The 111,014-nt window shown below is 39.1% G+C and overlaps 33 protein-coding genes, 1 long non-coding RNA gene and 1 other non-coding gene across 39 annotated transcripts; 18 read left to right on the top strand and 17 right to left on the bottom strand.

The window, feature by feature from the left end:
* The first annotated feature begins 3,890 nt into the window (after positions 1–3,890).
* LOC132790648 (cuticle protein 16.5) lies at positions 3,891–4,466 on the top strand. Its single transcript, XM_060799267.1, has 2 exons — positions 3,891–3,943; positions 4,003–4,466. The coding sequence occupies exons 1-2, from the start codon at positions 3,932–3,934 to the stop codon at positions 4,357–4,359; spliced, it is 369 nt and encodes a 122-aa protein (XP_060655250.1). The 5' UTR covers positions 3,891–3,931; the 3' UTR covers positions 4,360–4,466.
* Positions 4,467–6,007: 1,541 nt separating this feature from the next.
* LOC132788279 (keratin-associated protein 21-1) lies at positions 6,008–8,214 on the bottom strand. The gene is made up of 2 exons (XM_060795612.1): positions 8,170–8,214; positions 6,008–6,615 (listed from the first exon to the last, which is right to left on the bottom strand). Exons 1-2 carry the CDS (start codon positions 8,212–8,214, stop codon positions 6,160–6,162), a joined length of 501 nt encoding a protein of 166 aa, XP_060651595.1. The 3' UTR covers positions 6,008–6,159.
* A 1,437-nt stretch (positions 8,215–9,651) lies between these two features.
* Positions 9,652–9,992, top strand: LOC132792098 (uncharacterized). The gene has a single exon (XM_060801328.1). The coding sequence runs from the start codon at positions 9,659–9,661 to the stop codon at positions 9,938–9,940; it is 282 nt and encodes a 93-aa protein (XP_060657311.1). The 5' UTR covers positions 9,652–9,658; the 3' UTR covers positions 9,941–9,992.
* A 52-nt stretch (positions 9,993–10,044) lies between these two features.
* Positions 10,045–10,698, bottom strand: LOC132792097 (nematocyst expressed protein 3-like). Its single transcript, XM_060801327.1, has 2 exons — positions 10,675–10,698; positions 10,045–10,606 (listed from the first exon to the last, which is right to left on the bottom strand). The coding sequence occupies exons 1-2, from the start codon at positions 10,690–10,692 to the stop codon at positions 10,079–10,081; spliced, it is 546 nt and encodes a 181-aa protein (XP_060657310.1). The 5' UTR covers positions 10,693–10,698; the 3' UTR covers positions 10,045–10,078.
* Positions 10,699–12,633: 1,935 nt separating this feature from the next.
* LOC132788278 (uncharacterized) lies at positions 12,634–13,428 on the bottom strand. Its single transcript, XM_060795610.1, has 3 exons — positions 13,411–13,428; positions 12,950–13,345; positions 12,634–12,898 (listed from the first exon to the last, which is right to left on the bottom strand). The coding sequence occupies exons 1-3, from the start codon at positions 13,426–13,428 to the stop codon at positions 12,686–12,688; spliced, it is 627 nt and encodes a 208-aa protein (XP_060651593.1). The 3' UTR covers positions 12,634–12,685.
* A 450-nt stretch (positions 13,429–13,878) lies between these two features.
* Positions 13,879–14,544, bottom strand: LOC132791948 (nematocyst expressed protein 3-like). The gene is made up of 2 exons (XM_060801094.1): positions 14,518–14,544; positions 13,879–14,454 (listed from the first exon to the last, which is right to left on the bottom strand). The coding sequence occupies exons 1-2, from the start codon at positions 14,527–14,529 to the stop codon at positions 13,927–13,929; spliced, it is 540 nt and encodes a 179-aa protein (XP_060657077.1). The 5' UTR covers positions 14,530–14,544; the 3' UTR covers positions 13,879–13,926.
* A 1,780-nt stretch (positions 14,545–16,324) lies between these two features.
* On the bottom strand, positions 16,325–17,263 carry LOC132791287 (uncharacterized). The gene is made up of 2 exons (XM_060800151.1): positions 17,083–17,263; positions 16,325–17,011 (listed from the first exon to the last, which is right to left on the bottom strand). The coding sequence occupies exons 1-2, from the start codon at positions 17,092–17,094 to the stop codon at positions 16,514–16,516; spliced, it is 510 nt and encodes a 169-aa protein (XP_060656134.1). The 5' UTR covers positions 17,095–17,263; the 3' UTR covers positions 16,325–16,513.
* Positions 17,264–21,290: 4,027 nt separating this feature from the next.
* On the bottom strand, positions 21,291–22,003 carry LOC132788277 (uncharacterized). Its single transcript, XM_060795609.1, has 2 exons — positions 21,992–22,003; positions 21,291–21,920 (listed from the first exon to the last, which is right to left on the bottom strand). Exons 1-2 carry the CDS (start codon positions 22,001–22,003, stop codon positions 21,291–21,293), a joined length of 642 nt encoding a protein of 213 aa, XP_060651592.1.
* A 5,185-nt stretch (positions 22,004–27,188) lies between these two features.
* LOC132790475 (cuticle protein 38) lies at positions 27,189–28,111 on the bottom strand. The gene is made up of 2 exons (XM_060799006.1): positions 28,048–28,111; positions 27,189–27,975 (listed from the first exon to the last, which is right to left on the bottom strand). Exons 1-2 carry the CDS (start codon positions 28,057–28,059, stop codon positions 27,565–27,567), a joined length of 423 nt encoding a protein of 140 aa, XP_060654989.1. The 5' UTR covers positions 28,060–28,111; the 3' UTR covers positions 27,189–27,564.
* A 7,659-nt stretch (positions 28,112–35,770) lies between these two features.
* On the bottom strand, positions 35,771–37,184 carry LOC132790481 (uncharacterized). Its single transcript, XR_009632805.1, has 3 exons — positions 36,854–37,184; positions 36,207–36,281; positions 35,771–36,123 (listed from the first exon to the last, which is right to left on the bottom strand). It is a non-coding gene; the product is annotated as an uncharacterized LOC132790481 (long non-coding RNA).
* A 2,615-nt stretch (positions 37,185–39,799) lies between these two features.
* Positions 39,800–40,270, top strand: LOC132790478 (uncharacterized). Its single transcript, XM_060799010.1, has 2 exons — positions 39,800–39,880; positions 39,941–40,270. The coding sequence occupies exons 1-2, from the start codon at positions 39,869–39,871 to the stop codon at positions 40,268–40,270; spliced, it is 342 nt and encodes a 113-aa protein (XP_060654993.1). The 5' UTR covers positions 39,800–39,868.
* Positions 40,271–41,284: 1,014 nt separating this feature from the next.
* On the bottom strand, positions 41,285–44,751 carry LOC132788276 (larval/pupal cuticle protein H1C-like). The gene is made up of 4 exons (XM_060795608.1): positions 44,252–44,751; positions 43,778–43,797; positions 41,967–42,049; positions 41,285–41,898 (listed from the first exon to the last, which is right to left on the bottom strand). The coding sequence occupies exons 1-4, from the start codon at positions 44,674–44,676 to the stop codon at positions 41,368–41,370; spliced, it is 1,059 nt and encodes a 352-aa protein (XP_060651591.1). The 5' UTR covers positions 44,677–44,751; the 3' UTR covers positions 41,285–41,367.
* A 618-nt stretch (positions 44,752–45,369) lies between these two features.
* LOC132790477 (pupal cuticle protein G1A-like) lies at positions 45,370–46,001 on the top strand. Its single transcript, XM_060799009.1, has 2 exons — positions 45,370–45,434; positions 45,500–46,001. The coding sequence occupies exons 1-2, from the start codon at positions 45,423–45,425 to the stop codon at positions 45,887–45,889; spliced, it is 402 nt and encodes a 133-aa protein (XP_060654992.1). The 5' UTR covers positions 45,370–45,422; the 3' UTR covers positions 45,890–46,001.
* Positions 46,002–47,510: 1,509 nt separating this feature from the next.
* On the bottom strand, positions 47,511–48,171 carry LOC132790479 (neuropeptide-like 3). Its single transcript, XM_060799011.1, has 2 exons — positions 48,041–48,171; positions 47,511–47,977 (listed from the first exon to the last, which is right to left on the bottom strand). The coding sequence occupies exons 1-2, from the start codon at positions 48,050–48,052 to the stop codon at positions 47,651–47,653; spliced, it is 339 nt and encodes a 112-aa protein (XP_060654994.1). The 5' UTR covers positions 48,053–48,171; the 3' UTR covers positions 47,511–47,650.
* Positions 48,172–54,196: 6,025 nt separating this feature from the next.
* On the top strand, positions 54,197–54,847 carry LOC132790472 (histidine-rich glycoprotein). Its single transcript, XM_060799004.1, has 2 exons — positions 54,197–54,275; positions 54,339–54,847. The coding sequence occupies exons 1-2, from the start codon at positions 54,264–54,266 to the stop codon at positions 54,675–54,677; spliced, it is 351 nt and encodes a 116-aa protein (XP_060654987.1). The 5' UTR covers positions 54,197–54,263; the 3' UTR covers positions 54,678–54,847.
* Positions 54,848–57,647: 2,800 nt separating this feature from the next.
* On the top strand, positions 57,648–58,277 carry LOC132790480 (neuropeptide-like 3). Its single transcript, XM_060799012.1, has 2 exons — positions 57,648–57,754; positions 57,819–58,277. Exons 1-2 carry the CDS (start codon positions 57,743–57,745, stop codon positions 58,053–58,055), a joined length of 249 nt encoding a protein of 82 aa, XP_060654995.1. The 5' UTR covers positions 57,648–57,742; the 3' UTR covers positions 58,056–58,277.
* A 202-nt stretch (positions 58,278–58,479) lies between these two features.
* On the bottom strand, positions 58,480–59,107 carry LOC132790474 (larval cuticle protein F1-like). Its single transcript, XM_060799005.1, has 2 exons — positions 59,070–59,107; positions 58,480–59,006 (listed from the first exon to the last, which is right to left on the bottom strand). Exons 1-2 carry the CDS (start codon positions 59,079–59,081, stop codon positions 58,566–58,568), a joined length of 453 nt encoding a protein of 150 aa, XP_060654988.1. The 5' UTR covers positions 59,082–59,107; the 3' UTR covers positions 58,480–58,565.
* On the top strand, positions 59,053–60,095 carry LOC132790476 (larval cuticle protein F1-like). The gene is made up of 2 exons (XM_060799007.1): positions 59,053–59,598; positions 59,663–60,095. Exons 1-2 carry the CDS (start codon positions 59,587–59,589, stop codon positions 60,050–60,052), a joined length of 402 nt encoding a protein of 133 aa, XP_060654990.1. The 5' UTR covers positions 59,053–59,586; the 3' UTR covers positions 60,053–60,095.
* A 3,208-nt stretch (positions 60,096–63,303) lies between these two features.
* On the top strand, positions 63,304–64,321 carry LOC132790471 (larval/pupal cuticle protein H1C). The gene is made up of 3 exons (XM_060799003.1): positions 63,304–63,444; positions 63,521–63,784; positions 63,851–64,321. Exons 2-3 carry the CDS (start codon positions 63,551–63,553, stop codon positions 64,235–64,237), a joined length of 621 nt encoding a protein of 206 aa, XP_060654986.1. The 5' UTR covers positions 63,304–63,444; positions 63,521–63,550; the 3' UTR covers positions 64,238–64,321.
* Positions 64,322–66,235: 1,914 nt separating this feature from the next.
* LOC132791480 (calphotin) lies at positions 66,236–90,032 on the bottom strand. 2 transcript variants are annotated; one of them, XM_060800415.1, is made up of 2 exons: positions 89,888–90,032; positions 66,236–66,856 (listed from the first exon to the last, which is right to left on the bottom strand). In XM_060800415.1, the coding sequence occupies exons 1-2, from the start codon at positions 89,888–89,890 to the stop codon at positions 66,263–66,265; spliced, it is 597 nt and encodes a 198-aa protein (XP_060656398.1). In that variant the 5' UTR covers positions 89,891–90,032; the 3' UTR covers positions 66,236–66,262. The 2 variants fall into 2 exon arrangements, with proteins under 2 accessions (XP_060656398.1, XP_060656397.1); XM_060800414.1 differs by lacking the exon at positions 89,888–90,032 and adding an exon at positions 66,915–67,061.
* Positions 67,323–68,652, bottom strand: LOC132792967 (uncharacterized). 2 transcript variants are annotated; one of them, XR_009633059.1, is made up of 3 exons: positions 68,378–68,652; positions 67,670–68,322; positions 67,323–67,522 (listed from the first exon to the last, which is right to left on the bottom strand). XR_009633059.1 is itself a non-coding variant. In XM_060802510.1 (2 exons), the coding sequence occupies exons 1-2, from the start codon at positions 67,923–67,925 to the stop codon at positions 67,488–67,490; spliced, it is 291 nt and encodes a 96-aa protein (XP_060658493.1). In that variant the 5' UTR covers positions 67,926–68,055; the 3' UTR covers positions 67,323–67,487. The 2 variants fall into 2 exon arrangements, 1 of the variants encoding a protein (XP_060658493.1); XM_060802510.1 differs by lacking the exon at positions 68,378–68,652 and having other exon boundaries at positions 67,670–68,055.
* Positions 69,920–70,714, top strand: LOC132792966 (uncharacterized). The gene has a single exon (XM_060802509.1). The coding sequence runs from the start codon at positions 70,209–70,211 to the stop codon at positions 70,644–70,646; it is 438 nt and encodes a 145-aa protein (XP_060658492.1). The 5' UTR covers positions 69,920–70,208; the 3' UTR covers positions 70,647–70,714.
* LOC132793114 (trimeric intracellular cation channel type 1B.1) lies at positions 71,996–73,513 on the top strand. The gene is made up of 2 exons (XM_060802789.1): positions 71,996–72,694; positions 72,755–73,513. The coding sequence occupies exons 1-2, from the start codon at positions 72,141–72,143 to the stop codon at positions 73,059–73,061; spliced, it is 861 nt and encodes a 286-aa protein (XP_060658772.1). The 5' UTR covers positions 71,996–72,140; the 3' UTR covers positions 73,062–73,513.
* LOC132792783 (uncharacterized) lies at positions 73,203–74,845 on the top strand. The gene is made up of 2 exons (XM_060802260.1): positions 73,203–73,255; positions 74,462–74,845. Exons 1-2 carry the CDS (start codon positions 73,203–73,205, stop codon positions 74,763–74,765), a joined length of 357 nt encoding a protein of 118 aa, XP_060658243.1. The 3' UTR covers positions 74,766–74,845.
* LOC132792742 (retinin) lies at positions 74,883–75,817 on the top strand. The gene is made up of 2 exons (XM_060802199.1): positions 74,883–74,991; positions 75,056–75,817. Exons 1-2 carry the CDS (start codon positions 74,980–74,982, stop codon positions 75,593–75,595), a joined length of 552 nt encoding a protein of 183 aa, XP_060658182.1. The 5' UTR covers positions 74,883–74,979; the 3' UTR covers positions 75,596–75,817.
* LOC132792743 (retinin) lies at positions 75,904–76,562 on the top strand. Its single transcript, XM_060802200.1, has 2 exons — positions 75,904–76,114; positions 76,175–76,562. The coding sequence occupies exons 1-2, from the start codon at positions 76,100–76,102 to the stop codon at positions 76,478–76,480; spliced, it is 321 nt and encodes a 106-aa protein (XP_060658183.1). The 5' UTR covers positions 75,904–76,099; the 3' UTR covers positions 76,481–76,562.
* LOC132792596 (uncharacterized) lies at positions 81,852–87,669 on the top strand. Of its 2 annotated transcripts, XM_060802024.1 has the most exons (5): positions 81,852–81,975; positions 82,930–84,692; positions 85,145–86,092; positions 86,198–86,496; positions 86,559–87,669. In XM_060802024.1, the coding sequence occupies exons 2-5, from the start codon at positions 82,947–82,949 to the stop codon at positions 87,160–87,162; spliced, it is 3,597 nt and encodes a 1,198-aa protein (XP_060658007.1). In that variant the 5' UTR covers positions 81,852–81,975; positions 82,930–82,946; the 3' UTR covers positions 87,163–87,669. The 2 variants fall into 2 exon arrangements, with proteins under 2 accessions (XP_060658007.1, XP_060658008.1); XM_060802025.1 differs by lacking the exon at positions 85,145–86,092 and having other exon boundaries at positions 86,559–87,665.
* LOC132791478 (dendritic arbor reduction protein 1) lies at positions 88,654–89,931 on the top strand. Its single transcript, XM_060800413.1, has 2 exons — positions 88,654–88,707; positions 88,766–89,931. The coding sequence occupies exons 1-2, from the start codon at positions 88,662–88,664 to the stop codon at positions 89,755–89,757; spliced, it is 1,038 nt and encodes a 345-aa protein (XP_060656396.1). The 5' UTR covers positions 88,654–88,661; the 3' UTR covers positions 89,758–89,931.
* A 756-nt stretch (positions 90,033–90,788) lies between the features above and the next one.
* Positions 90,789–91,627, top strand: LOC132789556 (small ribosomal subunit protein mS34). Its single transcript, XM_060797637.1, has 2 exons — positions 90,789–91,086; positions 91,148–91,627. The coding sequence occupies exons 1-2, from the start codon at positions 90,904–90,906 to the stop codon at positions 91,529–91,531; spliced, it is 567 nt and encodes a 188-aa protein (XP_060653620.1). The 5' UTR covers positions 90,789–90,903; the 3' UTR covers positions 91,532–91,627.
* Positions 91,550–94,753, bottom strand: LOC132789553 (coiled-coil domain-containing protein 186). Its single transcript, XM_060797633.1, has 7 exons — positions 93,774–94,753; positions 93,592–93,711; positions 93,472–93,535; positions 93,262–93,416; positions 93,057–93,199; positions 92,814–92,994; positions 91,550–92,636 (listed from the first exon to the last, which is right to left on the bottom strand). Exons 1-7 carry the CDS (start codon positions 94,542–94,544, stop codon positions 91,677–91,679), a joined length of 2,394 nt encoding a protein of 797 aa, XP_060653616.1. The 5' UTR covers positions 94,545–94,753; the 3' UTR covers positions 91,550–91,676.
* Trnam-cau (transfer RNA methionine (anticodon CAU)) lies at positions 92,707–92,779 on the top strand. Its single transcript has one exon. It is a non-coding gene; the product is annotated as a tRNA-Met (tRNA).
* A 342-nt stretch (positions 94,754–95,095) lies between the features above and the next one.
* LOC132789554 (probable tRNA N6-adenosine threonylcarbamoyltransferase) lies at positions 95,096–96,602 on the top strand. Its single transcript, XM_060797635.1, has 3 exons — positions 95,096–95,270; positions 95,331–96,022; positions 96,077–96,602. The coding sequence occupies exons 1-3, from the start codon at positions 95,156–95,158 to the stop codon at positions 96,317–96,319; spliced, it is 1,050 nt and encodes a 349-aa protein (XP_060653618.1). The 5' UTR covers positions 95,096–95,155; the 3' UTR covers positions 96,320–96,602.
* Positions 96,331–97,576, bottom strand: LOC132789555 (fat body protein 2). The gene is made up of 4 exons (XM_060797636.1): positions 97,348–97,576; positions 97,060–97,287; positions 96,830–97,003; positions 96,331–96,768 (listed from the first exon to the last, which is right to left on the bottom strand). The coding sequence occupies exons 1-4, from the start codon at positions 97,438–97,440 to the stop codon at positions 96,478–96,480; spliced, it is 786 nt and encodes a 261-aa protein (XP_060653619.1). The 5' UTR covers positions 97,441–97,576; the 3' UTR covers positions 96,331–96,477.
* A 1,742-nt stretch (positions 97,577–99,318) lies between these two features.
* Positions 99,319–104,628, bottom strand: LOC132792764 (tubulin polymerization-promoting protein homolog). 2 transcript variants are annotated; one of them, XM_060802232.1, is made up of 3 exons: positions 104,494–104,628; positions 99,753–100,146; positions 99,319–99,691 (listed from the first exon to the last, which is right to left on the bottom strand). In XM_060802232.1, exons 2-3 carry the CDS (start codon positions 100,137–100,139, stop codon positions 99,506–99,508), a joined length of 573 nt encoding a protein of 190 aa, XP_060658215.1. In that variant the 5' UTR covers positions 100,140–100,146; positions 104,494–104,628; the 3' UTR covers positions 99,319–99,505. The 2 variants fall into 2 exon arrangements, with proteins under 2 accessions (XP_060658215.1, XP_060658214.1); XM_060802231.1 differs by lacking the exon at positions 104,494–104,628 and adding an exon at positions 100,267–100,395.
* A 1,527-nt stretch (positions 104,629–106,155) lies between these two features.
* On the bottom strand, positions 106,156–106,803 carry LOC132788274 (uncharacterized). The gene is made up of 3 exons (XM_060795607.1): positions 106,750–106,803; positions 106,369–106,686; positions 106,156–106,311 (listed from the first exon to the last, which is right to left on the bottom strand). Exons 1-3 carry the CDS (start codon positions 106,801–106,803, stop codon positions 106,156–106,158), a joined length of 528 nt encoding a protein of 175 aa, XP_060651590.1.
* Positions 106,804–111,014: the final 4,211 nt, after the last annotated feature.

Below are 111,014 nucleotides of genomic sequence, written 5' to 3'. Positions count from 1 at the left end.
TTTGAAACTGTAGTAATTATTTAACTTCGTTATTTATCTTCATGTTTATTAAAATATATTTATTACTATTTATCCATTTCAACCAAAATATTATTCATTAAAAGAAAGTGTCAAGAGTTTAACGCTTGCAATGCAGCAAATTTGATGTTTAATTAATTTTTAATTAAATTAATACTTAACAAAAACATAAATTATACCAAATTACGGACAACGGTCTTTACTATTCATAAATATATCATTTACTTAACTTATGTTTATTACGATATAAATTGAACTATTTATTATATTCAATTCTCCAATAATGTTATTAAATAAAGAAAGTATCAGAAATTAAATGAAAAAACTTGGAGTTTAACAAATATAAGATAATTATTTCATAAAAATGAGGCAGAGCAACTAAGGCCTTCAGACTAACATAAATCTAATAATATGTTACATTTTTCTAAGATAAAAATTTAATTATTTATTATAATAACATTAAAACAGAATTATTCCCCAGTAAAAAAAGTGAAATATTTAAAATTTAAAGAGAGAAGCCTTTTATTTCAATGATTTTCAATTTTAATAATTAATAAAAATGAAATAAAAGGAATAATTTGAATTTCAATAAATTCAATTTTTAAAAATAAATAAATTTACTCAATTGCCTCTATATTTATTGCATTTGCGAAGCGCATTTAATATTCCCTTGATTTATTTTTATAATCAGCAATTCATTTAAATGATGTTGTAGGGCTAAGTTAATCTTTACAGTGCCAACAGTCTGTTAACGTCTACACTGCGCCACAATTTGGCAGTTGGCTAACAAGCTGGCAAATTCAATTTGCAAAAACATCCATAAAGGTCACTCGCAGACCTAATAAATTCCAAACAGAATTAATCGCCACCCGGCAGAGCTGACAAAACTTTAATTGAGTTAAACTTTTTACACTGTAATTCGAAACTAAACCGGCTTCGGAAAATTGGTGGCAACCCGCACAGAGGCAGGCAAAAAGCGTGTGATCTATGCTTTAGACCACATGGAGTTGCATGGAACCCAAAATGGAACAAATCGAATAGATTGAGGTAGTAGTAGCCAGTAGATCGCCCACTCTCGATCTCAATACGAATACGAATTTGAATTTGTATGCAAATATTTGCGCTGGGCGTAAGTTACGCATAATCACTGCTCGCAATTAGCCAAGACACAACCTGGCCAAGGCTCTAACTCTCTGCCTCTGGCTGTCTCCTAGACTAGTCAGCCTCCCTCTCCATTGTCACCTGGACGCCTTTCCAATTGGCCCGAGGAGGGGAAGGTGTTCGGTTCGGTTCGGTTTTTTGGTGGCCACAAGATTTACGCAGTCAATTTGCTGTTTGTTGCAGTTGCTGCTCCGCAGGGCGGTTCAACTAGAGCAGCAATCAGGTGGTTGGGTTTACTTACGTAAGGTTTGACTTTGAGTTATGCGTAGAGTGGAGTGGAGTGAAGTGAAGTGCCTGGTCTGGTCTGGTGTCTGGTGTGGCAATTAAACTGGCGGCTACAACAACTCTTAGAATTATGACAACAGCATTTGCATTGTGCCCGTTGTGGCACGCAGTTGATAGCTTTTGAATTTATGATTGCATTTAAAAGTTCTCTATGTTGTTTATTCTATTCTCTTTTTAACACAAATCACAATGCAGTGGCATGCCTCGCTGGGGGCAGGCTGTTAACCCCCGTGTTGGCGTTGACCTTGCCACGCCACTGCCACGTGAAGCTGTCAGCTGCGCAGCTAGGCACAGCACAGCAAAGCACAGCTCAACAACTAAGCTTATCGACAATTGACTGCCCTAGATAATGCCTAGACATGCCACTGCAAGTCCGGCTCAAGCTGACTGTCTAACTTGATCGCTGCACTGAGCAAAAAGAATTGGCAAGAATCAATGCTCGAATTGCAAATGTATATTTAAATTGTTCCTCTATTAATTATATATTATGTTCCGTACATACATTTTTATTGCCAAGTAAATCTTCTATACCCAAAAAACAAATTGGCTAGTAATCTTTCTTTTTTTCCTTAAACATTGAAACTATCAATTTCAAATTATATGTTATCCTCACTTTAAAGAATTCAAAATTATATTTAAATTATATCTTATCTTCAATTTAAAGTACTTAAAATATATTTAATTCTTTAAAAATGAGAAAAAAAAATTGATTTTTTCTTATTCTATTTTATTTTATTTATAAATATTTGCTAATTTATTTATTTATTATAAGAATGCCATTATATAGTACAAAATTAAGCTCTTACACAGTTTTCTTACTTTCTTTGGTTTATGTTATATATTCTGTCTACACATCCATCGAGGAATAATACACAAGTATAATAATTATTTATACTACATAGGCTACATCAAATTACCAAATATGGCCTTCGGTAAATTTTTAAAATTTTTTATATATTTGAGGAATAATATTAAAAATGGATAGCGTGTATCTCACAGTTGAGCACACTCGACTGTAGCCTTTTCACTTGTTTCTTGAGCAAAAGCAACATCTCAAATTCATTACTTCACAAACTTATATTCTAATTATAGAAAGTTATAATCTTAGACTCCTTTTGAGAGTAATTATATCAAGAGTCAAGTTCAAGCAAAAAATATGAATAAATTATTTGTATATTTTTATACATTTTTTTTTATTTTTCTTAGCTGATTGTGTGAAGTGCGAAGCTCAAATATTTTTAACTGCGTCATCATTGAACACAAGTTGGACTTGATCAAATTTATTGTTTTTGTTAATATTTTTATTTTATTAAGGCTTTGAAGAATTGAAGTATTTGAAAATTGATAAGTTCTTTCAATACTTGGCATACATAATTCTCTCAGTGTAACTTAAACTGTTTTGCTGTCAACGCCCAGTCAATTTGTAAATAATTACGTCCATTACAGAGTCAAGCTCAAGCAACAAATATAAATACATTATTTACATATTTTTATAAACATATTTTCTTGTATTTCTTAAATGGTTGCTTTAGTGAGAATAATTAACATTTAACAAGAGAAAAACTTAACATCTTTAAGAATCTCTTTCTGATTTGAACTAGGACATTCTAGAATCCTCAATATAAATTTAAAATGCTATTACTTATGCTCTATTTATACATTTGTTGTAATAATTCTTGTTAGAACTAGAATATTGGGAAGTTGATTAGTTTCTTTAAAACTAGTAGTTTTTAATATGGTTTATATTGAATAATAAGTTATATAAAATATTCTGTTTTTTTTCGCAGTGTAGCTTAAGCTGTTCTGTAGTCAACGCCCAGCATTCTATCTTTGCCGGTGCTGTAATTATATCTTAATCTTGCGATCCTAAATGCTCACTTTACGCACTGAGCAAGATAATTGCGCCTCATACAATGCTCAGTACACCAAGCACCTCTCTGCACCTCTCTGCACCACCCGGCACCATTCTGCACCACGCATAACGCACCTCTCAGGCCGGCTGCAGTAACTCGTTGACCAGTTCTTAAATGTTTTCGGAAACTCGTTCAAAATCGCAATTTGAATTTTTGCTATTGCGGTTTTTTTTTTTTTTGCTAAGTTTTCTCACCGATGCCATTTATCAGCGGGCCAAACATCCGCATTGGCTGCAGTTGGCTGTGGTGCGGTTTGGGCGGGTCTCTTTTATCGCAACCTCTTCACCCCTCCGCCCCGTCGCACTTCACCCAACTCGGGCAGCAAACGCCGGCAACTGTTGCACTTTGCATGCACACGAAGTTGCAGTTGCAGTTGGAGTTGAAGTTGAAGTTGAGTCTCACAGCCTCGCAACAAAAGTAAAAGTGCATTTGATGCATTTTGGGCCTGACTCTCTGTGGGATTTGGCTATAAAAGCGTTTGAGCCCATGCAACTAGCATTATTAGACGTTGTGTTCTCGACCCGAGTAAATCAGCTACAATAAATATTTGCAACATGTTCAAATACGTAAGTTGTTTGCACTGGATGCAACTGCAGCATTTAATCATCTCTTCGATTTCTCGCAGTTCGTTTTGGCCTTCTGCTGCTTGGCGAGCGCTGCTGCCGCTCCTGGCTATCTTGGTGGCTTGGCTGCTCCAGCTTTGCCTCTGGCCGCTGCTCCGGCTATCTCTTATGGCCACGCCTTGGCCGCACCATCGATTGCCTCTTACGGTCTGGCGCCCAGGCTCAGCTATGCCGCTCCAGCCTTGGCTCACGCTCCATTGGCTGCTCCGGCTTACTCCAGTTATGGACTGGCGCCCAGGATTAGCTATGCTGCCCCAGCTATTGCCCATGCTGCTCCACTTGGCCTCGCTCATGCTCCTTTGGGACTTGGCTACAGATCCTATGCTGCTCCAGCTCTCAGCCTGGGACATGGCTGGTAAAGATCAGATGAGGCTTTCGGTTCGTCGGTTCGTGCAGCTTCTTCTTAGGTGTCCAATTTCATTTCGTGTCGCCTGAAGAATTTTGAATAATATTGAAACAAAAAAATGCGCAAATTCTCGTGATGTTTTATTACTTTTGTGTGATTGATTTAGAGATGGTTTGATTGACTTAAAGTGCTATCTAATATCTGGAAGAAATAGGCATTCAAAAACTGTCATTTCTATGATTGATACAGCGAAATGTGAATTGAAGTGCCAATTGATTGATTGACTAAATCATTATCTGCTTGATTAATTGATTCTGTTTTATGCTAAAAAATCATTGAAAAACTGTGAAATTTTGAAGATGTTTTTTACCCAATTCAGCTAATTGGAAATTAGTTTATAATATGAGATTGATACAGCGATGTGATAATTTGTTGATTGACTGAATAATTGCTTAATTGATTGGTTCCGTTTTATGTTAGAGTGTTAGAGGTCGCAAAACTTAAACAATCGTTGACAAAATGCAAAGGTTAGGAAATATCTTTCCTACTTGATTGAACAAATTATTTCTCAAGAACATAACATCATATGATTGACAGACAATTTATATTATGTGGATAAACTACTTGATTGATAAGCTGTGCTTTTTAGTGGAATGCGAGACGTATCAAAATGTATAAACTATTGAACAATTTGTAGTTTTCAAAATAGTTTTATCACTCGACTAAGTTAATTATGCGACTGCAAATTATTTCTCGCGGACTTTATATCATATGATTGATACAAATGACAAAATTTGATAATTGGCTGCTTAAATTTTTGGATTTGATTAATGTTACAAAGTGACAGATTGGAAAACTTTATAGTCATTCGAATAATGCGAAAATGTTCAGAATTTTTATAAGCGGATTGAGCTAATTGATCGATTGTAAGTTATTTCTCAAGAACTCATATCAAATGATTGATACATTGTCATGTAATATGATTGATAATGATTTGTCTACTTGATTGGTGGGTTTAAATGTGACACTTGACAAATTACATTAAAATCCTCATTACATTACATTAAATTCCTAAATCTCCAAGAATTTCATATCATATGATTCATACAGCAACATAACGTAATGATTGACTGCTTGATTGATGGGTTACGCCTTAGATTGGAATGCGACAGGGTGTAAAAACTTTACAAAACTCTTTAAGTTACTCAGTCGGAATCGTATTGCCCAAGAACTTTATGTCGTATAATAGAAATAGTTAAATAATTTGATGATTTACTGCTTGATTGATTGGTTCGTTTATATTTTGGAATGTAAGAGTTCATGGAAAAAATGTGTTCAAATTGTTAAGTTATTTTATTACTCAGTTGAGCTGTGAGAACAGCGAAAAAATATGATGATTGACATATGAAAATATGATTGATTGACCGCTTCTGTTTATGTTGGAAATTTAAGAGTCGCAAAATTTGTAAAATACTTTGTAAAATGCTTATCTTTTATGATTGAAAAGTTTTAAATAATGTATATACTTTGTATCGTATGATTGATACATCGAAATGATTGATTGATTTCGCTTTGATATTAAAATGTGACATATCAATAAAAAAAGTTCTCAAAGTTTTCAAGTTATTTTATTACTCGATTGAGCTACGTACATACATATGTATATAATAGATGATTGATCGCATGAATCTCTAACTGATTGACTGATTGATTGCATGATTAGTTCTAGTTAATATTTGGATGTGTAAACATTTAAGCAATGGCTTGTTTAAAACTCTCACACGTTCTCAAAGCGCCCCACGTAAGCTGTGCTCTACCAGCCATAGCCATAGCCATGTCCATAGCCCAGTCCCAGGCCCAAGCCCAATCCGTGGCCATAGAGACCGTGTCCATATCCACCGAGGTAGCCGTGTCCCAGTCCATAGCCACCCAGATAACTCTTGCCAATGATGGTCTTCGAGATGATGGGCGCTCCAATGGACTTGATGATGGGCGCATGATAGCCCAAGCCCAATCCTAGACCGAGTCCATAGCCACCGTAGTGTCCATGGCCAAGTCCTAGGCCTAAGCCCAATCCCAGGCCGCCATAGCCAAGATAATCATGTCCCAATCCAATGCTGGGCGCAGGAGCTGGCGCTGGAGCCGGCGCCGGAGCTGGAGCTGGCTCAGGAGCAGGAGCTGCGAGGCTGCTCGTCACGCAGAGCGCAGCTAATAATATAAGCTGATAGAGAATTGAATTGTAGATTAATCCTTGTTTAAGCACATTTGTCTACTCACTCCTTTGTACATTTCACTTGGCGTCTTTTAACAATCGCTCGTCCGAAACTCTGTTGCGTTTATGCCGTTGCATTCGATCGAGGCGTGTGGCTTTTATACGCCCGGTTTTGCCGTTGCAGTTGCAACTAGGAACCAAAGTGGCAGCGTCCAAAATGGGCTGTCGATGATCTAATGGATACTGCTTTTGGCCATTCGGTTTTGTGGTTGCTTCAGTTAATCTACTTTACGTGTATTTGGGCAAAGACATTTCACTCGCTTTGCTTCATATTGCGCATACGCAATGTGGCACGCACTCACACACAAACTAAATCATTTAATTGGCAAAAGTGTTGAATTTACGAGTACAACATGCCACCAAACACTGCTACAACTTTGTTGTACCTGTCTCCACACTGGAAGCACATTAAATGTCCAGTTTTGGGCTGGGCTGTGCCTGCTTTTTGTGGACTTTTGGCAGCAGCTTTTTGGCCAGTCGGGTTTTATAGTCTAAATTCAACCTCAAAGTTGTATTTTTAACTGTTTGCTGTGGGTGTATTTGGCATTTTCCAGAATCGATTAAGCATAAAGTAGGAGAAGGAGAAAAAACAGTTAAAACTGATATTAAAATAAGGTCAATGTGCTCACAAATTATGCCTGAGGCGAGTAAACCAAAACAGCAAACCAAAACAACAACAATTTAAAGTCATGTGACGCAATAATTTATGTATAAAGAGCAACAGATCATCGTCTCCTCCTCCTCTTGTCTCGCTTGAACAAAAGCATTTGCGTTCGTATAGAAGCGCCACAGTAATCAATTCTCTACAGCCAAAAGTGTCGATCATAAAGTGATTGGGCAATCATTAACTCTTTGAGACAACAGCTCATAAACAATGGATCAACTTAGCGAACCGCGCGACCAACTAGCTCAGCTGACTCTCATCAAAACAAATGCAAAAGAAATACGTGTATTATTTATCACAACGAAAATTTATAACAATGCTGCAGTTTTTATTTTGAATCTTTGACTACCAGATGCCCTGTATCAAGTTAAATAGATCGTCAACACATTTGCATGCTTTTAACTTGGCATAAAATCAATTTGATTGAACGAACATTCGATTTTTAAAGGTTAATCCAGATACTGATTTAATTTAAAATAGTTTGTGTAAAATGTAGCTTTTAAGGTAATAAAACAGCACACTTCACCACTGACTTACTGGCTTATAGAAAACTATCTCTTTTATGGCTGATCGTAGAGATTAGAAGAACATAAAAAAACTAAAACTGGAGGCAACTTTAAAATACTAGTTTGAAAGTAAATGGTCTTCTTTGACTATCTGCTTGGAAAAACCTTAAATGCATTCTGTTTAAAATAGTTTTTTGAGAGTTATAAATATATTGTTACAACTAAGATATACCCTAAATACTTTTCGGAGTTATAATTTTCTAAGTTTATATGCACATAGAGCAGAAGTTCATACAATCATAACTACAGTCTTTATGTTTCCTGAAAATTTGGTAAAGCTAAAAAAAATATAGAAGTTTAGTATTAGTTTCTTTGACTCACAATCTGGTATATTTTGCATTGTATATCAATAAGCCAAATATACATTTCGGTATATAGATATATGTTAGATATATTGTAGCATATTAAACTTTGAATTAATCTATACTTTAATCTGTACTCTATGGTATATATGATAATATAACAATTATCGATAGACCAAAGATACATTTCCGTATATCTTATTATTTTTATACCCGCTACCCATAGGGTAGAAGGGTATTATAACTTTGTGCCGGCAGGAAATGTATGTAACAGGTAGAAGGAGGCATCTCCGACCCTATAAAGTATATATATTCTTGATCAACGTCAACAGCCGAGACGATATAGCCATGTCCGTCCGTCCGTCTGTGTGTCTGTCCGTCTGTGTGTCTGTCCGTCTGTCCGTATGAAACACTGGATCTCAGAGACTATAAGAGATAGAGCTATAACAGCATTTGTTATGTTTGCACGCAGATCAAGTTTGTTTCAAATTTTTGGCACGCCCACTTCCGCCCCCGCAAATCAATAAAATCGAATAACAAGCGTAATTTTAAAGCTAGAGTTCCGAATTTTGGTATATACAATAATAACTATAGTATTTATGATTTCTGAAATTTTGGTTGCGATCAGATAAAAATTGTCGAAGTTATTAAAGAAATACTTTTGTATGGGCAGTAACGCCTACTTACTAGGGGTCTTAGTTGCTTTGGCTGACATATATATATACATATATGTATATATATATATATATTGTGCTGTCTATGGTATATTTTGAATACGGTACTATGTCGATATACCAAATATACCATTCGGTATATTTTTAGTATTTTTGCAGTATATTTGGTATATTTTGAGAAAATACCGCAAAATATATTTCTTTTATTCAAAATGGGCAGCGGGTATCTCACAGTCGAGTACACTCGACTGTAGCTTTCTTACTTGTTGTAGTATAGTATTTTGGTATATTAAACATTGATTTATTGTATACAAGTTTTATTTGTAAAACACAGTCTTCGTAATTGAAATAAAAGTAAAATAACTCTCATTAATATTTATATTCTTCAACTAGCAAACATTTTTAAATCGCTTAGTACTATTCAAAAGTCATGCTACGTAACCCCAACTAATAACTCTTTTTCCACCAATAACCATACAGGGTATCAAAGTAATAAAAACAGATTCATAAGCTCCACAAAAGAGTCACTGACACTTTGACAAACTTCAGACTGCGAGACGACAACAAAAGTAACAACAACAACAACAAAGTAAACGACAACCACAACTACAAAAACGTTAAACTTGAACTTGAAAACGAGTTTTGGGAAGTGGAGTAAAAGATGGTTAACTGTGGAATTGTGTGTGAGTGTTGCAACAGGTTCCCAGGGAATTGAAAAAAAGTGCAGTCAAGTTGCACCGGAAAACCGGTTAAAGATGCCACCAGCTTCTAACTGTACACCAAGCTAGCTCAGGTCGAGCCTCAACTGTAGCTTAGTTGAACTGCAGTCGGGAAATGGAACGGATCAGAATGCGTGGCTTCTTCTTTGTTTGTCTTCTGCTGTGCTTTGTCCTCCAGCAAGTGGAGAGCGCTACTTTGGTGTATCATCAGCCCACAGCCGTTGTCTATCATCATCCAGCTACTCTCGAGGAGCAGCAACATCCTGGTTATACAATTGTGGCTCCGCTTACGAAGATTGCTCACGTCACCTACGACTCGGTGCCCATCTCTCATACACCCTTTGAGCATGTGCCGCTCTTTCAGCGCATTGGACATGTGAAGGGAATTCGATTGTAGAGAGGAAGTTTTTAAGAAGACGAATAAATGTGTATTTTAAAATTTATTTGCCAAGCATTATTGCTTTCTACTAGTTGAGATTTGTGCTAAGTCTGTGACTCCTTGTGGACGGAGGAAGTTTTATGTGCTAAGCTACGTTTAGAAGAAGTAAGGCGCAGGTGCGAACTTGGGTGCGACGGCCAGAGGAGCGGGCAGGGGAGCAGCAAAGGAAGCTGCGGCTGGCAGACCGAATCTGGCGGGCGCACCGAAAGCCAAAGGCGCAGGAGCAGCATATCCGAAGGGAGTGGCCAGAGGAGCAGCCAAAGGAGCGCCCAAAGGAGCAGCCAAAGGAGCGGCCAAAGGAGCAGCCAAAGGAGCGGCCAGAGGAGCGGCAACTGGAGCAGGAACTGGAGCGAAGGCTGGTGCTGGGGCAAAGGCTGGAGCAGGAGCCAAAGCGGGAGCAGCAAATGCCACCTTGGGTGGAGCAAAGGCCACAGGTGCTGGGACTGGAGCAGCCAGAGCAACAGGAGCAACTGGAGGTGCTACAGGGAAGGCGACAGCATGGTTAATCCGATGTGCGTTGAAGCTGGAGGCATAGGGAGCCACAACACCGGCGGCAGCAAGTGGAGCGGGAGCAGCGAAGGGCAACAGACCAGCCTGGGCACCAGCCACGCACAGAGCAACGAGCTGTAATCGAGAAGAGTGAAGATCTAAATCAATAATCCTTTTTTTTTTTGCGAGATTCAAAAACTTACCATCAACTTGGCAAACATTTTGATTTAGTTTTTTGGGTTTGGTTTGGGTTTTTGTGGGTGGTTTGTTTGAGTGCTAACTCGGCTTTGATGTGCAATTGTCAAGTGCGGAGGGTTTTTATAATTCTCGCCGGCGTGGACACGAATACGAAAATACCTTGCAAGACTTTCTATAAAAGGCCCATTGTTGAAGGGCGTTAACCGTGTGCGTCGTGTGTTTAAAAATCAATTGACCGCCTCTTACGTATTGATATCGAACTCCCAAGCAAACCAACAACAACAACCACTTTCATAATTGCACGCAACAAATTCGACACCAAATTCGAAAACTTAACTTAGCCCACTGGCCGATATTTTGCGGTTGGTCGTGGTTGTGGTCGTCGGTTGCGCTTGCGGTTGTAAATGCGGTTGTGGTGAGGAGTTGAGCAAGTTTTCGTTGTCGTTTTCGTTGTTGCTTACAATATTTCAGTGGCAACGATTCATCAGCCACAAATGAGCCACACTTATCAGACGTGACATGCGTGCTGCACTTCTCTGTCTCTCTCTGTCTTTTACTCTATTTCCCTCTCTTTCTTTCTCAATATATCCCCTCTTTTTCTTCCAACCTCTCCCTCTCTCTTTTGCTTGCCTTCTGCCTAGTCTCTCTTTCTTCTTCTCTTTCGCGTGGGCGTTCACATCACATCACTTCACATAACATTTAATTTCTTTATTGCAATTGACTTACTTACCTCGCCGCTGCCGTTTTCCTCTACCTTTTCCCCACTGAGTTTGTCATGTGCTTGGCATTCATAATTTACTTGTTATGCCAGCCTAGTGTCGTGTGCCGCTGCACCACTTTGTCAATTTATCCACACATCATTTGTCTAGCCAGTTTTTTAGTTACTCCAAACAATAGCTGCTTAGTTGGTTAGTTAGCTGATGGGTTAACCCGACATTGCCCGTGACATTTAAGTGCATTCACTCAGCTGATCTCAGTCATAGATAAAATTTGGCACAGCTGACCTCGACATCGATTCTCACACTTAAACAGTCTACACTCAACTATTTTTCACGTAGGGAACGCATTTAGTTTTAGGATTTTATTGTAGGTGCATAAACTGTGACTTTTATTCGATATGGAAATGGAATTTGTAATTTGTTTCGCAATCGATTTCCTCTAAAAGGGATTTCATTGAAATCTTATGACACTTGCTATACAGTTAAAGCCAGCTTGGGAAATACGAGTATTGTGTGTAAATAAAATGACTTAAAATTAAAGTAGCCTAATTAGTGTAGTGAATTATTGACAAGGAAATAAATAATAAAGAATTATTATATTATAGTATCAGAAACCTTATGTAAAAAGATGGGTGAATAAATAAAAGTAAAAACCATAGATACAGTAATTTTTTTGCTCAAATTAATTAAGGAGATTAGAGAAAAATAATAATTAAAATTATAAATAATAATTTATTGAAATATATACAATTATATTTTTAGTACTACCTTCCGAAAAAACCCAAATTTTTTTAAAAATGTATACAAAAAAGGAATACAATGAATTGAACTAAACACTAGATCTACATACTATTTGTCAGTATTTTCCATCAGTTTGGTTATAAATATATTTTCAAAATAAAAATGCATTTTGTCTTCGAATTATGGAAATATTTTGATTCCATCAGATTACTTATTTATGCAAAATATAATCTAACATAAATCTTGAAAGTAGTTCCCCTTATCAATCGCTTTCAAGTTGTGCCTTTATTCTTATATCTGTCAATTTCTAATGGTGGATATCTCAGAAACTTTCCGAGCTACAAAATGCCATAAAAGTTATTAAATAACATTAAAATAAATGTTTTGTTTTTGTAATTTAAGTATTTGTATATTTACATATAAATACATAATTTAAGGTATATGTTTAAACATGACACAAAACGTCTTTGGTGTGGTTCAATGCAACTACAATAAAGTATTATGATTAAAATATGACTCCAATATTCCCTTTAGAAACTCCAAATCCAACTCTAAACTAGAAAAGCGAATGATGATGATGATGATGAGCCAACTTCAGGGGCAGAGCACGCAGATGAGCATGTGGAGCTGTCAGCAGCTTAGGGAAAGCATACCCGAAGGACACGCGGTGTGAGGTGGTCTTGGGTCCGGGAATAGCGCGATAGCTGGAAGCGAAAGGCACCGACTCGAGCACAGGTGGCAGTAGCTGTGTCACCGTGGGCAAATGCACCTCGGTGGTGGGCAGCACATGTGTGTGCACAGCGGGAGGACACGGAACTGCAGCGGGAAGCAATGGAGCTGGCGCAGGCACCAAAGCTGGCAGTGGAGCAGGTGCCAGGGGAGCTGGAGCAGGCCACAGTGGAGCGGGTAGCGCAGCAGGCAGCAAAGGAGCAGGAGCGGGCAGCAGAGGAGCAGGAGCAGGTACCAAAGGAGTAGGCGCGAGAGGAGCTGGTGCCCAAAGTGGAGCAGGTGCTGGAGCTACAGGTGCAGGAGCTGGCCAAACGGGAGCAGGAGCTGGCACAGGAGCAAAGGATTCAAGCAGCGGTGCTGCATAATCCACATGATCGACATGGCCATGAAGTTGCTCCAGGTGATTGAAATGAGGCTCGAAGTGGTGATCAAAATGATGCGAAGGTCTCGCTTCGCTGCTGCACAAAGCCAAGGCCACAAAGAAAGCCTAGACGAAGGAAGGAAGGAAGAAGGATTAAATGAAGTCTGGGTTACTTGGAATTCCTTTCTTACCAATTTCAGCTGCCACATCTTGCTTGATTTGATTTTTGGTGGGTGGTTGAGTGGTTGCTACTGCTTGGCCTGAAGACGCGTCAGTCAATGTTTGACCATGGACAAATGCAATTGAATTTATAGTGTAAATTTGTTAACTAATTTGGCCACTCGCCAAATGGAACGTGCAGCTCTTCACTTTCGTTTGCCAGTCAGTCAGACAGCAAGACTGCAACAAAGTCTGTGTCCCGTTTATGGTTTATGTGGTAAGCCACAAAAAAACGTGACTCGCTTTGCAACAAAATTACATTTGTTTACCGCCGCCCCCCGAGGCGGAAGGCGGTTCAATAACTTCTGATTATATAAGCACCTTTGACATTTCTGTGTCTGCCTGCCCACTTCAAATGGTAACGCTTTATGACAGCGCATAAACTATGATTAAGTCACTGATTTATGATCAACAATCAACGCTTTAAAGATTTCACAATTCTGTAAACATGATTTTATTTCGCTAAGAAAATAGTTTTATACACGGATTTAGGCAACAACTGCGGGCGCGGGGGCAGCAAAGCTGTAGGGAGCAGCGAGTGGAGCGCCAAAGCTGTAGGGAGCGGCAAAGGGAGCAGCGGCGTAGGGAGCAGCATAAGGAGCAGCCAGAGGAGCAGCGTAGGAAGCGGCCAGAGGAGCACCAAGGGGAGCAGCGTAGGAAGCAGCCAGAGGAGCGGTCAGACGAGCAGCCAGGGGTGCAGCAACTGGAGCAGCCAAGGGAGCAGCAACTGGAGCAGCCAGAGGAGCAGCGGCATAGGGAGCAGCGGCGTAGGCAGCTGCGGGAATACCGGAGACGTAGCGGCTGGAGTAAGGTGGAGTCAGGTCGAAGGGCGCGGTGGTGTATGAAGATTGAGTGCCATCATAGTTGTTGCGCACATCCACCTGGCTGCTGCCTCCAGCGGCATAAAGTGGTGCATTCGCATAGGCGAGTGGTGCAGCCGCAAGTGGGGCAGCAGCAAGTGGTGCAACAACTCCTGGCTTGGCAGCAGCGCAAGCGACAACAGCGGCAATGATGAGCTGTAGAAGTACAAAAAAGGATTAAATCACCAATCATCAAACTCCTCTTGAAGTTCAACTTACGAATTTGAACATGTTGCAGTTGGGTTTGGGTTTGGTTTGAGTTGGAGTCTTAAACTCTGAACGGATAATGTGTTTTAGCAGCCAGCGCATTGCCTTATATAGCCAAGTGCAATTGCTCGACCTTAGGGTAATGTATTTTGGTCGCTTCTTGTTGTCTTAGTTGTCTTCGTCAGCGGGACGTGTTCAGCCTTTGATAGTGGATCGAATGTAGGAAGTCGCCAAATTGATTTCGCAAAGCAACGCTGCCAATTTGTATGCAGATACAAACCCTCAACAGCAAAGCAAAAGCAATCGCAATGAGAGTGGGCCAAATGTTGGGCCAACATTTGTTTTGTTTTTTTGGCTCGGGCTTTTTTCGGGCTAAGTTGGCTATAAAATGCGTGTCGCATGGCTCAAATGTCGCATTAGTGCTGCTTTTAATGCTCGACCATAAAAACACATTTCAATTTCAATCGTAAACAGTCCGAACTGTCCTTCCTCCTTTCCCTCGCGGTTGAACACGATCCTTGAGTGACCTTGGCAACAGGATGTGGCCAAGAGTCAACAACTGTTTGAGTCATTATGTTGCGGCTTCTTTACACACTAATTGACCTGAACACTCTGAGAGTGACTCTGACTAAGAAGAACGCTTAAAAACGGCAAACCGAAAACCGGCTCTTGGAATTTAATGAGCAATAATGATTGGACTTCGCTTCTTCGTCTTTGCTCTTGGCTTCGGTCACGTGCTGGCAACGTCATCAGCATCATGTGCTACGTTGCTCTCCTTCCTCCTCTCTCTCTCTCTCTCGTTGCTTTACTCTCTTTTCACAGTTTGTCTCAAGTTTGATCTCAAGGCCTCCCTCAAGCGATGAGTCTACTCAACGTCTTGCCCCACGCATGTAACTGTATCCGCATCTTCAGCCACTCCACGCCACGATGATGATGATCATGTTCATGTTCATGTTGTTGACCACAGGCGGTCGACCTCTCACTCAAGTCCGAAGAAGATCTCATTATCTGCTTGATCCAGCAGGTTGATCTTTATGCGGAAATCTGTAATGTTTGCCCGTCCGCTCACTTCCTAGACGCCTTCTTGGAAGCTCTCGATTTACATATAAGCACAATCGATATATACAGCAGTTATACACATACTATATTTCTATATACTTTATAACGCATGATTATAAATCAGACTGCGCCTTAATTTGCTGGGTACCGTTGGATTTAATTTGATTGTCGTTTCGATACTTCGATTAAATTTAATTGCAGTTATTCCCGTTCCGAAAAGCGGTTTGCAACTTAAAGCTGGATCAGCAGTGTTCCGTTTGCTGATTAATCCACGTCCGTTTAAGTAGCTTTCGATAATCAATCGAGAGGGGAGGAGGGAGATAGGTTGGGCACTAAATTATATAGCTAAATCAATGCCAAGTTTAAGGTCTTGGATTCATTGATCACATGCCAAAATGATCAGCTGCTCGAGCACTGCTCGAAATTGAGCTCTTCACAATATGCAAATTAATACATGTTCATAATTTTTGAAGATTGCCACCACCGAGCGGTGCCCCCGCTCCGCTCCCCCTTTATGACCCCTTTATTGACTGTCTCCTTGACGCATAAACAAACAGTGCGCTGAGGTGAAAGGTGCGATCAAAGTTTGCTTTTGTCTGCCTTCTGTCTGCCTTCGACCTTCGACTTATTTTATGCAAATGCAGCAGCAACCAGACAACCCAGAGACAAACGTTTTGCAGTGCCAACCAAAGATTATCATCATCATCATCATCATAATGATCATTATCAACATCTTTGTTGATGGCTCATAAAATAGATATCGAAGCTCTGTATTTCTATAGCAACGTCGCTTTTACTTTATTTACGAGTATTATTTCGTACATATAGATATCGATATTTTGAGTATTCACTAGTCTCACACTCGCACACTCATACACATACACTTACACACACACACACTCTCAGTCAGGCTTATGAAATAGAGACTTGCAAGCTGCAAAGCTTTCGTCTATCGCCGTTGCACTTGCGCCGTGCCATACGAAGTCAAGCCCGTGGTATGTGGCACCGAGGCATATGGGGCACCAGCTTGGAGCGGCAAGTGTGCCACATTCAGTGGCATCACGCCAAAGGGCACGGGCAGCTTAAGGTTCAAGGAATTGCCATCGGCATGCGTCGCTGGGGCAGCAATCGAGCGTCCCGTTGCACTCGGTGCCACAGCCGCAGTGAGTGGGGCAGAGGCAGCTGCCGTGTTGCCAGCCCCAAAGACATAGCCACGACTTGTCAGCGCCTGGGTGAATGCGGCATGCTCCAGAGCGGGGGCAGCGAATTGACGTGCCACCTGACGCAGTTGTTGTCCTCGCGGCGCCGGATAATGATAGTAGGCAACCTGCGAGCTGGGCGTTATCGAGTATTCCAAATTAGCTGGCGGTAAATGCGAAACATCGCCCAATGCCAAAGATGTTAGTCCAAGGAGCAGCAACGAAAGTTGAGCCACAGATTCGGATTTCTGCAAAAGAAACCCGGTTAGAAATAAAGTTCGTAGTTCACAATTCTCTCTCTCACACAAATTGCACTCACAATGGAAATCATTTTGAATTAGTTTAATTAGAAATTCTTTTTGTGTCACTTTTTTTTTTGCACTCGCGACGTCTTTTGCATACAATTTTTGCAGCGATTGAATTCGATTCGTTTCGGTTTAGCGTTTGCTGTTGTTTATTGTCGACGGCCGAAGCTTTTGGAGCTGATTAAAATTTGTGCGGCAGCTGAAGATGCTTTTTATACGACAGTAGAGGAAGAAGAAGCAACAGCAGCAACAACAGCAACAGCGACACAGCTGAGCAAGAGTTCGGTTCTGTCGGTCGAGAGACGGATGGACAATCAGACAATCAGGTGAGACACCACTCAACCAGTCAAACAGTGGACGGCTCGACCAGTTGAGAGCTAAGCTCAAAAGCTACACAAGTGAATGTGCTTAGCGAGGGGATACTCGACGAGGTAAATACCCTGTGAAGAGCATTGAAACTATCGAGAGCATAAATTGATCCTTTACTTTAATGATCAACTTTTGATCAGCTCTATATTCTTTCAAAATTGAGAAAAAATATTTTTGTTTATTTTAAATTAGTTTAAACCTTGAAGTGCATTACAAATAATCATTATATTATAAGGTATTCAATTAAATTAAAAATTTTCAATGAAGTATTAAATTCTAGAGTATTACAAATATAAATATTGTATTCTAAATTATAGAATAAAAGACTGTAAATCATAAAAAAAATAAAAAATTTGGAATTATTAATTCAATTTTAAATTTCGAACATAAATTTTGTATAGAGCACATATTAAAAATATTATAAATTCTTAAATTAAATCATGAAAACATCAAGAATTTAAATTAAGGATAACATTTAAATTTAGTGCATAACAAATGTAAATATTAAGTGAAAGCCTTAAAATCATAAAAATAAAATAGATTTTTAATTTCATTTTTTCCTTTTTGTATAATAAAAATAAATATATTATAAATTTAAAATTTAAATCTTTGTATCATACACAAATTATATATTTTTAACAAATAATAAAAAATTTAAGAGTTAGGAAAAGCAAAGCATTAAAAGTTGGGATTTGTTTATCACCGTTTATTTATTTTCTTTTCTTCTTTTTGATTGGAAAAGTCTAGCTTCCATTTCCTCCTCTTTGTATATGATACTTATTTAAATTCTGACTTGATACTAACCCTATAAACTATGTTAACTATGTTATGACATTAGTTTGCTATATCCTGGAATGTTTTGTTGTGTTTTTACTATTTATTTCTTGCACTGATTTAATCTCTTAATAAATCCAAATACATATATTTGTATACACAACTAATTTGCTTTGAAACACAACTGTTTCAGCTGTTTCCGCTTCTTTGTTGTGATATCAACAATGCAACGAAATGTTATCCTGTCAACAATGCTAAGCCTGACTTTAAGTGCGCTTATTAACACCAAAATGCTTAGCAGATCTTAATATCTGCTTCCTGCTTTATAAAGCAACGGCAACACGACTAGTGTATACCCTAGAAATGGTTGTGAAGTGAAACTTTGAATAGTGTAATTTGGCATTTTAATGAGACAATAAAAGTGAATAGTGAAATTCAATAAAGCAACTAAAATATATCTAGTTAAATATTCTTAACTAGGAATTAATTAGTCTAAGTAGCCTCTTAAACATATGCTCTCTGTGTTTTACAGGGTATCGAAAACAATATCAAATATGCGTTGATGTTTGCTTTGCTTCTGCTGCGGCCTCAGCTGCTGTTGCCGTTGTTGCTGCTGCTTCTGCTGCTGTTGGCGGCATTCAATTTTTGGCTTTCAGCTGAGCTGAGCTTGTTGTTGACTCTCTGACGACATGGCTGTTGGCCAAAAGCCTTAAGTTAACTTATTCATTCTGCTTCTGTTTTACCGTATAATGTTGTTGTTGTTGCGGTTGTGCCTCTCTTGGGTTTTTTGTATTTCTTTTGGTTTTGTTATGTCGCTTTAATTTGATGCCGTCGTCGACTGCAGCTCTGGCATTTGTTATTGTTGTTGCTGTGCTTTTTTTTATTGTTGCTGTTGTTGTTGTTATCTGGTGACTCTGTTTATTTATCTGTGCTAAGTTGTTGCCTTTTTTTGTTGTCATGAGCTGCTTTGCCATTTACTGCTGTTGTTTCTGCAACTGTTGTTGTTGTTGTTGCTGCTGCTGCTGCTGTCTCTGACGCAGACGTTGACGTTGACGCTGTTGCTTTAGCTGTTGAGCAGCGCCTATTGATAATACATATTTAGTTTGCCTTGCATATAAATCAATGTTGGTCATTTCGATTGGCATCCAAACTATGCACAACGCGGCGGTCAAATAGTCTGTCAGGGTCGCCGCCAAGGGGGTTCAAAAGCTGATTGATCGCCCTATACGCCCCAATGGAACTGTCAAGCTATAAATATCTAAATTCCTAAAATAGCAAATTTGACTTCAAGAACTTAAATAAATAAACAGTCAACTTAATTGTCATTTATATTAATCGGATTTAGTACGTTGCAGATTTGTATTTTTTAAATATTTAAGTATTTAATTTTCAAAATTTTAAAATATAATTATAAACGGTTTAATCTTTTTTTAAATGACACTAAATAACTTCCTCACTGAAGATATATGTATATAACTAAGCATATTTAAATTTATTTATTTTTTTTATATGAAAATTAAATATTTATATTTCTAAATTTAATTTGAACTACAATTTTTTTGTAATCTTTTATATTATATTGGCTAGGTTTTCGTTTCTATAATATGCCAATAGAATTTGGTATATTTTGAATGTGGTAGTATATTAAAATACCAAAGAATACATTTTGACATATTTTAGTATTTTTGGTATATTAACTTAGTATATTTTATAACGAAAATTCAATTCGGTATGTTTTAGTATGTTTCTGATACATTTCGGTATAATTTAGTATTTTGTCGGTATATTAATTTACTATATTTTTACAAAAATACACTTCGGTTTAATTCAGTTTTTTTGGTATATTAATTTACCATGTTTTACTGGAAGTATTGAGGATATATTAAATTACTATATTATAACGAAAATACATATAATACGTATATGTCAGTATTATGTCGATATACTAATTTACTATATTTATATGAAAACTTTGAGAAGAGTGTATCAAAATCTTACTTTTCAACTAAATCCCTTTTTAATCTATATTAATTCACTTGAACCATAAGCAAAATGTTTATATACTACAAATATTTGCTTAATATTGAAACATTTCATTGGATTCCCCTTTAAAAAGGGACGCTTCTGTCCAGTGTTAAAAAACAACACAGAAAAGTAAAAAAACTGGCAACGACTACAACAATGTCGACACCTTGCAAGCATTTAAACATTTAAACATTTGAGCAGTTGAGCAGTATTGAGTATTTGGGCTTATTAAACACAAAATCGTCTGTCATGTGACACCAGCAACGAATACCAATTGACGCAAGCAGCGACGTCAACTGCGACTGCAACTGCGACGTCAACAGCGATAACGACTGCGACTGCAAGTTGAAAGCAGAGCTCATTGACTGGCTAATAAGTTGAGGTATTAATGTTGTTTAGGAACTTAATAGAGATGACTACCTGGCTCGTAGCCGCCGCTAACGTAGCCCGAAAGCACCAAACCCAAAGAGATGCGATGACCTCCTAACGACGACGATACAACTATAATAAATATGTATATATTCAGTTATAATTTGTGGTAATTGAGTCGTCGTTTGGCGCTCCGACTTAATGCAGAAACCGACTGCTGAAACTGCTGACCCATTTGATGGATTTGCTTAACACACCACTGACAGCTTCAATAGATTTCGCATTGAGGTTGGTCATTTGTTTGTGGCTTGTATTAGATTGCTTTTGGATCGCATCGGATCGCTTGATCTGCCATTTGGCTATAGGTTTTCGATTATTTATCATCATTTTTGTATTGCGTCTGTCGTACGATTAATATTTATTGTATTTGGTTATTTGGTTGCCCACACTTGGCGACTATCTTTGTGTTGCATAATTTAAATCGTTGTCGATTCTTTAACATAAATTATGCCGCGGAAGATGATTGTATCAGCAAATGTTTTAAGCACGCACTTATCATTCATTCTTAATTAATTGCTAATTTGCGCCATGCTACGCTACGGTGATTAACATTGAAAATTAACACAATACTGATTATGCTGATGAAGAAGATGAAGACGAAGTTGAAGTTGATGGTGCTAGCTGATTACCAGGTGGTGTCGCATGGCAGTGGAACTTCAGCTTCCACAGCAGCGACTGGTGCTGCATAAGTGGCAATTGCAGCAGCTGGAGGTGCGGCATGCACTGCGAATTTGGTGTGATACGGGTAAGGTGCTGGTGGTGGTGCAGCTAATCTGGTGACAAATGTGGCTGGCTGTGGTGCAGCTGAGTAGTGAACAGCTGGAGGTGGGGGTGCTGCATAGTGAACAGCTGGCGGGGCAGCTGAGTAGTGAACAACTGGAGGTGGTGCAGCATAATGAACAGCTGGCGGTGGTGCAGCGTAGTGAACAGCTGGCGGTGGTGGTGCAGCATAGCTGACAGCTGCTGGTGGAGGTGGTGGTGGTGGTGCAGCAAAACCAGTATAAGTTGTAGTTGTGGTGGTCACTGGCGCACCTAGCGTATACTTGATCACGGGAGAAGGCGCTGCATAAGTGCTGACATGATGAGCGGGAGCAGCGTACTTCACATACGCATGTGGTGCAGGCGGTGGTGCAGCATAGGCCACAGCAGGTGGTGCACTATAAACAGCCTGTACAGCAACGGGAGCTGGTGGCGCAGCATGCAGGAAGCCAGCAAAAGTGCAGGAACAGAAGCCCAGCAGCAGCAGAGAAAGTAACTGAAAAGTCATGCGGAAAACATAAATGAAATTAGTCAGAAAAATCCAGCACCTCTTCACTTTTTACTTACAACTCTAAACATTTTGTGTTGGATTTGTGGTGATAGGTATTTATGATGTCAGACTTTCTCGCGGAATGAATTGATTTGGTTAAGTAATGCCCGTATTTATAGCGTATTGCCGAAAAAAAAGTCAAACTCCATTACGGGAGCATTTCACGCAGCTTAAGGCCACCGCAGCCACGTTCAATCTACAAGCGAATCGTGAGGCAAATGCACGCGACACGTTTCGCAATTCATTGCACAGACGCAAATAAACACACACTACTATTCGACCACTGCGATAGCATATAATACCAACACCACCACAATCGCAATCGCAGTCAAAGTCAGTCGCAGTCCCTGAAGACAGTCTTGGGAAATTGGGTTAGAATATGCGGCATGACTTCGACTTGCCTCACATGCAATTGCATTGCGAACACGTAACACGTTCCACGCCTTATGTCTAAAGGCGCTTTGATTGATTAACCATACTCGAAATAAATGTCAAAATATCATAACATACTCGTAAAACATTTACAAGCGAACGCCGCAAAGTATGCTTTCATTTATTGTAATAAAACGTAGCACACAAAAGTATGCAATGAAAAAACGAAAAACTCGTTATTAGTTGATTTACATACGCAGCATACAGCCAATTAAATTGTGCCACAAAAATCCGCCACGTGCCACAAAATGTCAACAAAAACACGGATAAGTTGATGTTTTGCTAGAAAATTAGCATAACGAAGTGGTCCCCAAAAAAATCAGAAATCAATATTAATGTACCTCATATATGATGTATGGCATTTGTATTGTTCGAATGCTTGAGTATGGCACATGCCACGGCACTTGAAGTTGTAAGCAAGTGAAGTGCCACTGGCAACAGAAGATGCCACCATCGCGTAATGCGCTCTAAATTGGCGCACGTGTTTCGCAAGTCGTCGCAAGTTCAGCCTGCTTGCCTCCTTACCTCCTACTCCAAGCTTCGACTGCTGCTGCTGCTGCTGCTCATGTGACTTACCTTTTGCTTCGGCTTCGAGTACAATGCGAGCATACACATGCCCCACACACTTGAGGCACGCGCAACGCACACGCTGCTGTTGCTTCTACTGCTGCTGAAAAATCTGTCACGCATTGTTGCCGTTTGATGTTGCTGCCCCCGTTCACATTCACATTCACATTGCTGCGTGTGGCAGTGACAGTTTATTATGCTGCAGGGCAAATGTTGCTCATACGCAATGTTGCCTGTCATTGAACCCGCATTTTGCAGCACAACATCAACAAAAATAAAACAAGTGAAAAAGTGAAAAGACGAGTGGGCTCGACAGTAAGATACCCCCTTTGCCCCTTTTCTATAAAAGCAAAACAGTTAGGTATTTTCAGTGAAATATACTGAATTAAAATACCAAAAATACTGAAATATACCGAAAAGAATATATGGCATATCGTTTTATTATTATATTGTAAACTTACTAATCTAATATACCAAAAAAAATATATACATATAAATATATATATACATATATAAATGTATATTTGTATATAATGTTGCAAGCCAAGTATATACCAAAATTTACGGATGTATACCGAAATGTTTATAAACCAAATTACTAAGCCCACAAATACTGAAATATACCGAAATGTATATTTGGTATATTGATACACTATTATTAAAAATACTGAAATATACTAAATTGTTTATTTGGTATATCGATATATATCGAAATATACCGAAATTTTTATTATATATCTATATATACTACATATATAGATATGTATATATCTATATACTACAATTATATTAAAATTATACCATAAAGTACACAATATTCTCCGATTCTTATTTCTTGAATAGCTTCCAAAATTTGTATTTGATCGCAACCAATTTTTTAGAGCTAAGTGGCTATTGTATGTATCAAAACATTTTCAGAAGGGGAAGTAAATGTGACAAAATCTAAAATAAACTTGATCTACATTAATCAACAAAACAATTTTTTATTAATTGTATTTCTTTTTTCTTGAAGATCGGGGTGTTCATATGGACAAATTTATATCATGTCATGTATTCTGTCACCACAAAATTATAATACCCTTCTATTCTGTTGGTTGCGGGTATTAAAACATGTGCGCTTTTCTTTCCCGGCTTAAAGTCGACAAAAAGCTGCTAACAATGATGATAACAATATACAAAACATAACATGTATTGTATAGCCAATGTTTTGTGACTTTTAAAAGCGAGTTCAGCTATTTTCATTATACTTTTCGTTTTGAAAAATTGTTAGAATATGTACAAAGCATCTATAAATAAATGGCTTACAATACAGCTACCCCATTTGAGCTGATTTTCCAGGATATATATTCAGCTAAAGTCAATGATCTCCACAAGGTCAAAGCTAACTCCCAACTACGTGCAATGTGCAACGTGCAACGTGCATTTCCTGCGGCCAGGATCAGCTTCCATCCGAGTTGAGTTCGTTAACCGAAAGGGAACTTTAATTAAACTGCACACTTGTTATGCCATGTGATGACAACGTGATGTTGGCCTGGCAAAATCAATTCAATGCCCTTTTAATTGCAAAGTGCAATCAACAGAGCAAAGAGCCCTTATGTGGGTGTGTGTGTGATGTTTGTTGTTGAAATGTGTCCTGGACAGTGTTGAGGTCCTTGCCCTGTGTGACCAATGGCTTGTTAATAATGCTTGGGCACGTCCCAGCTGCTAAATGCAAATGTGTAGCAAACTTAACATAAATAATTAAATGCAAATACTATTGCATACTTTTAAGCTGCAAATTTAACTCAAAACTGCAGCAAAAAGCACTCAAAACACAAGTACTCAGCGCACAGCTGAGTCTGAAGCAACTGGCAGCAGGTGTTTCAATTGCAGCTCGTGGCCTCACGGTGTGGGAAACCAAGCTGCCAACCGACGGGAGGTAACTGTGCCATGAGAGCACAACAATCTCCCCTCTTACTCCCCCCCCTTCAGAGTAGGGTACTAAGTGCATTGTGGCAGAGACAATGATTTGCTTGAATGAATATTCAATGCAAACGCAAAACGCAAATTGCAAGCAAGTAGGAAGCAACCCACATTTTGTCTATACTCTCCATCTCTCTCTCTCACATAATTTGCCTATTCCGTCTGCAAGGTCGTTGCCAAATTGTGGTTCGGCGGCCTTTTGTTAACCGCATCAGTGACTAACTAATCCATACACAGTTTGGATGGACAATCGACGGGTGTCAACGTTGTGTTGTTGTTAATAACCCCCTAAAAAGCGACTTCAACTAATCATAATAATAGACTTTATGATCGTTGACGGACGGGGCATAATTTATGCCGATAATGCGCATTGTATCTTTGTATCTTGTATTTGGTTTCTTGGCCATAATTGTTATACATTTGTTCGCATTGACTAAGGTCGTCGTGCATTTGTTCGTTCGTGCTCATGTTTATACCACAATGCCCAATTCTAAGCCATAGACAAAAATCCTCAAGTGAATCGCATTCAGTTTGCCAACATCAAAATTTTAATAACCCAAAACTTGCAAAGCCACAAAAAAGCAAAACAAATTAAGTGACACATATTTTTTTTCAGCAAACTGCTCCAATTTCTCAATCAAGAAAACATTCAGTCGCTCAGACCTGGACTTGGCTTAATAAATAATTATTTTCAAATTGCACCACTCGACGCACTTTCGTCTGCAGCCACCTGTCAGCCACTCACAACATCTCAGCGCGCCTCACTTCAGCTCCTCTACAAGTTTCCCCTTCGACAACATTTGTCAACGGGCATAATTGCCAGGCGTTGGCATTTGAATTGAATTTGTTCAAGGAAAATTTCAACACTTTTACATGTTGCACTGATAATAAAAAAATTTCATAACTGAATTAGCGATTCGACAGAACTGAGCTGAGCACAAAAAAAAAAATATGACAGGCGATTCGGGCAGCGCAAATTTATGGCATAATTATGGTCGAGATTATACAAATCTATTTTACACTGTGCAAAACTGATGGCCACAATAAACGAAATAGGGTTGTAATATAAAAAAAAATTTAAAACTTGAAATAGGTAAGCCATAAGGAAAAAAGGATTAAGGTTAGATATATTTATAAACTGCAGAAGAAAACAAAAAGTGACTTAGCAATTTTATGACATAATTATGATCAAGATTTTACAAATATGTATATGTATTTTACACTGTGGGAAATTGGCCAAGAGAGTTAAAATATAAGTGAATTAATAAAAGGACTCTTAGTCATCTTTATAAGCTGTAAAAAAAAACCAAAAGGGACTTAGGAAGTGTGTGGCATAATTATGATCGAGATTCTACAAATCTAGTTCATCCTGTGCAACATTCACTATCGCAAAATCGAAACAAAAAAAAAATAAATTCAAAATAAATTTAAATTGTGCACTTGTTAAGAGGTAGGTTAAATAATAAATACGACTTTCCATGGTCCTATTTTTAAACAGCTAAAGGAAACAAAAAGTGATTTAGTAAAAACGAAATATTAATATAATGAAAATAATTAAAAAAAAAAAATATATTATAATAATAAAATCTTATTCTAAGATATTTACTCTTATAATCATTAAATTAACTTTTAGGTATTTTAGTTTTATTAAAATAGAATAGAATTCTAAGATATTTAATCTAAGTTTTCTACTCGATAGTTGTACTAATCAAAATGTTGAATATGTTAACCAGTTTTCTAAGATCTTTAATGTTCGTTCTTGACTCGATTATTATGAATAGCATTTTATATTAAGACCATATCATTATTAAATATTTCATTCAATTTCTAGATTAGATATCTAATAGATTATGTTGTTGTTATATTTTATTTTGAATTTAGTTTCTTAATAATTTTTATAATTTGAATTGATTCATTTATTAGTTTATTTTGTTAATATTTGTTTTATTTTTATTTGAATTTAGGTTGCTTATCTGTAAATGCATCAAAGCAACATTTTAAGGAATGTTGAAAATAATTTTGCATTGATTTATATTTTTAATTATTCAATATTTGAGTTCATTTCTAGATTCGATTTATACTAGATTATATTTTTGTTCTGCTTTACTTTGCATTTATTAATGTTTTTTATTATTTCAATTTAGTTCATTTATCTTTAAATGCATCAAAGCACATTGTTCTTACACCTTGATGCTTGAATATTTTAAATTCTTATCTCCCAGTGTACAAAATGAAAAGAATGTTGCATTGTTTTAGTTTAATATTTTTTTTTCAAATCGTTTATTTACTTAAGTGGAAACCACGAGCATTGCACAATAACAAAAAAGTAATAATTAACAGCATTGACTTGATCTCTTGCTCATTCGTTCATAGCTCTCACACTATCTCTATATCTCTCTCGCTCTCGCTCTCAGCCAGTGTCTCTGTCTCTGTTGTAATTTTGAACACGACTGCGAGTTCTGCACTTTGACAGCGGCAAAATGTCGAACATGATGTTGTACTGAGTTTTAAATCTCACACTATCCGCGATGGGAAAATGTAGATGTTGTTGTTGTTGATGTTGTTGTGTTGTTCGTGTCAAGGATGTTGCTGGATGGTCGTCAACTGATCGTTAGAGTTAATACTCCGCTTAGTGCAGATAACCATGGCCATAGCCGGCGTAACCCAGACCGTAGCTGCCGTAGCTGCCATAGCCGCCATAGGCACCATGTCCGTGGTAGGTGGAGGTGGTGTGCAGAGCGGGGGCGGCAACCACAGCGGGGGCGTGGTAGACGGCGGGAGCAGCATGGACCACGGGGTAGGCCTTGGTGGCAACCTTGTAGGTGTTGGCATAAGAGGTGGCCAATGGAGCAATGGTCTTCACAATGGGAGCGTGCACAATGGGAGCAGCGTAGCTCTTGATGATGGGAGCATGCGAGATCACAGCTGGAGCAGCATAGGCGGGAGCCAGAGCGGCACCATAGCCCAGGCCATAGCCATGGCTGTAGGGAGAGATGACGCCAGCATTGGCCACGGCGCAGAGAGCGGACAGGACAGCGATCTAAGTGGATGATAGAATAGCAATCGATTAGTGTGGTGTCAAGTTTGTCGCCTAAGTCTTTTGTATCCTTACCAGCTTGAACATTTTGGTTTTTGGTTTTTGGGTTTGCTTGGCTACTTCTTGCTTGAAGAGTTGAGTGTGTTATGTTTTAACAAGCGCAACGCGTGGCATATTTATACCAAAAACTCAAAAGCGCTGAGAAATATTCTGACAGACAATGCGCCAAGCGAAACGAACAAGAGCAAAAACAACGACAACAACAACAACAAGAGCTGCGAGTGCGAGCGGCTTAGCGAACTGCGAATCAAAAGCGTGAACGCCCTGCCCTGTCCACGACTTCGTCGGCCGACTTCAGTCTCAAACTTCGGCAAAAAAGTCGAACTCGGAGTCGACTTCGCTAGCTGTGAGAATGAACATGCAGAGCTTTGGAGATCGCGATCGCGATCGATCTTAATGCAGTGCCACAGAAATCAGTCACGCGCCTTCTTGTTGTTGTTGTTGTTGTTGTTGTGGTTGTTGTTGCAGTTTTTCCCAGAAAACGAGAAAATCGAGAAAACTCTTCGATCGCTGGCAATGATCAATTCAATTAGTTGGCTTGTTCGCACCCAAGTGAGTTGTCAGCAGACTTCGACTACGACTTCGACTCCGACTTCCACTGGGAGCCAAATCGAGTTACTGTGCCGGAAATCAAAGGCTAAAGCCGTTGCATGACTTTTCCATTGTTGCATGCAGCCAACATATTACACTTTGCTGTTCTATTCGTAGTTGGTTTCTTAGCGTAATTTGTGTGGTTTACTTAAAGCGCAATTAACTTGCTGAGCTCTTGGGGCGTCAACCTGCCACACACATTAGGCTAAATATCATTGGGCAACAGCAACACAAAATATGTTTAGTTTCTAGCTCCCACATTTACAGATTCCTTTCTAAAACAGAAAAAAAAAACAAAAAAAAACATACACGCACGTGATTATCAATCAGCATTTGAACTGATTGACAGCGCACTCGACGATCTCTCTGTAGGTGTAGAAAATGCACAACACTTCGCCAGCAAATGCAAATCCCAAATCCAAATCCCATTCAAATCGCGACGCACATGAAAAATCGAGCTGCTTAATAACTGACAACAAATTGAGAGTGTGGAGTCCAGTTTAGTGTCCAGCTGCCGCTGTTCGGAGTGGTCACTGGTAGTTAGCATTTGCTTGCCACTTTGTTGCTGCTTTGCTCGACGTTTTCACATTAATTTTTGCTTTAACTGATTTCTTATCGGTTGGCACGGCGTACGCGGCGTATGCGTAACTTGCAATTCATTGGAAAATCAATTCGCATCGCAAATGCGAATAAATTACAAAAATAAACAACTACGATTGTGAGGGATGCTGCATTGCAGCCGGGTTGATACCCTGTACTTTTTTTGGAGTGTTATTAACTGTGATATATACTTGAATACTATTGCATATTATGATTGCAATTTGTTTGTTATGAATTGTGGGAGCATTGTGTAATTAGCATATTATTACAGTACTAGTTATACTTAGATTGAGACTTAGTTTGAGTAATTTATTGTGCATTATAAATACGAATTGGATCAGAAGATGATGAAAAGTCTAGCCTTTGTCAAAGTTTATTCCAAATTCACCTATTCAAATGGAAGTAATAGAAAAACGAATTTAATGTTCAACACATATGATATTATTTTAGTTGTGCTGTGTAACGTTTGAAGAGTTAATTATATATACTTTGAATAAGATAAATAAGTTTAAGTAAGACAATATTTGAATTCAGATTTCTTATTTTAGTGGCTAAATGAATAGTGTTGTATTTAAAAAAATTAATAAGCTTCTATAATTTGTAATCTGGTGATAGCTCATTTATTCAAATCGAAATTAGACAATTTTTAAAGTAGTAGAAGTACAGTACACAAGTCACTTTATTTACGCATTTAATTGTGATGCATTTAGTATACATCTTATGTTATGTTTATCACATCAAATTAAGATTAAAAGATTTCTTTCTGAGTAACATGTAATTCAGTGTGTCCAAGTTGTTGCAAAACTTCATACTTCTTAGAGTAGTGAAATAGAGTTTTAAATAATATTTAGTATTTAATTCAGGTTCAAAGTGTTATTACTATAATAATTCCATTCTTTGAGTAGTACAGCAACATTCAAACGAATGACTTTATTGTGCTTTGATTTATTTTACAAATGAAGAGTTAAGAGTATGAGCATCTATCTAAATAATGACTTATTCTTAGCATGCTCTATTTATGCCATTTATGTTTACTGAGTATCGCATTCATATTTGAGCACTCGTTTTAATGGCCTGCCAGATTTCTTAATAGCCATTCTTAATTTTTTTTGCCCGTTTTCCGCTCTCCTTTCTCTCCCCTCCCTTCCATCTTTTGGGCTGACCACGCCTTATCACTATCGACTGGCAATCTGCTTAAGCAGCTGGGAAAACAGCGGCAAAAGCTGTTCGCTGGTAGCATAATCAATGCAACAATCGTAGCAACAAATACGCGTTATTTGTTATTGCTGTTGCTGTTAAGCTTGCTTGTTGTGTTGTTTGTTGTGTTGTGTGTTGTGATAAAAGGCGATTATACAATCGGTCGGGCGTAGGCCTGATGCTGACATGGAACCTTGACTGACGGCAGCTGCTGGAGAGCTCTTGAGAGTTTTAGTTTTAGTTTTTTTCTTTTTTGATTCTGCACACACAAAGCGCGCTTAAACTTTATGGCGCATAAATCAATCGAGAAAAGAAACAAAAAGTTTGCTACTACTATTCAGTTGGTGGACAATTCTTTTTTTATTTGGCGGCAACGGAAATCTGCATATTAACAACGTCAGTAAACAGCGTCAAACCCTTCACCGGACACCTCGAATCGAGTCGATTCTGTGTGACAGCAATTTGCATGTGTTGCGGCTTTATCGATATGCAAAATAGCATCGAAATCAAGCGATGTTGATTGACACAAAACAGGATACGAATTGCGTGACCCACCCACCACAGCAATCGCCACAGCAGTCGCCACAGCAGTCGCCACAGCAGTTACCACTTCCACACACACAACAAGTAAGAAAGGTAGAGTCGAGTGTGCTCGACTGTGAGATACCCGCTACACATTGTGAATTAAAGCAAGCAGTATTCATTTTAAATTCATTTCACATAAAATTCACCAAATAAATATAACACTAAACACTAAAAATATACTGAAAGCTATATTTAGTATATTGATATAGAACTACATTCAAATTATACTGCAGATGGCAAAATATACCAGATTGTAATTAAAATTAAAACAGTGCTGTATTTCTTAAAATATCACAAGTAACTAATACAAAATATACTAATAATATAGCAAATTTAATATTTAGTATATTAATAAAGTACACTCAAAATTTACCATAGAGGCAAAATATACCATAGAGTGCCAAATATACCACATTGTAAATAAATATCGCAAATAAATATAACAAAATATACTAATAATATACCAAATTTAATATTTAGTATATTAAAAAAGTACATTAAAAATATACCATAGAGTGCAAAATATACCATAGATGGCCAAATATACCATAGAGTGTAAAATATACCAGATTGTTAGCAAAATACACTAAGACTAGACCATACAAACATAATAAGTACTATTGGCAGAAGATTATATCTCTATAGTCTCTGAGATCGAGGTGTTCATACAGACGGACAGACAGACAGACAGACAGACGGATATTTCTATATCGTATCGGTTGTTGAGCTGAGCAATAATACATATTCTTTATAAGGTCGGAGATGCCTTCTTCTGCTTGTTACATACATTTCCTTCCGACACAATATTATAATACCCTTCTACCCTATGGGTAGCGGGTATAAAAAGACCACTTCCACCTCTTGTGGCCAGTCATTGTGGCTGTAATTGCATTTTAATGGTTTCGTGGCTGGTGCAATTGGGCAATGCGAGCCAGAGCTTGCCACATTGCCGCATGCCGCATGCTGCATGCGCCGCACAATTGGAAATTGGCCACAAATGCAACACAAATCATTCAAACTTCAAATTAATAGCTTAGCTCTTTGTTTTTGTATGATTTATTTTCGGGCGTATGATTTATACATTTTTGGCGAAAATTTGATTTTGATATTTGCAGAAAATTTCACAACTCTTTTGTGGCGAAATGAAATTAGAAATGTGTGGGGGAATGCGCTTGTCTAATTAGCGTACAATGTGCAAGTTATTAAATTAAGATTTAATTTGTGTGTGTTGCTTTGCATACCATAATTATATGGTGCGCAACGGTGACGCGGCCAACGAGTGCGCCAATTAAGTATACCACATGTTGGACGCGGTCAAGGTCGCTTAATGTCGTGCACATTACAGCGACAACGGCAACGTAAATAACAACAACAAGAGCGATGACAACAACTAATAATAATAATACCAACAGCAACAGCAACTGAAAACTGTAACAATGGCAAGACAATTGAAAAAAATTACTAGAATACCTTCAATTCAGTGCAAAATAAAGCAAGCAACTGCGACGAGCACACACGAGTTTACTCGCAATATGGCAAAGAGTAAGAAATAAATGGACTTGTCTTATAATTAATGACGTCGAAATACCCTTTGCTTTGGCACTTACAAATATGTATAAACCATTTGTATTCTAAAGTCCAACGTTGTCTTCGAAAGTCTTAGTTTGCTTTCATTTTTAGTTCAGTTTCATTTAATTGATAATTTAGAATTAGATTGCTATATCATCGGAGTTGTAAATAGCATAACTTTGTCAATCATTTAGACACTGAACTTAGCTTTAGTTTCATTCTTTTTCTATTCTAAAATTTGCAAATAATTTATACAACTTACTTTCAGCATAAAACGTAGCTGATGCTGGTCTCATTTTATGATTCATCTAACGACTTGTTGAAGATATCTTAAAGACTGAAAAAGAGACATGTCTAGGTGTGATAGTAGTTAGTAAAATTAAGTATGTAAGAATGTCTAGCTAAGCACTTAGTATATTATTAGATAGTAAAGACATCAAGATTTGTTCTGGCATATTCTTAAACACTTGATGTAACCTTTATTTTTTTTGTCTTATTCTGTTTCGATTGGCTTGGATTTTGCTATAAACTTAAAATTTTGATCTTAATAGAAAGCAGTTGATAGTATCATTTTGTGTTTCATCTGTAACTTGTTAGATATACATATATTAAAGTGTGAAAGAGTGATATGTCTAGTATGTAAGTAAAGACTTTTAAATTTAAATTTTCTATCATATTCACAGTAAACTTTACTCGTATTTCTTTTTATGTCTTTTGCTATGATTGTATACAATTTGTTATCAACATAGGAATTCGGGTTTAAAGTAAAGCTGTTGCTAGTGCCTTTCATGTTTAATGTTCTCTTAAAGTGTTATATATAAGTGTAAGATGTAATAGTTTATTCTCGAAGGAATTATTTTAAACAATTCATTCCTGAATGCATAACAGAACCTATTTTCCAGTACTTCTTTTTTTCTCTTGTGTTTTATAGCATATATGTATTTGTAAGAGTCATCTTGATTAATTTGCATTAATTTTTATTTTTAGCCTCTTTTCATTGCTTTGACTAAAAGAATTTTCTACTCTTTGTTCAAGTTATTTTGCTGATTTATTAAAGTGAACTTTAGATAGAAGTTTTTGTCAACTATAAACTCTTAAACTTCGCTTAGTTTATACAATAATCATATTTATTTATATTCCCTTACATTAAGTAACAGACTGACCCAGAAAACGAAAGCACTCCCCATAAAAAGGGCATAGCTATGGAGTAGCTGTCGTTTCATTAATGAAATTAAAACGACCTCCTGCTGGCGCTCTGCAGCTGTCAGCGACAATTAGGTAGCGAGCAAGCAAGTCTCACCTTCGACTTGGCCGCGAGTTCGCAATTTGTCTTTGAGGTTTATCCCAAGCTGTTTTTTTAGTCAATCTGCCTGTTGCCATTTATATTCTTATTTCTGTGTTTGATCAGACCGTTGAGGACATTGCGCAATTACGCTTTTGCCAGCTGACAACAAAAGCACGTAGCATAAATAGTTGTTCTGATGTTCTGTTGTTGTTCCGAATTTTGGTATTGTCTCTAATTATTGTTGTTGGCCATGCATGTTAACTTTTGAAGCTGAGATTATTTGACAGCTTCAATGAGCGAAGTTTGCCGTTTGCCAATGCAAATTGCAGAATTCGTTTCATAATTAAGTAGTTTAACAGACGCCTGCCACTAAAATCTGTACACACGCACCGCAGACCAATTTGTGCACCAGCAACAACAATAACAACAACAACTTAAACAACAACACCTAACGGCAGCAACAAGCATAACAACGCCCCTAACTTAAGCTCGTAAATTAAAAATGGCAAACACCCCAACGGCAGATTGTAGTTTATTCACATACTCTTTATAGTGAAGTGGAGTCTAAGATCTTTATGTTCAACATTGTTGTGTTTAATGGTGTGAAATACTTAAGTGAGCTACCAAGCTTTAATTGAAGTCAGGTTGGCTTTTATAGCTGAAGAAATATTTATAAAAAAATACATAAAAACAATATTTATATTAGAGAAATAGGAAAATTAAATTTCGCATAAATATTGAAGCAAAAATAGATAAGGTAATAAGTACTCCAAAGCATTAAGCGCTGAGCAAATGGCCTCTAATTTTATTCAACGTTCAAAATTGTTGTATTTATGGCTGTGAAGTACTTAAGAGAGTAAGCAAACTTTAATTGAAGCCAAGTTTATATTTATGGCTGAGGAAATATAAAAAAAAAATTAATAAAATAAATAAATAAATACATTTACTATTTCAGGTGAAAAAAAGAAACTAAAATCTTAAATTGTTTTTTGTGTAAAAATGAGTAAATAAATTCCAAATTTATTCAATTTTCAATATTGTATTGCTGTGATGTACTCTAGAGGTCTTACAACATTTAATTAAACTTTTGTTGCTTTTTAAAGCTGCATTTATAATAAATAAATACTTTCACTACTTGAGATTAATTCCAATGAAAGAAACTAAAATTTTAAATTATTATTAAATTAATTATTATTATTAAACAAACTTTAAATTAGAGACGATTTATAAAATTAGGCTTAGACTGATTATTTATTACTAAATACAAACAGTGTTTTAAATAATTTGCATCAAATTGGATCAATGTTGCTTTGTATGGCTAGACTGTTAAAAAATAAAATGCATCCACTTTTTTAGATTAAGATCAGACAGAGAAAGAATGAAACTTAAATTTCGATTTAATATTAAGATAAGAAATAAATTGACCATATTTTAAATTATAGACAATTCATTCAATTAAGCTTAAAGTTACTTTTATAAATTGATAAAAATATTAACTATTTTAGATAGAAAGTAAGAAATTGTAATTTCGAATTGTTATTAAGAAAAGTGTGTTCATATATTAACATGTTAAATTAGAGACACTTTTTTCAATTAAGCCTTAATGAGGCTTACTATTTATTGCTAAATACTATAACTATTTTAAATTGTTGTTTAATAAATATTTAAATTTTGAATTATAATCAAGGTAAAGTTATAAAAATGTATTATGTGATTGTTACATTAGAGACAATTTATTTAATGAAGCTATGTTGCTTATTATTCATTGTTAAACACATTCACTATTCAAGATAATTATCAAAGAAAGCAAGAATTTAATTGCGAAATATTATTAAGATAGGTACTTATACTTAAATCAAGTGTTTATTGTTTCTACTTTGACATTTACCAAATTAAACAACTTTCATCTAACTTAAATTCCCGAATAAAGTGTATCTAATCATTCGCTCCATAAAATTTAAACGTATTTTTTTGTCTGTCTAATTTCGTAGTTGTCTGTCACCAAATTGTATGCAAAATGTTTGAACGCATTTTTTATGCACACACCAGCGTCATGTGATTTATTTGCTCTATCGAGTCCCACACGTCCTGAGCTGAGCTGAGTTGAGCTGTTGATTCGCTGCTGCTTTAGTTTTTAGTTTGACGATTATTGCCTTTTAATTGACTACAAGCAATTGCCTCCCACTCCGCACTCCGCACTTTGCTCATTCTAATCCATCAAATGCAGGCGACTTTCACTTTTTGTTGTTGTTCGAAGTTATGTTCTAATTGCGATTGAATTTGTGTGAATATCGCTCAATGTGTGTGCTAGATCGAATACCCATGATTTGGTTGCGGGATTACTCACCCTGAACTTGGTGTATTGTTTAATGGTCGATCGACTTGCTCATTATAAGATATTGCAAACACCTGCCAAGACACACTGCGAGAAATCAACGCTTCATAAATATGCAACTTTTTATACCCGCTTCCCTAAGGGTAGAAGGGTAATTGTGTGCCTCCAGGAAATGTATGTAAAAATAACAAGCTGGATTTTTGGTACATACAATAAAAACTATATTCTTTATAATTCTTGAAAAATAAGTTGCGATCAGATGGAAATTTCACTACGAGACTTAGTTGCTTTGGCTAACAATCTCGTATATTCTATACTGTATGTTGAATCGATATAGTAAATATAACATATGATATATTTTTAGTATTTTCCGGTATATTAGTTAGGTATATTTTAAAATTAATACCGCACTGTTTTGATTTTATTCACAATGTGATACATTTTGATAATCTGGTATATTTTGACTCTATGGTACCTTTTGAATGTAGTACCATATACCATATACCAAATATACCATTTGGTATATTTTCAATATTTTTGTGGTATATTTTAATATGATAATTTGGTATATTTTGAAATGAATACCGCTCTGTTTTGTTTTATTCAAAACAAATAGCGAGTATCACACAGTCGAGCACACTCGAATGTAGATTTCTTACCTGTTAGACTATTCTCATCATGTTTGTCATTTCTCGTAGTGTAGTTTTTGTCACGTCCACCGCAGCAGACGGATGAAACAAGAACAAAAAACGTAACGATAAAAAGTCAATTAGACTTAATGATAGCTTCGGCTAAACTACTACACATTAAATATATGTAGTACGTTGATTGAACCGAATTGAACTGAGCTATGGAAATAGACGGATCCGGTTTAAGGGGGCAAAACGACTCAAAACTGCTGTAATCAAGGAAGTTGCTAAGCTTAAAAAAATGTAGACAAACAAAAACATGGCCAACTGCTGTTGTTGAGAAATGTTTGGTAAGCATAAATATCGACAAAAAGTTGCACTGTATTTTTCTGTTTAATGCTGATCATTAAAATTAATAAGACAATCAGTGGCAGAAAACGGTGTAACGCCCAGTTCGAAACTATTCCAGAACTGTCCGAAAAAGTCGCATTTACATTTACGACTGCAAGTGATTATTGAATGAGCGTTAAACGCGTATCGGTTACGCGGCGTATGAGCAATGCCGTCTAAATATAATCGCATAATGCGAACCAATCTGACTTGGACAACAGCTAAGCACGACACTCGAATCGGCCTGAAACTGTGCGATTTCCAACGCTAATTAAGCCGCATGTTGCGTGGATATGACGAACGTCGAGCCCCCCCTCTGGAGTCCCAGCGGAGTTGCGGACTTGTTGCCAACTTCTATTAATTAAACTATTAACCACACTCGTAATACAACTGTCGATCCGTCAATACTCGTTGGCTGCAGCCAATCAACGAAATTCATGCATTCTGATTGTGCCTTTGGCAGTGGCGAAAAACGCATTCGATGAATAAGAGAGAAAAAGAGAGAGAGAGAGACAACTGCGATTCTCAATATGTGAATGAGTGCAATGAGCAATGAGCAGTGGGTTAAATTATCGCTCTATCAGTCATTAGTGCAACGTGTGATGCGCTTTTCAGTGTGGGTTTAGTATGCAGCAAGTTTTATACACAGAAAATTTATTGCTTCTTTTTATTTTTCTTTATATGTTTTGTTTAGCTTTAAAATTGCTTAAAATATTATGATCTATGCTTAGATAGATATGATAAGAAATTTTCTAATACGATTGTTATTTATGAAAAAAAATATATAAAGTGTAAATAATTGATCATTTAAATGAATACAGTTATTGTTTGTATTTTATTTTGCACAGTATTATCACATTATATACAAAAGTACAAAGCTAATAATCTTTATCGTATTTGTAGAATATTTGATCTTTAAAAGCTAAAATTTTCTAACATTATAAAAATAAGTTTTTTTTTTAACAATTTTTTTCAATTATAAGAACATGGTCGCAGTATCAAATGAATATTTATTCTTAAAAGAAAGTTTCTTTGTGTCTTAAGTTTTAACGATCTGTTTCTTATTTATAAGAACTTGGTCATTATTCATGTGGTAATTATCAAATATTGAAATGGACTTGGCTTTTCTTAATTACAAGTTTACATAGTCTCCACGCATTCTTAGACCAAAATTTTGATTTTAGAACGCACACTTTGTGATTTGAGAACATTTTTGCTATTTCTGTAGAAAATCAAATCTTTAAATCTGCTTATAAAATTTGTTACTAAATTTACATTTATTCATGCCACTGTACTTCCTTAACAATCAAAAAATACCACTTACAATGCCATGCAAGTCATATCCGACAACTAAAATGAGATTAACCCAACTGAAGTCAACGCTCCAAATTCAAGACTTCAAACGAAATTGTTAACATATTACTGCAAGTAATTCCCAAGACAGTTTATGGCCATGTAAGCGATAAAGTTCTGCACAAAGCGGTTGGCTTTAAAACAATTTAATTAACTCTAGCAAAGAAAACTGCAATGATTTTGTCTTTCTAGGGTTAAGCTGAAACAAAAGCTTAAGCGCAGTTTACAAAAGCTCAAACAAAAGTTAAACTTTCAATCCCGCCTAAAAGTATGCAACACGAATTGTGAACCAATTGTAATGCAAAAAGTTATGAATGACAGCGAAATGACCTTAGTGCAGAGCATACTGAAAAATGCAAGTGGGTCAAGTAGGCAAACACACAGCTGTAGGCAAGGCCAATTATAAACTTATAAGACCCACAATTAACACCTCATTAAATGGGGCGCTTCAGTGCAATGAGATTTTCAGCTTATAGTTAGAGCATATCTGAGGGCAATTACATATGTTTTTCTTTTTTTTTCGGGTGAAGTGTTTATGGTACCCATAACTCGTTTCTTAATTTTAATGTTGAGACGGCTGTCAGCGCGTTTGTTTGCGTGCCTTTAATTGAATTAGGCTGAAAAGGTCAACCACAAAAGCTGACCAATTTGCGTTGATGGTGCGAGTGAGGAAAAATCAGTGTGCCATGGAATATGCGAAGCGGGAAATACGACAAGCGATTGTCTGTCTGTCTCGGTATTTATGCTAATGCGAATTGTGCTGACTTCATTGTCTGGCAACTGGCAACTGGAGCGTTGCAGTGGCCATTGAAGTTGTGGCAAGTACAGACCCAAACCATTAGCATTGCTTGTACTCAAGTAAAATGCAGCTGATTTATGGCTGCAAGTGGGTCAGCTATTGGGTGGGTGTGAATGTAGGCGGTACACACACTGCGTGGAGACAGGAGCTAAACCTAAAACTAAAGAAAACAAAAACCCCACACTCAAGTAAATATATGCCATATGAAAGAGTCTAAGTTTTGACTGTGTGTTCGTTGGGTTTTGCCTTGGCTGGAACCACTTAGTCGCTCAGTTACGCCCAAATGGGTCACTAATGAGGCGTCTTTTGGGGCTTGAGAAAAAAACTCGAAAACAAACAAAAAAAAACACAGGGGCGATCTCTTGATGGGTCGATTGTCTGTGCCAATTCTAACGTAAAGAAACTACCGCACTCTGAGCTATAAAATTGTGTTGCTTCTTCAGCATTAGCCACAGTTCCAAGTTGTTACTAACAAGACGAAGACGACTCCCACCGCAAGAAATATGCTGAAATCTGTGAGTTAAACCTGTGGATTACCAACTAATTGTGGATAAACAACACATTTTCCCTTGCAGCTGTTCGTGTTGTGCGTGGCTGTTGTGGCGCTGAGTCAGGCACGTCCTCATGCCAGCTATTTGCCCAGCTACGAGACCATCGAGTATGCGCCCACTGTGCTGGGCTACGACACTGTGGCACTGCCAGCTGCTGTCTCCCATCAGAGCTCGACTGTGGTGCACGAGAAGCGTCCATACTGGCGTCCCATCATCGATCATCACACGCCTCTTTTGAAGACCTACAGCCCAGCTAGTTATGCCTATGCTGCTGCTCCACTCAGCTACAGCAGCGAGTGGTACGAACCTGGATGGAACAGTGGCCTCAGCTATCCCAGCATCTACCTCAAGTGATAGAGAGAAAGAACTCTAATAAATGTATGCTTTTCTTTAGATGGATTGAATGATTATACTCGAAGGTTCTTTTTATTTATTTATGTTCTTGAGGGGGGAGGAACAAATTATATCGTTCTTGCTGCGTCCATACTGACGTCCAATAGTTGAGCACGCCCGTCTTACGGCTTTCCTAGAAGCCTACAACCCAGCTAGAAAAGCTTTATACATCTCTTAGCTACAGCAGCAAATGGTACGAACCTGGGTGGAATGGAATCTTCCTCAAGTCATGACGAAGGAGAAGTCTACTAAATATTTACTAATTCTCAAATGGATACACGGGTTATATATATCTGGGGGGGGGGGAGACACAAGTGAACAACGGGCAACAAAATCTATCACCGTTTGAAAAAGTAAGGGGCTCTTGGTGAGACTCTAGTAGTAGACTCCCTACTAAAGTCCCATCATCGCTATCTCAAGGGATAGGGTTAGGATAACTCTAATAAATACTCTTTGGAGGACATTCATTTTTTTAATTCGAAGGTTTCAAAAATCTCTCTTGAAGACTTACAGCCGAGCTGTCAACTAAATCGCTCATTTACAGTAGCGAGTGGCACGAATCTGGCTGAAATAGAACTTCAGCATTTCTAGAACTACTTCAATTGATAAGGAGTTTTGTGAAGTTCCATTAATATTCGAAGGTTTCTTTATTTATTTATATTTGAGGGGAGACTCAAGTCAATAACGGACAACAAAATATTTCACTGTCAGCAATAGTTAAGGGTTGTCGTCCTATTAACGATCATTACTATTACACTACCCCAAGGGATAGGGAGAGAACTCTAAAAACTACTCATTAGATGGGATTCATCTTTTATATTCAGAAGTTTTCCACGTCTTTTACAAAGATTTACAGCCGAGCTACCAGCTGCATCGCTCATCTACTGTAACAAGTGGTACGAAGCTGGCTGAAATAGAACTTCAGCTATTCTGGAACTACTTCAATTAATAAGGAGTTTTGTTAAATTCCATTAATATTCGAAGGTTTCTTTATTTATTTGTATTTGAAGGGAGACACAAGTCAACAACGGGCAACAAAATCTTTCGTTCTCGTTCTCTTACCAGGCGCTGGCGGCATAAGTCAAGGGAGCGGAGTGCACCACTGGAGCAGAGTAGGCGACGGGAGCGTGCACTGCGGAGTAGGTGGAGACGGGAGCGTGCACTGCAGAGTAGGTAGAGACAGGAGCCACAGCGGAGTAGGTGGACACAGGAGCGACAGCCGAGTAGGTGGACACAGGAGCAGCAGCAGCATAGGTGGCAACTGGAGCAACGGCCGAGTAAGTGGACACAGGGGCGACAGCCGAGTAGGTGGACGCGGGAGCAGCGGCAGCATAGGTGGCAACTGGAGCGGCGGCATGCAGCGTGGTCTTCACAACGGGAGCGACGACATCCTCAACGACGGGTGTGCTGTGCACCTGGGTGACGCTCTGGTGGCTGACAGCGGTGGGCACGCTCTTGACCACAGCACCGACCTTGGCCAAAGCGGGTTCCTGCACAATAGCGGTGGCTGGGGCGCTGTACACCAAGGGAGCAGCAGCCAGATGTCCTGGACGAGCGGCGGCAACGGCGAGCAGAGCGGAGAGAACGAACTGAAATTGAAAACAAGATTATTTCAATTACATCATCCTCATCAACTCACAAACAGAGAACTGCTTACCAATTTGAACATGTTGGAGCTGTGTTTTTGGTTTGCCGGTTCTTTGACTTGTGTCGAAGGGTAGACTGTTGCCTGTTGCTCAACTGTCGCCGGCTTTTATACTTGAACTTCACTTTCGAGGCACACACACTCGCACACACTCGCAGGCTTACGATCGAACAACAATAAGTGCTCGTTGTCGTACGTGCCTGAACGGATTCTTGTCTTGTCTCTCATTCTCTCTCTCGCACACATATTTTCGTGCAGACAATAAACCAGATTATTATTCGCGGCCAATTTCAGCTAGTTACGCACCACATTACCGCTCCACTTAAGTACTTATTTCGTCGCCTCACCTTGCTGATCGAAAAGCCCGAGTCGCGACTCTAAAACCACAAGCCAAACCCACTCTTATTTTCATTTTCGAATCGCTGCTCATTAGTCGCACGTCAACCCGACCCGGGTCCAATGCTCGGCCCCGGGACAACGTTTGCCATTGACATTTTGTTTATTGTAAACTTGGCTCAACTTCCTACTACAGTTTGCTCGGTAAGGCTTCCGAGAAAAGTCAATTTGTACTAAGAGCTGTGAGTTCATTCTGTAAATTAAGGCGGTATTGATGCCTATATATGATATATAGTATTTTCAACCGATAGCGGATATAAAAACAGCAATTAGTTATGCTACAGAACACTGGTATAGAGAGGGTTTTTTATTGGTCTATGTTCTGCTTCTCCTAGGGACAGGTGGTATGACCTAACCTAACCTAACCTAACCTATTTTAACTTAACAGAAACTATGCTTTATACATTGTATATAGGGCGTCTAGTACAATTTTCATACACACATTACAAATTATCATTTGACTTCTATGAAGAGTGTCCAACGCAACCCTTTCTAGGAATGCTTCATTATACTGAAAATCTGGTTTTTCTATCGATAAAGATAAGTTTAAAAATTTTAGTATACAAAAATACAGAATTTGAAATAAAGCTTCAAATTGGTCTATACATTTTTTCTTTAATAGAAAGTAATGAAATAATACAAAAAAGTAATTGCATAAACACTTCGACTCCAACCCAAAGCAGAACTTTTAATCCGCTTAATGTAAAGATTCTTAATATTTATTACACACATTATAATATAGCAGGAAATATGAAACCTTTATTGAATTATTTATTGTAATATGAGTTAATAGCACACTTAATTCAATAAAAGAATAATATTCCAAAGGTGCAGCTCAAGTTCTAGCATGACATGTTAGACATTTAAGAAGGAAATATTAATATAATTGATTAACTACAATATTAAAATACAATATTAAATAATAAAAATATTAATTGATTGGTAAATCGACCAAAAATTAATTTCATTTCATTAGCTTTAAGTGAATAGCATTTTAAAGTAAAGTAAAGAAATAAAGCACAAAATATAATAATAGCATCAAAATGTCAAATAAATTTGAACTGTTTGCACTGTTGGCAGTCTGTTAAATTCTATTACAATTAAAAGCAGAGCCAATTGTTTTGCTGCATCAAGTTCGCTGACCCTTCGACAGAATGCAGCGCGTGCATCGGAGTCCTTGAACTTGCACTGCATCAAGCACAACAAATAATGCATTCTATTTTGCTTTCTGCCAATAAACTACAAGCTTTAGCATATGTAATGGATTTACTCTGTTGGTGTTGTACCTTACATGTTGTAAACACAAGAAAGTTTACACGGCAATGCGAATAAAGTTTAAGGATACTTTCGACAGCAAAGAGATCACTGAGTAAATAATCATAAAAATATTATTTTATGTGGAGTAAAGGTATTTTACATTTCCTTACTTGTAGCGTTATCCATTGCACTTTATTGTACATAAAGATAGTTTAAGCTTTTAAAAAATAGGTGAGTCGAACATCGAAACTAAAAAGATCGAAAAGAGTCTTAAGAATACTTAAAGCAACTCTCTAACCATCTATATTATTGCTCTTAAGTAAAGATTTAAGCGTTAAAAGCATAGGTTTCTCGTCTCCAATTTAAACCCGATATTATTAGAGTTCTTCCTCGGGTGCTTTAAAGTCGTCTATGCCACCAGATGACTTGCAATTGTTTACAAATCCGTTAGCTGTCCATCACTCGACCAGCAGGAAGTACAACGACCCTTGCTGCTAAGCAGCTGCAGGTGGCTAAGCTAAGCAGAGTAGTAAAGAAAAACACGCAATCGATATTCAATAGCAAAAAAGATTCATTTATTCAAATTCGTATCACAAAGACCGTCCAACAAAGCACGTCCCACACTCCCTTCGAAGCGTTCTTACCACACTCCCGTGGCGGTGTAAGTCAGAGGCGAAGAGGCAGCAACGTGAGCAACAGGTGCAGCAACATAGGCACTGTGCACCACTGGGGCAGCAGCGGCATAAGTGCTGTGCACCACCGGGGCAGCAGCGGCGTAGGTGCTGTGCACAACTGGAGCAGGAGCAGCGTAGCTGACAACGGGCGTTGACTTGACGACGGGAGCGACAATATCCTCGACCACATGAGCGGAGCTGTGGACCACCGATTGGCTCTGATGGGAGATGGCGGTGGGCACACTCTTCACCACAGCACCGACCTTGGCCAGCACTGGCTCCTGAACAATTGTGGCAGCTGGAGCGGCATAGACGAGCGGCGAGGATTCGATCAGATGACCGGGACGTGCAACGGCTACGGCAAGGAGAGCAGACAATACCACCAATTTGAACATTTTGTTAAGGTTTATTGATTGGTCTGTATTGACTGTGTGTGTGTGTTGGGTTTGAGTTTCTAGCGAGAACTGTTTATGGTGTGGCAGCTGCAGCCAGAGTTTATATAGCACACACAACAACTCGCCGAATGACCTTCAACTACGCACAGAGAGTTAAAGGCAACAGCGATATATGAGACCCATATCAGATTCGATTCTCATAGACACGTCGCGATCAATAAGCAATTAGAGTCGGTGGGCGGCTCAACCAACAATCAACAAGCAACAAGTAAGCCAGCAAGCAAACAATTGTCTGTTGACAAAAAAAACCTCAAACAAGTAACCAGTTTATTGACTCAGCAGTGCTTTTGGCCATTAGACGCACTTCAATCGAGTCTTATTGCTTATTGCTTGGCCCTTCAATTATTTGATTCGTCGGTTCCTGCCCCCAAACTGCATTACTTGCACTTTGACTGCGTCTGTCTTCTGTCTTCATTCAGGGTCATCGTCATCATCTTGCAAGGTTTTCGGTTACAGTTTTGATTTCATTTTCGTGTTCAGATTTCCCAGTTTTATGTTTCCCCACAGCGCAGCGTTAACCGTTTTAATTAAGCATTAAACTGACAGCAGCAGCAGCTGCGAGCAGCGCACTTTTCGGCCAAAACAATTGTATATAAACGCAGGCTTCACTTTTGGCAATTATCAGTCAACCACGTTCGCTAACAACAGCAACAACACAGACCAACAAACAAACAAATCCCCTCAAAATGTTCAAATTGGTAAGTTTGCTGCACTGCATCATGGATAAACCACAAATAACTCATCTATTCTTCTTCCTCTTCAGGTGGTGTTGTCTGCTCTCCTTGCCGTAGCTGTTGCTCGTCCCGGTCATCTCTATGAATCCCCCGTAGTCTATTCGGCGCCAGCTGCTACAATTGTCCAGGAACCGGTGCTGGCCAAGGTCGGTGCTGTGGTCAAGAGCATTCCCTCATCGGTCTCCCATCAGAGCCAATCGGTGGTCCACAGCTCCGCTCACTATGTCGAGGATGTGGTTGCACCTGTCGTCAAGTCCTATGCTGCCCCAGTTGTCTCCAGCTATGTGGCTGCTCCAGCGCCAATCATCTCCAGCTATGTGGCACCTGCTCCCATTGTCAAGACTGTGGCCACCTATGCCGCTGCTGCTCCAGTGCTGAAGACCATCGCCACGCCCGTTGTCTACAATGCTGGCTGGTAAAGCTTAGACTAGTGGATTAGTAACTGGACTGCTCTATTACTGATCCTAAATTACCCAAATTCGCCTGTATATATATTGCTTCATCTGTTTAATTGCGAGTAAAATGTGATTGTCAAAGAAAAAAGTCAATTGTTTTTTTAATTACAAAGATTTAACTCAAGAAGAGTTGGAGAACTAATTTGTAAAATGTGTGGAACATTTCCAAAATTTACAAGAGTGAGTAGGAAAAAGTTTGAAATACTTTATCGTAAAAATGCATAACTAATTACTACAATAATAAAGCTACAAACATTTAGATAGCTAGATAGCTCGTAAGAAAGCTATTTCCAATATTGAATATTTCTAAAGTTTTATAGGATGACTAAAAACAAAGATAGAAGATTTATTTCAAATTTGTCCATGACGATTATGATTATAAAAAGAACAAGATAATTTGGTAACTTGAGCTTAGCTAACTTAACTTCGAAACTGTGAAGTTTAGAAGTTATTTTTTTTTTAATGAAAACCAAAAATAAAATTCTTTATGATTCCTGAAAATTTGGATGCGATCAGAAAAAATTGTTGAAATTATATTAGAAATACTTTTACATGGGCAAAGACACATACATTTTTGGGGTTTTAGTTGCTTTGGCTAATAATCAGGTATATTTTGTATTCTGGTATATTTTGAATATTGTAGTATATCAATATACCAAATATAGAATTTGGTGTATTTGTTGCAGAATGTTAATTTTCAATTTTTTAAAATTAATACCGAACTTTTTTCACTTTTGTTAAAAATTGGTAGCGGATATCTCAAAGACTTTCTTACTTATTAAAATTAAAACTAAACAAAAAATCTTGAAAAGTTGTTGAGTTGAATTTTAAAAAATTTCGAATCTTTGAATCTTAAAGCATGGATTTGTAATCCTAAAATGTATTTAAGTTCTTACACTTTAGTTCTTGGAACGTTTCTGATTCTTTATTTGAAGTAAGACTTAATATATACGCAAATAAAATTAGACTATCACAACATTGGAAAGGTACATATTTTTCATTGAACATCAGTATTTCTCAGCATAAGAATGCTTAGGGAATTTTGAAATATAGGCGGAACAATGTGGGAGCAATCAGGTGAAGATAAAATATAGACTGGAAGGTGCAAATTCATGGCTTGTTTACCAATGCGTGATTGAATCGTATGTGATTGCATAATCTGTTGCCACTCTAAAAAATTTTGAAGCATGAGATTCTAGTTTACTTTGCATTGTTCGTTTTATTCGAATTGGATCCCGCTGAAATAAACTGCATCGCACCCAAACATGATTTGATATGTTTTTTTATGACCAATTAAAAGTTCAATAAAAATAGCTTATAAACTATGGTAATAAAATCAGAAGCAGACAACCAATCAGCTCAGCAATTAGCTATCGAAAACATAAAAATACCAGAAAACTATTTCAGCTGCAACTAAATTTGAAGTTTGTTTACAAATTTAGGAAGCTAAAGAATTGAATTCTTGAATTTGAGGAACAAGTTTATGTTGTTTAAGCAAGAATATTTGTAACTTAAAATGACTTTAAGTTTTCAAAACAAGATCGAAAACTTAATAAAGAATTAGAATCGAAAAAAACAGGTAATTTTCGTAATGATCTCATGGACTTTTATTTACATCAGTCGAAATGGGTTAAAGGTAAACAAAATGCAGAAAAAAGGAATAGAAAATTTGGCAGTAGAAAGGGCCTTAAAAGGACGAAGAGAATCGGATCGTGTAAATATCCTTTACCAGGATGACTCCCAGCCGTGAGAAGCCCACGAAGGCGACAGCACTGAAGTGTGGAGCACTGGAGCAGCGTAGGTCTTGATGATGGGTGCGGCATAGGTTTTGATGATGGGTGCCACAATGGGTTGCACAATGTGCGCCGAGCTGTGCACCTGGCTGATGCTCTGATGCGAGACAGCGGTGGGAATGCTCTTCACAATGTGTCCCACCTTGGCGAGAGCCGGTTCATGGATGATAGCGGGAGCAGCGTAGCTATGCAGCAGAGGACCTGCCTCCAAATAGCCCGGGCGAGCAGCGGCCACAGCGAGCAGAGCAGACAACACCACCTAAAGAGGAGTGTAAAGTAAGAGTTGAAGTTGCAGTTGAAGTTATTTTGTTGTTGCACTTACCAACTTGTACATTTTTGCTAATCCTGGCTGGGTTCTTGGTTGAAGAAATGAAGTAGGTCTGTGTTGACGCGTTGCCGTTGTCTGTTGCTAGCTGCAGATCTGCGCCAGCTTTTATACACGAAAAAGTGACCACACACACCACAGAGCACAACACATTACAGCACACACACACACACAATCTAAATTCGAAATGTAAAACTGCGCCAAAAGTGCAGAGAATACAATAATAATAATTTTTTTGCGCACAGCATCGTTAAGAAAAGCCAGAAAAGCAAAGCTCACCCGACTGCCCAAGTACTGCTCGAGTCGAGCTGCTGCCGCTGTTGCAGCTGATTCGCCAACAACAACAACGACAACAACAACGCTTTCGTTTACAGTTTTATCCGCCCATGTCGGCCAGTGCCAGCCCATTAAAAAACCAGTCAAAATAAAGGCCCGACTCTTGACTAGACGAAGACCAAGACGATGACGTCGTTAGTCGGATTGCGAGTCGGACACTTGGCCAGTTGGCCATTTGGCCAACTTTTTGCCGTCTGCTGTCTGCTGCCACTTGCAACATTCCAGCAACAACAACAACAACAACACATAAATTTGTCTGTTTTGCTGTCATTTTTCTTGGCAACGTTGACCGTGAAAATATGTTTGCTGGCAGCGCACGCACTACGCAATTGTCACTGCCAACCACAGACACAGACACAGCCTCATAAAGTGGTTCAAGTTCAGTGCGTGGCTTTGCTCACTGCCAAATTGGCTTAGACATGAAATGTTGTCCATATTATTTGCTCTTGTTCATCCCGCAGCAACACGCAAAGATTTTGTTGACATTTTTCTTTGCCGATCACGTAGCAGCGAAAATAGAAGAAAAAGCTTATGTCTTTTGTAATATCCAGTTATGCTAATCTTGTCTATGCAAGACAATAAGACAATACACCAACCCACATAGAACCCGCTCTCAGTCTCTCTCTCACTCAAGTTATTCCCACTCCCTCTGTCTCAATGAGTTCCGCTTTTGTAATAAGCTGCAACAGTTGCTGTTGCCACAGCGATCTCGAAGCTGTCGCCGTTATGGCGATTTGTCAGCAGATTTTGTTTTTTTTTTGCGCTTTTTCGTGGCGTGATTAATGAATATTGCAAACCGGCGACAGATAATTCAGGTAGTCCACTCCCTTCACCTTCTTCTCTGCCAAAAACCTTCCCGTGTTTGTTTACAAATAAATTCTTTTGGCTATCGAAAAGTGCTTTTTAATAGATTTTTTTGTCGATTGCTATTTTTGAGTCAATTGTACAACAATTGTATCTCGTGTTGTTTGTTTTTTACTTGTTTTGTTTTTTTCTCTCAAACTGAATTCCTTTAACAATATCCGGGCTCCATCGATTGCTTGAGAGGGTAATGTACGCCTTATGGCCAAACCCACACACAGACACACAACTGGCTTCGGGACAGTCTTGTGACAGTTCTGGTTAGTTCACTCGCTCACCTGGCTTGCATAACAATGTGCCAACCAGGCAGTAACATAACAACAATGTTTGTACCATATCGATAGATCAGTTTAACCAGTTGCCAAGTAGCCAACGATTGCTTTATCGCCTTAACTTAATTTCGCTTTTAATTAAAGCCATTTTACTTGGGGATTAGTCGAGTAATTACACATAGTTTAAACTCTCATTGCTTGGTGAGTCGCTCGCCTGCGTCACTTTTAATCAATTTCAACTTTACTCAACTTGAATTTTGCTTCTGATTCTTTCTTCTTTGTCGGTTTTGCTACACTTAATTGGCCCGAAGGCCGTGAGCAACTGGCTTGAACTGATCTGACCGAGAGACAATGCTATTACTTTGATACGGAAGCACAGTCGGGAGATAGCAATTGATAAATACGGAAGCTATTCGCAGTTCTCATTGTAAACAGAAGTGATGCTAATGGAATATTGATAGTTTCTGCAAAGTCTATCGAATCTGAATATCAATACATTAAAGAATATTGTTGATGAAATATCATTCTAATTATAAAACTATTCTATAAGTTTTTGTTGATATCACGGAGTTATCTACTTTGGATATTATCCTATTCCATTTTGTTTGTTCTTCTTATAACCAAAGTGATTCTAATGCAATATTAATATCTTTTGCCTAGCGAAATTCTTTAATTCTGTCTAAAGAATATATTCGATTAAAGTGCTTTATAATTGTACATCCAACTAATTCATTTTTGCTTACTTCAAAACTCTATTTAATATCTTATTTTTAATTCTCATTTTTGTAGTTAAATATTTTTACCATTTTGCTGAATGTTTCCACATTCAAAATGTTTTCGTATTGATTATTTTTACATAATTGGTAAAAGTTCTAAATATTGAAATCTTTGCAAATTTCTTCAAATCTAGATATATTTTTTATAACGTACATTTTTCATTAAAGCTCTGTACCCAGATGAACGAAAAAATAACCAGAGGAAAAGCTATATATTTCGCAAGTTTTACAAATTTAAGTGTGACCATATTAGAGCAATCTTTAGCTGCTTAAATTTGACATGGAAACACTGAAACACATAAATTAATTAAGAGAAACAGAAACTCATATTCTATTAGCATTTCCCATATTGGTTGCAATATTCTGTTGATTATTAATTTATTTTTTTCTTCATTTCTTCATAAAGATCATTCCATAACTACACCACAAATAGAAGCACAACAATAACCCTTTTACAATCCTATTAGCATTGGTTTTCATTATTTTATTATCTATATTTTAATTAATTTATCTACCAATTTCTGTTATTAAATATTTGTACACTTTAATTGCATATGTCTGTACACTATTATCTTTTTATTCACTTAATAATCTACCACATATTTATGTAATTAGAGAACCACATAACTGCCAACTTAATTATCTGCATGTCCAGACAGACATCGTTAAATTAAGCCTGTTGTCATAAGTATGTACATATGTTTGACCCGCTTTAACCGCATGCAAATTGCAACTATTTGGGCATTGATTATGTTTTTTGCCAAACTTATTTGTACGAACATAAAAAACAACCGCCCCACAAATGCACATTTAAGCTGTCCACCCGCTCTGGACTGGCACAATTCAGGCAGGTGTCAGTCAGTCAGTCAGTCCGTCAGTAAGTCAGTCCTCCAGTCAGTCAGTCCTCCAGTCAGTCAGTAAGTCAGTCAGTCATTCGGGCAGAGGGAGCAACAGTCTGTTAGTTGGGCTTTCAGTCAGCCGGCGCCACAAATTGTCTGGCCAAAGAGTTTGCAGATTGCGCAAAGCCAAACACACAACACAAAAGCAGAGTGAAAAATGTTACGAATTTTTATTTTCGGTTTTTTGTTTTTCGGGTGCTGCGCAGCTGTGCATTTTGTTGCTTTTGGGTGTCAGTTTGAGACAATATGAAAAGCGTTTGAGCGAATGAGCATAATAAATGCATTTGCCCGAGCTCGATTGTAATTGCTTTGTCTGCGTGCAAACGCGTCGTATACGTGCGAGTAGTTTTGCTAGAAACGTAACGAAGCGAACAGGTGGCCAGTCTTTGCTACTCTTTGCTCGCGGCTAAGGTCAGCTGTGTCCATCAAATGTGGCATCGACATTTTGTTAGCTGGCCAGCGGATGCGAGTTTATTGTCATTTCAATCGAAATAACATTGAAAATGTTTTTTTTTTTTTATACGTTAATTAATGGCAACAACAACAGTAACAACAACGAATGTGATATTACTAACCCAGTGAACTAAAAAGTGATTCGAAAGGCTTGCAACACACACTCGAATGCAAGTTGCATGCAACAAAGCCAGTTTTTTTGTGCTTGCTGCATTTCCTGGTTGAGATAAGCTTTGGGCTGCATTTGTTATGATTTTACGGGTGTGTTTAGCGGGTCAAGTCAATTGACCAGGGACTGCAATGCAATGCACTGCGCTGCGAATTGTTGTGCAAATATTTTCATACTGAATTGCAAGTCTGATTAATAAACTGCTTGAGCCACTCGAACGGTTTTTGCTGACATTTCAAGTCGTTGTTCGATACTCCAGCTTAGACTGCGACTCTGACTCCACTCGAAATGCACTTGTCGCATGTCGACTGTGTCTCATATCTCTAGTTTGCTGTCAGTTGCGACGACATTCTAATGAGCATTCTATAATGAACCCCTCAAACGTTTCCCCTTTGCTGAGTGGAAGCACCTTGAATGTCGCATTTGCCTGTTCATGAACTTTTCGTAGCTCCAGTTCGAAGTTTTAAATATCAATACCAAAATGGTAGAACAGTTTTTTTGTTTAATGATTGTGACACTTGTTACTGCACATATTTTCTCAGCCTAAATTCGTTGTAATTGGTCTATGGAGATAACAAGAGTTGCGACTAATTTCCACGCCAAAATCGGAAAAAAAACTGAGGGAGAAAAACTGAATCACAATTAAATTGGCGAGTGTGAATTTCCGTTGCAACTGCCAAAAAGAGTTGAAAAAAAAGCTGTAAAACCAACAATAAAAATAAAAACAACAATTTGGCTGGCTGGTCAAGGTCGCTGCAGGCAAATGTAACACTGGCATAAATTATGCTTGCCATGCAGCAGCAGCAGCAGCGCAGTCAAGTGTTGCAAGAGAGCAACAACAGCAACAGCAACTAGTTGCTGCCATTAGTAACGGTGAATACGATGAACTAAAGGCACAAATTGCGGCGACAGAAGCAAAAGCAGAGGCAACTACCAACTACCGACTACCAACTGGCAATTACCTCTGGCAATAGTTGTATTGCAACTAAAACAACAGCAAGCGAGACAATCGCTGTGACATCGCGCTTTAAAGTTGCCAAAAATTAACGTTAGGCTTCATTGAGCACATTAAGCTCGACTTGCTGATGAGGTGTTATTCCCCTTAGGCAGGCTTTATCTGCGAGATTAAATAGTCAGGCTAAGGATTAAGATAAGTTCACTTCAAGTCTGCTATGAACTGAGTTCAATAGTGCATAGATCAAACTCAACAAGAATTGCTAAAGCAAAAGACCAACAAACACTGCGCAACAAACAAGAAGTCTAGAAAAAGCATTGTCGAGTATGAGAATTGTATTTATTTAAATAAATAGAGAAATTTTAAGAAATGTACATGATTGTAAGATACGCGCTATTCATATTTAAAAGAAAAACTTAATAATAGCATTATTAATATATATAGTACACTAGTATATACATATATAAATTATATATTCTATAGAAATACCAAAAAAAAATATTAAAAACAAAAAATTTAATTTTATAAGCATTTTATATAATTATGTACAATTGAAATACTAAAATATATCAAAATCGGAATATTAGGTGAAGTTTTTCAAATAAATGTACTAAAAAATGCCTAAAGTTATAATTGGTATAATATTAGTATATTAAATTTATCAAAAATGGTAAGAAAGTCACATTCGAGTGTGCTCGACTGAGATATGCTCGCTGCCCATTTTCAATAACATAAAAATAGTGCTGTAGTAATTTAAAAATATACCAAATTAAATTACAAAAATACTAAAAATATACCAAAGACTATTTTCGTTAAATTTATAGTATATTTGAGTATTTTAGCGGTATATGATTTTGGTATATTTTAATAAAAATACTTATCTGTTTTGCGTTTATTCACAATGGGTAACGGGTATCTTATAGTATAAAGTTTTCTTCGAAAAATTTGATATAACATTTCAAACTCTTTCTTTTAAAATCAATGACTTAAATGACTTCAACGCACTCATAACAAATACCAATATGTAATTCAATACATCTGAGCTCTTGTTGGCCAGTGTTAAAGCAATAATCAAACGCGGGGCAATTACAGCGTCTGCTGCAACTGCAACTTCAACTGCGGATGGAAGTGTTTCTCTCTCTCTTTGTGTCTCTCGTTCTCTCACTATCAAATACCCAATGCCGGCAGCGCGGATATGTTGTTACCGGCGGCGGTGTTGAAGCTACTGCGATTGCCAATGGCGGTGGCAGTGGCGGTGATGGTGGCGCTGGCGGTGGCGGATTGCAATGGCAAAAGATTGCATTGAAAATCGCGACAAACAATGAGAGCATCTGCAGCTGTTGGCACTGTCGAGTGGCAGCTGCTGTTGTTGCTGCTACTTGGGGCAACTGATGCAAGACGTTAAGTGTATAAAAGCCAAAGCTTGGTGTCATGGTGGCATCAGTTGCACGCTGCAAGTTGCAAGTCAACACATAAGGATTACCACCCACCAAATCAAAATGCTGAAACTGGTAAGCAAAGAGGATAACTACAGAAAAAGGACACTCCAGATAATCACTTGACATCCTTTCCAGTTGCTGTCGCTGCTGTTGTTGTGCACTTTGGCCGCTGCACGTCCTGGTTATCTGCATGGCCACCATCATCACTATCCGGAGTATCATGTGGAGCCGTTGCATGTGGCCAAAATTGTGCATTTGCCTGCCGCCGTGTCGCATCAGAGTTCAACGGTGGTGCACAGCGTGCCACATCACATCATCAAGCCCGTGGTGCTGCCAACTGTGGTGAAGACTGTGGTGCATCCACCAATCATTAAGGCCTACCATCCAGCACCCATTATCAAGGCTTATCATCCCTACGATCCGTATCATTTGCATCATCATCACGACTTCCATGACTATCATCATTATCATTAAACGAATTGGTTTGCCAAGGTTCATATGTCATTCGCTACTCCATTTATTACTCCCACCAACCAAACTGCACCAACCCCCAAAACACGATCTAAAGATTGCCTGCTGACTTGCTGTGTATGTATGTGTGTGTCCAAGAAATATGTGCAACATTTTTGTATAAATATCGAAATAATTTTAATAAAAAATTTGTAAAAGAAATTAAGTACAAAGTGGTTTTGTAATTTAAAGTTTTGTTCTTATAAAATTTTAAACTTTTATTAATAATAAGAAAGAAAAAACAGTCGAGTGTGCTCGACAATGAGATGCCCGCTCCCCATTTTTAATAAAATATACCACAAGAATACTAAAATATACCTAATGCTATATTCAGTATATCGGTGAAATACTATAAATTTTCCATAAAGGTCTAAATTTACCAGATTGTAAGTTCCGTAGTAAGTAGCCATTTTTCCAGATCCAAAGTTATAAAACCCCTCTACTCTTTGGGTAGCGGGTACAACAATTTTGTAAATGAAAATTACCACAAAATTAATTTTTTGTTATTGCCAATAAATATATGTCGCAGAAAATTGCTACAAAATGTTTTTCGATACAAATAGTTGTGGCTATGTCGCAGTTCGTTGCGCATACGCCCCGTAATCGATATCTTAGTAGACAACGACGACGAAGACAATGACGTCAAGCCAACATCAGCATAACAAGCCCATCAACATACACACGCCTCCTCTCTGAGTATTTATACAATACCTTGGCAATTGTTTTAACCGGAAAGACGGCGGCCTATAACTCATCTTGCGGCTTTGGTGACATAATTAGCAGGTAATCAGTCGAATTATCATATGATACGACATTTGCTTGTCTGCCACATTTCGCAAGCTTATGAGATTGTCGTACTAGATGCTGCCACCATGGTGACACGTTGTCCGCACGTATGTAAGTTTAGGTTAAGTATGTGTGTGTGTGTTGCCAATGAATGTGTGGCAACAAATGCAGTTTCAGTGTTATGCAAATGAGTGCATTAGCAAAACGAGTACAATGACTGCCACAAATGTAGTAGCTAAAGATAGCTTACTTACACACACTCACACAATGGACAAACATAACATAGGGACAACAGGAACTCAGCTTTAGTTCACATGCTCCGCATATAGGGACAGAGGTTGGATGCTCTTATGAAACCACGTCCTTCCACATTCAAGTTCGAATTGAATTTGAGCTCTTTGTATCATTTGCAATTTATACAAGCGTTTGCATAAGCGAATCTTTGTTGTTAAATCGTTAGACAATTATCCAAGACCGGTCATGAATCAATTGCCAATTGCGACGGCTGTCCGCCCCATAAGTCGAGGCAAATCAACACCGTTTAGTCAAATTGCGTTAATTAGACAGTTGGTTGGACTCTAAGCCGACAGCTTTGCAGCTTTTCTAGAGCTTTTCGAAGTAAAGCTGCAGCTCAAGCATTTTAAAGATTCAGCTCTTAATCACTTCCCAGTCTGATCAATTAAAAGCTAATCAAAATCAAACAAGCTTTGAACTTAACCCTGAATTATTGCTTTTTTTTTGGCTACAGCAAAGAGCGGTTATCGTGATGCCTTTGGGGCGGCGTCGGAGGGCAAATGGCCAAAGGCACGCTAATTGATAATGATTTTTGGTATCACAGAAGCAAGATGATGGAATTTCACATACTCTGCAGTTAATCAAATTGATGTATAAGTTGGCATACTCGGCATAAAATCACAGCTTGATAGCAATGTGTTGTGTTGACTCGATAACCAAGAAACAACAATGAATAACGTTTGCATATTCGATTTAAACTAGTAAGAAAGGTTAGAGTTGAGTGTGCTCGACTATGAGACACCCGCGATCCATTTTCAAACAAAGCAAAGCAAGGCGTTAATATTGTTTAAATATACCAAACTAATATATAGTATTATTGTTAAAAAATACCGAAATACCAAATATACCAAACTCTATATTTCATATGCTCATGTACTACATACATGAAAATATACCGAATTAATATGCCGCAAAATATACCAAAATTGATATTTCCTATGTCCAAATACTACATTCAAAATATAGCATAGAATATAAAATATACGGAATGTGCAACCTAAGCAAGTAAGTCTCGTTTTTCCATATACAATTATTTCTTAAATAATTTCTAAGTTATTTATTCAAATTACTACATTTTTACGAATAATCTTAAGTATTGTCATGTATGTTAAATATACCCTATAATCTTCTGATTAATGAAATGGGTAAGCTATGTTTATAGCGGCTCGTTAAATGTTTTAATTATGCTATCAAAATAGACGCGTGCACATCATAAACTATAAATAAAGCTATGAAATTTGGGTCGTGGCAAAAAGACAATACAAAATTTATAGTAGAGGGTATCTAGGTGTCAAAGGCATAAACAAACTTTGCATGATGTGCCACTGCGGCAGTATTGCACAAGACAATCTATGACAATTGGTCGACAAGCCGGCCACATTAATCAAGTGTTGGCAACAGCTTTGGCTTAATTTATGCGCGCCAAAAGTGCAAAGAGCAGACACCGAAGCTTTAGACATATATTTATTGAGATATACACATATATAATAATAATAATAAAAATAATAAACTTTGTCGAACGCTCGATTGGACAACGAAGGCGAAGGTGTGGAACGCATGCAACAATATCAAGCATACGCCGCGTTGCACGAATCGATAGCTGACAATATGGTTAGATGCATATAGAACCAGTTAATCATAGCGGCAAAGGTAAGTCAAGCGGCTTGTAGAACTTGTACGTAAGTTGAGAACCTGCCCCCGGAAGGGTTTAACGCCATCTGACTGAATGCATCAAGTGTCGCCTGTGTTGCTGCTTTCTGTGTTTGTTGCCGTGCCAATTGCAGAGGCGGTTGACACACACACACACATACACAAACACACATGACTGATGCACTGCAGCTGACCATTTAGAGCAAATTCCCAGCACAATTGTTTTCCGTATAAATAGGCCAGTGATCAATGCAATTCTATGTCAAATCGTTGCAAACCATCGACACAAAAACAACAAAATGTTCAAGCTTGTAAGTAATACTATACCTAATAACAAGTTAAGGACTTCGGTTAACTTTATTGCACACTTCGCAGTGCGTATTCGTTGCTCTTCTTAGCCTGGTGGCTGCTGCTCCTGCCCCAGCTCCTGTGCCTGCCCCAGCACCCGGTCTCATTGGTCCTGCTGTGATCGCCAGCCCCTGGGGCGCTCCCCTCGTTGCCGGCCCCATCCTGGCTGGACCTCGCATTGTGAGCGTTGTGCCTGCCCCCGTTTCGCATGTTGCCATCAGCCAAGTGCATCCAGCTCCAGTTGTTGTGAAGCATCTGTGGTAATCTACTGCGGCCATCTGAAGATTACAGACTCACCTACGCATACACGCAACATATACACGCTGAAACTCGTCCACACACACACACATATTCTTTTGCCTTTTTCTGCTTCAAATTTTCGGGTGCCCTGTTTATGGAACAAGACCAACAAAATCCACAAAAAAAAATGTTTAGATTCTACAATATTTGTATGCAATAAAATACCCTAAATGAATAATTCCTAAAGCGAGCCAATTGAATTCATTATCAACTACAGTTTGCAGCAATTACATTTACCGCGTATGCCCAAAAGTATGCAATAATTTTTGCACAGCGCCCTTCGACAATATAAGAGTGGCGTATAAGACTGCAGAGCGTTGATATCCTCGATATAAGTATAAGAGTGGCTTATAAGTCTGCGTATAAATTTGGATATCCTCATTAGAAAACTTATTTATGGAATGGTAAAATTTATTTCAACAAAAATCATAAATTTCTTATCACAAGCAAATAGCAAAGGTTCTGTTGTTTATCCTAATGATGCCCAGAGAAGCCTGCGAAGGGAGATGTGTGCAGCACAGACTTGACTAGAGGAGCAGAGTGCACCACAGGCAGAACTGGAGCGGCGTGGACAACTGGAGCAGCATGAACCACAGGAGCAGAGTGAACAGCGATAGCAGGAGCAGCATGGACCACAGGAGCAGAGTGAACAGCAATGGCAGGAGCAGCATGGACAACTGGAGCAGAATGAACAGCGATGGCAGGAGCAGCATGAACTGTGGTCTTCAGGACTGGAGCAACAACATGTTGGATGACTGGCTTGCTGTGCACCTGGGTGATGCTCTGATGGGACACGGCAGAAGGAGCGCTGTGCACCACGGTGCCCACCTTGGCGAGAACGGGCTGATGCACCACATGGTGGGTCTCGATGAGGCCAGCCGAAGCGGAGGCAACCAGCAGAGCGAAGATAGCAACCTGTATTTCAAATCAAATATTATACTTCAAGTTTGTTAAGACAAATCCCAAAAGTGAACTTACGAATTTGAACATATTGAAGCAAGTAGATTTCAATTGAAACTGATGATATTTTGTGGCTACGCAGCGGAGTTTATATAGAACTTGAAAAGGCAGTCACAATTTGGGAACTTATCAAGTTAAAGTCAAACTAAACACACACAAAACGCTGACCTTCAATGCGTCTCAGCATAACCCCCAATCAAAAGCAACTCAAAGCCAAACCCAACTCAAACGCAAACGCAGACGCAGCCGAACACGAATTCAACAAGTTTGTATGAGAGATCGTGTCTGTTATTATTGCCGATTGCTGCAACGAAGGCGCAACTTTTGCTACTGCGGCTGCGGCTGCTGTCTTATCAAACGGGCTTCAAGGTGGACGACCTGCCAGCTGCTGTTATCGACTCTTTTGAGCCCTTAACCAGCCAGCAGCCAACAGTTCCTATAAAAGCGTTTAGCGCAGAACCCAAAGGCATCAGTTCACATCGTCAGCTTCTCTACGCAGCACAACAGAACAACCACAAAAAACCCCAAACTCAACATGTTCAAATTCGTAAGTCAATTTGGAACTATGAATAACGGAATGGATATTTCATTTGTTATCTCTTCAACTGCAGGTTGCTATCGTCGCTCTCTTGATTGCCTCCGCTTCGGCTGGCCTCATCGAGACCCACCATGTGGTGCATGAGCCCGTTCTCGCCAAGGAGGGCACCGTGGTGCACAGCGCTCCTTCTGCCGTGTCTCACCAGAGCATCACCCAGGTGCACAGCAAGCCAGTCATCCAACATGTTGTTGCTCCCGTCCTGAAGACCACAGTTCATGCTGCTCCTGCCATCGCTGTTCATTCTGCTCCAGTTGTCCACACTTCGGTTGTCCACGCTGCTCCCGTGGTTCACGCTGCTCCAGTTGTCCACGCCGCTCCAGCTGTTGTGCCTGTTGTGCACTCTGCTCCTCTGGTCAAGTCTGTGCTGCACACAGCTCCTTTGGCCTACACTCTGCATCATTAAATTAGCGCCAATTTGAATTTGTTTTGTTATACTCGAAAATAAAAGCATATAAAAGTATTATTGAATCATAAACTTGTTGGTCTTCTATTTTATAATGTTCGCGGTGGTTTAAAGAGGTTGCTTAAACAGTTGCTTAAGCTACACTTTACTAAATACATTCAATCTAAAACACATATTTTAGGTTTAATAAACAAAAATAATATTTCTTGTCAATTTTGAAGCACTATTACTAAAGATTGATTGAATTGAAATTGATTAAAATAATTAAAATAATTTCAAACATTTCTTACTACGACAGAATAATTGACAACAAATAAAACTCTTGAAATAATTTAAAACAAATCTTTTTTATTAAAACAATAACAAACATAACCAACAACAATGCGTATATAACAATGCTTTCAACATGTTCCGCAACTGGGACTTAACCGAGACATCAACAAAGTCCGCATTGCACTCTGATTGCTCTCATATGCAAACTGATTCGCTGGACAAGCCACTAAAACTGCATTAGCACTAGAGAGCACTAAGCTCTCGCCGATTGGTAGAATTGCCAGCAGACAGGCGATTAAAGCCAGAGAATACAGCAGCTGTTGAAAGAGTGAACAAAATATATAAAATATTAAAAATACTCAGTACTAAGTGGCAAGTGCTTTGCTTACTGCTCGTGGCATGTTGTTTGGTTGGCTTGAATTGGATTTAGTCTTAGTTTGAATTGGCAACAACCAAACTCCAGTAAGAACTCATAACATATACAGACTTTTGGCACGTTTATATACCGAAAAAATAGTTGACAAATGACCAAATTTTGCACCAATTGTGTTGACAATAAAATATCAAATATCGATTATCAAAGTGACAACTAATGACAACAACTGCAATTCGCTTTGGTGGATTAACTGAAGGCCTATCAAGGCAACTAGGTCTCTAGGTGAAAGGGTAATTACCCGCAAAGTTTTGTCGAGTTCTGTTTAATTTCTAGAAAAGACTGGACACTCGAATAACTTCCACTTTCATTGTATAAATATACCTGAAAACAACAGACAAATTTTACTTGCAGTTAGCACAACATAAAGTTAGGATTTACATCCCACAGCTACTGCAGATGTCACGACGTCCACGCTTTGTGCTGTTGTCATTGTTTCTTCGGCGTATTTCATTTTTCGAAAAATATTTTCAATGATGTTTATCTTAAGTACGTGTAACTGTCACGCCGCTAAGACTCAACTGCTCTCTTCTCACTCCTTCCCCCTTAGATCCAATGAAAGAAAAATAAAATTATAAGATCTTGTCAAAAAATTGTGGGTTAAGTACGCGTGGGGCTTGTCCATGTCCATGGTTTAACCTTGACATAGGGCCTGAGACTCAGAGCCCCTTAAGTGAGCACTTAACGGCGACGGCAGCTGCACTCGGTACGAGTAGCAGAGTTTTTTTTCCTTTTGGGTTTTGTTTTTATGGCTCCATCCACATACGTCTGGACTGTTTGTCTGCTCGGCCATGAATCACACACTCACACACACACACACACCACAACAATCATCAACTGGATCTGACCAAGTTAATGCTGTCCACCGTCGACTGTCGATGTTGCAATTTTGCCTCAATTTGAATGCTGCAGCTACAATTGCAATATGTATAATTTATTTCGTATTGTTTGTGCCTGTCCCACTTGATGAACGAATGAATCAACTCAACGCAAAAGCAACGCAACATAATAAAGGGAAGGGCAAAGGCAGAGCCAAGCGCATCTTTTTAGCTGAGTTCTGAAATTATGTTAATTGGGTCAACAGCTGCTTAAAGCGAGCAGCAAGCAAAATATTTGCTAACTGCTGCCAAGTTAGTGTTTTACCATTGCAATTGCTGTGGTAATTTAGGTAATTAGTGGACTTTATGATGAGGTTATTTGCGCAGAAAATAAATTTGCTCTTCATTTTGTTATACACAAAGGGAAACAAGTCTAGATTGAAGACTAGATTGCAAATCTTGATCTGAGATTCTTTAAAAGAAAATTTTCAAAAAAGAATTTAAGTTAAATTTGCATTTTTAAATTCAGCAAGTAAGAAATCTACAGTCGAGAATGTCGAGTATATTGATGTAGTACTACATTCAAAATATACCAGATTGTGAGATACCCGCTAAAAGCAAAACAGTGCAGTATTATTCTTAATATATACCAAATTAATGTGCCGAAAATACTAAAAATATACCGAATGCTATATTTGGTATAATGATATGCCATAGAAATATTTTAAAAAATATTTTTTTTTAGCAGAACTGAGAATTATTTGCTCTATTTTTCTACCTCTTTACAAAACATTATAAATTACTTTAGATGCTTGGCTTTAAATCTTAAACTTAATTTGCTTTTCATTTTATTGAACATTATACTCTTAACTTCAGCAAAGTAACTCTTATATCTCGAGAATTTTATTTATATATTTACTATTTTACTATAAAATGAAATATGTTCTTTGCAAAGTATTCTAAGCTACATCCTGAATGTATTATTTATTTTGTGGTACATTATATTTACAACTTCAGCTGATCAACTTATTTTACATCTTAAGAATTGCATTTATTAATTTACTATATTCTAGTATTCAGTAGAAAAGAATTTAATTTATTTATTTAATATATTATATTCGTTTATTTCATGTAAGCTGCTCTTTCATGAAAATCTCTTTGCAAAGCATTCTCTAAACTACTTAACAGCTTTACAGTTAAATATGAAATCATGTCTTTACGCAATGCCGAAATACTGTCATCAAGCAAATCATCTGTGTTGAGTTCCTAGTAAAAACTAAGCTGGTCTGAAGCACTGCGTTTCCCTTAGGCCATCAGCCAGTTTTCTGAGTACTAAATGAGCTTAGAAATTGTTGACATCTAATGTGTTAAATTTCGTAATACAGAACTCATTTAATTCTTATATCATGCCGAGAAGATCCAGGCAATTGATTAGCTAAAAGTTCTTGAAACGCAATATGTCTTGTTACGCGCCTCAACGTCATCGGGCGAATCACATAATTCAATTCAATTGCTGATGTAAGAAGTAGTAAAAGACGCAGCCACAGCCGCATCCTTGCACCACACACATAATGAAACTGTCAATGCGAAAAGAAGGCAACTCAATTAGGTTGAAGCGTCTGTGGAAATGCCAGTGAAGATGGCATTTGTGGGCAAAGCGATAAAAACCCAAATGCCAGACAATCAATCGATGCAGCTGCGAAAGGATAACCGAATGACTTCCTACACACATTCTAATTCAAATACGAATACGAAGCTCACAATTTGCGTAAGCGAATGCACACAGCTAAGGCCAATTACTGGTGCCATTGTCGAGAGAGTTGACTGATTGCTTTGCTAGTGGGTGCTGAGCTTCAAATACACAATAAGTAAGTACTTAGCTTCCTATCAGTCACTGTATGAGTGTGTGTGTGTGTCTAAAGATACTTACAATGGCAAACCTAGGTCAGTTAATGAACTTCCCATTGGACTTTGATGGATATTAGAAGCTGCCGTCACACAGCAAAAACCGGTTTGCGGCTCAAGTTCAGCTCTCGAGTACTTCACGACAATACAAACCAGAATTTGAAGTTACCGAAAGATAAAAAAAAAGTGTCGAGCCATGCTCGTATAAAAGCGCTCAACCCATGGCCCAAACATCAACAGTTGCAATCAACGCACATCCAACAAACCAACCAACCAACCAACTCCACAAACATGTTCAAATTCGTAAGTGCAGTTGGATAAATCGTAGTTTATATGCGCATCCTTAATCTGCTCCTTTATCCCTTTCAGGTTGCTTTCTTCGCCTGCATTGCCGTTGCGGCCGCTGCTCCTGGTCTTCTCGCCGAGACTCACGCCATTGTCCAGCCTGCCGCTGTGCTCACCAAGACCGCCTATGTGGATACCTCGGCTTCCTCGGCCATCACCCACCAGAGCAATGTGAACCTGTTGCGTAAGGTGCCAGTGGTTCAGACCTATGCCGCCCCTGTTGTCCACGCTGCTCCCGTCGTCACTCCCGTTGTCCATGCTGCTCCAGTTGTTGCTCCTGTAGTTCACGCTGCTCCCGTTGTGAGCACTTATGCGGCTGCTCCTCTGGTCCACTCTGTGCCCGTCGTGCACTCTGCTCCTCTGGTCAAGACTGTCGTCAGCCCAGTTGCCTACACCGCTTACCACAAGTAAAGCGTAAAACTAATCGAAAACCTTGAGCCATAAACTGTGTCAATAAACGTGTATATAGAAAATCGATTTCAAAAAGAAAATCTTTGTTTATAACAACTACGCAGCAGCTGATTTTTTCCAGGAACTGTAACTAATAATAGCAATTTCACATCCTGTATACAATTATGTGACAATACTATAGTTAATATATCACATATCCATCAAATCCGACAGGCCTTCTACTACAGACCGCGCTGACATTCAGTTGTCTTTTGCTTGCTTTGTTTTCTAGTTTTCTTTCAGCCAAATTGTAAAGAATACGAGAATATAGAAAAATGTACAAAACTGGTGGCCATAGAAATTTAGTAAAGTACGAGGTCAAATGCTTTGCAACTGAATGGAATTCTAGGAAATTCATGATTAGAATGAATAGCAAAGGAGAATAGAAAAATGTTCATAATAAATACAAAGAAAAGTTCCACGCGATAAATAAGAAAAATAACAGATCTACTTATGTAGAATAAATACACAGAAAAAATGCTAAATTATATGTTAATTATGAACTAAGGAAATGTTTATAAATATAATTTATATAACTTAACTAAAGGCTAGTCGATATATCTTATCGGTATTGGTTGGCATTAGCAGGTCGATAGGTGCTAAGCTTTTGGTATCGTAAGTAGTTGGTAGTTAATAGATCATCAGTCGTAAGAAGAGCAACAGTAAAAGTAAAAAAAGTAGCGTCTGCAGGAAGCAGATTTATTTACGCTTAATCAAACTGTACTATTGCACATATTATCAAATATTCATATTATATTATTTATATAACCAACATTACATTTGGGAGGCAAACCGTGATATAAACATAGTCAATATTACATTTATAAATAATTAGAATTCATTTTAGGCATATTAGAACGTTTACTTATAAAAAGCAACGATATATTTCTGGGATAACGAGCTCCAATTCGCGTACAGAAAAACTTTAACTGAGCGTGTTTATAAACCTTACCAACAATTATTGTATTGTTTTGGAAGTGTTCTCAAAACTTATTAAATTTATAATAGAAAAAAAAATATTAAAATTGATGGAAATTCTTAAGAAGGAGATACGTTAAAACGTGGAATTTTTGTATCATCCGCCCTGACTTGGCACCCAATGATTTCTTTTTATTCCCGCACATCAAGGAAAAAAGGCGTGGTCAACGCTCTTCGATGCCAGAAGATGCTGTTAAAGCGTTAAAAAACCATGTTTTGGAGGTGCCTCAATTAGAGTGGAAAAAGTGCTTCGACAATTGGTATGAGTGCATTCAAATGTATATAAATCTTGCTAGAGAATACTGTGAAAAACAATAAATCCATTTTTTATGATTAATATTCGCATTTTCATTATTAGGCCAGAAATATAAATAACAACCCTCGGAAAATAACATTTTGTTTTGGTAATCTTAATAACCTGCCATAAAAAAGACAATTTTTTTCAATAAAGTACATTTCACCGAGACTAAAATTAGTTATTCAACCAAGGCCAAATTAAATTGTAGCGGACTACAGATCGTATACGCAATACAACGGGGATATACATAAGACCATACATTTATGTATGTATATACAACTGAAAATATAACTTAAACACTAATATAATATAATATTATATTTTATGAATATTCAATATATGCTGCTCTTGTTGATTCATATATTTATTTCTATGCACATGATGTTATGTGTAGTTAGTACTGTTCTAAAAGTATTTTAGCTTTAAAACTTTTGCGCATTAGGAACATTCCCAAATATTCCTAACTACAATGCATGATGATGTCCATTATACGATTTGAAATTAATATGTACTTCACTTTCTGATAATATGTAATCCCAATTCACACCGAGTAAAGTTTATACAAAGTACCTAACCGACACACGCTCTTAGTTATGAGCAACATTTCGTCTGCTAAACTATTTGCAAAATATAAGAGACTAAGTGCTTAGATCAACATTCGTTTATTTATTGAAATAGTCAACAACTCGCTGCATCGATAAATAAGTTTCTTAATGGTGGTAGACATGAGCAACGGGAGCAGCAACAGCAACATGCTTCACAACAGGCACAACTGGGGTGGCGATGGTCTTGATAACGGGAGCCACAACCGGGGTGTAGATGGCCTTCTGGTGGATCTGAGTGTGGCTCTGGTGGGAGACAGCGTGGGGCACGGTCTTCACAACCGAAACGGGAGCCACATAGGTCTGATGGTGCACAGCAGGAGCGACGACGGTCTTGACAACGGGCACAACTGGAGCCACATGCTTGACCACGGGCACAATGGGAGCAGCCACCTGGTGAACCACGGGCACAACTGGAGCCACAGTCTTCACCACTGGGACAACGGGAGCAACATGGTGCACAACAGGAACAACGGGAGCAACGGTCTTCACAACGGGCACAACGGGAGCGATGGTCTTAACAACGGGTGTGATCACAGCCTGGTTGTGGAACTGGGTGAAGCTCTGGTGGGAAGTGGCCAAGGGAGCAGCGTGCACCACGGCGCCAACCTTGGCAACAACGGGAGCAGCAGCAACCACATGATGTTGCTCGATCAAACCAGGAGCAGCAGCAACAATGGTGGCGAAAGCACAGATGGCAAGCTACAGTAGAGAATTATTAGAGTCAAACAGTTGATCCAAGCAAAATCCTTTTACTTACATAACGGAACATGTTGAGTTTGGGTGTTTTGGATTTTGCGGTTGGCTACTCGAAATGAAGCTAAGCGACTGACTGATGCCGTTGGATATCAAAGTGGGCTCTTTTATACAGCCAAAAAGTGTAAAGTGTTTGGCCAAAGTGTCCTTCAAGCAAAAATACAAACAAACCCCGTCAAACACAAGACAAATTGCCAAACTCGTTTGTGCAAATTTTTCGGGTTTGCAAAGTCAGCATTGAACTTGAACTGAACCCTACGAAAAAATAGCTGAAAAAAGAGACACGACTAGCTGAGGAGTCTAAAGAGTGAAGCGTTGTTGTCTTAGGCCTGACAAAGCTTCAACCTTCGATGAGGCTCAGTTCGATTTGAAGCTCTAGGGCGAAGGCCGCAGCCAAAGATCGTTGTGAAAACAAGATGAAAATGCATATTTATTTCATACAAAACTAAAAATGCTAAAAACAATTGAAGCAGCCAGCAGCAGCAAGAGAAAGAGAGACAGAGAGCAACAAGTTGTCATTAGTATATATGCCATATAAAAAGCGCAGCTATTTCCCTCTGACGGTTCAGTTGCCAATTCAGAGGCGACAGCGATTGTTCAAACAAGTCCAGCCTGTGATTAAAAATAGACTTTAGACTAGTTTTTCTTTACCAACAGACAATTTTTAATGACGCGTCTCAACAACGAAGGGCACGACATTCTCAAAATCTGAACCGATTTCCGGTAGAAATTCCAAAATTCCGCCAATGCTGACATTACCATTTTGATTATTCTCCGAGTCGGTGTCGCCATATGCTGAGGACTTCTCTTTCCTGCTCTTCTTGAGCGGCTGAAATTGTGTGCCAATACCGGGAGAGGCGATTGTTGGATCTGTGAATTCAGCACGCCACACAAGATTGCAATTCTCGTAGAACTCCAAAGCAGATTCCTCAGCTGCATTCTCCGCCATAATCAGAGATTTGAGCATAGTGGAAGAAGCGGGCAAACGCGTATTATAAGAGTTTGAGGCAAACATATTATAAGCGATAGAAATGTAATTTAGATCAGAGTTTATTTCGTATGACAGTTGTACAAAAATTTCCCTTGCTTGTGGAACACAGCCTAACTAGAGTAAAATTACATTTACAAAGCACTATTCACCGAAAAAATAAATATGGCTAGTGGGGCACATAGACAGGACGGACCTGAAGCAGTTGATCGATTTCAGTTGGCGTTGTGTGAAACGTACGATTCAAATTCGTTGGCTCCACATAACCTAGAGCACGTCCCATCGGCGCTATAACGAAGCGTGTGTGTGTCTGCGATGAACCCTGATAGGAGACCACCGAAGGTGCCGCATCAATGGCCAGCTTGGCCGGCTCCAAGGACGGCATAGCCAACGTCAGCGTGAAAGCAAGCAATCCAATTAGAAACTACAAGTGGAGAGATGTGTCAGATGTGAATGTGAATTCTCTGGACTGCACTTACCACTAAATGCCGCATTGTCAGTCTGTGTTTAGTTTCTGTAAAACGTGGGCGGCTGCCTGCCTCAAAATGCTTCAGCACAAAACGGAGCGAGTGGCAAAGTCAAACTGAATGGCGGTGTGAATTGCTGTGCCATGAAATCACAGCCAAGCGATTGCTAACATCGCCAGTGGCTTATACAGAATGACAGAGGCGAAGGGAGTTCGTTAAGCAAACGCACAAGCGACGCCTCTGGCTTTTGGTTATCTTGCAATTGTGGGAGTGTCTCAACTTGGCCGTTTTACGTAAAGAAATAAAAACGAAAATGTATAAATAAATACGAGCGAATGCCGCAAATATTGTAGTAATAACAATAACAATAACAACAATTACACCAACAACAACACCAACAACTAACAACAACTACAACTACTTCGAGTACAACACACAATTTGTGGAGCTGCGAGTGGAAATAACGTTAAAGCGGAGCAGAGCGGAGCGGAGCATGCGCAACACGCTGAAGGTTGGTCGCCCAGCTAAACGCAGCAGAAATTGAAATCTCTAGCTTATTGATACCCTAGAAAACTTGCATACATTAGAACGGGGTAACTCAACGATGCAGCACCCTAAACTTGACAGGTTTACGGAAAATAAACATGCTAAAATTAATAAACAAAATTTGAGCTGAGAGAAATCTTTAATTTAGTTCATATTAAATTTTAATAATAATTCTAGATTGGAGACTCTTAAAAATTTAAGACGCTTATACTCTATATTCTTATATCATTTGTTCAAATACACATGTCAAAATTGAAACCACAATTAATCATCGAAAGCCAATATCAAACATTCTTAAATGTAGGTTGGTGAAGACAAATCTAATAAATTATATTTTTTATATATTTTTTATTTTCTTTATACAACGACAACGAAAATATCGAGATTGATAATTCTAATGTAAGATATTTTTATTATAAAAACTCACTTTTAGAAAAAGCGATCAATATATTACAAAATTTGTGATTCCAAAATAAGATTTTTCATTATAAAAGATACACAAAAGTCCTTAAAACAAACAGAAGATTTCGTCAATCATAATTTTAAGAATTTTTAAAGACAGTTGTTTCAATCTTTCATCATAATTTTAAAATGTTTAGAAGATTTACAGTTTGCTTCAAGGCCTTTTGTTAAGATCGAAAAGTTCTTAAAAATATAGATTTTCATTCTAGTTTTTAGAAAGTCAATTTGCTTTTCAAGATTGTTTAATTCAATCATGTTTTGCTATTAATACATCACCCCCCTTTTAGCGAAAATAACGTATATTATAATAATCTAATTTTATAGCAGTGCGATTTTTAATGCCAAAAAATTTCGCTAATCAAATGGTAACATACGTAACTTGAAGTGCTAATGAAAACAGTTTGTTATATATAATATAATACACTAAAAACAAGGTAACCCACCGTCGAGTATTGTCGCTCTTCTCGTTGCTGCTTTTTTTCTTTTATTGCTACCCAGTCGACACAATTCGATTCTCTTCGCTTCGCTTCGAGTCGCCTCGCCTTTTCCTAGCCAGCTCGCTGACTGTTCAGCAATTAGCCGGAGGCGCGTAATTGAAGCTGTAAGTGCGTTGTGGTTCGATTGAATCACTTTTTGGCTACTTGATTAATTAATTAAGCATATACGAGAGGGCTTGGTAATAAATCTTCCAGCTGTTTGCTGGCCGACCTTTAGCTGCACTTCATGTGACTCTCAAGAGTCGTTCAATCCGATTAGCTATAAAAAGCGCCCGCGGCCCAACTCAGTTGCGTTAATTAGTCGCTCAATAAGCTTCAAACCATACCAAACAATAATAATGCGCAACTCAGAGAGTCCTTTGCTGCTTCAGCTGCTGCTGCTTTTGCTGGCACTTGAGAGCACCTGGTCAGCGACCATATTGCATCACGATGTCGCCGGAGCCAGCGCCATTTCGCATCAGAGCTTTATCCGTTTGTCATCGCCGCCAGCTGCTGCAGTAATCCATCAGTTGCCTGCAACTTTAGCTACGCCCACAGTGCGTATAATTAATGTGGCCAGGCAAACAAAGACCGAACCGCAGCTGCAGCTGCAGCTTAGTCCGCAGTCTGAAGAGAACACTCCACTCCACACGCCGGCACATCTCACCTATGCGGCACATCCGGTGGTGCATCAGATGCTGCCCCGGATTAAGCCAGTGCGCAGTATAAGCTACGCCTCGCTGTTGCCGGGTCCGAGACAAGGACACGGCACACACACATTTGCACAATCAGTTTAAGTTTAAATTCTTAATATGTACACAGGTAAAAACGTGATAACATAAAATATAAAACCTTGAATCAAGATTATTTGATGGCAAAATTTAATCAAGAAGGGTAGATCTTAAGTCAAATTCAAGAGATATCGAATTTCGATCGTTTAAAATAAAACAAAAGAAAATAGTTTGTGTTTTTTATATACTTGTATATCTTTTAGCTTGAACCCAGTATCAATGACCTACATGGCATAAAGTTTGCCAGCATCTTTACTTACTGAGCTAACATCAACAACATTAGAAGTTAAGTGGTTGCGATCAGATAAAAATAAAAATAAATAAAAAACAAGTAAGAAAGTTACAGTCGAGTGTGCTCGACTGTGAGATACCTGCTACCCATTTTGAATAAAAGCAAAATATTGCGGTACTATTTTTAAAATGTACCGAAAATACTACAAAAAATACTAAAAATATACCGAGCAGTATATTTGGTATATCGATATGGTACCACATTCAAAATATACCATAGACGGCAAAATATACCAGATTGTCGGATAAAGCAACTAAGACCCCCAGTAAGAAGGCGTTTTTGCCCATACAAAAGTATTTATTTAATACCTTCCACAATTTTTATCTGATCGCAATCAAATTTTCAGGAAACAACTACTATAGTTGTTATTGTATATACCAGCTCTAGCTTTAAAATAACGCTTGCTATTCGATTTTTTGATTTGCGGGGGCGGAAGGGGGCGTAGCAAAAATTTGAAACAAACTTGATCTGCGTGCAAACATAACAAATGCTGTCGAAAAAAAATTATAGCTCTATCTCTTATAGTCTCTGAGATCTAGGTGTTCATACGGACAGACGGACAGACAGACATGGCTAGATCGTCTCGGCTGTTGACGCTGATCAAGAATATATATACTTTATAGGGTCGGAGATGCCTCCTTCTACCTGTTACATACATTTCCTGCCGGCACAAAATTATATAATTATATAAAAACTTTTGTATGGTCAAGAACGCCTACTTTCTATGTGGGTTAGTTGCTTGGGCTGACAATCTGGTATAGTTTGCACTATATGGTATGTTTTAAATGTAGTACATACTATATCAATATACCTATAATAGCCTTTGGAGTGTTTTGTCAATATATTAATAATAATAATATATATTTTAAAATTAATACTGCCCTTTTTTTATTCAAAATTGATGGCGGGTATCTTACAGTCGAGCACACTCTACTGCTGCTTTCTTACTTGTACGATTTTAAAAAAGATTGACTAGTCTCAAAATGATGATTTTCCTAACGAAATTTGATTTTAAGACGTTTTCAACCAAAAATTCTTGTTTCAAGATTTTTATCTTTTAAGATTGAAAAGTTTTCAAATCAATATTTTTTTTCTCTACGTGTATGTATTTTTTTTAAATTAAGTAAACAATTTGAAAACCGTCTCGAAATTCAAGTGAGCTCGAAATTGACACGAAGCTAAACGGATGACATCAGCGAGCGAGAGAGATGAACTCGCCCAACATTCTCAGGCCCTTCTCAAATCACTTCATATTTCGAGCCCTGCACTACACATTCATTGCATTCCAGCTTCGCGATGAGCTGATGCGAAGTAACCCAAGCAAACAGCGACCTCGTAGCTATCTGGAATGGCAACCGTTTGTGCTCTGGCTGAATCACGTGATGCTCACCTATGCCGGGGACATACTGGTCAATGTGATGCTTGGTTCGCTGCCACTTGAGCCGCTCAGCAATGTGCACGATGTCATCTTGTGTACGCTGACGTGGTATCTCATCTTCTATAGTCCCTTTGACTGGGCACATGCTGTGGCACGTACGGTGGCCTTTCGAATGCTTGCTACTCCGATTACGGCCATCAGTCAGGTGGTGCACATCGATAGGGGCATTCAGCTAGCTGGCAAGATGTATGGCAATAATGCCCTGGTGCCCATACTGATAATTGGCACCATTGTCGGAAGTGGAGCCGAGTTCCTTAAGCCAGTTGCCGCGCTGCTCATCAATCGCTGCCAATTGACCAATGCCGCTTATGTGAAGCTGAGCACGTGAGTCTCGAAATACTCATCGAAATGGATGATGATATCAACTCTGATGATGACTTACAGAAACTCCAAAGTGTCTTTCTGCATCGCCTTGGTGTTTGTGCTTCAGCTGAATCAAAGTCAATGGCTATTCGGTCTCAGTCGGCGGCAGCTGCATATCTATGTTCTGATCGTATTGATTTTATTCAAATATCTGTCAATGGCTTGTCGCATGGATCATTTGATTTGGAAGTTGGAAAAGCACTTGTGTTACGCCTTCTTCGGTGGCCTCTCGGCAGATTTAGCCAAGTTTTTCAAATGCCCAGCGCATTTCGAAAACTTGTTTAAAACTGCCAAGTTACAGCATCTCTTACATAATCATCGAGCGTGATAACCAGTGATAACAGTCGAGCTGAGTTGAGGTGAGGCTGCCAGAGGCATTCTCTCCTAACAGCTGCTAAGCGGCTTAAGTTTCCCTCCCACCGGACACTGAGTGGATTGTGGCATGAAGTGCTGTCCATTCAATTGGCAGATGTTTCGCATCAATTGGCTGCCCAGCGCGCGAGGCAGCTCCGATTACATAAGGTGCCACTCACAGCCACGAGCTGAATCAATCGCTAAGAGGCTTACATGAGAATCCGAATGCGAGTGAGAATACCAAGCAAAGGAGTATCGCAGGAGTGGTCGGATTGGTAACGCATCTTAATTAATACTCCATGTATTGGTTGTGTCATTACGCCAAGAACTGCGCATTTTAAAATGCCGCAAACAATAAATAAAGCAAGCCAATAAGCGCCTTTTAAACAGAACAATAATTTTTATGCAATCTTTTCATTTAATGAAAGTAGTATAAGATTTATTATGGTAAATGTATAATATGAATATTATAAAACCCATCCTTTTTGCAAGAAGAAATATAAAAAGGCAAAAGTAGTACATATTACGTTTTTCTATATTTAATAGAATATATTTAGGACAGTTAGTGTATGAATAATATAAAATAGAAATATAAAATGGCAAATGTATCACGTTTTTATATATTTAATAGTATTCAAGATTTAAGGCAGTTAGTGTATGAATAATATAAAACCCAACCTATTTTCATGAATAAATATAACAATGGAAAAAGTAGTATTAAGTTTTTATATATTTAATAAAATATATAAAAGACAGTTTGTGTATGAATAACGTAAAATCCAGCCTTATTGCATGAAGAAATATAAAAGCTGCAAAATAAGTATTTTAAGATTTTAGGCAGTGTATTTATATTATAAAACCCAGCCTTATTGCATAAAGAAATATAAAAGTTGCAAAACAAGTATTTTGAGATTTAAGGCCCAACCTTATTGCATGAAGAAAAATAACAATATAGTATTATGTTTTTATATATTTAATAGTATTTTACCATTTAAGGCAATTAGTGTATTACTCATAAAATCCAACCTTATTGCATGAAGAAATGTAAAAAATTGCAAAAAGTAGTATTACGTTTTTATATATTTATATCTTAAATTAAAGACGGTTAGCATGTAAAATTTATGAAGCTCAACCTTATTGCATGATTAAATGCAAAACTAATGTTAAGTCATTAATATAGTAAGCATTTTGAAAGTCTAGTTAGCTTAGCAGAAAATTCATTCTAAATGATTCCAGAATTCATATATCATTTCATATTTTCTTAAGCTGCATAAGAAGAGTTCAAATCTTTTTAAAATGTCAAGCACACAGGCAGACGAGGTGGAAAAAAAGCCAAAGAAGAAATGGGTGATGTGCTGTCCCAAAGATCTAAAGAAATCTCCGAAAAAAACACATTGAGAACCCTCTGCCACCAATTCAGCAAGTTAACTGTGAACGCATCGAAAAGTTACCCAAAGCGATTAAGAAACAGGATGAACCTCACTGTGAACAATCCAAGCATTATCGCACGCCTGCCGAGAAACGCGCTCATCTGGAGAAGGAAGTGGTTCCAATTTTTATGCAAGGCATGTTGGAGTTGGCACGTGAACAACCCAAGGATCCGATTAGCTATCTGGAGAAGTTCTGGCTGAAGAAGCAGCACAAGTGTGACATATCGTTGCCAGAGAACCTGCTTTAGAATTAAATATGCTCTTTACTGTATTCAAATTTCAAAGCATCGATAAATAAATGTTTCTGATTATCGTTTGACGCAATCAACGATGCAATTCTGGATTTACTGAAGCCTAACCGATGAAATTGAGTATAAAAGCTAAGCTTCACTTGAGTTGAAGCATCAGTCAATCAACAGCTTTCTTCTAGTTTCCATAGCAGCAGAACCAAAGATTGAGATCATGTTCAAGCTGGTAAGTTAGAGTTTATATAATATTTCTACTGTTTTCTCCCTTAATAGTTTTCATTCCCTTACAGAGCCTTTTCGCTATTGCACTCATTGTGCTGGATGCAGCCAATGCTGGCACCTTGGAATGGCCCGCCAATCTTGTGGCTCTCAGCCAGCCGAAGTCCTCGCAAGTGTTGCCTCTGCCCGTCAGCGAGGAGTCCGCTGAGATTGCAACTGAGAGCAGTGCCAATGCCAATAGCGCTGCTGCAGCTGCCGAGTCCGATGAAGATGAACTCTCTGAGGCATCCAGTGGCAATGCGGAGGCTCTCGATGCTCGTCTAGTTTCAGCTGTGCCACTCTCCGTTCCCTTGCCACTGATTGTTGCCGCTCGCCCAGGACTCCGCACCGTTCTGACCATTCGGGAACCCGCCTTGGCCAATGTGGGCAATATTGTGGAGCATGTGCCCACAGCTATCTCGCATCAAAGTCAGACTGTTGTCCATGACCATAGACGTCTCGTCACTCCGATTGTGGCTCCCGCTGTGCGCACCACACAGCTTGTTCGCCAACAGCCGCCCTTGGTCTGGACTGTGTCCGCTGATCCCCGCCTCGTTCTGCTGCGCAACTAGACAGAGATAAGGACAACAACGTTGACAACAAGATGAAACCAAAGAGAAAACAATTGCCAAATTATTTCTATTAGCTAACCGATCTACTCTACTCTAACTTTTCTGCCTTTTTTATGCTGTACCTGCCATTTTCTACTACTTTAGTCTCTCTCTAGTTCGCTTCTCTTCTCTTCTTATCTGTACTGTTCTTTTTTTTCTGGAATAAAGAATTCGAATTTGCAATCTGCTGAGCATATGCCTTGACTGCCCACAGGAAATCAGTAAAGTAAACAGACATGCAGTCACTGAGTGCTAAAGTAGTGCATTGTTGTCCAACAACGACAATATCAATAAATATCGCAATCAACGAACAAGATCCCAAGGAGGATTAGACTGGACCAAGCCCAAAGCTTGGTCTCATGTTCAAGGTGTCGCCCATTAGAATGTCAATGTCTGGCTGGCAATTGGTATAAAAACTGCAGTTGCTCTTCGAAGGGCAGACAGTCCAAGTTCGAACGCCTGAAGATGCAATTGCAATTGGTAAGTGCAGAAGAGTCAAGCTAAAAATGTTCAACTGCTGATTTCTGTTTTCCTCATTAGAATTTCCCTTTTGCCCTGTTGTTGTTGATGCTGCTGGGATTGAGCCATGCCCAGCCGACGTACATCAAGTGGGGTGAGCTAGTGGAGCATATACCCACAGCAGTTTCTCATCAGAGCTCGACTGTGGTGCACAGCAGCGTGCCACAGCGCACTCCACTGTTGGCACCCGCAGTGCGTAGCTTTGTAGTCTCCTCGCTTCGCCCAGCCCCGACTGCCTACGTCCACAGCCATGCCCCCTTGGGATGGAGTTACCTCTACGCTGCCCCCGCCACAGTCACCGCCACCGCCAAGTTTTATGGAAATTGAATTTTCGATTTGTGTTTAGCAATTCACAACAACAAAGCAGAGCAAAGAATTTGAACACACAATAAAAGAGCCCACGCCAAAAGCACAATCCTTGCCTTGTCTGCGCCTCTTGCATTTTTGTTCAGTGGTATTGGGAGGGGAATTTCACGCTTGCCTAGCTGGAGCTCCGGCGGGAGGATTAGTTGTTTCCCAGTAAAAAGAAAAACATTGGAACTGCCAATTAAATTTTGCGCTACGTTTCACAGTTGATGGAGATTTGGGTACATTCTTATCCGCCGCTGACGTCATCGGAGCAGCAATCTGATGAACCCTTAACAAGAACTGAACTCAACTCAATTGAACTGGTTGCTAACTGTCTCGCTGTCGGACGCTGCCACCGACCTGAAGTACCTTAACCCAATATGTTCTTTTAATCGACTGACAATAAGTAGCTTCAGCTTCTAGGCCGACTCAATTGTCAACAGGTCGTTCGTCGAAGAAGCCAAGCATGCCAGGTGCTTGGCCGCCAGTTGCATTGGACTGAGTTGGGCCTGCCGTGTGGATGTCTAGCTAATGGAGCAACCAAACAAAAAATAAGTTTCAAATGACACAATGCAAGGTGAGAGTACCAAGAATGAGATTTATGAAATTGAAAACCTTGAACTCCTCACATACACGCCTCAATGGCGGTGTCAATGTGCCGCTAGGGGCAAAGGTTAAGCCACAATGAATATTTTACACAGTTCGGAGAAGAGTTGAGCAGTTGGCTGACCGCTAGCCACAGCGTATGGGATGTCAGTTCGGGTTATGCAACAACCGAACTCATGCCACATAAATTGGTTAATAATGACGCAGTTCGTGTGCTTATGGCAGGCCACACACTGCTGACAAGTGCAGTTTTTTTTTCGGTGCAACCAATTGCCATTGTTGTTGTTGTTGTTTTTCTCTAAGCTGATTACGTAAATTCCATGCGCCCCAGAAGACAATGCGCATAAAGGTCATAGCATCAGGACGAACCGAACCGCTTCAGTCTACGACAATTATTGGTGCTTATCGATTAGTTGAATCTATTGTCTTCCTCTTGGTCGCCATCTCCATAGACTTTGGTGTCCTCGATTTGACTGCTTTTTAGCTGTCATTTGCAGCTTCAGCTTCAGGTGCACCCAGGCTCAATGATGCAATAGCTGAGCACACAAAAGTATGCCAGAGTACTAGCGTTAGGTGGCGCTGCTCGCCGCTAGATGGCGTGTAGTATTCAATTTTAAAGCAGCGCCTAAAAGGCTGCTACAAAATAAAAGTCCCGTAAACATGACGAGAGTTCATTGCATTTGTATCTCGTATCTCTCTTCTCTGCCGACTGCTGTGTTGATTGAGCACAATTATCACAGCGGGCGTGTATTGGGCGGTTTTGGGTGGTTCCACTGTGCTTTGGCTTAACGTTAGCTCACCGCTGCGTAATCGGTTTGTTTGTTTATCAATGGACCGCCAATTGAATGCGTCGTTATACTGTCATCCCGGCATTGAGCGTTGTTGGGCGCTCTCTCTCTATTCGGACCATTACTACTCGTATAAGGATGCTACGACGCTGCTATGGCCCTGACCATGGGCGGTCCTACTGCGTAGACAAAAGTCGAACTAACAAGTTGAGCAAAAAGCAGACAAAAAGAGTGACACAGTCCAAACAAAATATTGTTAAAGGCAATCAGAGTCAAACCACTTAGCCAAAGTGCTGCAAAAGTTTTTAAGGCTACGGCGACCAACAAAAAAAGTTTAACCAGAACTGAGCAATTTGTGCAAAGAAAAACAGCGCGCAAAATAAAAGGGCATAAAAAAGGGGCAAATTAAATAATTTATGTAATCTGAGCTGCGATGAACTACGCGTCGCGTATATGGGTGTATAAAACTGAATTACTAACAAAACACAAACAAAGACGAACATTTCAACTGCCACAAAAGATTAACAACACCATGAACTTGCAGCATGGCTTTCACTGTCTGTGAGCATTTACCTCCCCCAAGCTTCAAGCTCTCCGCTGTCATTCACAGCTCCGTCACCCTTTTTTAGGTGTATTTCTCATGGCGCCGGAAGCAGCATGTGGCGCAACACGGCCAACTCCAGCTTTAACGTTGGGCTTTTTGCTTTGTTTCCTGCCACACTAATTGAGCTTGCAGCTTAAGATCTGCTCCAGAGAGCGCTCAGTGAAAGGGCAACAACACAGCAACAATAATAATAATAAACTTAATCTTATGCGGGAGTTACAATTGATCATTGCACAAGCGCTAAGCTGTATCTTATGGATATGATTCGTGGAGTGAAGCATGACTCACCATGCTGGAGACCCTAACCCGGGTTTTGTGCGTACGTTCGGTTGACTAGCTGCTCAATCATGCCGGGCACATAATGTGGGTGAATGACCTTGACGATTAACCAACTAATAAATACAATAATCGAATAGCAATAACAAAACGTGTATAAAACATTTATTATTACATGCAGTTTCGCAAAAGCAAAACAAATGCCGCAAAAACCCAAAGGTAAGACAAAATGTTGAATAAAAAACGTATTTAAATTTCAGCTGCGTGCACAAAGCTCGATCCCAAAATCAAAAGAAAGAAGAAAAGCAACCAGCAAAGCGAATCAAAACAAAACGCAACAGCTAAAAATTAAACAAACTGTGGTGCCATAAAGTAAATACTCTAACTTTGTAGTTACACTGGATTTACAATATACTCAAAATTAGTGCGCTTAATTTCAGTGATTCAAATTCATTTTATATCAAGTTTCCGCACTATATCCGCACCTGATTTATTAGCTTAGTTTCCTCTACTATCAAACAATAATATTATGCTCTCTTTATTACTACAATAACAACTTTATAAAAGACTTCTCCAGTCTACATAACCCTCGCTTAGGGTATAATAAATCTCAATGAATCACACACCCGAACTACTCGCTCTACATGAATGCATCGCGTGCCGCACTCGGCTGCATTTCGGTTTGGATTATGTAAGTCAGCAAACAGAGAGACAAACAAATACGGAGACTGAGACAGAGACTGAGACTTCAACTGCGACTGAGAGATACAAACAACAACTGTGTGTGGCTTGCCACAAAAGCTTAGCTGGGGTTTCCCCAAGGCCCGACGATTAACGACCGGCTTCGAGCTGAGAATTGGCTAGGCCAATTGAAGTACGATGTTGCATTGTTTTAGTGGGCTTTTCCACAGATTTTAATGTTGATTTTTGGGCAAAACCATGGCACAATTGCAATATGCAACTATGCTTGGTTGCACCTTATGCATCTACTCAAATTGCTACCTATTTTTTTAACAAATGTTGCCAATGGGGAAGCTGTAAAAGCCGTAAAAGGCGTGTGGGAGTCGCCGCAAGTTATTAAGCAATTGGCACACAGACCGCGAGAGACAAAAGCATGGCCTTCGACTGGAGAGAAACAGGTCTAAAGTCAACGATTATTGAATTGGGAGAAGAGTTGAGAATAAAAAAATTAAACAAAGCAATATAATCAAAAGTCAACAGACCTAAAGATAATAAAAAGAATTGATTACTACTAACTTAACAGTGACAAATTCAGTTTTAAATTATATGTATTTAAGTCAGGAATTGAAAATTGAAAAGTAAATGAATATAATTTAAAAATAATATTGACTTATTTAATACTAACTGAATCATGACAAAAACACTTCACTTTCTAAATTAAATATATTTAAATCAGGGCTGCGAATTGCAACATATTTTATCGAACATTGCTGTTCAACTAGTTGATATCAAAAAACACTCTTTTCGCATAGATCGACTTAAGCTTAATTCGATATAATTGCAATTAAAAGATCAATTGAAGCCCTGAACCTCAGCTTACACTGTCACTGCGATTAGCTGTCACTTGTGTCCAAACAAGGTTCGCCACCTAAGGTCAAGTTCAAAGAGTGGCTCAGGGGGAATTCAAATATTTGCCCAAAAAAAAAAACTGAGTTCACACTACGAGTAAATCATTTCCAAAATTAAATCGGAAGTGGCTCCTTCAAACAAGCCCCGAAAACTTGCGCTGAGTCAGCCACGAGAAAAAAACCCGATGGTCAATGAATTGATTGATAAAAGCAACACGAACTCCTGAACTCAGCGCAAACTGTTTGGCAAACAAGCAATTACAACAACAAGAGGCCAGAGTAGAGCGAAGAAATGATTGGACGAATTAGCATAATTATCATGGATCGGCCTGTTTACACATATTATCAGCTTTCTTGGAATGGTTAACATAAAACACCACTTAAATAAACTTTAAATGATTGTGTCGTCGTCTAGCAATAGCTGGAAGGTCAGTCACACACTCTCAGCTTGTGAATAACAATCCCAACATCACTGACCATACACAATAAACGATAAACGACTAAGCGAATCATCATCATCATCATCATCATCGGCTATGGCACGCGTATAGCATGTTTTTTGGGTCTACAAAGCCGGGAAGCTTGAGAGTCTCTAATTTTTATGAACTTCGGGTAATTCCAACCAAAAGATACAGCTTTGATTCACAATACTCATGAACTGTAATTGACTGAAATGAATGACCGACTGAGGCTCGATTTGAGGCTTGTTGTACTGACATTGGGGTAAACACGGGCAAACATGAGCAACAGTCGCAACCGAGTCGCCGAAATGTGGCTTCAAAGTGTGCCAGATCCGGTTTGTGGCGATGCCCTTTATTAGCCATTTGTGGGGCCCGTCGATTAGTCAGCAGCGCCCCAGTTGCCCCTCTTTGGGTCATTTTAGTAGTGTTGACCCAATTAATAATTGCAAATTTCATAATCTGTTGTTGTTCGAGAGAAGAGTGTTACACAAAAGCCCTGGGCGCCTTTTGCGGGAACTGAAGATGATGTGAAAAACTTTTATTTTGGACATTTTAATTCGACCCACATGAAAGCTGCAAACGCTAATTTGGTCGTAAGCGTTTTCAACATTTTTATGAGACATGTTTTGTTTACACTCTTTTTTAATTTTTGGAGTGCGGTGAGATTGCAACAACATCGGTGTGATCATTAAGAAAAGGTTTCCGCTTAGACCCCATCTTAGCCTTCGTGTATACGCAGAATGCAACTCAAATTAACGAAAAGGAAAAAAACCCAGAAATACCCAAAAAACTATTTGACGTCATAGCCAGAAAATGAGAGCCTTCGGCGAGACCGAAAACTTGTTGCCAAACTGCTGTTGGACCGCGCTCTCTGTTTTGTTTTGAGTTAACAATTCGCAAAAGAGCAACAGCAACAGCAACACTAACCGCAGCAGCAGCAGCGGCTGCTTTGGCGTTGGCGTCGCGCATGCGCAACTTGCGTATAAAACGTGCGGCGCAGTCGAAAGCGAAATCAGTGAACGAGTCGACAACAAACGAATCAGACATATTCAATTGAGACTGAAAGTGACAGTGGTGCAGTGAAAGGATAAAGCAAGCACTTACATAAGGATTACAACAATACTGTGGAATATTTTATTTAATACAAAAGGTAAGTTAAAGTGTGCCAAGTGTGTAAATCAAAGTGAATCTAAACTCGAAACTCAGACAATTTTCAAGTGTAAAGTGCATCAAATTATACAACGCTGATTGATTTGCAATCGATATCGTTTAACCCTTGATTTGAGTCAATGACCCAAGCAAGCCCTGTGCCGAAAACTTTCACTCCAGAGAAAAACCCCAAACACAAATTGCCAATACATTTTCCCAGCTCCAACTCCAGCTCCAGCAATTTGCAATGCAACGTTGCACACGACTTCCGTTTGGGGGGCGCAGCCTCTGACAGCCAAAAACAAGGCAATAAGGCGCTACAAATTTCGCTTTATATAACATTCAAATAAAACGTTCGCTTCAAAGATCGACAACAGTCTCAACCCACGCTCCAGAAAGAAAAACACAATAAAAAAAAAACAAAACGTACATGACATAACACACAGGCAAAAGGCAATAAAAAGAGTTGGGAAAAAGGGGGAATCGAGCAAGTAGTAAAAGTTACGAAAATACTTAAAGCGTAAAGTTTGCCTTGACAGCCGGCAGTGTCTGAGAGATCAAGTTGAGTGATCAGTTCGCTTGCAAAATCTCAACAAAGCGAGCTCAGGTAAAATTACCTCATATGGGGGGGGAGCTGCTGCTGTAGTAAAATGATCACGGTCTGCGACCTCGAACGAAAGTAAAAGTCTTTTTCATGTTGAAAGACGCACGGACGAAGATGACGATAATGGAGGCAACCAAGCTGTGAGTCAGCGTGAAGATTGCAAGACGTTGGCCCGAACCGGTTTCGATTGCCACAGAGAATGCCCGTGAAAGACTCGCACCGGGGGGAAAGAGAGAGAGGAGAGAGATGTGTAAATTGGCACAATGACCAGCTAGTTTACACAGCCGTATTGGGGTAATGGTGTCAAAGCAGATTATGTAATTCTCGAATCTTCCCTTCCCTCATCCACAGCCAAAACAAGCATCACAATGAGATTGAGAATTGGTTGGTTATTAGTCTTGGCAGCCACTGCCGCAGTTGCTGCCGCCGATTCCGACTCCAATTGGGGTAATGAGTGGGCGCCCATGGATGCAGATTCGATGCTGAGCCGTCGCTCAGTGGATACTAAACCAGCTGAAGAGGTCCAGGGACGCAACTATGCCGTGCATGAGAGCACTCAGAGCAATGCCACCGAGATTGATACCGTCATTGACCAGCTGATTAACTCCAGACGCGAGGGACGCAATCTGGGTGAATACGATGCCGTCTACGCTGATGGTAACATTGATCAGGCGCTGCAACAGGGCAACGATCTGCAGGCACGCAATCTGATCCGCGATAAGCTCTGCGGCTTGGGACTAATGAGCTGCGATGTGGAAGAGAAACGCCCCTTCTACTCGACCATCTACGCTCAGGGACCTCCTCCCCCATCGGCCTTTGGCGGTGGCCCCTATGGTCCAGCCAAGCCCATGCCACCCCCAAGCTACTTCAACGGTCGTCCACCCATGAGCCCACCACCCAACTCCCTGAACTCTTTCGGTCCACCACGCAAGGTTGGCTATGAAGGCTCCTACAAGCCAATGAACAGTCTGTACAGACCTGGCGGTCAGTTTGGTGGCGCTTACATGGAACACCCTCCACCATCGGCCATTGATGGTTCCGACGGTATTACCTACACCAAGCCTCCACCCGGTGCTCTGATCTACGACAGCAAACCACCTGGCCCAATTTACACTGGCGGCTCCAACGGTCCCATCTTCAACGGTCCTCCCAACGGCGTGCCACCCTACAACTTTGAGAATTCCGATAAGCTAGGTGCCAGTTCTTCGCTCAACGGTTTCTACAGCCAGCAATCTTCTTCGCAATCATCAGCTTCCACCGCTTCCAGCACTAAGGTCGTTGTTGGCGCTCCTCTCGATGCCGGTCTGCAGCAACATGTCCATCATCACTACCATCATGTGGATGGCGGCGATGCTCCCAATGTTCCCAGCGTAACCGTTCCCATTGGCGGCGGTCAAACCATCAACACTGACTTCAGCGCCCTGGCTCAATCCTCTGCGACTTATACACCACAGGCTCAAGCATCCTCCAACTCGGGATCTAGCTTTAGCCAGTCGAATGCATTCAATGCTGGTTTCAACGGTGCTTCCCAAGGCGGTCTGCTCTCTCAGGGTTACAATCCTTCCCAGAAGCCCAACAGTGAGATTTACAAGCCAAATGGCGGACTTGGAAACTACGGCGGCAGCTCTAGCTTTTCGCAATCGAACGGTTTCGGTCAAAATGGATTCAGCGGTTCCCCCAGTGGCAGCTATCACAGCCAGAACCCTGACTACTACAAGAAGGAACTGCAAAGCGGCTCAAGCGGCAGCTACAATGGTCTCTCCACTGGCTACGGATCTCAGAGCTCCCAGGGTGGTCTTTACCAAGGCGCCGGTGGCTATGACACTTCCCGTCAACAGATCGTCGACTGCCAGTGCGTGCCCATCTCACAGTGCCCCGCTGCTGATCGCATTGGACGCAAAGAGGATCTGATTCTGGCCATCGACCCCAGAAATCTGGGCAAGGACATCGAAGCCCTGGGTGATGATGCTGCCAAGACCAATGCCACTACCAATGCTGCCACCGAAACCAAGGAAGAAGAGAAGAAGGACGATGACAAGAAGCGTACTCGCCGCCAGGCCGATGCTGAGAACAAGGAAGAAGACACCGGTGATCTTTCATTGGATGCTCAAGGGGTAAGTTAAGACTAATAATGCAGCTAAGACTAGAATCCTTAGAACAACCCGAATGCTCAACTAATGCAATTCACACATAGTAAATGCTCCTTAGTTCAATGATTAATCTAGTTCCACACTCCACAAAAAAACACACGCATACACAACACACCTACACAACCCAACTCAAACTCAATACCACACCACATTGATCAACGCTCCACGCTCCATGCTCCACGCTCAACTTAAACTCAGCCATGGTCCACTAAAAACTGCGCCCCGTTTCCCCTGCTCTTCGTGCGCGGGTTGGTTGCCACCGAGAGAGATAGAGAGATATATAGAGATCGTCACTAATCCTACCGCAACTAAAACCAACCTAACCACGCACGGGGTCAAAAGGTCGCACGTCCAAACCAACGTTCAAGCAGCTCATTGGAGCCACCTGGCTAACTTCGTGTCCTTTCCATCTGCAGCGTCAGTCGCCACTCGGACAATCCCCGTTGGCACTGCCCGCCCTCCAAGCCATTGAGCTGATACAGCGCAAGATTCTGCCCACATATGGCGTCAGCTTCGGTTTGCCCTACCCCTCGGCCGGGCGTCCTGGCGGTTATCCATCCAATGCCCTGGGCGATTATTATCCAGCACAGAATCCATACTTTGGTTCCTTAGGGCCAAATGGTCTCAATCTTGGCCTGGTTAATGTCAATCCACTTGTCTCGCTGCAAGTGAGCAAAACGGATTATGGCGAAAAAGTGGTCAAGCCACTGGTCAATCTGCATGTGACGCCCAATGAGAATATCATCCAGAAAGTGGGCGATTTTTTCAAGAAGAAGCCCACCGAAGTGCACAACACGCATTATCACCATCACGATCACTTCAGCGGCTTTGAGCATGAGCACTCTCCTCACTACCATCACGATCATCATTATAGCGAGCCACAAGTTTACGAAAGCTTTGGACCAAAGCCCATTAATCACTACGATGTGGAAATGGTGCACAGTACGCCCATCTTTGAGTACCACAGTGGTCCCTCATTCCAACCGGCAGTTCAACAACATTATCATCACTCTGATCATCATGCTGATCACCATCACTTTGAGCACCACTCTGAGCATCATTCAGAGGGCTTTGATCCCTCTTATAACTCCATATATCCCGGTTCATCTCCCGGTGATATTGCACCCAGTGGATTTGGTAGCTACGGAGATTACTCACAACATTATGAGCGTAGTGTCAATGTCAGTGAACCCGCATGGTCGGCTCCAAGTCGTCGTGGCAAGCAACTGAACTTGGGGCAATTGCATAATATTCCTACGCCGGCTCCCGGTGCGGCAGAGGGCAGTGATTATGTCAGTTTTCCAAATGATCGTAGACGTCGCAGCGTGGATAATGAGAATGAGTTTGAGTTGAAAGCGGAGCAGGTAATCGTGTGGAAGCAAATCACATCCAACTAGGGCTTCATTTTATTTACTTTAGTAAGTTAAACTTATGCTAATTTTACGTTATTTTCCTGATTGTCATTGCAGCGCGCTTACTATGGCAACCGTCCTGTAGAGAAAACCTGCCGCATTAACGAAGTTTGCTGCCGTCGCCCCCTGCGCCCTCAGGCTCCACCCCAACAGCTCGGACGTTGCGGTACAAGGAACGCTGCCGGTATTACTGGTCGTATCAAGAACCCCGTCTATGTTGATGGCGACAGTGAGTTCGGTGAATACCCATGGCACGTGGCTATTCTGAAGAAGGACCCCAAGGAATCGATCTACGCCTGCGGTGGTACCCTCATCGATGCCCAGCACATCATCTCCGCTGCTCATTGCATCAAATCGTAAGTCAATTCTTGTTTAGTGCTAGATAACTTTGTTGCTCATCTATCAATTTCAATTCTAGTCAAAATGGCTTCGATCTGCGTGTGCGTTTGGGCGAATGGGATGTCAACCACGATGTGGAATTCTTCCCCTACATTGAACGCGATGTTGTCTCCGTGCACATTCATCCCGAGTATTATGCCGGTACCCTGGACAACGATTTGGCCATCCTGAAGCTCGACCATCCCGTTGACTTCACCAAGAACCCACACATCAGCCCCGCCTGTCTGCCCGATCAGTACTCTGACTTCACTAACGCTCGCTGCTGGACCACCGGATGGGGCAAGGATGCTTTCGGCGAACACGGCAAATACCAGAACATCCTGAAGGAGGTTGATGTGCCAATTCTGTCTCACCACCAGTGCGAAGCCCAGCTGCGCAACACTCGTCTCGGCTACAGCTACAAACTTAATCCCGGCTTCATCTGTGCCGGTGGCGAGGAGGGCAAGGATGCCTGCAAGGGTGATGGCGGTGGTCCTTTGGTCTGCGAACGCAACGGCGTCTGGAACGTCGTGGGTGTTGTGTCCTGGGGTATTGGCTGTGGTCAAGTGAATGTGCCCGGCGTTTACGTCAAGGTTTCGGCCTACTTGCCCTGGATTCAGCAAATCACCCAGAGCTACAAATGATTAATCGAAGTCAGCACAGAGGCAAGCACAGTCACTGCATACCACGCAGTGGGTGCAGCCATCGACCCCAATGACGATGACGATGCCTCTGATGAATTTGTTTTTCACTTTTGAGCAGCCATTTCCTTATGTAACTGTCCCGTCACAATGTCTATTTTTAATGTTTTTTATTATGTGTATATTTATTCGATCATGTTTGTTAGCCCACTCGAAACACCATCAACGCTGTTGTTACCATCACGTACTCGTTACCTCTTTAGGCCTTCTTTCTTATTACCTTGTTACCATGTTATTACGTTTATTGTTATGACCCACGCAGACTCTTTTGTCACAAAACTCAACAAAGTCACTCATTAGATAAGAGACTCACGACAGTCGAGTAGCAGCGAGTAAGGCCCGGAAAGTGCCTTGGCAATCACTCTAACTAACTTGGGTATTGCAGTCCATTCATGTTCCGAAAACAGAAACCGAATCGTAATGTGTAAAATAGTTGTGTTTATATTAATTAATTTATTATTTATACTTGTAATAAATTAAAAACTATTTAAATAAATTAATTTATAAAAAAAAAAAAACATTTTAACTTTTCTATTTATTTAATATCCAGCTTTATTTCAAAGTTATTAATGGATTAGACTTAAAATTTCAATAATTGATCGCAATAATGGTTAAAATTCAATTGCCCTCTTTAATTATTGAATTTGAATTGTGAGGTTCGTAATTATAATTATTATTATTAACTTTAGATTACACAAATATATTGGCTACATCAACTTGATGATGAAGTTTGCACCTTTTACAGCGCATTTCATAGTTCTATAAATTGATCCTACTCTTGAAAGTATGCTATAGACAAATCTTACGATGTCTATTCTTAGCAACACGTAATTGAATTTCTCATCTCTTAAATAATGATTTTTATAACTTCATTAATATACTTCCACTGCTTTCCGCTCTCATAATTTAATTGAAACATTTCTGATTGCATTTGGTTATTCAATATGTTAAGTATTGAATTTGATTTCACACTAAAAAGTCGACAAAAAAACCCTATTGCCAGTTGATTAACATTACAAGCGCTTTAGTATCAATTACGAATGGGCGCTACCCGAAACTATAAATGCAAATTAAATTTTAAACATCAAACCACAACTTGGCAGCTTTACACCACCCATAACCACTAAAAACAAAAGCTAACGGCCGTGCCAACAAAACATTAATGGAACCCCCAGAAATCAAGTACTTCCTCGAGAGATCGAGTGCATGTGTGTTTATGTATGTATGATGATATTCAAAATCGCCAAAATACGTATTATAATATTATAATCACATGTTGAACACCCGTTAAACTCAAAAAGCCACAGCAAAACTTTCCGCACTACTAAAATTTATGCACCGCTGACGTTGATCCATCTGGACACCGACTCTTTGGGGGCAAGTATAAAACACATGGCGCCAATGAGAAAGACGTTTAATGCAGTTTTAGCAGCACAAGGGAGATGTACACAAAGGAATTCAGATGCCTGCTCTGTCAGTTGCTCCTAGGTGAGTTCACCAACATGAATCAGCAAGGGAAGAAGGATTAATATAATACCATCGACAGCGCTGCTCTTCACCGATGCCATGGGAAGGCTGAACAAGCGTAATGGATTTTACTACAGGCAACAGCAGCAGCAACAGCATCAGCAGCAGCATCCACAACAGCATACGCAACCGCCTCCACTGCAGTTACATCAACATGGCAACTTCTTTGATCCCTCGTATCCAGCTTATGAGGAACCGGAGCAGCAACATCAATCTCACGGCAGCAGCGGAGACCGCAACAGCAATTCAAAAGCTCAGCACAATCAACACAGCAGCCCCAGTGGAGACGGAGGCAAGACTGGATATAGCATAGGCAGCGGATTACGTTCCATTGCACAAGGATCTGCGGATCAGGCTTACAGCGCAGTGGCCAATCAACATGCTGCTGCCAAACAGGCTGCCTTCATAGCCAAGAACACACTCGCCCAGGCTGCATCACAGGCAGCAGCAACGGCTCAAGCAGCGTTGGCTGGCAAGCAAGTGATTCTACAGGAATTGGAGCAACAGGCAGCCGAAGCACAACGCGCTCTCTCCCGAGAGTTGGAGCAACTGAAGGCAGCCAAGCTGTCTGCGAAGCTTGCCCAGCAAACCGCCCAGGCAGCACATCATCATATCTCAGTATTAACTGCAGCTGTGAACAATGCCAAATCTGTTGCCGAGCAGGCGGAACAAACCTCCAGTGAGGTGTCGAACCAACTGGCATCCCAGGCCACAATGGTTGGTCAGGCGAAAAATCGCGTAGAGCAGGTGGAAGAGCAACTGCAGCAGGCGCGAGTTGACTTTGCGGCGACCAAGGAGTCGGCCATTAAGGCAGCATCCTCTGCAGCTGCTGCTCAAGTGAATGCCTCAAAGGCCGCAGCACATGCTACAATTGGTCTGCATGAGAGTGCAAATCAGCAGGATCATCATAATCATGAGGAGGAACTGGAATCATATGATGAGCCCATAGACACAAGTGGTTCGGGTCACTCTGAGAACGATGCCCTCGAGGAACATCCCCACAATGGCTAGTAAATAAATATTTATGTAAATTTTAGGGATTTCAATGCCAAATACACAACTCTATTGCATAAGTAAATTATGTATGCACAATAAGAGAGTCTTAAATGTAAAAAGTGTAACGAAAATAAATTAAACTTACCATTAAGTTGCAAAGGTGAAACTGAATTAATACGGTTATATTCCAATTACGATTTCAGCTGACTCAAAAACTTGCAGCACACAAATATTATATCATATTATGAGAAACACTTTAGATCATTATTATAAATTGTGCACTGTGTAGGGTTATCACAAAACAAACAGAATACAAAATGGCGCACATCACTTCACTTTTGTATTTTATTCAAACCGATTTATGACGATTTGATATCGATAACTTGATGAGAGAAATCGACAGGAGATTGCTTTTACAGACATTTTCAATTGCACCTGGGCTCAGATTTTATATGCAGAATATACGATTTTATATAATAACGCATAAATAATGCAGAAATAACCACTTTTTACATTCACTATTGGACAATTTCATACTTAGTTGAACGTCGATCTTAACAACCCGGCCCGGTGCAACAGACCAGCGGAGCCCGACAGGATCGCACCGGCCAACATAATGAAATATGTATCACCCACGCATGCCACCATAAACATATTATGTTTTAGGTGCTCTCTATCACTTTTCACATAATTACCATTATATAAAATGGCCATAATAGGCAGGATTAGCACAAAACAAAAAATTAAAAAAAAGCGTGAACGCCGGCTAATTTTCGCAGTTACAGACTGTCAACGGATATTTTGGCGCGTATATCGATAACATATCAATCAGAATAGACAATTGCGTTGTTTTTCTGGGCTCTTTTTGTTCTAGCTTAAGCACTCTCTATTATGTATAAACTACAGTATTCATTGTAATAAATTATTAAAAAAAAAAAGCATATGCCTATAATATAACAACTTTTTCAAACATAAAATTTAAAGTAACGCCGCGTTGCCAACCACATTCAAATTCAAGATGTGGCAGTTCTACTCGAACACAGCTGTTAGAGTGCATTGTGAATGACAATTTAAAAGAAGCAGCAGTGCACCACAAAATCTTCATAACATTTTTTTAATTATCTGTTTATGAATAAAAACAAGTGCAATTGAAAGTAAAAAATGAGTCAGAAAGTCATCAAATACATTGGCCGCACCACAGACTTCCGCGGCAACACACTGTGGGAGCTGGTGGGTAACTTGCCCGACTGGGGAGTTGGTCGCATGCTCATACGTAACATGTTTCAACGCTACCCGGAGCCCTGCTACATGCGGATACTAAAAGTGTCTGCGGTGGACGAAAAGGTGATATTACACCGATCATGTGAATGAAAATATTTAACTGACATATATATCGTTTCCTTAGCCAAATGAAGAGCGCAAGGTGCGTGTCACAGTAGAGAAAACTTGGCGCGGCGTCACACAACCAAAGCCCGTAGAAATCTATAGCACCAGCTACAAAGCCGACTACGAGCTGGTCCCTAAAGAGGAGGAGCACAAGTTCTTGAACAATAAGAAACAAGTCGCAGAAGTAATATTGCCCACAAAGATTGAGTTTCCTCCACTTCTGCGCGAATACATCAGAGACGAAACCGGCGAATCAAATCCTCAGATGAAAGTGCACTTCAAGAAGACATTCAACAAGCAGGCACGTCTTGCCCAACCAAATGAGCAACCAACGCTGCAAGTGTCCATGGACTTAGGCAAACCAAAGCCAGTGAGCGCCAAGCTGTACGAGGGAGTGTTATAAGAAAGTCAAGCATTTGCAAATTGTTGGAATATTAAATTTTGTATGTAATGTACATGGAATTTTCTTTAGTTAACTATATTTACAAGTTGAGACAGTGGTAGACTTATGGAATGGAATACTTTGTTGTGTGTGGTGTTTGCTCTCGTCATTTGTTCTGCTCATAGTTGCGCAATTTGCGCGTCAAATTATCTACCTCCAAACCCAACACATCCAGGTTCTCTTTGAGCGTAATGTTTTTCAGCAGCGTGTCCTCCAAGACCGTCTGCAGCTTCTTGTTAATCTCCAGCGAAAGATCTAGCGACATGCCGCCTTTGCTTTCGGCGCCTTTAACTCCGCCATAGATGGCTGCCATTACACCATTGCCATACTTGACCAGCTCGCTCTTGTTCTGATCACTCTTCGTGGTAGTCAAAGCGCCTGCCGTCTGATCACGCAGCATATAATGCTGCACCACCTTCGATTTCTTCTGCACCTCAGCAACGAGAGCAGCTGTATGATTCTCCAGAAACTCGATACGTTCCGTTTGACGTGCTGTCGCCTGCTGCAGGCGGAGTATGCGCTCCACTAATACTTTCTTTGAGAGCACTGCTTGCAGTTCGGGAGGCGCTTGATTTTGAGGCTGTTGTGTTGTGGTCACGCTGCTGGCCACTGTTTCAGATTCGGATGATTCGCTGGCACGTCGACTGCTGCCATGGCTGCTGCTGCGACTGTGCGTGCGTTGAACTTGTAGTGGTTGCTGTTGGTGTTGTGGTGGCGTCTCTTGATTGTAGCCATTTAGCGCCTGTTGGCAATTGCTACAATAGGGCATAATGGGTTTTGTTTCCACCACGCCTCTTTTGTACTTTTGCAGCTCTCGTTGCAGCTCTTTGACCAACGTCGCCTGTTTGTGCTGTGTTGCCTCAAAGTCACCCTGCACATTGTCCAACTTGGCCTTGGTCAGTTCGTAGAGTTTTGTCTTCTCCGACAGATGTTTGGCCAGCAATAGACGTTCTTCATTCTTTTCCGCGGACTCGACACTCAGTTGATTCTCTAGTTCACCGTACTTAATATCATAGCCGTGTTTCTCCTGTTTCATCAATTTGTTTTCAGCCTCGAGACCTTGTGCCTAAAATAGAAATAGAGATCAGAACATCACCTGAATAATTTATCGACAACGAGCTGGGGACATTCACGTGGCCTCGGTGGCGCAGTAGGCAGCGCGTAAGTCTCATAATCTTAAGGTCGTGAGTTCGAGCCTCACCCGGGGCATGTAACTTTTTTAAAAATTTTTTTTAATAATTACCTTTGCTTCAGCTAAGCTGATATTGTTTTGCAGCTGCACAATCACTTCGCTCATCTCTTTGTTAATGCTGAGCAGCTCTTGTTTCTTCTGCTGCAGCTGCTCTAAGTCAGCTTCCGTTTCTAGTGCATTTGCTTCGAGTTTCTCTCTTAGTTTTTGCTCCTCGGCAAGTTTTTCTTCATTGCTGTGTGGGGTAATAAAGATTAAATAAATATCTGATTGTTCGCATTAAGAATTACTGCATACATTGTGTTTTGTGTGCGCAAGAGCTGTAGTTCGGCAACTTGTCCATGCAGTTTGGCTGTCTTGAGCAGCTCATCACTGTACGCTGCCTCCACAGAGCTGTGCTGCTCTTGCAGCTCCTTAAACTCGTCCGTTAATTGACCATGCTACAGAGAGAGGTGTGTACAATTAATATAGTTGAAACGATAATGAAGTAAATAAAACTTGCCGACGCATTAATGTCCTGCAGCTGTTGCTGCAGCTCCTTGAAAGCCTCAGCTTGCTTCTGCTGCTCTTTGGTGAGTTTATCGAGGGCTTCAGTCTTGCGCATAATCTCGTGCTTTAAGAGTATTGTATTCGCCTCGAATTCCATCTTGAGCTTCTCTGCAAGCGATGCGTTTATAATTGTTTTAATATATAGCCTTTCTAAAGCTCTTACCATTGGCTTTCTCCTCCAGTTTATTAGGTGCATTGCGCTCCTCTTCCAGCTTGCGTTCTAGAGACTATAATGAAACAATTATTATTTGAAATATAATTTTGTTAATTGTGGTTTACTGACCGCCTTTGCTTCTACTTCAATGTTGAGCTTGTTGGCGTGATATTTCAGCTTAGACTCCAAGTGACCCATTTCAGTCTTGAGCTTCTCGCATTCCCGCTGATATTTGCGTACTTCGTTGCACTAAAATGAAAAAATGATTGAAGTGAATAAAGTGTCTTAATAACAGAGAATCGTTTACCCACCTTTTCGTCTATGATGTAGGTAATACGTGACTTCTCTTCGTTGACCGCGTGAAAGCGTATGGATACATTTTTAACCTCTCTCTTGGCATCAGCCAGCTGCTTCTCGACCAACTCCTTCTCCTTTTTGGCATCGATGAGCAGCTTCTCCTTCATAGCAAATTTAATCACCGTCGCCTCCTTCTCTTTGTTAGCCACATCCATCTCATGGCGAAACGCCAGCTTCTCCTTGTCCAGTATTGCGTTTTCGCGTTGCAGCAGCGTCATCATGTTATCCTTCTGTGTATTTGCTGTGCGCAGCTGTTCCAATTGCCGCTCATAGCTGCGACGCTGCTCTTCTAGCTGGGCCAAACAATGCACATGGGACAGAATATCATTTGGAGCAGGCAGCACTGTATCCTTGTGTTCTTCAACCTCATCCTGCGCCTTTAATTCGGCGAAACTCATAATGGTCTCAGTTTCGTCGCTAATTTCATTCGTCTTTTGTTCGACGTCGCCCACAATAGCAATCTCATTAGTAACTTGTTTATTTTCTACTTGTTTATCTTGCAGTTCCGTGTCGTTCGTTGTCGGTATTGGTGTCAGTTCTTCGTTTTTTGCTTGTCTCTCACATTCCAGCTGCTGTTGCTCCACTGAAATCGAAGCTGTCTCCACGTCGCATTTGTTTATTTCGATTTTGGCCGCCAGCTCTATTATTTCGCTGACCTTTTCTGCATTTGTGACAGAGGATGAGTCCTCTTTGTTGCCTTCACTCGGCGTTGTAGCCGATTCCATGTTTTTAAGTGTTGCTTTTCTTAGAACGAATATAAATATGGCAATAAAACAACTGATTTGATTTCACTACATTCTTCTCTCTTATTAAAAAAACAGCATTCACACATGTGCGTCGACAAACACTGGCGCCACTGCCATTCACAGTACTGAGACTTCAATAGTGCCGGCGTTTTAATGTAATTCCGCCAAATCTAGCTTTGTTTTTAGTTTTCAAGTAGGAGAGAAATTTATATTTAGGAATGTAATTTATTGTCCTATAAATATATAACTAGTTAGAAAAATAATAGTAATTATGCTTATATCTTAGCACAATATGGACAATCCTTAATGGCAAACTAAAGGTCTCAGTTGCAACAGCTTTGTACCCTAGAATATTATTGTGGGTTCCAACAAATAAATAATTAAAAAACAATGTTAAACGGCAATAAACGAAATGGGAATATCAAAATTTAATTTAAATATTTGTGTTTGTTGTCATAAATGTATTGTCTTAAAAGCACTTTCTGCTAGTCACACAAGTTGGCCACACTGAAATTAATATGTTTTGTTTATCGATAACACATGCCGGCAAGCAGCTGATTGGTTATATTTGTAATTTCGTGCATTAAAATATGGTTTGCGCGTTGGGAATCGAAGGAAGTGCAAATAAAATTGGAATTGGCATTATTAATGATGGCAAAGTCTTGGCAAATGTACGACGCACCTATATAACGCCGCCGGGTGAAGGTAATACTTATACTGCCAGTGTGTACAATTCAATATTAAACTTTGTTTAACGTGCAACAGGTTTTCTGCCCAAGGAGACAGCAAAACATCATCGCGAAGCAATCTTGGCACTGGTGCAGGCGAGTCTCAAAGAGGCCGAACTGCAGCCCACTGACTTGGATGTCATATGCTACACAAAAGGACCCGGCATGGCGCCTCCTTTGCTCGTCGGAGCAATTGTGGCTCGCACTTTGTCGCTGCTGTGGCAGAAGCCACTGCTGGGCGTTAATCACTGCATTGGTCATATTGAAATGGGACGCTTGATAACCGGTGCCCAGAATCCCATAGTGCTGTATGTGAGTGGCGGCAACACTCAAGTGATTGCCTATTCCAATAAACGTTATCGCATCTTTGGCGAAACAATCGACATTGCTGTGGGCAACTGTTTGGATCGATTTGCACGCATTATTAAGCTCTCGAATGATCCCAGTCCAGGCTACAATATTGAGCAATTGGCTAAGCAGGGCAAACAATATATAAAACTACCCTACGTAGTCAAGGGCATGGATGTCAGCTTCTCCGGCCTGTTGTCACACATTGAGGAACTAGCCGAGCCCAACAAAAGGCGCAACAAACGCAAGAAGCCGACGGATGAGGCGGAGAAAGAGCCGGAGTACAGCAAGGAGGATCTCTGCTACTCGCTGCAGGAGACCATCTTTGCCATGCTGGTGGAGATCACAGAACGTGCCATGGCACATTGTGAATCTAATGAGGTGAATTTAATCACAGCAATTGTGAAGAATGCATTATAATTTTCTTTTCCTAAGGTGCTCATTGTGGGAGGCGTCGGTTGCAACGAGCGATTGCAGGAGATGATGCGCATCATGTGCGAGGAGCGCGATGGCAAACTCTTTGCCACTGACGAACGCTATTGCATTGACAATGGCTTGATGATTGCCCATGCTGGGGCGGAGATGTTCAAAGCGGGCACCGAGATGCCTTTCGAAGATGCATTCGTGACACAAAGATATCGCACAGATGAAGTGCTTGTTAATTGGCGAGATGATTAAACCATTTGATATGCTTTACATTATGCTTGTTTTTTTTTTTTCTTCTTTATTAAAGATCTACCCTCGACAATTGATTGATAGCTACATAGTTGTTAACAGTGTGTGTGTGCGCTGCTTGTATCCTGCCCATATTGTTTGTTAGTTAGTTGAGTGTTGGTTCAGAGTGCCGGCTCCTTGCCCGTCCAATGCGGCTTCATATCGATGGGCACAATGCGTTTTCCCTCGATGACATAAACCGCACCGTTCTTCTCCTTCTCCAGCACATTCATAATGCAACGGGCAACATCGGTGGCGCTTTGTTTGTTCAGACGATCCAGAATCTTGTATGTCTCGTCGCTCGTCTCCGGGAAGATGATTTTCTCCGTGAAGTTAGTAAACATATCCGTCATGGTGGCGCCGGGACAAACAGTGGCAAACTTGATGCCCGAACGCTGATAAAACTTTTCATTCTGAGGCGAGAAAAAGATTTATTAGGGGGAGTTAAAGGAGGAATTTTGTTGTGTGACTTACGCCCAGACAACGTGTAAAGTTGATGATGCCAGCCTTGGTGGCGCCATAAACAGGAATAATGAACATGGGATCCAAGCCCACGACGGAGCTCATGTTAACCACCAAACCACCGTTGCCACCGTTCTCCTTGCTCATATACTGCAAGGCACTCAAGCTGGAGTTGATAATTCCACCCTAAAAGAGGAGTAAATTTAACAATAATTGATTTAATTATTATTTAAATTGCTTACCAAATTCACAAGCAAAGTGCGCTGCACATCGCGATCGTTGAAGATGCCCGCCACATTCACCACAATGTCAATGTTGCCAAAGGTCTTCTTGATCTCCTCGTAGGTGGCCTCCACACCCTTTTTATTAGCCACATCCATTTTGATGATCATGACACTCTGCGTGGGATGCGCACCACGCAGCTTGACAAACTCCTCCAGATTATCCTGCAGATCTATGATGGCAATTTTCTACAATGATGATGAAGATGAGATGATTGTACATTTTTATAATAATACCAAACTACTTACTCCAATGCCTGCGGCCAGCAGCTGCCTGGCCACCTGGAGACCAATGCCACCAGCTCCTCCAGTGACCACTGCGCTCTTGCCACGGAAATTCATTGTTGTGCTGCTGGTTGCTTCTTGTGAATCTTCTGCTAAGATGACGCCTGTTTCGGTGCGCTGCTCGAGTATCTGACGGATGCAACGATAGAGCTCCACAATTGTCTCCACTGCACTGCTACCTTGAGGTCTCTGGCGGGCCTCTTTTATAGCCCAGTCGGCAGACTAGAGTTTTATAATCACAAATATACGTAGTTATGCGATATGTGGACTTAAATCTGATCTGTGATTAGCATCCATTGACTGGCTGCCGAACGCAATCGATAGGCCAATAGCAAAACTGCAGAGCGGGGATTATTATGCAAATACCTGGCAGCTATCAATTTCGATTTGTCGAGCAGCGGCTGCCATTGGGTTAGTCTAGCGTTTGATCTGCTTCACACTGCTCTGGTTTTTGCGAGGTTGGTTTCTGCTGCTCTCGATCGATCGGCTCATCTCGTTAGACTGCCGTCGGATGTGCTTCCAAGTACATTACCAACCTTGGACTAATGTCATTTTGAGCTGAGGTGGGCTTTGTTTTCAACAACTCTAGTACTTTATTTAAATTAAACTACGAAATCTTTAAGTTATTATTTTATTATCCAAGTGAATACAAAACAAGTAAGAAAGCTACAGTCGAGTGTACTCGACTGTGAGATACCCGCTACCCAATTTGATTAAAGCCAATATATTTTGCGGTATTATTCTCAAAATATACTAAATATACTGCAAATACACTAAAAATATACCAAATGGTATATGTGGTATATCGATATAGTACCGCATTCAAAATATACCATGGACGGCTCAATATACCAGATTGTCAGCCAAAGCAACTCAGACCCCCAGTAAGAAGGGGTTTTTGCCCATACAAAAGTATTTCTTTAATAACTTCGACAATTTTTATCTAATCGCAATCAAATTTTCAGGAATCATAACTACTATAGTTATTATTATATATACCAAAATTCACAACCTTAGCTTTAAAATTACGCTTGTTATTCGATTTTTTTGATTTGCAGGGGCGGAAGTGGGCGTGGCAAAAATTTGAAACAAACTTGATCTGCGTGCAAACATAACAAATGCTGTAGAAAAATTATAGCTCTATCTCTTATAGTCTCTGAGATCTAGGTGTTCATACGGACGGACGGACAGACACACAGACGGACAGACGGACATGGCTAGATCGTCTCGGCTGTTGACGCTGATCAAGAATATGTATACTTTATAGGGTCGGAGATGCCTCCTTCTACCTGTTACATACATTTCCTGTCGGCACAAAGTTATAATACCCTTCTACCCTATGGGTAGCGGGTATAAAGATTGATAAGAAATAAATTTACTTTAAAGTATTCGAAAGCAAGGAAAGGTAAAAATTCTTTTGCATTTCTTATCAATGCTTCTAGCTTCTTTAACTAACAAACTATAAAAACTTATGACGCTTTTCTATAGTCTTTCCGATAATAATTTTATCCCACAACAACACAACACGAAACACATATCTATTTGTTCCATTTTTAAAAAAAACACTCAAAATAAAGTTTTGATTTTAATATTTTTACGTATTTCACTTTATTCGAATATATTGCGATAAAGATACATCTCATAGAGCACAAATATGTTCGTTTATTAATCGTATTTCTTTGGTATATAAGCTAAATTGTTTATCATCTCTGTAAAGTGTATTATGAAAAGTTTTGTGCTAATGCTAGCAAATGGATTATATTCATACTTATATCATATATGTATAGTATATAAACATTTCTTTTGTTTCTCGAGATATAAATTGTTGGATGTGTAAACATTTTGTTTGAACTTTTGGGCCATTTCATATATATTTCAAATTTCGAAAAATGAAAATGATGAAATCAAAATAAAACAAAAGTGAAATTTTGTAATATTATTAATTTATTTTTAAAGTAAATCACTTAAGCACAACTTAGATTAGATAGCAAAGGAAATGAAACATAGAGGAAAATAACTGGTGCTACCATTAAAAACACATAATAAATTAGCTAAAAGATCTGAAGTAGATGAGACACACAGAAAAACACTGGGAAGCAGTGGGACAGGACAATTGAAGGAATTACTTTTGGGCACCATCGTAGGTATCCTTGTGCTGATAGCCGCTAACATAGCCCGAATCATCGACCAGATTGCGACGGCCGGCGATGCCTTTGCCCTTGCCAGTGGCATCAAAGCGCTCCTTATGGGAGCCGGTGTACTTGCTGGTGTCCGTCAACCGATCCACAGTAGCAGCAGCCTTGCCAGCCTAGAGAGTAAAGGAATCAAATTTAGTAGAGATCTCAATCGATAGCAAAATGATAACTTACCGAAGCGGAAATCACGCCTGGAGCACCACAACCCGCCATCTTCGACTTGATCGTCGCCAGCTCAACCTTTTTCGTCTTGGCCAAATCGTCGAGGAATTTGTTGTAGTCCGGCAGCGAAATCTTCATGGCCTTAAACTTCTTAAAGTGAATGCCAGTGTCGGTGGTTGTGATCTGTTTATCGATCACTTTCGCCTGCTTCATCCACTTATCGCTCTGCGACAGCGTTATCAGTTTGCCATCGGACTTGGTATCACCGAATTTCGAGAAGGCCTTGAACTGATCCGAGAATGTCACCTTTGGTGTCTCCTCCAGCGCCAACTCGGCCAGCTCAGCGGCTGGTGCCTCAGTTGCTGCCGCACTGCTGCCATTTTCTGCTGCCTCCGACATGCTGGCTCTGAAATTCGTAGTACGTGAATGTAATTATAGTTACAATTAATAATACATGAATGTGATTAAGTATAATTGAGGATTGCTGCCACGCCATCTCTTGCCACTTCTACGCAGTTTCTCTCACCTGTGACTGACGACACTCAATAACATTGCGTTTTGTTTTGAACTTGGCTATCTGATTATTCTTATTACTTTAATCGCTTAACTCTGACTGCGGCATGCCCACCAAAGAGGCGTATACTTGATATTGATATTGCTTATCTAGTCGAAGCAGAAACTCTTTATGCCGATGATATCATGTCACAGCACCAAAAAGCTTTCGCAACTGTTGTGGCCGCTAATTAAGTGCGGAAGGTTATAGTCAGTTATTCAGCTATTCATTCGGATCTGACGCCATACATAAATGGGTACTCACTTTCGGATCTGCTCTCCCAACTCACACGCGATGTCGATACAAACTGACAATACATTTGCTCATTAGCGTCAACATTTGTATTCTAATCAAATAAACAGTTCTCTAACTACACTCACAAAAAATAAACGACAACAACACACAAGATGTTTACATTTATTAAGCATATCTTTTTTAATAGTCATTTCCCAACTTATATTTTCATATTCAAAACAATTTAAAGTTTTATCGTGCATATTAATGAAGTTTTTCGCTTTGTGTAGCTGAAGTGAAATAGCTAATGAAAATGTTAATATCTTTTAAATGGTTTAAGTATTGCCGTCGGAACAATTTTCTCAGCTTGACTTTCAACAACTTTGTATTAAATACACATAAAATAAAATTTTATGAGCACTGAGAGAAAACTGAGAACAGTTAGCTTGGCTGAACTGCTGATTTATTATTTATTCTTTGATTGATTGATTTCTTCTGTAATTTTCATAAAGCCCTCAGGGTTAAAATAACATAAATTCTATAGATAAAGCCAGCTTGATTGATTTTATGCTAAGATTTTTAATGAAGTTAATTTTAATAAAAAAATTTTTCATAGTTCGCCAGAGAAATACGATATGGGGTTTGTAAACAAACCCCGAAGATGAAAAGAAAATAAAGGCTTTAATTAGGGAGATGCTAAAACTAGGTTTTGAAGACTGAGAAAACTGAAGAACCTACTATTGAAAATATAATTAAAAAATTCTATACTCTTCCATAAACAATCTCTGCCAATATTATAATCATTTTTGGATCGCTTGATCAGTAAAAAAGTTGCAGCCGAGTCTGCTGTTCTATAAAATACCCAATACCCATTTTTAATGCAAACAAAAGAGTGCAGTATTATTCGTGAAATATATCAAATTATTATTCCAAATACAATACTAAAATATTCCGAAGTTAATATTTGGTATATTAATATATTACTCATTCTAAAAAAATACCGAAAGTTAAATTCCATATATTGATATATTGCTTATTTAAAAAATAGTGCGAAAGTTATATTTGATATATTTATATATTACTCATTCAAAAAATATACAAAATGTTATATTTAGTATATTGACATATTGCTAATTAAAAAATACACCGAAAGTCATATTTGGTATATGGATACATTATTGATTCAAACTCTCCTTTTGCCTATAGAGACAAAGAAATAATACCCTTCGAACCTACGAGTATTGGCTAGCCATAAGCAAATAATAAAACAAGTAAGAAAGCTACAGTCGAGTGTACTCGACTGTGAGATACCCGCTACCCATTTTGAATAAAAGAAATATATTTTGCGGTATTTTCTCAAAATATACCAAATATACTGCAAAAATACTAAAAAATATACCGAATGGTATATTTGGTATATCGACATAGTACCGTATTCAAAATATACCATAGACGGCACAATATACCAGATTGTCGGCCAAAGCAACTAAGACCTCTAGTAAGTAGGCGTTTTTGCCCATACAAAAGTATTTCTTTAATAACTTCGACAATTTTCATCTGATCGAAACCAGAAATCATAAATACTATAGTTATTATTGTATATACCAAAATTCGCAACTCTAGCTTTAAAATTACGCTTGTTATTCGATTTTTTTGATTTGCGGGGGCGGAAGTGGGCGTGGCAAAAATTTGAAACAAACTTGATCTGCGTGCAAACATAACAAATGCTGTCGAAAAAAATTATAGCTCTATCTCTTATAGTCTCTGAGATCCAGTGTTTCATACGGACAGACGGACAGACACACAGACGGACAGACGGACATGGCTATATCGTCTCGGCTGTTGACGCTGATCAAGAATATATATACTTTATAGGGTCGGAGATGCCTCCTTCTACCTGTTACATACATTTCCTGCCGGCACAAAGTTATAATACCCTTCTACCCTATGGGTAGCGGGTATAAAAATATACACTCTAGGGTTAACTTTCATAAATCGCGTGGATGTTTCAGTCTTGAAATTGCTTGTAGCATAAATTGTCGTCATGTTTACAGGCAGACAACAGGAGAAAACAAAAAGAAGAGTGGACAGAAAGAAGATTTGTACGTGTGCGGGCACAAATCGAACATAAACAGTAAATACAACGCGAGCTTTTGTTGTTACGATCATTAATTATGAGGCAGTTAAGATGCGAATGGGAATGAGTCTGGGAATGGGAATGGGGAATGGGACTGTGGAATGGGAAATGTGTATCTGCAACTGTGGAAGCTGCCCGCGCATAATTTAAAATGCGATAAGGAAAAGGTTGGTCCGATCGAAGCAAACGCGTCGCCCGGAAGGCAACCAGTTATGGGATCGGGAATCGGGGTGTACCGAGTATCGTATGCACCGACAATCGACAACCGTTTTATACCAAAGTTGAAGATGACGCAAGGTAATTGAATGCGACGATCTGACGATAAGATTGCCCCTGGGTCAAGGTCAGTGTCAGTGTCAGTGTCGACGATGCATTCAACTCGCGAAGCGTAACAGAAATGGATTTTGGGATCGACATTTGCAAGTGCAAATGACGAAGGTGAGGAGTGTGAGGAGGGGAAGAGGGTGGCAAATGTGCGTTCTAAACAGCAAGTCAACTAAATCGAATAGCTTAAATGACATCAGCACAAACAAAAAAACAAAAAGAGCGCGGTGATTACGTCGCCTTTTGGGTGAGGCTAGTCGAGTGAAACTAGTTTGTGTTTCTAGCAAAGTGACCGCGAGTGTTTTAGTTGAGTTCAGTTGAGTTGCTGCTGCGTAGCAGTTTCATTAATAATACTATGCGACATAGGGTAACCCTTTGGCTGTGCCGGTAATTGGAAACCATAAATACTTGAAAAACAAACTCGAAAACATGACCAAAAGGCAAGCCGCAAGACAGCTACAACTATCATATACAACTCCAGACAGGCGGTGAACGTGGCTAGCACGAATCAAAAATAATCCGATTTGACTGCACAGAACATGTATCATTATACACGATACGTATATACATATGTATACACAGTCGATACTCGTCGTATTTATAAATTGTCTTGTTCATCTTTCTGCCACATCCGCATCTCGAGTTAATTTCTGATGCGCGTGGCGAGCATCCCAAATGAGCCATGTCCAAGTTGGATACTAAACAAATTAATGAGTTTTTTCCGAATTTGTAGTCGCAACAAATAAGCATTTGAAAGATATGCCTAAAAGGCGTGTCATCGTCCACAGAAATTGTATAATTGTGATTAATAAACATCATATTATTATTGGAATGCATGCCTCGAAATTTGGGTCACGACTGCCTCAATATGAAATGCGAGTAAATATGAAAATACTGCATAAATTAAATGCTTTACAGGAAATAAAATACACACCACAGTGGGGTGCCCCAAGTTGAGGGGAAGGGCGGGGGCGAAGAAGGCATGTCTCACGCAATACAATGGGGAGCTTGGGGTCAGTTACGCTTTAGCATAGGCCGAAGTATAGGCATAGATGCAGAGAAGTGCGCTCAAGGGCTACACATACATACACACATATATGCATACTATATATACACAATCTGTGTGGTGTTAGATGACATCACGCATCACAGGAACTGGGAAACGCGCAAGCGCCGCATACATACAAACGGATATCAAAATGGGAGCTGCGACTCTGCATTGCGATGCTACAGGAAAGTTGCAAAGTTTCGCGCGAAACGCGAAATCCTTTAATCTAGCGCACACAATTAGGTCATGGAGCATACCAAAAATAGCGCGAAATAAATTCCTCCCCCTGAAAAGCAAACTTCGTCTAGTCATTCGATTTGATCCTTTGTCTTTTTCTGTCCCTGAATCTCCATTATTGTAAACAAGCTGATGCTGTGTATATAACTGCGTATGTGTGCAACACTTTGTTGTGCTTTATGGCTGGCAGCTTAGTGTGCAAATCACTTTTATAACTTACATTTGTTGGAAGGGATTTCTTTAAAAATGATTAAATTCTTATTAAAGATTTTTAAACTTATTTTTGTGAATTATTTGTTGCAATAATTTGCTTTGCCGTACTGCGCGCGTTTGCTGTCGTTGTTGAGAGTCAACTGTTTGGACAAATGCGCAGCACATAGCTAAGGGGGCCAAAGCCCAAGCGGCGTATGAGTGATGTTTGTGTTCGGTTGAGCTTTTTTTGTTTTGAGCGCATTTCTAGGGAGCACGCACAAAAAAGAACAAAAAAGGAAATGACGAACGACTTGTAAATACCCTGCATCTAACAGGTAATAAATAAATTTGGTAATACTTTAAAGGCAATAAAAACAAAATGAAACCAACTTAAATATTTTGTTTTTGGGAAATCGTTTTTTTTGTCATCTCTTTTATGAACCCCGTTAAAAAGTTTACAGCTCATAAAAATCAAAGTATTTTCAATAAATTAACTGACATTTCAACAGTTTTACGTGCTTTAGTTGTGCGGTCGAGATATGTCCTCATAAATCATAATACATATTCACACCCTTTTCCTTTCTCTCTTCTCTTAAAATGAAGCAAGTTTTATCTCGAACCGCCCGCAGCGAACTTTGCGAATATACACAATGTTAATATACATATATTATTATGTGTATTTCGAAGCGATGACTTCATTTAACTAAAAACCGAAAAGAATTGTATAAATGCCAGAAACTAACAACAAAAGCCGCTCGAAAAGCGTCGTGGCACAATCATTTATCAAACATGACGCCAGTTGCCTTATCAACTGAGTTTCACTCGACTTTGCGGTTTGTTTTGAGTGTGAAATTTGCACTCAAAGCTTGCTCGAAGCTTTTTGGGGTATGATGATGACGATGAGAGACAGGCAGGCAGACAATCATGATGTCTATCCACAAAACGATGCGTGAAATTTTGACAACAAAACATAAAACACAACAAGTGAGGCGCCCATTGGGCAACAAGAGGAATAAGAAGTGAGACAGAGAGAGAGGGAGGAAGGAAGGGAGACACCATGAGCTCATGGTGAGAGGCTACTCGAGTAGCTAATAATAATAGTATATATTTGATATGTAAATGACTAAAAAAGTGAGAGATTCACTCGCCGATTACTAGACCTAAAATCCCCCATTCATTTCTTTTCTTACGAAATGAGTTCTTTGAACTGAGAGAAATACCCAAAAAAAAATTGGGAAATGGGAAAGTGGAAATTTGTAAATGGTAATGAGAACTCACTTCAAGAGGTAAAAGTCATGGATTAAGTGTCTGCACACACCTTGAGAGTGATTACAACTGTCGCGGCTAATTTGTTAACGTTAATGTTTCTACATGCTCTATAGAGCTGTTTTACAGACCCAACTTGAACCTCTTCTCACAACTTTCCGCTTACTAGTTGTAACTACACGAAAGCTGGCAATGATTTATGCCTCTCTGACAGGGTCAAATATTTGGCTAACAGTGCGTGTGATGGCGTCATTTAAAGCCAAAAATAAAATAAAGAATATATGGAAACAGATAGAAGATAATGGTATGGGTTGAGTATAGCGAGAAATGTAAATACGCTTTAAGAATTTTTGTTGTTAGTTTTAACCAATTTATTTATTGCGAATTAAAAGTGCATTTTGTAGACTCTGATAATAATGCTTTTTCACAACAAATTTTCTGTAAATTGAAAATATTCGTTTGTAATAAAAGTTGTTTTATTGTCCAAGATCCAATGCATTTCCAGCAAGTATTCACCAGTTGGATAAGGCAAGCGCAATATTTCCGGTCGCAGATAAAAGCCTTGTATTATTTGATCACCCTAAACAAAAGTATTTTAGAACATAAATAAAATTAATACTAAAAATATTAAACTTACCATGTAGGGGCAAGTATGATTAATATTGGAAAAATCCTTAAAAAGGCTATAAATTAGAATAATGGTTGGATTATATGATTTTCTGGTAAATTGACAGGCATCAATGGTTGCCTTAAAAAGCCACGGCTTGTAGCCATTTGCTCTCTTAAAAAGTTGAACGGCAACAAAAATATCATTGCATGGGTGTAGAAATGTTATATTTATGTTAAGCACCGTCTTATTTCGGTTAATTGCACGCAGTCGACAATTGTTGATGACAACCCATGATTTGTTATAGGACTCGCAAACTGCATTTGTAAATTTGAATATAATAGCTTCCTGTCGAAAAAGAAATATAATATATGAATATAACAGCATTTAATTCATATAGATTAAACTTACATTGTAACTCATCCAAATGAGTAAAATTCCAAACAGAATAAGTCTCCTTTGCATGTTGGCGTATTCGAACTTTCTATTTAAATCAATGACCAATATTTATTTTAAAACTCGGCTAGATGGTCCATTTGACAATATAATTTGCAAGCAACCATCAACTCGTGCAATTATTGAAAAATTCTCGCATTAGAGAGACTGACTGAACCACATACATAACATATTTCTATACTGACCAAACAGTATTTTTAATAAATTAAAAAATTTCAGTACTATTCAGTTTTAATAAATAACATTAGAATAAATCAATTATTTTTTACTAAAATATTTCCAGCAAATTTTTTGATTATGAATAAGAGCAAAAGTGCGGTATTGTTCTTAAAATACACCAAACTATTTTATACCACAAACATACCAAAATATACTAAGGGCTATATTTGGTTTATTGACGTAGTACTACAGTTAAAATATATCATAGAGTACAAAATGTTCCACATTGCCAGCCAAAGCAACTAAAACCTGTAGAAAGTAGGTAAGTAAATGAAAAATCACCAGTTGACTGTCGCAATATCTCAAGACGTAGATATTTGTTAACCCGAAAATAATAATATGTATATAAGATATATATTAGAAATATACAAACTTAACTGTAAAGCTAACCATAAGAGTACTCGGGTGATAAGGATTCATTGTATGATTTTTTAACAAATCAACAAAAAGTTAAAAAGTTGAACGTCAACTACTAGAATAACAGTAAAACTTTTTTAAATTCAATGACTAGCATTTGTTTGAGTAGTCGGTCCATTTGACATTTAACATATAATTTGAAGTTGACCATTAACTCATGCGATTATTGAATAATTTATTAATCTAACTGACGTAAGACTGAACTGAATATATATAAGTACATATAATAATACCATCAACACACATGCACTATATAAAAGGTTTTTTTTTTAAATATATCAATCACTTTGAATGTGGAAAGAAAATTCATAAAATTCTTACTTTGAATTTAAATATAAAAAATATATGCATAATTCCTTCTCACACAATTCAATTCTTACAAATCTTCCGTAAATTTAACATGTGCGTTAATTATAAGAAATTTCTTATTCTCTGTAAACCAAGAGGTTGCTACTAGATAGTCCAGTTGGTAAAACGAGGCCCAATAACTCAGGACGTAGGTAACATCCTTTAACTATTAAATCACCCTGGAAAGGAAAAGAAAAAGATAATGCTTCGAAATAAATGCGAACGAACTCAAAGAAAAATCTTATCACAAAGGGGCATGTATGATTAATATTTGTGAAATCCCTGAACATTCGATATAACATAATAGCAAATGGATTATGTGCTTTCTTGAGGAATAGACATGCATCCCAAGATGTCTTAACTAGCCAAGGTTTATAACCATTTTCTCTTTTAAACACTTGAAATTCAACCATTGCTTTTTCAATTGGATGTACTGCTGTCAATTTCAAATTAAAGACCGTCTTATTCCGATTAATCGCCGACATTGATTTACGATGATACAGGATTCATTATAGGACTCACAAACTGCATTTGTAAATTTAAATACGACAGATTCCTACAAGAAAACGATCCATGAAAATATCCTTATAGTAAATTTTTTTCGTAAATTACGCTTGCATTGCACTATGGGCAAAAAGTCCCAAATTGCGGCATTTTTACCATTTTTGAAGATCGAAACATGAAACTTTGTACATATACCTAAAAAATAAAGATAGAATTTCGGATTTTTTCTTTTTTCAATTGGACCACTCCTTCCTTCCCGCCCACCTTACCATGAGGTTATAATTTTCGATTTTTTTTTTTAATTTGTTTTAAAATATTTTAGTATAATATATTTAATAAAATTACACTAAATTAATTAAATTAATATATTTTTAGCAAATTCGCATTTTAAATTTGATTTGGATCCATGCAAAATTAAATAAAAAATTAATTAGAGCCCAATATTATGTTTTGTGATTCCATACCTTGGTGCCCAGTTAATAATTAATTCTTCACAAAGCTCTTCCTCCAACTCCAGGTAACTCTGCCCGAAAATTTAGAGTTCATTATCTCCGCCTTCTTCTACCTGATTATCATTATTGTCTACACATGCGCAAGTTATTGGAAGCTTAGTATCAGGAGATTCCAAAAGAGCTACAATAACATCTCTTGGTAGGCTTTTTTATAGTTTAATCTTCGGCGTTCCTTTAGATTTATAGTTGAAAGCAGTGGGTCAGAGGAATCTAATGCTCTATTAAACACATCTGATATATGTTAGTATTTAGGCGGCTGTTTTTCCTTGCATGAGAAAATATATCGAGTTTGTACAATTTTTTGCGCTCTTCTGACGCATTTTCACGGAGAGCCCCTAGAAGAAGTACGGAAGTTTACATAATTTGGTCCAATGTACCAGTACTTTATGCAAAATTGGAGACATTGGATACCACTCATAAGTTTTAATGTATAAGTACATCAAGTACCTACTTTAACTTTTGATGGGCATACCTCAAACTCACATTATATAGCAATTAAAATTATATAAACACTTTTCAAAACGGCATGCAACAATAGCATTGAATTTTCTGTTTCATAGACTAGTTCAAATGCTAATTTTCACTTTAACCTTGGTCCTGCCTCAGTATACGTCAAGCGTTTACTGCGTTTACAAGCGTTTAAGAAACTCAATTATGAACGAGGATGCAAGCCATTGCGCAGGCCCTTCTGTTGCATTTTCGTAAATTAGTGTTATTCAATCCGAAAAACTGAATAAGCTTATCTTTTATTAAGATTTGCTGAACATCACTTAATTCATTTTCATCGATATTTTGCAAAACAAACTGCTTCACAACAGTTTGTTGGCGGTTGTTGTTGCTCCAAAAATCAAGCAACGCTGAATAACAAGACGTAAATACAACTGCAACATTAAGTTTTGCCGTAAATCGGGCAAAAACGGGCAACAATGTTAACAACTATTTGATTGTTAACAGATTAGTTAATAACATTCAGCTTAGAAATTGCCACGACTGGCCTAGACTCACAAGTTACACTCCACAGAAATACAGATACATTTGTAGGGACCTGAAAACATACCAACAACACATTGCACGATTGAACAATATATCACATGTACTAAAAATTTAGTGCCAATAATTAATATTACATACCTTGACGATTAAATTCCATATTCAAGCATTTTTATTTGATTTAATATTTGAATATAAAACTGACAAAAAAAACACAAATTTTCACGCCAATTTTTTTTTAGAGGGTCCAGACCATAGTCTTTAAATATGAGCGAATAACAAATTACCAACGAAATCTAAAATTTTTTAAAAATATGTTTCAGTATTCTTGAAGTATTGTAATTCAAAAAATAAAGTCAATTTAAGGATACCGAACACAAAAAAAAACAAGTAAGAAAGTTACAGTCGAGTGTGCTCGACTGTGAGATACCCGCTACCCATTTTTAATAAAGGCAAAATATTGCGGTATCATTTTCAAAATATACCGAAAATACTAAAAAATAATAAAAATATACCAAATGGTATATTTGGTATATCGATATAGTACACCATTCAAAATATACCATAGACGGCACAATGTACCAGATTGTCGGCCAAAGCAACTCAGACCCATAGTAAGTAGGCGTTTTTGCCCATACAAAAGTATTTCTTTAATAACTTCCACAATTTTTATCTGATCGCAACAAATTTTTCAGGAATCATAACTACTATAGTAATTATTGTATATACCAAAATTCGTAACTCTAGCTTTAAAATTACACTTGTTATTCGATTTTTTTGATTTTCGGGGGCGGAAGTGGGCGTGGCAAAAATTTGAAACAAACTTGATCTGCGTGCAAACATAACAAATGCTGTCGAAAAAAAATTATAGCTCTATCTCTTATAGTCTCTGAGATCCAGTGTTTCATACGGACGGACGGACAGACGGACAGACACACAGACGGACAGACGGACAGACGGACAGACGGACATGGCTATATCGTCTCGGCTGTTGACGCTGATCAAGAATATATATACTTTATAGGGTCGGAGATGCCTCCTTCTACCTGTTACATACATTTCCTGCCGGCACAAAGTTATAATACCCTTCTACCCTATGGGTAGCGGGTATAAATATAACAAGTAAGAAAGTTACAGTCGAGTGTGCTCGACTGTGAGATACCCGCTACCCATTTTTAATAAAGGCAAAATATTGCGGTATCATTTTCAAAATATACCGAAAATACTAAA

The sequence above is a fragment of the Drosophila nasuta genome, chromosome 3 (genome assembly GCF_023558535.2).
Source record: "Drosophila nasuta strain 15112-1781.00 chromosome 3, ASM2355853v1, whole genome shotgun sequence".
Taxonomy (NCBI): Eukaryota; Metazoa; Arthropoda; class Insecta; order Diptera; family Drosophilidae; genus Drosophila; species Drosophila nasuta.
Note: the sequence above shows the minus strand (reverse complement) of the source record. Positions and strands in the feature narration are given on the sequence as shown.

Coding starts and splice junctions, on each gene's coding strand:
- LOC132790471 (XM_060799003.1), top strand. CDS start 63,551: ATGGATATTAGAAGCTGCCGTCACACAGCAAAAACCGGTTTGCGGCTC. Junction 63,785..63,850: donor CCACAAACATGTTCAAATTC/GTAAGTGCAGTT, acceptor TATCCCTTTCAG/GTTGCTTTCTTCGCCTGCAT.
- LOC132793114 (XM_060802789.1), top strand. CDS start 72,141: ATGAACTCGCCCAACATTCTCAGGCCCTTCTCAAATCACTTCATATTT. Junction 72,695..72,754: donor GCTTATGTGAAGCTGAGCAC/GTGAGTCTCGAA, acceptor GATGACTTACAG/AAACTCCAAAGTGTCTTTCT.
- LOC132788278 (XM_060795610.1), bottom strand. Junction 12,899..12,949: donor CAGCTCCATTGCTTCCCGCT/GCAGTTCCGTGT, acceptor CCCACCACCGAG/GTGCATTTGCCCACGGTGAC.
- LOC132792783 (XM_060802260.1), top strand. CDS start 73,203: ATGTTTCGCATCAATTGGCTGCCCAGCGCGCGAGGCAGCTCCGATTAC. Junction 73,256..74,461: donor GGCAGCTCCGATTACATAAG/GTGCCACTCACA, acceptor AAAGATCTAAAG/AAATCTCCGAAAAAAACACA.
- LOC132789554 (XM_060797635.1), top strand. CDS start 95,156: ATGGTTTGCGCGTTGGGAATCGAAGGAAGTGCAAATAAAATTGGAATT. Junction 95,271..95,330: donor TATAACGCCGCCGGGTGAAG/GTAATACTTATA, acceptor AACGTGCAACAG/GTTTTCTGCCCAAGGAGACA. Junction 96,023..96,076: donor CACATTGTGAATCTAATGAG/GTGAATTTAATC, acceptor TCTTTTCCTAAG/GTGCTCATTGTGGGAGGCGT.
- LOC132792098 (XM_060801328.1), top strand. CDS start 9,659: ATGGAACGGATCAGAATGCGTGGCTTCTTCTTTGTTTGTCTTCTGCTG.
- LOC132789556 (XM_060797637.1), top strand. CDS start 90,904: ATGAGTCAGAAAGTCATCAAATACATTGGCCGCACCACAGACTTCCGC. Junction 91,087..91,147: donor TGTCTGCGGTGGACGAAAAG/GTGATATTACAC, acceptor TCGTTTCCTTAG/CCAAATGAAGAGCGCAAGGT.
- LOC132792966 (XM_060802509.1), top strand. CDS start 70,209: ATGCGCAACTCAGAGAGTCCTTTGCTGCTTCAGCTGCTGCTGCTTTTG.
- LOC132789555 (XM_060797636.1), bottom strand. CDS start 97,440: ATGAATTTCCGTGGCAAGAGCGCAGTGGTCACTGGAGGAGCTGGTGGC. Junction 97,288..97,347: donor TGCTGGCCGCAGGCATTGGA/GTAAGTAGTTTG, acceptor TCATCATTGTAG/AAAATTGCCATCATAGATCT. Junction 97,004..97,059: donor GCACTTTGCTTGTGAATTTG/GTAAGCAATTTA, acceptor CTCCTCTTTTAG/GGTGGAATTATCAACTCCAG.
- LOC132792967 (XM_060802510.1), bottom strand. CDS start 67,925: ATGTTTGCCTCAAACTCTTATAATACGCGTTTGCCCGCTTCTTCCACT. Junction 67,523..67,669: donor CTCGGAGAATAATCAAAATG/GTAATGTCAGCA, acceptor TTTTAATCACAG/GCTGGACTTGTTTGAACAAT.
- LOC132789553 (XM_060797633.1), bottom strand. CDS start 94,544: ATGGAATCGGCTACAACGCCGAGTGAAGGCAACAAAGAGGACTCATCC. Junction 93,712..93,773: donor CCTACATCATAGACGAAAAG/GTGGGTAAACGA, acceptor TTTTCATTTTAG/TGCAACGAAGTACGCAAATA. Junction 93,417..93,471: donor ACTGGAGGAGAAAGCCAATG/GTAAGAGCTTTA, acceptor CATCGCTTGCAG/AGAAGCTCAAGATGGAATTC.
- LOC132788276 (XM_060795608.1), bottom strand. CDS start 44,676: ATGTTCAAATTGGTGGTATTGTCTGCTCTCCTTGCCGTAGCCGTTGCA. Junction 42,050..43,777: donor TGCAATGGATAACGCTACAA/GTAAGGAAATGT, acceptor AGCCGGCGACAG/TTGAGCAACAGGCAACAGTC. Junction 41,899..41,966: donor GCTCCAACATGTTCAAATTG/GTAAGCAGTTCT, acceptor TTTCAATTTCAG/TTCGTTCTCTCCGCTCTGCT.
- LOC132792596 (XM_060802024.1), top strand. CDS start 82,947: ATGAGATTGAGAATTGGTTGGTTATTAGTCTTGGCAGCCACTGCCGCA. Junction 84,693..85,144: donor TTTCATTGGATGCTCAAGGG/GTAAGTTAAGAC, acceptor TTCCATCTGCAG/CGTCAGTCGCCACTCGGACA. Junction 86,497..86,558: donor GCTGCTCATTGCATCAAATC/GTAAGTCAATTC, acceptor TTTCAATTCTAG/TCAAAATGGCTTCGATCTGC.
- LOC132788274 (XM_060795607.1), bottom strand. CDS start 106,803: ATGCAAAGGAGACTTATTCTGTTTGGAATTTTACTCATTTGGATGAGT. Junction 106,687..106,749: donor TCATTTGGATGAGTTACAAT/GTAAGTTTAATC, acceptor CTTTTTCGACAG/GAAGCTATTATATTCAAATT. Junction 106,312..106,368: donor ATCATACTTGCCCCTACATG/GTAAGTTTAATA, acceptor ACTTTTGTTTAG/GGTGATCAAATAATACAAGG.
- LOC132788279 (XM_060795612.1), bottom strand. CDS start 8,214: ATGTATATTTGGCTTATTGATATACAATGCAAAATATACCAGATT. Junction 6,616..8,169: donor AATGCAAAATATACCAGATT/GTGAGTCAAAGA, acceptor AGGAGTGAGTAG/ACAAATGTGCTTAAACAAGG.
- LOC132792764 (XM_060802231.1), bottom strand. CDS start 100,292: ATGTTATTGAGTGTCGTCAGTCACAG. Junction 100,147..100,266: donor TTGAGTGTCGTCAGTCACAG/GTGAGAGAAACT, acceptor TACGAATTTCAG/AGCCAGCATGTCGGAGGCAG. Junction 99,692..99,752: donor CAGGCGTGATTTCCGCTTCG/GTAAGTTATCAT, acceptor TTTACTCTCTAG/GCTGGCAAGGCTGCTGCTAC.
- LOC132791478 (XM_060800413.1), top strand. CDS start 88,662: ATGTACACAAAGGAATTCAGATGCCTGCTCTGTCAGTTGCTCCTAG. Junction 88,708..88,765: donor GCTCTGTCAGTTGCTCCTAG/GTGAGTTCACCA, acceptor TACCATCGACAG/CGCTGCTCTTCACCGATGCC.